The following is a 144,179-nucleotide window of genomic DNA, read 5'->3' on the forward strand; positions in this document are numbered from 1 at the left end:
TGTTTCCCTTTTAACCCATAAATGCATATTCAGTACCTACGTTTAGGATCTGGACAACTCTGTAAATGAAGACGTGTATATATATATACTGATGATGAGGAATTAGTTTTAGTGCCATTTATAAATCAGATGATTTAAAAGCAGAAGTGGAGCATGAGAATGCGGATGCTATATCTAAGTTATATAAGTGTCGGGAAGCTAAATAGCCAGAGATATGTAGGCATGGGAAAACAACAAGCATGCATTTAATGGTTAAAATACAGTGTAGTGAAAGTAGTATAAAACTAACTGTGGATAATTAAGAAGTCTACCTGAGTAAATGCTCTCCCTCTCTTTCTCTCTCCATCTATCTTCACGTCTTTGATCCAGTGTCTGATCCCCTCATTACTGCCCGATCCGTCTGCAGCTCTCCGCTGTGCTCAGCAGCATGCAAACGCTGGGCTCTAATCTATATGGGTAACGCAGTCTGAGGGGGGGAAGTAGACAATTAGGGGGGCTCTGGTCAGGGAACTCTGAGGTGAGCGGGTCACGGTGTAGCTTGTTGTGCCGAGCTTGATCTATATGAGCCGCTCCAAGCGTGAAAGCCGGGGACTTTCTGAGACGATGAAGTGCGTCAAACACTTGACCTGCAAACTACTTATTAATACTGTTGTTAATCAACCATCGGGATCTTTCAAATCAAGAAATGAGGGGGTTTGTATAGGGGTTACAGTATACGGATAGGGAGCTCAGGGCTGCACTGACTGTTCTGTTTCTGTCTTATTATTTTCATTTCTGCCACTGGTGTGACCGTCACTCTGCTTGCTATGTAATGTCAAGATTTGTTTAAATGAAGCGGAGTCTTAAGAGATATACAGTCTGAACCTTTTTGGTTTTTTTACTCCAGATATGCAGTTTAGAAAATAAAAAAGTAGTGATATCTAGAGAAAGCTTGAAAATATGATGGCGTATTAGGGCCATTGTTGGTGAAAAAGAATAATAATCGTTATTGAGCCGGGGGAAGGAGTAATATTCCAAGATAAAGTCAGGATTTCCAAAAAATGTATGAGAAATTAGATTAAAGTCAAATTGGAAAATGTCAAATAACAAAACTCACAAATTAGCAGTATTATTAAATCAAGATTATTAAATCATACGGTTTTTTTAAGGACACAAATTCTCACTTTGCTATGTTGCATCAACCTCATCACACCAAAGATGGCACCATTAAACACCTTGGAAACGTGAGCTGCCGAGTGAAGGATATTGTTGCAGACTCTCCATCATCCATCCACCTAAAACACACCTGCCTTCTTGTAGTCAAAGATAGTTGTTCTCTGCTTTCCTGTAACTTTTCCAAAATTAGTATTTATTCATGTTCATGAAGTGACACAAAAAGAACATAAAAAAGACGGGTATGTATCTTCTCGGACATTCGCTTTACAGTATAAGCCATCCTTACAGTAATAACATTAGGAGCAATGACAGTCTGACGGCTGGCGTTACCACGGTTTTGAACTCCACTTTCTTCACAGGATAATGACTTCATAATCACACACATTTTTTTCACACTATAATACATTTTTTTCTCGTAAATTTAAGACACTATTCTCTGAGTTTTGTCCCGAAATATTACCCCTCCATCTGTTCCATAATTGTTTTTTTTTTTGTACCTACAACAACCATACAACATAGTAAGAACACATGCAGTTTCTTTTTCTTTATTTGAATGTAATCAGCAAATAAAAATATGCTGACCAAATATATAATAAACTCATTAGTTTATCAGGTCTTTGTGAATGAAGTTTGGCATTCAAACACGCTGTTTGACATGCACAAACTTTTACAATTAAATACAACAGAAGGTTCTTTTCTCTCCTCTTTTTTTAATGACAAATAACATTACAAAGAAAATGGATTTGTGTTCAAAAGGTCAACAGCTCAGTGCATAATAGTCGTTTAATTAATGAAAGGCACAAGTGGGTGGACAGCACACGGAATAAATGAAGACAAAGTGTAGCTAATGTTAAAATCTGGACTAATTCATATTAATAGCTGACTATTCAAGTGAACAGTGTCTAAAGGTTTCCTTTTAGCATTATACTTCTCAATTCACTCTGGAATAATGTCAATTCCTCATTTCTGGGCGCCCGCACTTGGCCTGAAACTGCTCGCTCTTATCTCGTACAGTTGTGTTTTTGTGTCGCCATCACTTTCTCCTGCTGTGCGACGCTGTCACCATATAGTGCTTAAAAGCCAACTGTGAGCCGGTCACACTACAAGCCTGACCACTCACTCGTCACATTAGAGCAATATCATCTTTAAGGTGTCTGAAGGCTGCTGGATGTGGCGAGGGGATGCGTCCCAATGTTTACCAGCCATGACAGCCGGTTTTGTTTTCACCTTGTGAGTCTGTGCGTGTGTGTGTGTGAGTCATCATGGCGAAATGTGGTCCTGGAGACACCTACTGTGGTGGGAATTACCATAGAAGAGAGTCTGAGTACTTTGCTGGGTGTTTATATTTCTGTCCGTGGACAGATTTCGTCACTGCGATAGCATCAAAAACCGTGCAAGATGCAGACAGAAAACTTTCCAGGTGTGTGGTTGAGATCAAAACGAAGGCAGAGTTTGAGGATGTGTGTGGTAAGAGCAGGCGGCAACCTCCCGTTCTGCCAAGTGAAGCCAGTGGGGAAGTGTCTTAAAACTTGCATTCTCTCCATAGATGTCTATGAGAAAATGACCCTACTACTCACTTGATTTATTACCTCAGTAAACATTGTAAACATGAGTTTATGGTCTCAATGTCTAGTTTCAAGTCTTCTTCAATTCAACAGCATTGATGTTTATTTGGTAAATGATGGTCCATTTAGAGTAAAACAGACCATAAAGCAGGGTATGCGTTAGGGCCGGCTTACTGTAAGTGGCAGGTTGCTGCTGCTACCAGAGCAGTATACGGCACCACTACGTCACTCCTCCGCATTCCAAATATGGCTATCGCTTTTAGTTTTCTATCAGCAGTGATTGGCCAGGTGTGTTTACTTGTGGTAATCTGCTGGGTGGTACTCTGTTCATTCTTCAAACTACCACTCCTGCCGCACTGTTGACGGCTTCAGTTGCTTCCCATAAATAGCTTTGAGGGAAAAGTGCTGCATGTGGGGCAATTTAGAACTCAAAAGGGAAATAAGTCGCGTTCTGCTGAACAAAGTAGTGGTAGAATATTTTCGATCACAGGTGCCCCAAATATATATTCCATAACTCAGCCGTGCTTTACATTCTTGTGTCAAACATCTTTGTTTTGCACAGTGACACAGTATCACCAGGACACAATCACACCCTCGTATATATATATAAGAGTGTGAGATTGTGTCCTGGTGATATGAGGGTGTGTATGTGAAATCACATCAGCGTGAATTGTCACGTTGTTATTGTAGGTGTTGGATGTGTGGTGGTGTCAGACTGGAAGCGATAGCCTAATGGCTGTTTCTTTTGCCAACATCCCATCAATACGCACCAACACATGTGCACGACACATGACATGAGTGCAGTAAGCAACAGCTATTTTAAAGTCCAACATATTAAAGAAAAGTGTTTTTATTCTGAATTGCTCTTATGAATTCTGAGCACATTTCAGACTATGTGCACAAATGTGTTCGCTTTACAAAACCCCACACTTAACAACTAATCAAGTGCAGCGCCTTGATTATATTTAATTATGGTGGACGTGCTTAGAGAAATGTGCCATTTGCAATGGTTGAGCGGGTTTCACTAATTTGATTAACTAAATATGAGAAGCATCCGCAGCGTTCATCTGCATCCAGGTCAAATTTCACCTCACCTTTCTTGCATGGTTGCATTCCTTCACTTCACAGCCTGACCTGTCTCCGAAGCTTTTCTGCCCCGCTGCCCGGCGCTATTTTACCTCTGGGTCAGAGGGGTTAAAGTTCAGCTCATATTCTTACTGACTCCCTCTTTTCCACCGTGTAATCCCGGGCCGTCTGTGGCCCGATTTCCTTGTGAACGGCAGATGTGAAGCTCATCTCAGACTGTCCCGACACGCTCTCTGACTCCATCTGTCTCCGAACATGTCTGCCTGGTGAGCCGCTGTATCGCCGCGGCACTGTGACAGGGAGCTGTGGTTTTAGTGATCGTGAGCCAATCAGAGGATAAAACGCTGCATTATAGCGTCCATCCTGGGGTAGAAGTGTGCCCCCTGCTGAGGAGACTAAAGTGGTCAGTGTTGTATGTTGGACTACAATTTGAAACAGTGGTAGAAGAAGTACTCCGGTCCTCTGTGTAAAAGCCAACAATGGGGAAGGGTTAACACTCTTGACCCCAAAGAATTTATGTGTGTAGGTCGACACATCCTCGCACCAGTGGGTCAAAAACAGCAGCTTGGTGAGCTAAGCGTCAAACTACGCCTCTAGGGTCTCGCAAAAAAGCCCAAATGAACTAAATGGAAGCAGCAGTTCCAACATTGTTACAGCACATGTTTCACAACACAAACCCTCCAGAAAACACGAGATGTAGTAAATAAATCGATGAAAAGGGCATTCAATGTGTGCGCCGCCATGTTGCTGTGATTTCAAGTGTGTTTATGTCGGCTAACTAGGGCCGGATTAATCTTGCCCGAGATTGTGTGTGGGTGTATATATATAAATTACTGCTCTAGAGGGAGATTCCCAATGTGTGAAAACATATTGGCTTGGTCATTTAAGAGGCAGGGATTGCCTTAATGCAATAAAGGATGCTGTGGAGTTACATCATGCACAATGTATAGGCTCATGCATTTTGGGAGTGTGCCCCATACTATGCTCAAAACTGAGGATATCTCGGCCTCTGCTCCTTTTCATGTTGACCAGTGATCTGAAATATGCCTCTTGTGAGTCATTCAAGTTCATGAAGGTGATATTAAATATGAATGTAAAGTATACAAGTAGTAATAATACATATAATGTATTGATACTTGCTGTCATTCATCTCTTTTTTGCCAAATGTCACGTCTCCGCTGAGTTGATTGGAGGGTTATTCAGATTACCTGTTGTGCAAGAATTGAGAGCAGCTTGGTGCATTTCTCCTCTTGGCCAATCAGCATGGGACAGCACTCGTTAGGGAGAGGTGGGGAACTGCACACCCAAGGTCATTCTGATCCTTCCTGGATGTAATGCAAACATTATTTTAGCAGATTCATTCAGAAATATTCAGGCCCTTTTCACTTCTTTGCTGTCTAAACTTTTCTGATTGAGGGGCATTTTGAGACGAAGCGAATATTAAAGAACACCTTTCCACAAGGTTACCTGCAAACCTTAGTGGTATTTGTTCTAAAGGTGTGCTTGTCAAGAAATAGCCACCAAATGCCTGGAGGCTTTATTTTGGTTTATTTTCATTGAAACCCTATTTATACATTTCCTTGTTATCAAAGAAGCCTTTGTGTACGCTTTTGTTTCTTGTGTTTTATTGTAGTTGAAGAGGCATTTTTATCATTAGTAGGCCTAAGGGGGCTTTTATTTTTTTTCATTGTGAAGGCACTTGTGAGATTTATTTTTCCGAGTAAATATTAATGTATTTTGTGGTTGGAAGCTGAGTCTCCGACTTTTACCTGATCACCCTAATTCTGTGGATTTCCTCAATGGTATAAAGTACCATACAATTACAATACCGAAGCCAACAACTTACTCAAAATTAAAATTCTGTTTTTCACCTGTGGCTTTTTTTTCTTTTTTCTGTCTGGCTCTCTCCATGACTCTCACATTATCCATCCTCCCTCCCTCTCATGTATGAGCAGTATCATAAGACTGCTGTGCCCTTTCAGAGAGGATAACTAAATCCCCACTGGAGATGCTTGAGTAAATGACCGTGGGAAATGGGTGTACTTTAAAAACACGGCGATACTAGGTCCACATGGAGGGGGGGGGAGCCTTCGCCTGCTAAATCCTCAAGTCCCCTGACCGGTGTTTACCCCTGGCACCCTATCGCTCCAGATCTGAAATCCTGACCATCCTCAAAACCCCATTACGGACGCTAATCCCCCTGCCCTGCACACCACACGCTCCTCGCTCAGGAAGGCATTATGGTTAGAGTAATTTCATTTCCAGTGAACCCATGCAAACATTCCTGGATTAGATTTTGCCCGGGTGTATAAAAGTCTTATGGGGGGGAAAGAGAAAATGCAGTATGAGTGACAAGATAATGGCGGTAAACACGTAAAAACTAGACTGCAGATAATGCAGTATTTTCCCAAAATGCCATAGTGTTGTTAAAAGCAATGCAGACAAGACATGCAAAAAAAAAAAAACTGCACTTAGTTTTATGGCTGTGTTCTTTTTTATGTGGCACAACAGGGGAAGACTTTGGATTTAATATAGCAAAATTGAAATAATGAAAGTGAACCAGAAATGGGGCAAAAAAGAAGAAAACGAATGTTATCACTTTCAAAAATCGGCTTAAGGATAAAAGGGTGAGTTGAGTTCGGGCAGCCATGTCAGATATCATTTCTACAATTAGGATATGTTCCATGCTAGGCTCACTGTTTTATCCCGACATGAGGGGAAATCAAGATAAGTAGCCGACAAAGAAATGACTCGTAGGAAGAGATCCCTGTTACATGCCGGAACAGATACATGGGCACAGGGGCTGAAGATACGAATGTGTATGTGATGAAAAATGAATGTGTCTCCTGATATGGATGTCTTTTAGTTCTGTGTACATGCAGATATGCTCAGAGAAAGCTAGGTCGGAGAAACCTCTTCAAAATATTCACATTCTGTTTACAGAGATTCTGCAGTATTCCTAAGGCTTAATATTATGGATTTCTTTTCTTTCGAAAAAAAAAAACAATAAAATCTTGTGTTTTAGTATTTGTAATCATTTCAAACACACGTTGAGGCATTGAAGGTTTTTCATTCACAGGGACTCAGATGATGAATCGGCAAATAATTTTCTAAATTTTCATTAATCATTTTTCTCTTCAGGACATTACCAGAAGCACTTTTTTCCTCTTACAGTGTTGTGTGAATTTCTGATTTCAACAAATCAATTTCAACCACTTTGCTCTTTTTTAAAAAAGTTCAATTCAGGGATGCACAGATCGGACTTTTTCAGTTTGAGTTGTTATCGGCTTGATATCAGTGTCGCTGCATTTGTAGTTCAAATTGTTAAAAGCTGAAAACGGTAATCATATAACTGCAATAATTAATTGTTTGGGGGGGGGGTTTCTGGCCACTGGGGGTCAGCGTGAACCAGCTGCAAACACCACGCTGATGATCAGCTTCTTTATGGCAATATGGTGAACTAGTCAGTCAACAGTTGGCTATGTACACATCCAGCAGATATGTGGCAACATTAGCACTTGATGAATGTAAGTTCAATATCCACTCCATTTTTAGCTCTGTTTTGGGTTCTAACTTTCTAGGAAAAAATGTCTCTTTAGCTGTTAAACTGAGCTATTTTTGCTGAACCGAAAACACCATGAGAGCAGTGGAAGCGAAGCAAATCAGCAAAGATGCGGAAAAAACAAACTAAACTTAAATTTGCCACATGGAACTAAGGGGAATTGCAGCATAGGGTGATACTTATCTACTAATAACCATCTGAGCGTCTCCTTTCACATTACACATGGTCATTTGATCCAATTCTATTTATATTAATAATTATTGCAGCCACATTTAAGCATTTAACATTGGAAGTAATATGTGGGGAATGAAACAAAATATTCCCATTCAGGTCACATTCTGCTGCGTAGGTCTCGTCTGAGCAATGCAAAGCTCCCCATTTTCCTGCGGGAGCTTGCACTTATATAGGATCAACAGTTCTATACAGGCTAGGAAACAAGATCCACCTGCACTCGAGTGCCACACATGCCAGATAGAAATCCTTCTTTTTCTTTTTCACCTCTTTTACAATGTTCCATTACTTTTCTTGCTTACCTATTCAGGTGTTATATGTCCAGGGAAATACAAAGAGCTGTGTTGTTTACATAGAAATGCTTAGAATAATAATTTGCTTTGGGCCACCAAAGCAAATTAATGAATGCACCGGTGGAATGTCCCACATACACACGTTAGTGCCCTTTTTAAGATGTTAACACATCTGTATAGGTCATGATCAAACACCAAATGACAGAATCTGTCACCAAATGAAGAATCGCTAACAGATGCGGTGAGGCCTGTTGGCACACTGCCTGTATCGGATCCTCTCGGACCCCCTCTAAAGCCTCCTTGGGGGGGGCTTTAATGGAACAACAGCTGTGCCGACGTGATTTCTCATTCAACTCACTTAGAGGCTGCATTCTTATCACCGCCTCGGAACAAAAACACCAGGTCACCCTTCCAGCGCATCCCCTCTTTCACCACAGCTCCCTAACGTGATTGTAAACTTTTAAAATGTAATTGCGCTCCTGGAAAATTGCTCCGCGAATTCGATCGAAAGCCCCCGCTAGAAAGCAAATCCGCAGGGTTCCCTTGGAGCAAAGCCCCCCAAGGGCCAGCCCCCTATCCCAGCACACAGGCGCCGAAGGAACACAGACACCGTTCTGCACACATAATCATACAAACACACACACGTACACCCAAGAGGGCACTCTAATATAATTAGGTACAAACCAATTATTCAAGCAGTCAGTCTCAGTTTGATGATGTGTCAACAGTCCTTGTCAGTCCTATTTCCCAAACTCTTCTTGAGCTGCATCACAAATTTTTGCATTCATACTCGGCATCCATAAAAGCTTGCACTCCCTCCTCAATTTGAATGATTGTAGCCTCGGCAATCAAGAGCGAGAAAAAACGTTGACAAGAGGTCACAAGTCGAGTCATGAAATATTACAAAATTGTGAATTTAAATGAGACACTCTGCTAGTTATCCTCCCACAGCAAATGCTCCAAATGGACTACTTAGATGCATATTGCCACCTTAACACAAAGGGTTAGGAGGCCGGGCTGTTTAAAAGCAGGGTAGACATTTTGGTGACCGAAATAAACGTGGATAAGCCCCCCGAAGAACGAAATAGACTACAGGTGAAGGAAGGTAGTGCACCTGTCAAACAGCAACATCATAATAAAAGTGGTCAGAAAAAGTGAAATCAAAGTGAGCACACACAGTATATCAACTTATTCTTAGTTTTGATCATTATTTCCCCATCTGTTACCTCTGGTGCTATCATTATTGAGGATATACTCATTAGGCAGCTTAGTGTGACATCATTCCTGTTCAGCTATAGCTTATACAGCAAAGGGTTGAAAATCTTTCCACTGAAGAAAAACAAAGCATTGAGCATGCTGTCATTGCTGGCAACCGAAAACTTTGTAACTCCAAGTTCAGAATCTTTAGGATCTAAACTTCAGACATACATTCCTCTGTGACTGGAGAGAGCGTCAGAACTATTGGGTTCATAAAGCTATCCCACGACCAATTAACACATAGAGTACACACAAACTCTGAAATGAATGGTCGTCAAGATAAAACCCTCAAAAGTAACTTTTAAAGGTTTACTCCTAACAATGTAGTCACCAGAAAAAAAGCAATAGCTTTATGTGATACTCTATTGACTGAGATAGTAGCGGGGGGGGGGGGTTGCCGCCATTCTATACAGGATTGAGGTCAGAGTTCAGCAACAGAGTAGCAAAACTGTCAGCAGATAAGGAGTCAGTTTATTGCTCAAGGACACATCAGAAGTGGACTGGGCCATGGAAAGAGAGTTGAATAAGGAACTTGTGACATGACTCCTGCCATGGCAATGACGGTAAGTAGGCCCATCACTTTGGCACAGACTTGATATGTTGTAAACTATTGGATACTTTCGTGGTTACCAGAAGATGAATCCTAATCACTTTGATGAACCTCTTACTTTTCTTCGAGCACCACCACGTGTTGACATTTTTGGTTTTTGATAAAAATGTTCTCAGAAACTGCTGGATGAGTCACCTTGAAATTTGGGGCATAATATTCATTGTGCCCAGAATACGGTTCCCAATGAGTTTGGTGATCCCTTGACTTTTCGTCCAGTGCCATCATCAGGTCAACATTTTCACTTATCCTGTGAAAAATCTCAAAACCTACTGGATGAATTGGCACAACATTTGGTACAGATATCGATGGGTAGAAGACGATGAATACTAATGACTTTGGTGATCCCTAGACTTTTCCTCTGGCGTCATTAGCAGGTAATCGTACAATTTGTGTACTTGGTTTATGACCAAATAAAGACAAACTATTAATGACCTTCCCAGCAGCTTCAGCTATGCTTCATGTTCAGTGCTAATTGCTAGCATGCTATCAAGCTAAACTGACATAGTAAACTTGTTACAGTAAACAACAGCATGTTAGCATTGTCATTGTTACCTGACAGCATGCTGACATTTAGTTTAAAGCACCACTGTGTCTATACAGCTTCACCGAGCCACTGGTTTGGCTGAAGACTGTTATTTTCTCTCCACTGGCTTGTCAATATATATTTACATGCATCTACTGTAAATATACATAATAAAAGTGAGAAAATTTCCTTTCTACACTACCGTCCACTTGACCGTGGTGTTTTTTCATGGCAGCGCTGAGTTTATGTCAAAGACTGTACATAAGAAGTGGACATCATCACCGTGGTGTCACCCATTGGATTGGGGACGGCAGTTTTTAGAGTCCTCGAGTTCAGCACGTTGATGATCGGCATCTTGGTTTTTGGCTGGCTATGCCAGCGAAAAGCACTTTCCCTTGACCTTGATTGAAAACTTCATGAGGTCAATCAAAGATGTGAAGGAGAATTCATAAGGATTCAGTAAAAGATGACCACGGTGCTGGTGATCAATGGGATCATAATTGACCAAATAACCGTTTTGCTCTCTTAAAGAAGACTTGATTGAGACCATAAACTCATGTTTACTGAGGCAATACATAAAGTGAGAAGTAGAGCCATTTTCTCACACACCTCTGCCTTTATTTTTGCAACCAGAGGAGTTGCCCCCTGATTTGGACTTTTGTCCACTGCTCCAGCCTCATTTGATGACAGGTTGACATCATCTGGTTGGCCTCAGGTCCTCTATAAGCCCATTCCAGATTGCACCATGACCACCACCTCTCCACAACACAAAACACACATACTGACTGTGACCTATTCAACAACCTTGTCTAGTCAACTATAGCTTGCAAACTTATGGATGATCGCAAGTGAAACCCACTTTACAACTTCTTCAAAATATTACAACTTCTTTTGACATAGCCTGGCCTAGCGAGTAATTAGCCCTAAAATAGGATGCTTTTCAGAATCGTTCTCTCAAAGCGTCCTTCATCGTGCAACATCTCAATAACTCAGCGATCCTCAAGATTCCGGAGTTGTAAATAAAAATAAAAAAAGATGAGCAAAAGATCACTTGACAGCTGAGGAACGGCAGCTAAACTTAGCCTGATGGAGTTAGCTTGCTAACTTTTTTTCAAATAAAACGGAACATTTTTGACAACCTCCACCAGAGCTACAGTAAGGCTGCCGGCTCCAGTTTGCTACCAGCTATCTGAGCCTTTTGACAACACGGCTCTCTCTCTCTAATTCAACAACTGTCAGGTCTGGCGACATGCAGTCAGTGCAGCTCCATTTATTTGTGTCTTGTCAAGGAACACACCAGCGATGCCATTCTTTTTGAAGAGCAGGTGATGAAACATCCGCGTACATCCCTGTGGGACGGTACTGGGGAATGGGAGCGACTAGATGGCATCAAAAGGTCTTTCTGAACCTTCGCCATCAGGTGCTCATTTGGGAGGTGAGCTAAATTTGCCCTTTCTCTATGAATAACCTCTTTCAGTCCCTGACGTAACTCAACCCCTTTCTTTCCTTCTTTTGCTCCCTTATTTCTGTCGTTCTTGTCTTCCTTATTAGCATCTTAACCTGGGGCCAACGTCACCACTTAAGATTCATCGAGAGGAGTAAAAATGATCAGTAAAAGCTTTTCTGAGACCAATTACATCACATATTTTCCAATGTTCCCTCTGCGTTTTGCGCATGATGTACTCCTTCAAGAAAAAGAGATAAATCACAAGTTTAGTAACTCCTACTGCCCAACTAATTAATGGGCTGGCTGCTCCCAACAAATCACTGGCACAGACACCTTATTGACATGCCGCACCAGCAGCACAGGTGAAATGACAGCAACTCCCCGACCACTCTGCACCACGTCGCAGGGCCCTGCTTTCATTTTGAGTGGCGTATCACCCCACATCTCACACACCACCCTCCAGAGCGCGCACACACACACACACACCCTTCAGACTATCTCACAGCCCATGCTCCCATTTCTCATTCCATTAAACCCTGAATTATTCAAAGCAGACGAAATTGATTTCTTGATAGTTTAATCGCAAATCAAAACCCAACCTTGGGCGCAGTTCGCTCCCTTAGGGCAATTTTTGACAATCAAAAATTCATGGAGAAATGAAATGTTAGCAGATCATTTCTGCTTCTGGCTGATTAGGCAGACACAATGAAATTCAGATGGAGAAAAGAAGGAGGCATGGAATTAACTTACGCCAATATGCCACGGAAAACAAATTGAAAGTGAGATAAGATTTTCAGAGTTGATTCTTTGATCCAGCTAAAGCCCCCTGTATTGAAAGCTTGCCCTTTTCTGCTATAGCAAGCCAATTTCCTGCATAGAGTCACACAAGATGAAGTATTACACATCAAACCTGCAGTTCATTTTATTTATGAGTCTTTAAGCTTTTATCAAACAGATAAGTTTGCAATTAGTTTCTTTAATCACAATGTTCTCTTGACTATTTTCCACATCCCTCGAGACTAACCCTAATATGCTCAAATATTAGGTAGTCGGTTTTCAAAAATGCAGACATGTCATTTTAACAATTCTTATTTTTGTTTGTATAATAATAATATCTGACTTACTTCCATTTTAATGTGGATAACCTCTTCAACTCAAATTCAAGTCATATTCTGACTTTACACATTTTATGATTGATCTATTATCAGGGACTCCCAAGCTCCACAAAAATGGGGTGAAATATGTATTACCCCCCAAAATAAAAAGTCATGCCATAGACAAACTTGACCCCATATCTTACCCCATCGCCAAGATTAAAGCACATACATCTCAGACCTTTATACATTATTCAATGTAGTCTGTTGATAATAGGTTGGGTTGGTATCAGCACTGGGCTATTCAAATACAGAGCCAACCCCATATATTACACCGAACACCCAAAAGATTGGGTTATTAAGATGTTTACCAAGTGCTGCAGGCTACTATATAAGATGCTCAAGGTTAAATAGATGTTTTTAATTAGGATACTGCATATAGTATCTGTAGCACATTAGTTTGACATTTTTGGAAATATGCTCACTAGCTTCCTTCACGAGAGCTAGATGATCAATACAAACCAGTCTCGCGTCGAGAATGCTATCAATCGTCTCATCTTACTCTGTCAAAGAGAGAGAGGATGCATATTTTCCCAAAATGTGTTTGGGGTATGAGAGACCATCTTGTGATGGGATCACACCAGCCAAAAAAAAACAATCCAATGCACTTTGTACCCCCTACTTCCAGTGCAATAGTTTGGACCACATCCATCTTCGAAGGAGGCCTTCATTGTGATCTCAACTACACACATGTGAATTTGTGTGTCCCCATATCACGCCAGGGGCGTGATATGGGGAGGGGTTGGGGAAATGGCAACTTCCCCACTTCCCACCCCTTACCACTGGTGCTTTTGCTTGGACCACGCCCATCTTCAAACCCAGCCTCCATTTTGATCTCAACTACACACGTGAAGTTTTCTCACTGTATCTTGCACAGGAGTTGACAAAATATTTCCACAGACAGTACCCAAAACCTCTTCTGTGCTAGTCCCCGCTGCAGTGAATGTCTCCAGGACCACACAAAGAGACTCACAAGGTGAAAACTGTCACGGCTGGTAATAACAAAAGGAAATGTTGCCATTGTGACTGAGCAATCTGCATTCAATGATGAAGGCCATGGGATGTGGTTGAAAGCATATGACACAAAAGCTAAACTAAAGGCTAAAGTTAATATTATTTTGTCAAATATCTGTTCCCAAGGAAAAGACTAATCTTTCACACAGAAGTTTCAGGCATTTCTCAAGATATTTCATAGTTGGAGTTCTGCTACTTTAAGGCTTTGGTTTAGGTGGACGTTTAGAAATCAATGAAAGACAAACAGTTACTCTTTTCTTCTCAGTATCTAACGTCTTCTGTCTAACCTCGACATTCTAAATCATGCAATTATTTATTTTCATGGGCAGTGCTTTTATGATACAGATCAGTTTGTGATTGTTAATTTAACAACTCAGACTTTAATTTCACCAATCTTAATTAACTAGATATAATATTTTCATTAAATCATAAGTGTAATGTATCAGCATCATCACCACTTTCTTGGTTTTATTCTAAAGGGCAGGCAAGAGTGCAATTACATTTTCTCCCCACTCATCCACAGAATAAATGACCTGTCTATTATCAAACAAAAGGAGCCGAGATATGATTGGAATTCTCCTCCTGAGATGTGATCCTCGGATGATTTAAAGTTAATTTGGGAACCCTGGAATTGCACAATAATTCCACGGGTTTCGAGAATTATTGTGATTTTTTTTAGATATATAGAGGAAACGAAAGAGGGACGGGGGTAAAGAACGAGGGCACGGAGAATAAAAGGGGCGAGATCAAACAGCATCACAGGGAATGAGGAAGCAGATGGGAGAATTTTTAACACAGTCCTGCCTACCTGCGTGGCTAATTCCTTCTCGCGTCTCTTTTCAGCCGAGAGCAGCTTCAATCCGACTGTGTCTTTTCAAAATGGAGGGTGACTTACTCGCACTGACGTGGCGAGCGGTAAAATCAGATATATTAGCTCAACTGATTGCATTACGGCTCAGAACATACTTTTTACCCAGCTGCTTTCTGCAGCATCCTTCCATCCTTTCCTACCCGGGGTCATGTTACAAGAAATAGAGTCTTGAGATGAGTGCAGGATTATGTTGTCCTATTTAAGGGTAAAAACACATTGCCTTCTTTATATGCTTTGTTTGGTATTCGAAATGTCTATTCACATGTGCAGTGACACCACCGCTCTTCTGTGCGTGCCAGCCTTTGGTAGTGAAGCTCCTGAGAGTTAACACAGTGGTTTAACTAACAGCCTTCACTGTCCTCCAGTCTGAGGCTCAAGGCCTCTCAGTAATGGAGAAATCCACTGGAATCGCTACAAGACTCCACCACGCAAAGCCTACAGGGATCACAGCATGCATTATAGGGAATAAGCTGTCCCAAATTATCCCCCGGCCCCAAGGTCAACGTACTGTGCCATGCGTCCGCAAAATGGGTTCGAAAAGAGCCATGTAGCACTGGAGACTTTTGCACTCCTCCTGGAGCTTGGCGAGGATTAGAATCCATTATTTACGCGCAGTCGTCTGTAGGCCACCACATGGGAACTTTCTCTCATGCAATAAATACTGTATATACGTTTCCACGGCTGCATGGTGGTATAGCAGCCGTGGTGATACAAATGCACTGGAGACTGTGTATTCTACTCGAGCACCATGGGGCTACTTTCCGTACTACCTCGCTAGCATGTATGCTCGGGGCATAACTTGCTATTTACATAATGTATTAATGTTTTTGATTTTCTAAATTATTTTTTTCTATTAGGCCCAACAAGAACATCTATAGGTCATTAACAGAAGTAAAAAAAGTTTTTTAAAAATACAGCCTTCAGTGCAGTGAGTGCCTGGCAGAGGCCCCTATAGTCCAGTTATTGTTAACGTTCCCAACAGCATACATCATTTGCTGATATATTCTGTCCAAGATTACAGAAGTTGCTTGCGTTTGTGTTTCATGAAGTATTTCATGAGGCTGATTGAGCCGAAAGCCAAAGCCACAAAAACACACCTGTGGGCCACACTGGCCACTGTGGGTGTGCTGCCTGTTCATAATGAAGAAGAAGGTGCAGCGCTGCAGAAAAGGAGGCTTGTGCTAATCGCCATGACTGATGGTCCACTGCCATCGAGTGGAGCCGCGGGAGGACTGCATGCAACGTGTGCACATGGAGACTAGCTTTTGACTCCAGCAGAAACAAGTGGATTCTTGGTAAATCAGGCACGAGTAAACATGTTGTTCACTCTAATTTGTGTGTGCGGTTCATTATTAGATCTGACGAGATGAACGATTAGAAGCATTGGAAGTTTGAACTCTGATGTTGCGATCCCACTTACAAGCAAATCAAAAAATATGTATACACATATGAAATCAGATATTTGTGTGAGAAGTTATCTGCCCTTTCCCTTTCTTCAGATAACTTCCATCAACATTCTTTTGGATTTAATAGGTGAAAGCCTTAAAGGTTGGTAACTTTCACCTGGATTCACCTGACCGGTCCATTTCTTCTCCAGCTGTGGAAGTAAACCCTGAGTACTCACAGCTGTTAGGCAAAATGGTCCGGCAGTCTGTAAATTAGGACACATCTGGTTGTGGAATATCGCTGACCTCTGACAATGCACTGAAATTCTCAAGATGAACAACTCTTACTGTTTAACTAATGGGTCCTAATGTCAGTAATCAACTGGGGATGTTTCAAGGTAATATCTATTAGTTAAATGCGAACCTTATTCGCCTGTAGTGAAATGTATGCAATATTATATGTAAAGGCCGTTTCACCAAAAAATAATTCCCCATACTCTGATAGTTTCATTGCTATCTATATTCTGAAGGTTTTTAAGAGGGGGGGCGCTTGTTCATTATCTGATATATATAACATTTTTTAGTTTTTATAAAAAAGATATATCCAAAATTCCCTCGGTAAAAACCTTTTGAATCTCAAGGCATTATCTTATTTGATAAGTGCTAATATGTAAAAATTTCCTGAACAGAAATCTGATTGTTGTGGGTGTCTCCCCACTGAACGCACTCTTCACATCATCTTTCAAATGGTGTTTGAATGCTGGTTTTGGCATCCTCCATTGATTTGAATGTATCGTAAAAGATAAAATCAATTTATCTGCTTTTCTAAAAGAGAAAAACCAGTTCAGAGCGACAGCAGATCCACAGGTGTCCAAGTGGCATCTTAGGACGGCGACAAGCAAAAGGTCAACCCGATACACACAACTCATCAAATGCCGAGCCAGACGAGCAGCAGCTCAAGACAATGCTGGCTTTCAATTCCCTCAGATAATAACAAGGCCACTTGGGTACAGTAAGTGAGCACATAATCCCAGCTCTTTTTTATTGAATTTCACAGTTCACATAAACTGCAAAAAGAACAACAATATCACCCCCACAATGAACATCTTGTACTCTCTGCTGTCACTCGGTGATGGTAAACTGGTTGTTTACTTTGTAGAGGAATCTATAACACACACAAAAGTGTCCACAATGAAAGACCATAGTTAATACAAAGGCACTTAGTAATAGGAAGTGAAATTGAGAAATGAAATAGCCATTAAGTGACAGTGAGAGGTTAAGAGGAAGCAGCACATCAGGGCCCAAAAAGTCACAAAAAGAAACAAACATATCCAGGTGTGTCATGGGTCGCTATGTGACATTGTCATTATTTATTCCTGTTGTGTGGACGGTTTGTGAAAGCATGAAACAAGTTCTCCACTATACCCTGTAGTGTATATCTGAGGAAAATATGTTGGCATTATGCGTTTCTGTAATCTACAGATTCGTTGAATGACAACGTTTTAGCATTCGGTCAGAGCAGGTTCGGCAGCATATCGGAGCGACCGTTGCAAGGTACGTTGTGTGATGATGAGTGTAGCAGGCAAGAAAGTCCACTAAGGGCAGGTGGGTCAAACACGGAAACCAGAAGTAAACATTGACTTTACGCTTGTTACACGTTACACAACGTTACGTAAGACAGTCCGCTAAGGTTGTTACGTTTATTTATTTTAAATTTTAATTCAAACCATGATGTTTTTAGAGGATGCGTTGCACAAAGTTTATCATTGGGCATTTCTGCAAACGAGACACAAGGCTGATATGAAACATACTTATTAAACATATTAAACATAACAGACTTTTTTTCTGCATGCCAGGAAGGTATAGTAAAGGCGACTTCATGGCCCCCCGGAAGGTAACCAAAAATAGTTTTCTAGGACATATGCTACCTGTTCTGACAAATCCCAGCACCTGTTGCGATGCACTGATAGAAAGCAGAGGATGTGGCATCAGCAAAAATAGATCCATGTCCAGGCTTGTGTCAAAGTAGGAGGCGAGTGTTGGTGGTAGAATGGTGCAGGCAAGGGAATATAATTTCAATGGCATTGATGGGAGAAAAAAAAAGGGTGCGTCCCTTCAAGGCCACCGTAGACTCTTTTTATTAATGATAATGTATGTTCAGTATGCACCATCGTCTCGAGATCTGGAGCGTGACAGTCATGTCAGTTCTCTCTGGTGTCAGTTTCTCATGTCTTTCCGATCTCCAGGCTTAGCTGGAGGTGACACTTTTGGGATGAGGATGAAAAAAGGTAAAGTGCACAGCAACCAAGCGATACTTTAAAAAAAGAGTGTGCCAAGACAAATCCGGGCCAGGTTTTGCGTATGTAGCATCAGAATAGAAGTTACTGTATTATCACTTGGGAAAAGGGGCTATCTGACCACTTCCCTTTTCTTGCACAAGCCAAATATGTGCTGTAGAATTACAGACAGGAAAATGTACTTGTGTTGTTGTTGTTTTGAGCTTTTCTCTCCTGAAAAGCCTCTATCTCACTGTATTTTACTGAGTAAACGTCAATGTGATTGTACGGCATTAAGACATGTTGGATTGTTGCTGGTTTCAGTCCTGAACAAGAGTGAGGATTAAATGATGCAATACATTATCCATCATGTACTTGCTTACGCCCCGCGGGACTTGTCATTTCATGGAGCGCATTTGCACGTCTTCGCTGTTCCACTTATGCAATGCATAATCTCAAATATATGAGGATATATAAGTAGATGGAACAAAGGTAGAAAAGACACCAAAGATTCCATAGAAACGCATCATTATCATGTGTTTCTGGGCTACATTAGTGTTCAATGAGTGCCTCCAGGGACATCTCATCTTCACATGTTAACTCACAGTCATCATTATACAATGAACTGCAGCCTCTGTGTCTTCAGAGGGTTCGTGTCGTATCAGTTTTGGTTCGATCATTGTTTCCTTCTAAAATACATATACAGGATGTAACAAAGTGTTTTATGGAGAACGCAGGTGTCAGATGTTACTTTTGTCATCTTTCCTTTTTTGCTCCGCTGACTTTTTTTTTTTTATACATGCACATAATATTTCAATTGTTATGGATCTTTCCCGACAGTGACAGCATTCTAAGTTGTGTGAAAAATATTGCATTTTGGCTGCTATTTCAAACACGGGGAGCTGTCTGCTCATCTCCGTGCGAGTGAGGAGCTCCTGGTGGAAGGTCACAGACAATATAAGATGGCCCAGGCACGGCAGCAGGCTTTTTTGTTTCTACTCACATTTCAGATATATTTGATCCGAACAAATTGATTCTCAACAAACTCAGACGGGGTTGCGGTGGCGTGAGATTTCCATATTGTATTCTGCCTCCAGAAAACAAAACCTCAACAATTTCTGCAAATCTGTCTGTTAATCTTACCGTTGCTGATGCATTACCCTTTGTTACCCTACTGTATGCAATGCTTGATGTTCAGTGGCCAATGACACCTTCATTAAAAGATAGGCCGCCGTAGCAGATGGGGTCTGGCCGCGACATGAGGATGATAGAAGAGCTGGATCGGGAAACTAGTGTACCAGATTAATGGGGACGAGCAGCTTGGCTCCCTGGCCCTGCTATCACATCCACGCTTGCGACTTCCAAGACAGCAGAGTTAGACCCGGGTGTCCCAGCTGCTGCCTCCACCCATGCTGAGGACCCCTGGCAATAGGAGCGAGACTCGCTGCTGAGTTGACATCTCTCGCTCCGACACCCCTACGATGCCGGCTGCAAAATTATATTCAAGATTTTGATTTCACTAACGGTAAAGAAAAAGGCCACTTGTCTGTTGTGATAAGGCAATAGTGCAAATCTCACTGGTTAATCTTGATTTCTCCGGACATCATTGAGCTGAAAATGATGTGCTGACGCTCACTTTTTCGTTCAATCTGCTGAACGTAACATGATTCTTCCTGTCATGTTTTAATGATTACCACTATGGCTTTACATTTTTATGACATAGTGATCGTAGATTCACCAACCTCATTAGTGACATTAATCTCACTCTGATGTGCAAATCAGCTTCCAAAGGTGTAAAACTTGCTCATCCAAAAGCAGTGGTGGAAGAAGTACTCGTGTATTTCACTTAAAGGGGTACTACGCCTGTTTTTCAAACGGTGTTGACGATGTTTTAGCATTCGGTCAGAGCAGGTGTATATCGAGCAACCGTTGAAAGTTAAGTGGTATGATAACGAGTATAACAAGCGAGGAAGTCCACTAGGAGCGGGTGGGTCGAACAAACAGAAGAAACCAAACGTAAATGTTGACTTTATGTTTGGTACGTGACATTAGTAAGCTTGTTACATAACATTATATATGTCAGAAAATCTGCTAAGAGTGTCTATTCATTCAAGTTAGTTTCATTAGTTACTTTGTATTTTAACACAAACAATGATGTTTCTTCACGTTTGTTGCCCAAGTCTAACTTAAGTATTGACAACGTAGAGATTTGTAGATATCCCACGGAATCAATTTGTATGTATTCCACGTAATCATGAAATGAAGTAAAGTGACATCACGGGAAAATGATAAAACGAAAGACCTACCTTTTTTCATGAGGCATCATACGAGTCATTGTATGAGGATATGTTGCAGGGAATGAATCGCGTGGAATTGTGCATTTCTTGTTTTACTTAAAAAGGGAACTATGGCCATTTTCAAAATCAATGTGTGTTCTTTCTATGGCCTAAAACAGTCCAGAAATGTTAGTAAACGTTAACAACTCTCTCCCAAATCCATAAGTTTGAGTGCTAAAACCCAACCATTCATTGTCTGTTGAGCAGCTCCACACTTTATGAGAAGTGTGAGGCTTACTTTGGTTTCAGGCTTTGACAGAGAGAGAGTCCCTCATGTTCATATTGTTTGGACTTTTTTAGGCCATGGACGTAACATATTTGAAATCTTAACGTTGTTGGTGTTCCACTTTTTTAATAACATGGTAAAAAGGCTCAAGTAAAAGTACAACAGCATAAGCATATATTGCAAATATACTTACAGTACAAAAACGTACTCATTATGCAGAATTATAGATGCATGAATGTGTACATTATTGTACTGTTGCAGCATATTTTTACTGCCGGAAATATTGACTTATAATAATGATAATACATCATAACCTATTTGTTGATTACATGCTGTATTTTCGAACTGCAGAGCAACTAGTAACTCAAGTTTTCAAACAAATGTAGTGGAGTGAAAAGTACAATATTTCTCTCTGACTTGCAATGAAGTATAAAGTTGCATGAAACAGAAATATTTAATTTGAAGTACCTCAGAATCGTACATTGCTTGAGTAAATGTACTTAGTTACTATCCAACACTGTCTGAAACGAACACACTAGTCACTTTACAGGAGAAGAAGAAGTTCATTAAAGGTTTTTGGCTCCAGATCCAACTGCACGATGAATTGCTTCAATTAATCCAAAGCTATTTGGCAGTTGCATTGAATTGTGGGTAATGTAGGTCTTTGACTGGGAAAAAGCATAGAGAAGCAGCAGATTTATTTATTTTCTAAACTGTCTAGTATGTCTAATACTCTACCATCTACGTTCCCAATCCGAACAACCCATCCCACCACTAGAACCCCTAAATAGGCTTCAGTAGGACTCCGTCCGTATGAAATGTATAGCTGATTAACAGAACTGTAGCTCTCTGGGACAGTAAAAATACAATATGTACAGTAAGACACCAGACACACTGATGCTATGCCATTTAAAACACAGAAAAGCAGTGAAAGAGCTTGTGCATAGACATATGTAAGATACATAGTGTGTATAAGTCTTTGTGATGTGATCATACAGGTGATAACTGCCAAAGTACATACAATCCAACTTTGCTGAAGGGATTCAAGGTTGAGATGTTCAAATATCAGAACATTCCTGGAAGCTACTCGGCGTGAATTGAGAAGAAAGCATTTGCCCTCATGTTAGTGAAAGCTTTCTTCTATTATATACAATCAATTTGAAAGTCTGGTCATATCTCTTTTTCTAACACTTTGCTATTGGAGACATTTTGCAAAAGACAATGCAAGCCTGTTTCCTTTGCTGTTTGTAACAGAGGTCGACAAAAACATGGACATAATATAGACATTGACAAAAAGTTCAGATGAGTTCATGCTGTTTTGTTTTTTTTGCAATTTTGCAGCATCCATACATATTAATATTAATGTTCAAAGATGAAACCCCAAATGTGCATCTTTTCTTTGAATTACACCTATTCATGTTTCTGTTTCATGAGCCCCCCCTCAGCACTTCAAGATTAGAGACACATAGCCCTGTTATATAAACACTGCAGTTTGCCTGCCTCTCACAGTGGAGGGGAGTCCTCCCTTCTCCTCCCACAGGATGGTGCTACACCCTCGTCCCTTCTGGCTGTATCGAGAGTCAGCACAAATGATGATGGAGGTCCTGCAGGGTGGTAATGGGGTTACACTGTGCAATTTCCTGCTCCAGCCCTGCAAGCTTACATCAGCCTCCCTCTTCGTTCCTCTTAAAAGCGGAATCCTAATCGTTCTGCCGGCAGAAATGCAGTTTGGGCTTTGAAGATGTTATCCCCCCCCCCCAAAAGAAATAAAGTTTTGGCTTTGAAGATACTATTATAATAGCTATTTATTTATTTATTTCCCCAGAATGGACTTCTTAAAAAGTGTCTGAGGCGTTTCGGATTTGAAAATGAAAACTTCAAAAGTGTTTTGAGCAGAATATCGGCCAAGTGGTTTGCAACAGTGCATTTATATTTGCAGAAACAAATTCTATAAAGTATAGAAATAGGTTATGTATCAATAAATGCCCTCACTTCCCAATAATGATTTCAATTGTGAAAATTCTGTATTCATAATTAGATCATCGAATTGAAACCACAAACAAACTATCAATTCGGCCTTTTTAAGATTTAATTTTCTATCAATTAATTAATTAACTGATATAGAACATACTGTACAATAAAACATTTCATCCATCAACGTCCACGAGAACTTTCAGTAGTCTCAGTTTAACCCAACAGCCTGTAGTCTGATGAGTGCGGGGCCAAAGAACAGCAAGGAAGCTTGCTCGGCATTAAATATGGTCATGAAATCAATTAAAACTTTCACTTACAATCAATGTTTGATTAAGAGAAACGATCATAGGACATTGGCCCAGTCTTTCCCATCACGAGCGCTTTCTCTTTCTCTTTTTTATTTCACTTTCCATATCTCTGTCTTCCCTAGCTAATTCCTCTAACAACATGCATATGTATTTTATAATTCAAGTCCAGTTGCGAGAGGTACTGTAGATTTAGCGCAGAGGGAAAAAAAGAGAAAGTGAAATCTAAATTATTGGTTACTGCACACATGCTGCACACATGCTGCACACGTCTGCACGTATAGACTCCCACAACACTCCTCTATCTGCACTACTTCATGTCTAATTTAGCATGAGACGTTGCATGCCAGTAACAATCATAAGGCGCATTGAGCAAAGTATAAAATGGAATTCAGAGTCTGTCAGTATTATGAGAATAAAACTTGATATCCATAAAAGGTTAACAATGAAATAATGCGACATTGCTGCCACCAACCTCAGGCCAGACCTGGTACTCTGGTCCCCTTCACTGAAGACTGTGTACATCATAGAGCTCACAGTCCCATGGGAGAATGCGTTTGAAGAGGCCTATGAACGTAAGAAGCTACGCTATGCAGAGCTTGCAGCAGAAGCAAAGCAGCATGGCTGGAACACAAAAACTGTCCAGTGGAAGTGGGATGCAGAGGATTTGTGGCTTCTTCGACCATCAGACTGTTGAAAGAGCTGGGAAGCCACGGTCAGGCTCTGCGGCAGACCATAAAGGCAATCTCAGAGGCGGCTGAGAGAAGCAGCCAGTGGATTTGGATCAAGCGGAATGACCCATGCTGGGCTCCAAATATGTCAGCATAACCCACTTGAGAATCCCCACCTGTTAACCATTCAAGCGTCTGCCATTCTCAATGTTGTCAAGTTGGGGAGGGTGTATAGTGTTGAAAGGCTGAAACACTCAATGACACAAGGGAACATTACTGATGATGTGTTCTGGGCCCAACAGTCCCAAAATTCTACAACCTAAACCAAACCAAGATACACCCCACACAGGCTGGAAACCCCCACTTGTCGATCGTCAACCACTCAAAACAAGGTTAATTTCCTGGAAGTGCTCACCACCTTGGCACAAAGGACAGACAAACATCATGTCCTGTGTTTTTTGATTCTGTCAGTGTTGTGAGAATAAAACTTGATATCCATAAAAGGTTAACAATGAAATAATGCGAGTACAACTAACAAAACACAGCAACATGACAAATCTGACAGTTACTTATTTTAATGCTTGCAGGTCGGTTCAGTTTGTAAAGGAACACCCATATCAGTGTTGATGTGTAACTGTGAGCTGTGTAATTGCGCTGTTAGCAGAGCAACTTTTCACATTCATGTTGAGGCTTGCAGGGCACAATGTGTTAGTCCTCAAGCACACAGTTTAATTAACACAGAGATGACGACAGTAAACACACGAGGAATGAAGCAAAGACGACGGCCATGAACGCATTGTTGTGGGTGTTGTTTTATATATTTAACTTTATATACTTATGGGTAGTTTGGGAATTGCCCAGTGGGGATTGATAAAGTCTTAGTAATACTATCAAAATTCATTTCTTGATTATATTCTTGTATTATTAGTCCATAGAGAGGCTTTGGTCAAGAGTTCAAGTCCTGCACAGGTCAAGAACGAACCCAGTGTGGCGCTCCTGGTGCAAAGCAACCCCCACACTGCTCCCCGGGGCACTGTGCAGTAACTGCCCACTGCCTCTAATACTAGGATGAGTTCAATTTCACTGTGAGCTGTAAAATGTGTGACATTTACAATGCAAGCTTTCAAACAAAGTGGAATAAAAAGAATACTATCTACCACTGCAATGCAGTGGAGTAGAAGTATTAAGTAGCAGGAAATGGAAATATTGAAGTAAAATACCTCAAAATTGTTGTTGGGTAAATATACTTAGCCACATTCCAACACTCGTGGATGGTGATAATGCAGTGAGCTCCCTAGTGAATGTCTGAATATTTGCATTTCACGAAACTGGTGATTCACCTGTATGATGAAAGTCGGTCTGTCTTTCTTTCCCTCTTCCTCTCTTCCTCTTTCCCTTTTTTCATTCGACTAATGATTCACCTGAATGATGAAAGACTGTCTGTCTGTCAGTCTCTCTTTCCCTCTTTCGCTCCATCTGTCTATCAGTCTCTCTTTCCCTCTTTCCCTCCATCTGTCTGTCTTTCTTTCTTATTAAGCGAACATACACATAAATAGCCTCATTCCAATAACTGTTGGCTGCATAAGCACCCATTTTTGCATCCTATGATTTTTCTTTGACGTCTTTCAAAGCATCCAAACAGAGGCCTGTGTTTGCTTCGTCACCAGGATAAACAGCTCACCTTTGACCCTGTTGTATCAGAGCAAACAGCTCACCTTAGCTGACATGTACTTCTGATGTGTTACGGAGAAATTAGTGGCCATTAGTGACAGGAGGAGTGTTCATGGGGGCATACTGTAATGTATGCTAAAGTGAATTCACAACACTCATGTTCAAAAACAGCACAAATACAAATGTCCTCTTTAAATCCATTTGAGCCCTTAATGACACATGTGCCACAAGAGGAAATCCAGATAATGCACGCAGACAGACAGACAGAACTCATAAACTGAGATTAATGATGCATGCCCTATGACTCTATGTGAGCTCATTGAACATGCATGCGGCAGACATCAGCCAATTGGTATGCATCATGACTTTCTTGATGACTTGAGGGAGACAGCGGCTGGGAGAAGTCATTCTGGATCAATTTATCTCATTGTGAGCTGTACTGGATTCATGGTGTGTTCATGCGAGGTAAAGAAAAAAAAAACAGACAGTAAGAGAAGACAGACAGAACGCAGACCACCACCTGTGGAGCATTGATGAATGAGTACTGAACCGTGCCTGAATGATGAATAGATATGCTCATATATAGCAGCGTATAAAGCTTTAACAATGACGATGATAATGGAATGACTTGTCAAGACGAGTGGCTAGATATACATGTACTGAAGTGGAAAAAGAAAGTGTCTGTTTGATACTTCTTCTTACACACCGCACACAAGTAACGTGCGGTTAATATGATACGAGGCCACAGTGTGGAATATATTATTTAAATGCAGAGCATAAGCCTTAGAGAGATGTTGTGCAACAAATTAATTCTTCGTAATTATTAAAAATAAAGCACTTCTGTGGACGCACAGCTTGTGGGGGGGAATAGGCCATGTTCATATAATGCTAAAAATTTACAGTATGAAAGTGCAAAAGGGGTTTAGGCTCAAGTTTCATCGTTGCTATAAAAATTCATACGCCAGGCACAGAGCCAACCCGTATCCTGCATGTACCGTTTCACCAAACCTTTAGAAAACAGGAAACGGTTTTCACAATAACCATTAAAATCACAGCCCCAAAATATTCAATCAAGTGCCGTGACCGCACTTTTTACATTTGTGCCATATCTTGGTGTGTATTAAAGGATTCACTGGCGCACATCTCATTATGATTTATCCCTTCAACAATCATATAGGAGAAGACTAACGCTGAATGCTATTCGATTGTCTTGACAACAGGACCTGAATGGAATGCTCTACCACCGGAGAAGCTGGACCGAACAATAAAGTGAGACTGAACACTATTACACTGACTGCGGTAGAAGGAATATGTAAAGCCTTACTGCGTGAGTGAGCTGACCTAACCCATGAAAGTCTGCATAGAGGGCACGCCGGGCGGTGTGCACATGAGTGTATACATGAGTTTATACTGTAGTATGCTGACGTCATGACTCTAAGCTCTGCTCCCTCACTCTGAGTAGAGGTGACACAACTTATGAGAAAAGGCACAAGAGATTCACCTTGTTCATAAAATGTACTGTGCATACTGTATGTTCTGCACATGATGCAACATCTTTGTTGTTTGTTTTGTTTTTACTTAGATGGATACTTTTTATTTCTTCCCATAGTTTTGTTATATTTATTGTGTTATAATTTAAATCTCGATTCATACTATTATTAATTTTCTATTTTTTTATCGAGACCCCTAGCAAAAGCATTTCATACCAGTTGTTACGGCCTATATAGTGTGCCTAGGGGTACACTGGAAGTAACATAAAAGGTGATGGAAAACCTTGGCAAAAGTTTAACAAAAACCAAGAGCATAAGGCAGCGCCAATTAGACACATTTATTAACAGTATAGATGAGCAGGGACAAACCAACTAAATAAGGAAGCGTAGCCATCAGGGTCTCTAAGGCCAACATAATAAACAAAACCCCCATGCTAACTGGAAAAGAAGAGGTCAGCTGGCCTATGAACAAACAAACACAATACTGAACTCCCTAACTAGTCACAAAAACAGGAGAAAACTTTTCAAAATAAAAGGCAGATAACCCCTACAAAGCTTCCATTAACCCTCCTGTCGTGCTCGGGTCAAATCTGACCGATTTTACAAATTTAATCAATCATAAATATTGTGTTTTACATCTGATTGCCTCAAGGCCTCATGATATCCTCCACACTAGGCATTTGAACATATCAAATTGCTGATCACCACTTTCATTGAATTTTTAGTGGTTTAGTCAACTTTGTAACACCCATGGTGTTCCTGGTCAAAAGTGACCGCCATAGGAAATGAATGGGAAACACTAGATTATGTCCATTCATCTGATGGAAAACAGCCCTATACACACCCACAACCACCCCCCCTCCCATACACACACACAGACACACACACACACCTGTGTAAACACCTGTTCACAGCCCCATATATAAAGTTGTACACATTTCAAACTTCAAACAAAAAATCAGGTGTTTGTTATGGGAACCCATCTCTATACCGTGCTTATGTGCCCACACCTTCCAGACAAAACAATGTTTCATATCTACTCACTTTCCCCCTAAATAAACCTTTATATATGCCTTGCTCTCATTTTACTCTGTGAGCACAATGAGTAGGCCACTGATGAGGCGATTTTCTGTCAGAGAGGCTCTGGACCTAATTGTTGAACCAGATGAAGTGATTGAACCGGAGATAGAGGAAGATGTCTCGAAAATTGAAGACAACAATGATCCTGATTTCGATCCGGACTATTATGAGACTGACCAGTCAACAGATGGCGAGGAAGTGGCACCAGAGGAACAGGCACCTCAGGTGACATTCCAGTCCAAGGGTGGCAACTTGCTCTGGTATTCATCCTCCCAGGACAGAGGAGGCAGAGCGAGAGTTGAAAACATAATAAGGATGACGCCAGGGCCAACACGATATGCAACATCTCGTGTGGATGACTTCAAGTCCAGTTTCCAACTCTTTTTACCAGAATCCATTGAGGGTGTTATACTGGACATGACAAACCTGGAGGGGAGGCGTGTGTTTGGGGACACATGGAGAGCATTGGATCAGGTAGACCTCCAAGCCGACATGGCTCTGTTGAGGAGTATATCGGTCAAGCAATGATGCTAGAAAAAGTCTGTGGGATGCGGAGTTCGAGAGGCCTATATTCCTGTCAACAATGTCCTTACAACTTGTGGGGGGGAATAGGCCATGTTCATATAATGCTGAAAATTTACAGTATGAAAGTGCAAAAGGGGTTTTGGCTCAAGTTTCATCGTTGCTATAAAAATTCATACGCCAGGCACAGAGCCAACCCGTATCCTGCATGTACCGTTTCACCAAACCTTTAGAAAACAGGAAACGGTTTTCACGATAACCATTAAAATCACAGCCCCAAAATATTCAATCAAGTGCCGTGACCGCACTTTTTACATTTGCGCCATATCTTGGTGTGTATTAAAGGATTCACTGGCGCACATCTCATTATGATTTATCCCTTCAACAATCATATAGGAGAAGACTAACGCTGAATGTTATTCAATTGTCTTGACAACAGGACCTGAATGGAATGCACTGTGTGATTATTGAATGTGTTGCTCAATCAAACTATCCTGACCACATTTATCAAAACAAACGTTTAGATTTGGAACAACCTGCAGTAAACGGCAAAGAACAGGGTGGGCCTCAGTTTCTGGACGGATCCCCAAACCTCTTTACAAGAACCTGATCTCCAGTTTGTCATTAAATCTGATGTCATGAATGAACCAGTTATTGAAGACAGCCTTAGGCAGCTCCGAGGAATTCTTTAAAGTCTCTCTCAGTAATCTACTGAACTCTGTAACAACATTGGAATGTACAGTTCGCTGCCAAGGGTGCAGCATGGTGAAAACTCCCAGAAAGTTCTTAACGCAAGCTTTTGTTTACCAGCTCTGTGTGCAGCGCCAGCTCTGTGTGCGCACCAGCTCTGTGCGCACCGCCAGCTCTGTGTGCGCACCAGCTCTGTGTGCACCGCCAGCTCTGTGCGCAGCGCCAGCTCTGTGCGCAGCGCCAGCAGCTCTGTGTGCGCACCAGCTCTGTGTGCACCGCCAGCTCTGTGTGCACCGCCAGCTCTGTGCGCACCACCAGCTCTGTGCGCACCGCCAGCTCTGTGCGCACCACCAGCTCTGTGCGCAGCACCAGCTCTGTGCGCACCACCAGCTCTGTGCGCACCGCCAGCTCTGTGTGCACCACCATCTTTTAGCATTTAGCTGTATTAGCCCTGTTAGCTGTTAGCTCTGGAAGCCAAACACACCGCAGGACTCTGGCATGCAAATCAAGAGAGGAACAATTTGTAATCTGTTCTCAAGCATACAGCCATAAATGAGCACAAAAATAGTTATGGCTGATGTGTTCAGTACACTAGATCAGCCACGGACAGTCAAGTTTTGTTTTTTTAAACGATGGCCCTCTACAAACACATTCACATGACACATGAGTAGTATCAAACATATGGAAATACACCACAAGGCCTGTGAGGTTTACTAATATCACAATTATTACTTGTTACATCATAACTATAGCATCTTTAAATGTAATCAGCACCATAATAGGACACTCCTTCAAACAGCCGGATGAAGCTGGTTATTGTCTCATGTTTTTGTCTTTTTGATATTTCTGATCAGCTTTGATTAATGTGTTCAAGGACTAAATTAAGTTTCTGGGAAATACACTTATTTAATCCAAGATGTCAGTTTCAATATAATAATGTTAGCTTTCTTGCTGAGAGTTTGCTGAGAGGATTGTTACCACCCTCTGTCCATTCATGCATTACAGTTTTCTCAAGTGATTGACACATGGTTCATCCAATCGCCTGCCAAGTAAAGTGCCTGCCCTTACCCAAACAGCTTCTCAGGTGGGTCTGTGTAAATCATCTGGCGGGTCAGCTTACTTCCCTCTCGGGTTTAATTTCAACTCATTTCACATGATTAATGGGGGGAAAAATGTATTCATTCAAATTTCAGAACTTGGATATTGAATATACTTTTCACCCTTCTTCCGAAACTGTGTAAAGAAGTATTCTGTGATTGTAAATTGTTATGTTTTTATGGTTTTTCAATCTCTCAGGAGGCTTTTGCGCACAGTACATGTGTGTAAAAATGTATGTCCCAAAGAATGTGCTCGTGCATCAGTGTGCATTTATCTCATCTGATCTGCAGTGGATACAACTTCTTCTTTATCTACATGTAGAAAATGACAAAAGTTCAACCCGGATCACGACGGCAGAAATTCCATGAAAGCAAGGCTCCTAGGCTCTGCCTTTCATGCAGCGGTTTGTTTGGGGGCAGGACATAAACAAAGGAGCCACACTCCATTGGCTAAACTCTACCAATATGTTAATGTGGTGTCAAATAAGGTTCAACCTCATTTCAAAACCCAGCACATAAGCTCCAGAGCAAGAGCAAGAGAGAGAGAGAGAAGAACCACGGCCGTCTCCTCCTTTTTCCTTTGACATTGATCTGATGAAACACAGGCAGTGTTTCCAGCCTGTAAGTACATTCTGCTTTGGAACATCCCCCTTTTTTAACATTTGTCGTGTTTGCATTGTATTTGTATTGTTGTTTAATTCAGTGAGAACTTTTACTTATTCATACATCTTTATTTCTGCTCATAGATGGTTCATAATTAGCTGCAGCCCTCTGGCAAAGACGACAGACTTACAGTAACATCTCCAGCCTGAAAATGAGTTGTACAAGGTGAGCTACTGTGCTTTTAATTGAAATCATTTTACTGCAAATACACATGTGAAACATATACTTGTGGCAATAGATGTCATTTTAAACCTCGTCACGTCTTCGTCCTCAGAGTCCTCCATGCCTTTGGGAGTCACCGCCAGCAGGCCGTGAAGCCCGTCGACCTCGCCGTGTGCCTGAGCCTCAGTCGGCATCAACCTCTCTACCAGCAGCTGTCCAAGTCCCCTCTGAAGCTCGCACCGCATCGTCATCAGCCGACCGGCCTTCACCCTCCGCACTCCTCCTCCTCTTCCCCCATCTATTCGTCCTCATCGCTGTCCTCCCCCGTGCCCCCAGAGCCCCGGAGCTGCTTCCGCAGGGATGCCGGCGGCGGTCCGAGCAAGAAGCGCGTGGTCTTCGCCGACGCTAGGGGATTGGCTCTCACTGCCGTGCGGCTGTTTATCCCCGAGCACACCGCTTCTACGCTCACCACGAGACCCTCCCTCGCCAAACTGCAAAGCCACCAGTCGACCTCAGACAAACTGCAGCGCCACAGGGTGTGGTTCACCCCGCCGACACTCGCCTCTCAAGCCTCTCAAGCCTCCCTCTCACGCCAGCGAGACGTGTGCGTGCAGTTGGAGAGCTGCAAGTTTTCGGAGCACTCCTTGAGTGGCAAAGTGCGCGTCAACCATGTCAGCGTCGACAACGCCGTGTATTTGAGGGTGACCTTCGACTCCTGGCGGAGCCACCATGACATTCCCTGCATGTTCCTGGAGCAGCAGCAGCGCTTTGGGGGTTCTGATGGGGACCTTTTTGCCTTTGACTTAAGCTTGCCAAAGAACATAGATCCAACGGAGCATGTGGAGTTCTACGTGGCCTTCAGGCCTGGAAACAGCGCGACTCCACTCTGGGACGACAACAGGGGGCAGAATTACAGGGTGTGCGTGGAAACGGGTGGATCAAATGGTCAACAAGGCAACGCCTACTGTTGTCACCCCACACTGTCACAACATCGGCCACCATTGTGGCTTTTGCACGTGTCCCCCAGCATGCAGAACTCTGCCGATCTGCAGCACTTATAGAGGAGTTTATCAAACAGAGTCAGAACAGACTGGAAAACTTTGTGTTCACCCAAGTGAAATTAAACCCTCTGAACAGAACTTTGAGAACAATAATGTGACTATGTTCATTAATACATATTTAAGAAAGAGTAAGGGCTTTTAGGGATGTGTGGGCATGCTGAAGTGTTGGATGGTCTGAAGCTCTATCCTGCCGAAATGTGACCAATACATGTGGAATGTTGTGATTAAATCCATTTTTTTAAGAAGCTTTTCTTTCTCTTTTCTTCTCTCTGCTGAAGGTAAATCCCAATCATTTAACACATGCCATTTTATAAATATGCAGCTTAAAGTTTAAGCAAAAACATGACACCGAAACACATATATCGGTACACAAAGAGAGGTGATTTCATTGGGAGAACCTTTTAAACTTAGAGCTGCTGACCCAATTGTTCAACTAAATCAGTGGATGTACTTTCACACAGACGTTGTTTCTCTTGGCTCACATTCCCAGTGTTGCATTTTAAGTAGGCATGTCATGCATACCAGAGGGAATAAGTCAACAAAGTAATAGAACTCCTAGACACTCCCCTACCTGCTGTGAAAGGTGCAACGGCACATTAGGAATTGTTACTCCTTGCACTGTTCTTGATGGCAAGTAACATTGGCCGCATCGGCGCCGGCATGTGCTTTGTACAATGGATAATGGTCAAGCCTGTGTTTATACACGCAAAGGGTGGAGTCCTCATTAGATGATGTGGCAGCCGAAGTGAGAGAGTGTCTCTGTCTGCTTTTGACTCCTACTTAGTCACCTCTCTGTCGGACTTGTTTCTTTGTCCCTCACTTTCTTTTCTCACGGGTCAGTGTCCTCCCAGGGCGGCGACTGTAATTTCGCACATGTAGCAGGTTTACCCACCTTGTACCCTGAAGTGGTTATTTATTCCTGAGGCCGGTGTCAGGCGATGGATCCCTCTCCCTTATTCACATCCAAGGAATGATATGCTAGACAGTGCTCAAGCACCAGACATGTTATCATGCACAACTAAACTGATCTACTTCTTCATATAACTACAACCTATCCTCATAGGTTAGTAGTAAAATACTCGTGGATCGTGGAAGCGGTGTTCCTTAAGTAAGCACATTTTGTGACAAGTAAATCATTCTTGTTTTACACGCGGGAGGAATGGTGGTCTCCTCAGTGTAAGACCAGGTTTTTCTTGACCCATCCACCGTCGTTCTTTAGACTTCAGGGTTCATGATTACGGGAATTTCATACAAATTGATCTTGTGGGGTACCTACGAATTACAGTGCATTCATTTTCGTATAGGCATAGCTTTGAATGCTGTATGAGAACATCCCGAGCTGTAAGTTAGTTGTGCCCAATGCAATATCAACAGAGATAAATTACCAAGCCTTTTAGCATACCATAATCTCAAGTGTAATTATGCACAATTCGCATGTTAAAGGTCTTGCCATTCTAATGGCAATCAAGCTTTATCTATTCGAGACACCTCAGGGAGATCAAGACAGCTGTTCAGTCACTCAAAGCAGTAATCACACCAATTAAAAACTATCCCTCAAAGTAGCATGAATATGGGCGTTCCTGATAACTGCAACATACGCTCCAGCCATAGATCATTAAAGTCCCTAAAAGGACTGAGTTTGTTTCACAGTACTTTCAAATAATAAGGTGGAAAAACCAGTATGTCCTGTTTCATTAAGTGTGATTGCTAGCTTGAGTAATACACTGATGATTTGAATGATGTAAGATGGAGGCAAGACCTGATCCTGCCATCTTAAAAATAGTTTGAGTCATCATATTGACATACATGGAATGTAACTTCTGAATTTAACCCATCCCTAGCTTATTGGGAGGAGTGAGCTGTTGAGAAGCGCCCAGGGAGCAGTTAGGGGTTCAGTGTCTTGCTCAGAGACACTTCGGCACAGGACTCGTAGCAGTCAAGGATCAAACCACCGAACTTGCGGTTGCCGGACGACCCTCTCTACCCATTGAGCCATGGCCACCTATACCTTATGCCCATACTTGCATAAGGTATTAGGTTTGAGAAAGGCTTTCGAGGGCTCCAGTATCTATTTAGGTTCTTTGCAATTGTTGTTACTCTCATGTTATCTTTAAGCCAGCAGCAGCCACAGCTGGCTCACTGCCAGCAGCCAGCTACCAGCTGCTGGTGCTTACACAGTGCTGATGCTTAGTGCTGTCTGCACAATAGCCTGAAGACCGATCCAGTGGGCTGCAGCTGGGATCACAAAGAGCAAACAGCGGTGGCTAGCTGACAACAAGACACTAATGCTGCAATGGCCGGTTTTGTTTTTAATTCTGATGCCAAGAGATCTAAAAAAGCAACCAGAATCTCACCTGCAAGCATCAGTTGTGTGTAGCAGCTGAAGAGCACTACAAGAGCAGCTGGAAACAGATTTCTCTTTATGCGTGTTATTTTTTTCAATCTATGGTAAATTGATTACAAATGAACTACATGTGTTGTGTTGTAGATATTCGAAGTTTGAAAGCTTTCAAAGTGACAAAATATGTATTCTAAAGTAGATAAAAAAGCCACTATTTCCGCACAATGACAATAGTAGTAATATTACAAACTGTTAACAAACTTTACTTCCTGACTGATATATAATAAAAATAAAATGCTATAAAATCCTCATTCACACACACAAGAACACAGGAGTGAAACAACAATCCAAAATATCAAGGGTTTTTTAATTTATTATTCCTAAGCCAATTATTTATTTTTAAAGTGCAAAAATTACATGCAATACATGAAACTTTTCTAGAAAGCATACCAGGACATCTAACACGGACAAAACATAAAAGTCTGTGCTGCCGTTTTCATCCTGCAAACTAGGAAAGACATAAGAAGACTGTGGTGCCGTGTGAGGTATTTCAGCACATGGAGGCAACAGTGTCCCATTAATGTGCATGTGTGAATGTATAAGGTGCATGTTGATATACCTAATAAGCCAAAAATCCTCAACAAATTAAAAAAAATGATCCGTCACTATCTCAGCTGTCTTTACTGACAGCGGTCGCTGGGCAGGTGCTCGTGCTCGGGGTTCCAAGGGGATATGCTAAAACACTCGGCGGCCTTCCTGTCGCACTCGCAGATGAACATCTCACACACGTTGTTGTCGTCTGAGGAAGATATAGCAGAGAAGAGAGAGAGAGAGAGCCTCTGTGACTACCAAAATGCCGACAAACATTCCTAGAAATTTAAGAAAGTGACGATAATATCAGTTTGATTATAACCCGATAATGTCTCGGTGTACTCACTGCCACAGGTGACCTTCCTGTTTGTCTCGTCACAGCTGTAGTCGTAGAACTCGGTGTAAGGATTGTCGAGGATGGGCCAGCACTCGGGGTGCTGCATGGCGGCATTGTAGCAAAGGTCATGCACTTGGCAGCACCTACAGGTAAAAAAAATAAGTAAAACAAGATTTGAATCAGACTGGACAAGGTCAATTATCAATTTTTCTGTATGAAGCAAAGTGAGTGGATCAGGACCTATCCAGATCATCCACGGGTGTACCGGAGCCTCCCATTCCGCAGTAGCAGCCGTAGTCGGCGTAGTCGAGGGCTGGCCAGCTGTCGGGCATCAGGCACAGGATCATCTTTCTGAACTGGTTCAGAGCCTTGTATTCCAACGAGTAGGCTGAGGCACGACAAGCAGGCACCAGTCAGAACTCCCAGTTTTACTCTACTCGAAGACGCATCTATTCAAAGCCACCGTGCATGTGGATTGTCGAGTTGTACTCACCAACAGAGAGGCTCGCAGCCAAGAGAAGCAGAGCCCGGAGGGTATTCATCCCGGAAGTCCAGAGGGTTAAGTCAAGTAACTCTCACTCGAATATCAGGCCCCTCTTTTTATATCAAGAGCGAGACCTTGGGAGCTGTCCCGTCAGCTGTTCTTTTTACACAGGGTTGCACGTCAGACAACAAACACAAACCAGCATGTGTAAAAGCAGAAAACAATTCCCACACTCTCCAAACCCTGAGCCCAGTGTTTGAGCTTCTCTCCGGACTAGAGTGGCTCAACCTAACCATGATTGAGGGATCTAAGTGTGGGGGGGGAGGTAGATATACAAACATGGTTACTAGTTATGGTAAAGACTCATTTAAAAGGCTTTGGGTGAGGTAGGTGCTCGATTGGGTGGTTTTCTTCTGTCTGCATAGTGTTTTTGCTCTGATGATGCTCTTGAATTTCAATTTGTAATTCTATGTATTTTGTTTAGCCCAAAACTCACAAATCACAAATTTGCCTCAGAGGACTCTGCAATCTGTACACATCCGACATCCACCGTCCCAGGACCCTCGCATCGGTACAAGAAAAACTCCCCCCCCCCCCCAAAAAAAACAATCAACAGGGAGAAGAAAATAAAGGAAGGGAGAAATGATAATTGTATGTGATACACTCAACAATGCTTTGTGCCGACATGTCACATTCCCGCCTCATGACACCAAAACATGTTACGTGCAATTATGTTGATGTTTTGTTTTAACTGCCTGATTGGAACGTCTTCCGGGCTCTTTCCTTAAAACCTCTTCAGCTCGGGCCCTATTTGTAGGCCTCTGCTCGAAAATGGCATACCCATACTAAGGAGACCACAGTTCTGTAACTACAAGGTCTATTTTAATAATTTTTGATGCTATAATCAGTTATAACACTTGTGAGATTGTTCAGTGGGTAATATCGTGTATATGTTGCTGGTTAATATAGTAAATGAAGACATTACACAGCTCAAATTGAAAATATTCAGGTTCGCCTGAAAAAAAGCACTTTTATTGATATTATGTTTTTGAAATAATGCAGCTGGCTCCCTAAAAACTCTCCTAAATCATAGCACAACCGATCAAGTAGTTGTTGAATAAAGGTTGGCTGGGATACAGTGAAGAATAAGAGGCTTTAGTACAGAGAGGTCACGCGAGGTCGTCATTTTCGAACCAGCTGTTGCAGCTCTTACATTGTACTTTTACTATATATTTCACTTTTTTTATCACTCATATTATTCAATACATCCAAATACAGCCGTTAGAAATCATTTTGAGAGCAAGGATCCTGTCAGAGCATGTTTCTGGCTGTCATTTATAGGATTTTCTCAGTTGATGTGTGTGTATGGGGCTGTAGCTCAGCCTATCATCGGTCGATTTCAGTCAATGAGCCCGCGTTCGAAGCGTCAGTCTCAGGAATGCTGGTGTCAGAGCGGGTGTTGATTGACAGAGTTTTCAGCGAGTAAAGTTGCAAGAAGCGCCGCGTATCCCCGAGCGTAAAATTCCATTGGCCTTTAAGTCTTACCGCTGGCCCGAGGTGGGTTGACCCCTCTTCTACCGGAAACAGCTCGGAAGTAAACAGGATGTAGTTGGCGACCATGATGGTAGCTCTGAACCAGAGCATTTTCGATGTTATTGTACTAATATTTCATAAAACGTGACCAAAAACCAACGATTTTTTCCGGTAGAGGGCAGTGCCATGGCACCGTTGTCCACTCACAGCTTTCTACTGGTTCAACTGACGGAGAGAAAAACCGACGGTATTTATGCGTTCTGTGGTGAATGCTAATGCTAAACGATGTGCGGATTAGCCGGCTAGCTGCTAGCTTCGTGGTGCAAATATTGATTTGTAGTACACATAACAGCGATTTCTGCCCAGGATTTCATGCTTTTATGGCAGATTTTGTAGATGCTTATATTAGTAGTATATAGTTGTGTTTGGAGTGTGTAAGAAGTGACTTATATGATAGTGTTGCCCATACGTTGCTGTTTAATCCGGGAAAAAAACTGTACCAATCCACAATATTACCGAAGAATAAGGCTATTTTCCGAACAATATTTTCAGGGGTGCTGAGCCCGAGAGCCCCCAAATTTGGGGGCGTCATGCTTAAGAACAGACAATTTTTTTGTCAAAACAGCTTCAATAAGCAGAATAGAATGGTTGATGAATAAAGCAGGTGTGTAAAACAGTCTCCACTTGCATTCCTCTGGTTTCATGTGATTTTAATTTTCCATCTCAAATCCTTAATGTTTCTGGGTAAATATAACATGCCAGGTTGAACGGCCCATGCGCCGTGCTCTTTGTTTACTTTTTTTCTTTTAACGCCTCCGGGCTTCCCCATGATAACCCTGTGTTAAACGTCACAACGCTATGAATTGTGGGTAAGTCTCTCAAACAAAGTCTGATGTTAAAGCTTCTGGAAACTGCGCGTAATGGGCTCAGAATGTCTGCTGGAAAGCCCTCAAGAACTTGAAAATGACTGAGGGATGACCCTAAAATGACCTTTTTGCAGACTTTGCGGGAACAAAGTGGGATTGATGAATGTCTTTCATGTGGAGGTGAGCACGGTTGGCATTCAGCTGCAGCAGACAGAGGTGTGGGGACGGCTCATGTGAGTAATGCCAGGTGATTTTATTGGCACAGCTGGTGCTCCGTGACTAATTACATTCTCCTATGAATGCAGCAGTGTGCTGGACCACCAGAAGTGTGTGAGCATTCGTGCAAATAAAACAAATGTCGTGAGGCAACTCCACCGGCAGCACTACATTGTTATTTTCCTTGTCAAAAGTGTAGCAATATTGCCATATATGAAGGGTGAAATGGTCATCAAGCAGACAAGAACTTATTGAATTACTCATCACCATCATGCAGTAGTATTTCAATTGGTTTGGTTCAACTTTCTGTAGAGGCTTTTTCATAATGATGCAATACTCTCCTGCTACTACAGAGATAAACATGAGGACAAATACAGCCTGTAAGTTCATGTTCCGCCATATGTTCAGAGACATGGAAAGTCCCAGACTCAGTGTTCAAAGGCATGTGTGCTGCCCGTTAGCTGTGGAGGAGCAAGTGTCAGAGTTCCCAGAACATCTGTGAATTCACAACAGCGCCCTCTGTAGTAACTTGAAAGAGAGGTCGATCAAACTCTGTTTATTGACAGGATGGCTTCGCCATTTGGAACACAACAGGACTAATTCAGCACACGGAGGGAATGGTTGATGGTTACATGTCTAATACACCAAGGATCCTCAGTAAATTCATCTGTCACTTGTAAAAACTACCAACAACAAAAATGGACATTTTTTGTGTCGAAGTGTGGACTCCTATTGTGATACAGTTGTCTGGTCTTTACTGACAGTGGTCGCTGGGCAGGTGCTCGTGCTCAGGGATCCAAGGTGTTCTGGCAAAACACTCGGCGGCCTTCCTGTCACACTCACAGATGAACATCTCACACTCGTCGTTATTGTCTGGGGGGGGGGAGGTAAAGCAGAGAAAGACTCTGTGATTACCAAAAGACCGACAATCATCCCTATAAATTAGAGAAACTGACCGGCGAGCTCACAAAGAACGGATTGCGGCCACTGATAGCATCGTGAATTGCGCATCATGTTCAACCGCTAAGAGATCTGTATCAGAATATAGGGATCATCAACAATCGGTAATTAGTATCGGCGTCAAAAAACGTGATCAGGGATCTCTAGAAGTCATATTTGCTCCCCTTTTTTTCTTGTGCTGACCCGATCTGTGATCTAATCCGTGATACTATCCGAACCGTGAGTTTTATGATCCACTAGTTATTTCTCATTATCATTTGTTTATTTCACCCCCTCAGACAATAACTAAAAGTAAAGCCATGAAATGGAAACAATGTAAACAAAGCAAATGAACAAGTTAATACAATAAAGAGAGCGGGAGAGTCCCTTTGTCTCGGTGTACTCACTGCCACAGGTGACCTTCCTGTTTGTCTCGTCACAGCTGTAGCTGTACAGCTCGGTGTAAGGATTGTCGAGGATGGGCCAGCACTCGGAGTGCTGCATGGCTGCATTGTAACACTGGTCATGCACTTGGCAGCACCTACAGGTAGAAAAATTAATGAAAAAAGTGTCAAGCAAGTTACATTTCAACACGTTCTCATTCCAACTCGTCACATGCCGACGCTTGGTCGGACCACTTTCCAACGCACTGGGTAAACCAGCGCACGGTCGCAGCAAACACGTGGTTAACGTTGTGAATTCAAGCAAAAAAACTCTTGCTTAGGTTTAGACAACAAAACCACTTAGCTAGGTTAAGGAGAAACATCACGGTTGGCCTTAAAATAAATAGGTAAACAAAGTCAAACGTAACCAAAGTAACATAAGAACAGAAAACCTGTACCTTTAAAAATAACTCAACACTTTGGGACACGAACACCGTTCTCCTGGTTGAAAGTCCTGTGTTTGTTTAAATGTTTTCTCTCTATATTACGTCATCGCACACTAACGCAGCATTTTCTCTGAGCATCTAACAATGAAGCTGATGGGTTTACATTGTAAATACTTAAAAGCCCGGTGCATCTCATACAGAGGCCAAAGGGCTCCTTGTGCGTTGGTATTTGACGCATCATTTGAGTATGAAGCAGAGTGAGTGGATCAGGACCTATCCAGATCATCCACGGGTGTGCCGGAGCCTCCCATTCCGCAGTAACAGCCGTAGTCGGTGTAGTCGAGGGTAGGCCAGCTGTCGGGCATCAGGCACAGGATCATCCTTCTGAACTGGTTCAGAGCCTTGTAGTCCAACGAGTGGGCTGAAGCACAACAAGCAGGCACCAGTCAGAACTTCCATTTACACTCCACTAGAAGTGAATCTATTATTCACAATGCGTGCAGATGAAGAGCTTTGTTGTCAAGTTGTACTCACCAACAGAGAGGCTCGCAGCCAAGAGAAGCAGAGCCTGGAGGGTCTTCATCCTGTATGTCAGGAGGGTCAAGTCAAGCAGCTCTCAGTGATGTGAGGCCCCTCTTTATATGTGCGTATATGTAGTATGGGACCTTTGGACCTGCCCTGTCAGCTGCTCATGCTACTTAATGTACTCTGAGATTTACACACAAACCAGCACATGTGTAAAAGCAGGTAAGCATTCTCACGCTCCCTGAACAGTGCGGCATGATGTTAAGTCTCTGAGCTTCTCTCTAGTATAGAGTGGTTGGGTATCCATGTGGGGGGGCACTAGATACACTAGTATGGTTACAGGTTATAATAAAAACTCATTTAAATGGTTTAAAAAAATACTAGGTTCTGTATGTGCTCTCTGTGTGATTCTTCTAGTCCCTACATAATGTATGAGTTGTGAAAGTGCATCCACTGAAGTATTATGTGCAAATCCAAGCACTTGTACTATACTTGAGTATTTCCTTCTTGTGACAATTCATACTTCCACTCCACCTTAGTTCAGAGGGAAATACTGTGCTTCTTATCCCCACTGCAATTATCTGACAGCTTCACGTAATTAGTTTTACTTAAAAAATGTATTTTTTACAGTACAGCTGAAACGATTAGTCGATCAATCGACTGGCAAGGAATTACCTGAAGAACGATTTCAGTAATAGTTATAAAATACTTTATTTTTAAGACTTTTGCACAATTGGTTGCGTCATTTTGGACTGCGGGTAATTGGTTTGTAATTCTGGAAATAGTGAAAAATGGCATCACAAACTATGAATTCTTTACAAAAGAAATTAAAAAAATCAGCAGATTAATCCATAAATAATCAGTTGCAGCCCTATACAAAATAGTTCAAATGAGCATTCACCCCAACATTGCTTTTACATTAAGGAATGAATAATTCTCTAACAGGGGCTATTTTTTCTGCATCGAGTCCATTTTCCTGATTATACTTTCATACTTATGCTTACGTAGCATTTTCAATGCAAGACTTTTAATAGAGTACCTTTACAGTGTGGTATTAGTACCTTTACTTAAGTAAAGGACCTGAATACTTCCCCCACCACTGCAACATACGATGTCTGTGAATGTCTTCTTTACCTTTTCTGTCCATACATGATCATCAAGCAGGACCACAACATGAAATACCCCCGTGTCCAATCTAGAGATAACCATGGGACCAGATGCAGACATGTTCCGCCATATGTACAGACACATGGAAAATCCCAGACTCCAAGAGCAACCGTGATATGATGAGCACTCAGAGGTCGGGGGCAAAGTCTACAAACACAATGTGTCCTGTACAGAAGCTACGGAGGAGGATGTGTCAGATTTCCCAGCACATCTCTGAACAGTGATGTTTCCTTTTTTAGCTTTTTTTCTAGTTTGTATTCATTCAAAGTTAATGAATACACTAATAATATGGGTAAAACAATACTTTATATGTGGTACGTTTCTACTTACATTTTTCAAACTGAACAGTCTTTTAGTATTTCTCTGTCAAGCGTATTGTTAAAAAACAAGCATAAAGTGTAATGAACCCAATTATAATGATGAACACACTTTTTCATATTCTTTATAACATGACTGTTATGAACATGTAGCGGTCCACAATTCCTTGGGACCTGCTGTCATTTTTCTCTTTTTACCAAATGTTGATGAGCAACGAGGGGGCGTGTCGGCCGGTAAAGCACTTCCTGGAAGGCTGCTCTAGTGGCGTCCTCCTCAGAGATTCCTCCTCGCTCCTAAGAGCTTTGGGACGGCCGTCAATATGGCAGAACAACTTCCGGTTTAAGCGAGGATCGAGGAAATGCCAAATAAGAGACTTGGGATGTGGTCAGAAATACAACAAACCATATGTGACTTTGTAACTTAATCTTTAATACAAATATCTCTCAAAATTGGAAACAAAAATGTACACACCATCAAAAGGTCAACGACATTTTTGATACTGCGATATATTTTCGCATCAATAAATTATTAGTTATTTCTGAGAAAACAGCAGACAAACAAATGGGATGTTTACTGAGGAGATTGTCTGTAGAACGGAAATAATTAACATCACGGTCTAATCTGATAATTGCAATGATACATTGATGTAAATAGAAACCACTTGCTTTTTAACTTAAAGCACATTCCTGTCAGACGTCATGAAATACAAAGACCATTAACGGTACAAACATGAACAACTTACATCTCACATACTTATATAACAGTAGGACTCTGTCAAATGATCCTATTCTCATTCCTTCATCATAGTTCTTCAAGGTAACATGACATGTCTCGTACTGACCCTTATTTCAGTCCAAATATCTTCATTATTCCATTTCCTGCTTTGTCTTTTTTTCTTCCCTCAACCATCTGACACGGACACTGCTACTAAAGATTGTCAATGTTCACTAAGCTGGCGGAAATCAACTGTCTGGTGTGACTGGAATGCATTTAAATTGTATAAAAGAAGGAAAATGGTTGTGATTCAGTGTGAAGACCAGTTCAGAAGGGTCAGCGTTATTCTGCATTGTCGTGCTGCAAGTGTACATACACTGTATGCATATTCTACATCAAAAATAAACCTTTGTTGTCATAGTGCAAAGCTAATAAAATCTCAAAAAAAAAAAAAAAAGCTGCTCTTGTCTAAATCTTGACCACATCACTGCAACTAACTAAAGAAACTTTTTGACAACAAACCACATCATAAACCAAAGTATAAAAAAAAATATTACGACATATTCTGACTAATGATAATGTGTGTGCTTTGCCGTCATCAGTAAATATAACTCCACACGTTCTCAAGATTAACAGGCAAATGAAAACAGTGAACTACTGCAGTGCATTCACTCCTTCCACCTCATTCACATTCTCCATTGTACTGCTGTTGTGTTTTCAATGACACTCTGCAGCTCCCTCCTGCATCTGAGGGCTTTCTGTCACATTATCCCAGCATTTCCAGTAGGGCTGCTGGGCAATATATTGATATTTTTTTCAATGTCGTGATATGATACTAGATATCGTGAAGTGTAGCTGCATGACTTTAAAGTTTGCCTCGGCTCACTTAGTCGTTATATCCACATTACTGATCTCGTGCGTTTTGATTTTTCTCCATACGGCCCAGCCCCACTCCTCACTACATTCCTGTTCGTATTGACCACAGACATGCCGTAATGCCCAGCCTCCACTATTACTGCCTATCTACGTCTACAAAGCAAAGACAGTGTTGTTGACACCTACAGAGGGCAACCGGTGAACAAATAAAGGCAGGTTATGTAGGACTGGAATGACTGAGCGACATTTATCATCCCGAACAGATGTGCACAATAACTGGATATACAGGGAGTGTACAGAATATAATCTCTGAGCTATTATTAGCCATAGCTTGATCTAGGATTCTCATCCAGGACCCCAAATTCACCTGCCGTCTCTACGTTTACGGAAAGAACAGGTGGAGCTGATATTTTGTACACTCAGTGTGCAGTTTTCTGACCGGATGAAAAAGTCGTCAATCAGATGGGCTTGTACAGCAACGTGGTGACGTACTTCTTCTTGTAGCGGTGTGTCGCGCTGAGCACCATCACTCCATCCTGTGACGGGAAAAAGACAACGTGGAGGAAAAATTAACTAAAAAAAAAAAAAACAACTAATCCAAACTAACACATGTGGGCCGATGGGAACAATGTTATCAGTCATCCCCATATGTCGGCACACTGCAACAGCGTAGAGATTAGTGGGAGGGAAGCCCACTAATCTCAACAACCCGCTCCGCTCACTAATCCCCCAATCAACAATGACACAATGTAATGTCTACCACTACGATGTTTTCATAGAGTCACTTAAGCCTCGGTTATTCTTTCCTCAAAGATGGTCCGATGGCACATGAGCCAACGTGATTTTTTTATACTCCCTGCGAGTTTCTCTTCACGGCAAACCAACATACTCAAAGTTCTCCATAGTATCCGCCCATTTGCAGATGCGTCGGCAACGCTAACCTCTCGATGATTGGCTCTTAGTTTTTGACCAAAGTTTTTGTAGAAAATCCAGATTTTTTGTAATTGTGATCTTTAATGCTAGATTGTTTGTCTGTCTCGTGCAATGATGGCTTAATCTAAAAACCTATCTTGTGTGGTTGATAATAAAGGTTATTCATAGAGCACTTATCACGACCAACAGCAAAGTGTTTTACAAGGCAGACATAAAATGAAAAAAAGGGTACAATGCAAAATCTGTACTTTACAAATAAATATAATCCGAACATGGTCTGCAAACTACAAGTAGCCTACAGTGACTTCCTGTATATTCTTTGAAGGCTGCTGGAAACTTGACCGCAGTATTTTCGTCATCGCCCTCTGCTGCCTCCGCCTGATCTCGTCCACTTTCCAGGCGAACGTTGAATGTGCACGTGCGACCTTCGCGCAAGCAAAAATCTGGCTTCTGAGAGAATCATCCGAGTCTCTGGCTGTAAAGCATCTATTTAAGGAAACCAAACACCGCTTGCTGCTTTACAACAAAGTTTCACTGGGCATATAGGAATGTTAGTGTTGTTTTTAAGAGCGACTAGAGAGAAAAACGTGAACCTAACCTTTTTAAAAGGTCTTTAACCAGTAAATCAATGGAGGGCTTTTAATGCGACGCTGATACAGAGGATATTAATGGAGGTTAACAGGTCATTGTAGGAGAAAATGATCTACATTAAAATATGGGTTAGTTTTCGGTGCTTTCTTCTTAATGGATCACTTTTAAAAAAGGTGCTATGAACGAGATCAGGGGATCTCAACATGGTGATGGCTGAGACGGAGGCTCGCAGCTAACAGCGTAAACTATGGCAAAAGAGCTAACGGTGTTTGCCTGAGGGCTAAATTAAGAGCTATGTGAGAAGGGGGAACTTAAACCTCCTGATATGGCAATAAGATAAGCTCTTCTTTTTAGCAGCCTTGTAATCATCGTCTGCATTCCATAGATACAATCTGCTGAGCAAGCTCGCTAACAGCTGCAGCAGCTCACAGTTTCTACTCGAAACGCCAACAAAGCTGGTCCTTTCTCAAGTCTCACCACAGAGAAGTTCTGTCACATTTCAGCAGCCACGTGGTGCTGGAAAGATAGACACAAAAGTGTTTGGTGTGACTCAGTCAGCTTGATTCTTACCTTAATGGAAAGAGCGTAGAGGTGGTTGAGCATGACATGGTTGGGTTCTGGGAGTAGTGCAGGGTCACACTGGATATAAAAAGAAACAGACAAAAGGAGACTTTCTTTAGCTTTGCATGTGCGATATCCTAGCAGAGACGTTGTTTGATGGTTGACAAAAAGGTCTATGACAGGAACTTTGCCTCTCAAAAACTAGATGGTATTTCAAGTTAATACATTTCAAGGATGCGACAGATAAAGCGCGCAAAAAAAAAAAAAAAAAAACGAACAAGAAGTTTATGGAAATGGAAATAATTGCGATTAATGAGCCCCGTTTAACCAACTGCATCACGGCTACTTACAGAAATCCCAGTGTCTTTGTTGAGGATGACCTGCAGCAGGTGAGGTGGGAGGATGGGTGGAGACTTGATCTTCTCTTCCTGTTTAGGAACATATGCGTCCTGATGATACGGCCCGGGAGGAGAGCTGGAGAAGTCTGATGGGGGGTGGAGACGGACATGGTAGATATTCAATCACGTTTAATAATAATAGTGCGTTTTGACATTGTGACCAAAATATTTCATAATAACAGACGAAAAGATGTTTCAGTTCTGTACCGGTTTTGGGGCCCCACCCATCACAGAATGTAACCGGGCAGTCATGAGGAGAGGATGTCCAGCACTCACCTGACATGTCAGAGCATTTCTGCGAGTCCACCATGAGAGCGTCGAATACCTCGAAGTCCGTTTTCCTCACCTGGATGATGTTGTTGACCGTCCCGAGCTGACTGTTCACAACCGGCTGTGAGGAAACGTGAGACGATCAAATTCACAACTAAAGCGCAGAAATATAAACCAGCCAGACGCCATGTAATTTCTAGGGGTGGGGGAAAAAAATCGATACAGCATAGTATCGCGATATTTTGCGTGGCGATATTGTATCGATACACGGACGCCAAGTATCGATCTTTTATTATATAAACTATTCATTAAAATAAAAAAAAATTACTAGAAAAATCAAACCAATTGCTTTTTCAGTCCACTAGATGGTGCCGAGTTGTTTTCTGGTGAGGTCAGCAAAGGTCCCGGGTCAGCGTGATTGGTAGGAAGTTGGTCAAAACAAAGAGACATCTGGCCTCACAACGGGGTTAAATCTGCCAACAGTAGCCAGGCTCATGGGGAGAGTGCAGCGCATAACTGGCTCTCTGCCCTCGACGTCCACGCATCGCAAGTTATACTGAGTTATATAATTCTTATATCCTACTTATATAAGTTATAGTTCATATACTGAGTCCACACATTTGCATTTAGTTAAGTTGGACTATGTAGTAATACAAACAGTGAAACGGTTCAAGCGACATTTATGACATTGTTGGTCAGTCTGTCTGCTTGACAATCCTATTTTGCTGCAATAAAAATTATTGAAGTGAGATGAACAGACTGAAAACTTTATCTTCTTAGATAAAACATGTTGACACAGTTTTCCTTTGGGGACATAATTTGAAGTTGAAAAAAGTAATAAATCGCAATATAGGCCTATGTTATCGCAATACGCAGAATATCGCAGTATCGTGATAATATCGTATCGCGGGACCTCTGGTGATTCCCACCCCTAGTAATTTCTATAATAAATAACCGTTGTTTTAAGGTAACCATCGGTTTACAGGTGACGTATAGTTACAAGAGCAAGAATTTAAACTCAATAAAGTCACTCCCTGCACAATGTGTCACGTTTACTGTTCATGCGATAACTACATTTCCACAGATACAGAACCAGTCTTGTTGTGCAACAGATGCGGTCTCCCTCAGATCACGGCTTGCAGGCAGAATTAATAACAATCTACACTTGCTGGGGTCATATATACTGCTGGTATTACTCGAAACAAACTGCCTGTTATGATTCATAATGTAATACTGACCTCAGCTGGGTCGTGGGTCCACTGGCCGTCCACGTAGAACTTGTACTGATGCTCCCCTTCTGGCAGATCAACAATGGCCACGAAGGTGTTCTGACTTTGACACAGATGACAAAGAGGAAACATTTGGCACACAAATTGAGTTAACAGTACGAGAAAGCACTAACTACCCAACCTTTAAACAAAAACTAAAAGGGACGACTTAAAGCAAACCAATCCTGCAGTCACGAGTAATCACACTACTTCATCTCTGGCACTGCCGTGACATACTCATAGTTTTTACAAATCTGCTACTTTTGTGATGCATTCATGTATTTTGTTGTATTGTACATTTAAATTGAGGTGGAAACTGAGTAATTGACTAATGTGCACTGTCCCTGGTAAATAAATAAAGAAAATTAACTAGTAACTAATATAGAATTATAACCACACAGTTTAGGACGGCCCTTCACCTTCGTATGAGAGGAATCTTGTTGACCCAGTTGTTGAAGGATCCGGAGAGGTAGACCTCCCTGCCATCTCCAGTCCAGCGAAAGACTGTTGGTCGGTCTAGAGTTGGCGCTTTGTCATCTACTTCCAAGTCATGCTGCCAGGCGAGGAACTCCTCTTTCTCTAACGGAGCCTAAAACAACCGCCAAGTAACCGCCATTAATTCACCTCGTGCAAAAATGGCCATGACCTTGTCAGAAACTCACGACCGGTCTCTGAGACGGGCGGCACAACTTACCTTCATGTCATCGCCGTGAAAAATATCTGCATCGTCGGGGCTGTCCATCAGGATTTTTGGCCCCCCTCCCTCCTTGGCACCTCGGCTGTCCCTCCGCTGGGCCTTGTCCCCATGGCCCATGGCAGCCCTCTCACTGCTTGTATTCCCCATGGCTGTGTCTTGTTGTAGGCTGGTACAAGGTCACTGTGAGGAAAAAAAAGCCGGCCAGCAGCTCAGAAAAGACTGAGCTGAGAAGACTTTTTTTTCTTAAAAAGAAAAAAAAAGGTAATTAATCAATAGCTGCTACCGGAGTGCTGGCGACACAAGTTGCTGTTTAAGACCTCATCACTCAAATGACAAAGATAAAAAAAAAAATTTAAAAAAAGTACACCTTAGGCGCTAACGCTCTTATCTGGAATGATTTACTATGTGCTTCAGCAGAAGAAGTTAACTCAAACGTGCAGCAAATCACAAGCAGCAGCGGGTCGGAGCCATGGAGGAGGACTTGACAGGCTTATGATTTGTACCACTTCAGAGAGAGACACGGCTCTCTTTACAGCACCACATCATCTGACAGCTGGCTTTATAAACATGTTCATGAAACAATCCCTGCAACTGGGAACTGAATAGCCGTGGACAAGTAATATTTCAACGCACCACCTGGGGGCCAAAATGATCCTCGCATAAAATGTATTCCAGCATGAAACCTTTTCTTTAAAAAGGGGCCAATGTTTTGCTGGATACTCTATTGACTATCTGTCACATTTTTCACATTAGTATTACTACATTTTCGACTCTCAATAAGCAATCTGCACTGCCGGTTGAATAAGTAAGCAATGGTAACATAACCTTGACCAAAAAAAAAAAGGGGGGGGATGATATGACATTTACAGCAATGGATCACCTATTCTCAGGATGTTTCAAATCCAGTTCCACGCCTCTGTGTAGCGCGAGGAAACCAACGACCAGAGGTGACTTTGAAAACCTCTGCCGACGTTGTTTAAAACTGCAGAGTGTACATTTTAAGAGTAACATAAAGTAGTTTCCTACCACCGTTGTTGAGACATTCCTTGGTAATCATCATGTGATTACTGTATGTGTCACTAATACATGAACTCAGTTTAAGGCGACAGAAAAATATTGTAAGTATTTAGTGTCTGAAGGTTGGTGATTGATTGCACAAATAGGGTTTTTCTGGTTAAATACAAACAAAATATATAATCTGATAATTCCCTGTCAGTGTCTGGTCATAACAAAAAGTATCAACAGTTTACTGCGAGATTTTATATTATAATAACTTGGGTAGCTACTAATACAAGTCGATATTCCTGAGTTTTGCTTTTACTGCATTAGGTTGAGGGGAGTTTGAGTTATTTTTCACTGCATGACAGTATCACGATTATGAGTAAAGTGACGTTTTAAGCACTCGTCATCTGTAAATATTAGTTAGTGTGATGACATTAAACCGGGTATTGTGCAGCTCATAGATAACTGTTATAAGCACAACAGCAGTTCTTCAGACGACTCCATGTCAAGTTGACTAACGTTAAGTGCAAACACGTTGACATTAGCCACCGGGCTAACGTTACGTTAGCTCATGTTTAAACCTGACGTGCAAGAAAATAAGCGCCATTACTATCTCTTGTAGAGTTCTAGTGGGAACCGGGCAGGTAACGTTTGAGCCAATAGTAGCAGAGTAGCAATTAGAGGTAACCTCACCGTCACGGTTTACTGAAGCTAACAGTAGTTAGCAGCTAGCCTCGGTGTGCTGCGTAGCCGGTTGGACGTCCTCAGAACTCATATTGTGCTACTGGCTGCTACATAGAAGTGATGGCGGTTCAAACACTGAACGCACGGAGTATAAATGCAGACATTGGTGTTGCTTTTTACCTGACAAGCGTTTGCCGTCGTAGGCGTCCGTGTTAGCTCATCTGACCCATTTCTTAAGGGAAGAAAACAAAACATTTGGTCATGCTAAAGAAACCCGCCCCCCTCGGTTCGCGCACGCGCAGAAGATCAGACATTAAAATAGGATACACTTGATTGAAAACTACCGAATAAAACTACTCAATATAGCATAATATTCCACCCACATGCACGTATTGTTGTTTAAACCTATATGTGTCAGTGTTAGTATTTTGTCATCATAATAATATTTTAAAGGCCACAGACCAGTGTGATGTAATTTTATGTTTTCAACACTAGATGGAAGCATGAGCTTTATGAAAATACTGATCTGTCTGCATTTAGTGAGCTGATAAAAGGTTGAGCCTTACTTTCTAATGTTTTTTTCTGTAAAAACTGATGTACTTTAAGGGATATTGTATAAAATGCAACTACTAGAAATAGCGTATATTTTAATTAATCAGGTGACCTGTGCAACACCAAAAATGGGAACAACAAAGACAGACAAAAAAAAATGAGTCAGGAAAATTGTCAATGCAGGTAGATATTATTTCAGGGCATAGGCCATCAGAATATATTGGCTTAGCAAGATAAAGACATTGACCGAGGCTGTAGCTACATTAGGTATTACGTAGACCTACATGTAGCATATTACAACGTGCATCATTAGTAATGAGAAAAGATAATTTCATATTAAGATTTGCAGTTCTTAATGTCATGCCACTGATTTATGATGGCGACAGTACCTTCAGCTGAATCTAGGCTACGGATAAAAAAAAGAAAAGAAAACTCAACAGCTTTGTGCAGTTCTTGACATTTACCGTCAGATGGTTCTTGGATGAATCATGTGCAGTGAGGGAGAGCGACTCTCCATTCACACAAAAGGTCTTCAAGTGACCTTCGAACTACAATGGTCCAGCTGTAACAATGCCTTTTTATAACCTTCAAAACTTCAAGGCCCCACTTTGTTTCCTGTGAGCTCTGTGATGCCTAAAATACCCTACTCCGTGGAGATAAGATGATGTAGCACATCGCTAATTCTTAAATCAGGCAGCCCAATCTGATCCTAAATCAGTGCCAAACGTCACGCAGCTGCTGTAGTCCCAATTGCCTTGAGCAGTGTTGTTGTGCCACAATGTGCCAAAATGGCCCCAGTTTGTCAATGTTCTTATCTCGTATCATTTTGCATTTTTTGGTTCATTTTTTAGGGGCCTAACGCATGCAATACAAGCTGAACATTTTAAACAGTATAGCTGTTGGTGTATGTCCTCTTTTTTTTTGGGGCACCTTCTCCTACAGTATTTTCTTTTTGTAGGGTCATGATAAGCTGCGACAAAAGCCAAAACAGCGTATTTTCCTCTTTTGTTTTTGTCCCCTCGCCACTGTGCGCTAACTGCACCAATTATCTTTCACATGAACAGCCATCCGACATCCTTCAGACACAGAGTTAGGGGGTTGCACAAAATGAGGAGCTAAATAAATGAAGAAAGAAAATGTGTCCAGCAGAGATGTGTGAACTGAAGGGAGGTTAGATTCCACTGGACCATTTCAAAACACAAGAATCTACATGTGGCAAGGCCCTATTATCTACAATGTCGCAGCAGACGCAGTCCCGAATTGTCACAGTTGCATGCAGTACACAGATTTCACTCCACACCGGGTGTTCAATTACATGGATTTCATTTTTCCCTCCACAGCCTTTATGCCTCGTAATAACCAGCTTATTTTGTCGGTTTCTTTTCAGATGGCTTCTCATCTGCAAGGAAATATTATTGAGACATGTGAACGCAAGAAGACTGTTATTGTGTGATGAAAATAATTGATATGTGCATGTTTTTGTGCAGATAGAGCAGAGGAGGGATATGTGCCACACAGCATTTTAATTGGAGCATTTCAGTATTTCATGAAATTTTTTTTTTTTTTCAAAGGAGGTATTTGCACATCAAACTGGTGCGTTGGAATGCATCATTTAAGTCCTGCACAGTCCTCTTGCTCAGCATCACAATTTTGTAATCATGCTAACATTTCGGTCCCCTCTCGACACTTTTTTGTCAAGAGCGCTTATCAAATGAGTCCTAAAAATCTAAAAAGCCAGGCCTGTTAGACGGCCGTCCTGCAACCCGACGGCTGTGGCTGTAATTGGCAGCACGACAGCTGAGGAGACTGAGTGGGCTCCAAGGAAGAAGTTGGCCTGGTTGGAGGTGGGCTGTGATGTCTTCGCCTGCGAGTGGAGGCAGATCTAAAAATGGATCGGAGAGATGGTGTGGTGTGTTGTTAGTTTTGATGTGTTGAAAATCAGTTGGCAAACAAGGACTGAGGCTGGAGGGGGTTAACCCTGATCCCTGGTCATCTCCTGATCTCTATTTTATTATCATTATTATAAGATATTTAGAATTTCCTTTTTCATAACAACACCTTCAATGTTCACTTTGATAGAATTTCCCTCCAAAACGCCAAAAGCTAAAGCCCAAACTGGGAGCGCTCATAGAAATCCTGCATTGGCCAACAGACCTGCCGATGAACTCCGCGGTGTGAGTGACGGGCTGACATTTTGCCGCGGCTCCATTCTGGCGCCCTTTCCCCAGAGCCATGACCACACTGCCACTGTTGTTTACCACAAGTCATCCATGCTGAGTGAAGTCATCACACAGCAGCAGCAGCCGCAGCACCTCAGCCAGCAGCTGGCCCTGATAGACTCTCTGTAGGACAAGCCAGATAACCTTTTATACTGAGTTACTCTGGATTACACATGGGAGGGGGGGGGGGGGACTCACAAAGTCACACTTGTTGCCTTAACACCCTTACAGACCCACAATCTTTGCGTGATGCAAAAAACTTGTCACGCTTGTGTTCATGCAATTTTTATGAAACATTGAATAAAAACCTGTTTCTTTAAAGTGCTGAAATTGAAACATTATGGAATACAAAAATCTTCTTTTCCAGGCTTAAAGGAAAAAAGGTTATTATCCCCAAACATTAAATGAAAACCAATAACAATACTGTCTGACTTCCCCTCCCTGTTTGTAGCCAAGGCTCATTGGTTCCTACCAAAATAAAATGTAATAAACATTCTCATTTCATAATCAAAAAAGGCTCAGTCAGTTTTTAGAATTATGGGCACTGCAGTTTAAGCATTAATCAAACAGTAGTTAATTGTGCATTTCTTGTGGACTATTTTCTGAGGGGGATTAATACACGTTCAGCGTTCTCCCGAGTATTTATAGAAGCTAAACAATGTATGTTTGACTGATATAAAAACTACAGTGCCCATGTTTGTAATGCTGGAACAGGTCAACTAGTGCAACACTGCCTCATAGATGTGTTTATGGCACAGAGGATTAAGCTGCGTCACAATTTGGACAATACTCGTTCGGGTCGATTGATGGTTGGTTTTGGTCTCATAATGGGATTTGATCACCATTAGAAAAAATACAAAATAATGCCAGCCTCAACCTTCAGGTAAAATCCTGAAAATCTGGCATATATACGGTGTATATGGGATTTCAAAACATCTCTTTCATTTTGTCTGTGAGTTTCACACTTCTTGCTTCAAAACTTGATCAGTCAAGTGATCTTACATCTTGTCTAGATTTACTATGGTCTACTAAAAGTTTAAATTAACTGCAACAACATTGCTGAATGAATAGTTCCACTGACACCTCCATCAAACCGAGTTATACGCACAAGTGCAGCTGACTTACATCTCTGTGTAAAACTCTGTTGTACACAATATAAGAACTGCCTTCTCTTTTGTCGCAATCAATACGCCTTAGGTTAAAGCTGTCCAAGGTTGAATTCCACTCTTTTATCAAAGAAAGAGTCGTCTTTACACCCTGTCATAACATGTGCAAGCAAGTATAAAATGGATTGTGAAAGTGGGTGCACTTTAAAAAAATGTTTTCAGAAATGTCTGTATTCAAAACAAAAAAAACTAGAAAGGTGCACTTAATAAAGTGCAGATCTCTGAGAGGTGTGTCTTCAACGGCCGCTGCTGTATTGTTGGCTAACCCCCCGTTTACACTCTGATGGGCTATAAGGGATTGTAAAACACACTTTATTCAAACTCAAAAACAAGCAGTGATGTATGCAGTCAATTGTCTCAAACTCGACGTATAAGACATTTCAAGTGACTTACAAGTGGCAATGTACTCAGCAGTGTGAGTGACGGCAACCATGAGAGGTCCTTGAGTATGCAGCCATAACTGGCCACCCGAAATATTCAGCAGTTTGCTGCAGCAGAATGGGAGATTAGACATGGACAGACACAGAGGCGCACACTCACACACACGACCAATCGCATGATCCTTGTGGCGGACATAGATATTGAAAATGAGATTTGATTCCAAAACATCTTGAAAGAAGTCAATCTCAATTGGTTACATTTGCAAACATTGGCAAATGTATTCATTTGTTTTAGACTGGAAAAAAATATTTTCTCTTTTTTTTTAAATATATATATATATATATATATATATATATATATATATATATATAGTATATATATATATATATATATACAACTTTTCTTTGGTAGACATAAAGACTTGATCCTAAGTTGAGTATCCCAAATGACATGAAGGCTGCATCACAGGGCTTTAAACAATATTTCTCATTAGCCCGGTAATTTGTGAGGCTACTTGGGTGGGACAACCTTGGACTAATTCAGAGCTCAAGTTTCCCGTTTGACTCAGCATTTAATGCAGCCATTAGCCCGGTCAACAACACCATGATTGAATCAGTTATGAAATAATTAGATAAGATCCTCATCTAAATGATTTCTCTCCCACACACACTCTCTCTCACTTTGTGTCCTTTCATCTCTTTCCTGTTTTGTCTCTGTGTCTTTCTCTCTATTTCTACTGTGTGTGTTGTTCTCTCTCCCATTCTTACTGTGCGACCTTCAGTTTAGCATTTCCGGAGATGCTACTGACATTGTATTTTTGTTTTACTTACAGATAAAAAAGAAAAATGAGACAAGCTTCGAGGCAGAAGAGCCTTTACGACTCCATTGTCGGACTACTACTAAATTCTGGACAAGCAGGAAGGCAATCCAGGCACTCCAAAATATAAAAACAAGTAACCACGAGGAAGGAAATATTTAGTAAGCCTTTTTTGTAGTGGCTAAATCATCAAAAGACAACATGCTTTAACCACTTCAGGTCTTCCTTAGGGCTAGTAACAAACAGACAACACGAGTATTGGACTCACATTTATAGAGTTACAATGGGGGGCAATCACATGACCCGGATAATAACATGAAGGTGAAATAAATAAAAAATAATGAAAACACACGAACGGAACATGAGAAGAGGTTAAGAAGAATTTTTGTTTTTTTTATACATCATACGTGGACAACACATTCTCGCCCCAATGCATGAAATACCCCAGTTTGTTCAGTGCTCCTAAGCTTCAAACTATGACGCTCTATGAACCCCTTTAGCGTTAGTTTGGACGTGTCAGGGAAGGCGTGTCAATAAACACTTGTTACACGCAGAGGGCCTTTTCAAAATAAACTTTCACCTTCACAGTTAGTTAGGTTGAGCAAAATAGGGTGGTTGACATAACTTGACTAAACCTCACGTGACTAACTAGGGACAAACGAGTCACGTGACTAGCAACTCATGTAAGTCCCACGGCTAACGACACCAATGACTTACGTGACAAACGACTCACTTGACTAATGACTGACATCAAAATTCATTGAGAATTCGAAAATTAGTTTTGCACAGGAAACATACAGTGGTCTCCTGGATGAAAGTCCAGTGTTTGCTTGACACATCTACTGTCGTCCCACCCACCTTGTGTGGACTAGTAGTAGAGTGCAGCGATGACGTATTTTTGTAGGCCAACCCCGTAAATTAGCATCATACTGGTTCCCTTTACAAAAAGCCAAAGGGGTTTTTCCATCGGATTTTGGATTATTGCATAAAAATAAACTCTGTGGCAAACACAAGCTTTTAAGGATATTTACATGTTTTCTTCAGTAAGATAATCTTCTCAAATGAACACTACTTTTATGGTCTTTGAAGCATAAATGCAATTTACAGAAGTAAAAACTAATGTTGGCTGTAAACAAACTACACCACGGTTGTATGAACGCAAGTACAGACAAAGTGGCTGTGAAGGCAAACTAGTTTGAGTGATGAAGTTTAGCCACTTGTTAGCTTTGGCTTTTTTTAGGACACGTAAAAGCTTTAAGTTTCACAAGATGGGTATATACCTACTTTTTTTTTTATCATAGAACAAATCATTGAAATCTTTTAAGCTTATGTTGACCGCAAACCTTATTCTATCTAACCAAATACACAGAAAAAAACTCATTGACTTCGAGACGAGGGAACCGGAAGTGCAAAAATGCTGACTCATTTCAAGGTTTAAGGACTCATTCCTGCAGCACTATGTAAGGTGCGTTTCATAGCGTATTTGTCGCATTGGGATTGAGAATGAGTTGACATGGAAGATAGGTATCCACATATAGGTTTTAATACAGGCTGTTGTAAAAATGGAAAGAATATGGAGTCTATGTCCTCGTTGACACCTCAGTCGATGGATCCAAAAAAACTTTGGTTAAGTGTCTGTATTCTGTCCCTCAGTTTCTGTCCACCTCTCTCTGGCAAACCCCCTAGTGAGAAGGTGACCTCTTGGCAGTACGAAATCGATCCTTCATTTTTATTGCAGGCAGGTGAAAGGTCCAGTGGCCATGATGCCTCTCTAGAGCTCTCCTCTTTGATGTAAACTTGAGCAAACAATCAGCTCCTGTCCGCTCTACCAGTGCCATTCCTGACTGTCCCTGTGCTACGACCCTCTTGGCATTCAATCTCAAACGTACGGAACGCGTTTTGCGATTGTAAGTGTAAGGTAAGCCCTGTGCCCGCTGTGGAATGTATAATTGTGCAATGACACTGGATGAAGCAGCAGTTGTAAGCTGTTTTCTGCTCCATCCTTTTGGAATAATGAGCAGAGGGCAATCACGTTGAGGGAGCTGATAACTGGCAGTATTCTAAACCAGTTTAAATGCAATGCTACTTTATAGCCACTGTAATCGCACGTTTTCTAAATATTTTAAATCAGACTAGAATAAAAGAATAAAATAGGCAATAGAGTCGAACAAAGTAGCACAAAATCAAAATATTTACAAGTAAGACCAATGATACAGTACAACGTATAGTACATGTGTGACATGCAGCGCTGAGGTTTATGATAAAAGCCGTTTATTCACGATGATGTGTAGAGGATGCGGTGGATGTGAGGAGTCCCGCAGCCTGAGGAAAGAAGCTGCTCTGTATTCTGCTCAGCAGCGGATACCGCTGTATCTCTTGCCAGATGGCAGCCGGGTGAACAGGCTGTGGATGGGAGAGGCATCGGCTTTAAGCATCCTTTGGGCTCATCTGAGCGCTATCACTGGTGCTCGGTATATGGGTACCAATGGTGTCCTGGGCAGCTCTAAAGGCACGCTGCAGAGCCGTGCTCATCCCAAGCCATATTTGTTGTGTTTTTGGTAAGGACGCTTTCTATTGCTACCCTACAAAAGTTAATAACAAGGGGATTTTTGCCTCTTAAGGAGCCTTTGCTGAGCCTTTATTTATTTTACTAGAGTGAATATGTGTGATGGCCGTGACAGGTCCTTTATATGTAATATTACACACGTTTGCCTAATTTTCACATGTATTGTTTGTGGGAAAAATATCCTTATTAATATTTTGGTTTCTTTTTTTGGTTGGCATTGGAGTTTTAAAAAAAGGAGAAAAGAAAGAAACCCAAGATTCTCAAGGAGGTCAAATGCCATGCATTTATTTCAGCACTGTGACATATCCCTCAGACAATCAAGATTCATGTCATAACCATACTTTATTTAATAATAGGACATAGACCCGTCATTACATGGCATAAACAATACATGAAGTTCTACTGGTTACAGCACGTTTCCAGTGATTCTACAGGCAGTTTTCATGTGCATTTTAAATTATTGTATAACCTGTAACATTATAGAATCCCAACCACGTTTTTTCCATTAACATGTCTTATTTTTAACAGTGCTTCCTGTATTAACAAAGGACAAACTCTTGCGCCAGATCACCCATTGTCTTTCAGCAATTTTGCTGACAGTTATTATGTCACACAGCAGCCCATCCACTTCCCCGTTCCCACAGTGCAAATAAGGACACTACAAGAGGAGGGCGGATGTTCCCACCTTGTCAAAGTGCAGCTCTGAGCGCAATGGGAACCAAATCTACTATATGGCAGTATATGCACGTCTTTTACCCGGGTTAGCTTTCGTTAACGTTCACGTCCCCTTTTTTTTCACGGTTAGTACTTCGGAAGAACATAGACTCTTGGATGAGGCTGGGGATAAACAGAGGATACATCGGAGGATACAGGAATAAATACAGCTTTATTTTGATGCATAATAATAATTTATACCAGCGTGATTAGCAGTTCTTCATATAATATCAGCTATGCGGACAGCTTTTCATTCCCATTTTGGTATACGTTCAGAGAATGGCAGCTGCGGGGTTAATCTCCACCCCAGAAGTCTTGTCAAACACTACCAATAATGAATTTGCATGTGCCTCTTGTGTAGTGTGATTAACAATTTTGATGGTGAATAACACAATCCCATTACAGCAGCAAGGAACTATTATTAGGGCACGATGAGGCCCGAGGGAATGAATAATTGAAACAGTAACAGCCTGTCACGCTGACGTTCCCGCATGGAAAGAGGGGTGTTATGCAGCTGGAGGGCCAAACAGTGTGTGGTATTCGTATAGTGCGAGCATCCTGGGAGCTTGGATTTGTACGCGCGATCGCTACACTCAACATTTTCCAAATTGACCGACGGGTTGTTCTCTTCCCCGTCCCATTTATCCCTCACATTTTGTCTGAAGTATTTTGTTGGTGTCGTGGACCTGTGATGGCTTCTGTCGCTTGCGTCGCCGGTGTGTCAATCAGCGGGGCGTGTTGTCGGGTGTAGTTGGGTTGGGGGGTGACGCAGAGGAGGGAGAGGTTCCGTCGATGCCTTGATCCACTGTCTCTCAGTGCTTCATCCAGTTTGCTCAGTTGCTCTTCGCTTATCAGCGCGTCTATCTTCCTCCACTCGTCTGTAGACTATAGGGTACACCTTCCATCTCTCTCTCTCTCTCCCCCTCTCTCTCTCTGCTGGGGTGCAGTGGAGGATCCTGGACTATAGAGGCACACGGATGTGCATGGCAGAACTATTGGGCCGCGCAGCCAATAGGTAGATGGCACTCTCCTTTAAAAAGTCTGCCCAGGTCACTGGCCTGTTGGATGAAGAGAGTTTTTATTCATTTACAACAACAACAGAACAACAGAGAAAAGGCTGTTTGTTTGACTATAGTTTATACTGTCAATATGTTGCGTTCTGTCAAAAGAGAAAAAGACTAAAACTAACAATGAATTGAATCTACTACCAAGTATGGCGTCTGTAGCCAAAGCCAATCTTCCTTCTATGTGTCATTGAGCTCCATTTTGCCGAAACTATTAAAAATGAATCAGTGATTAAGTTTACATGCGCACTCATGTTCCACTATTATTCAGAATATGACAATATTCCGTTTGGATATTCTTAATTAGGCCTTATTCCAAATGGAGTATTTTCGCCAAAAATATTCGACTTTCAGGTGCATTTCTTTGGACATGTACACAGCACATTTGGAATATGCTTGTCAATAGTGTTCTGTACTTTGCGACACGTGGCCTCTTTTCTGTTTACGACCAGCTCTGTGTGTTGAACACTAACCAACCAAACAATAGTTTAAAAGCTGCAGTAGAGCTGCTTGGCCAAAAGAAAAGCCCACATTTCTGGTCGGAAAGAGAAACACATTTTAAGCATTATGAAGGACTTGGATACCAACAGGTTTTTGGATATGCGCAAATATCGCTATGCCAACCTTTTCAAGAAGGTGGTTGAAGAAATGAAAGAGGGAGGATGTGTTCACACGGTCCAACAAAATATTAATATTCATCAGCCATGGACACAACTTATTAGGAATATTTTCTTTTTCAAAATGAGGGCCGAAAACTATATTTAGTGCATGTAAACGTAGTTGATGAGCCACATTGTTGCACTTGATGAGATGTTTCCTTTATAACAATGAACATGTGTACTGTAGCTTATGTTGAGTCAATCCTATACACCATCCAGGTGCCAATACACTCAATATATTGCACCAAATGTGTATTTATCTGCTGGTAAAATTGTCCGCTAAAAAAGCATTGATTACTCGGGTTAGAGCAATATTTGCTGAAAACTACAGTGCCCAGCTGTATTAAGAAATTAGCTAGGTTTTTGTTTTTTTCCAATGAAAAAAAATATCAGTGACCCTGTTTTTAATGATGTAAAAAAAAAGGATTTGTCTTCATGATCTGGCGACTCTGAATCAGAGTTCCAGGTTATTTGGAGGGACGGCGAAGCCTGAAGCAGGAAAGTCGCCGCCGTCCGTGCTGCAGTCTTCTAGGTTGTTTGGCTCAAAATCAATCTCACTTTTTCTGCCCACAAAATGCTCACTGTCTTTGAACAGCTTGGAACGCTGCGGGGACATCACGCAGCTTTTGTTTGGCGGGTCTGGTGGGAAAAAGCCTATTCTGCTAGGGTTAACAAGTTCATGTAAATTTCAAAGCTGAAGGGAGACAGCAGGCCTGTGAAGCCTGTTAGACGCAAGAGCCGTGAGAGGAGAGCTTCACCAAATTGTTATTCAATGCAAGGCTGTAATCGGGTGGAAACCTCCGGGTCTGAAAAGTGAAGCTAATGCGGAGGCATCTTCAACCTGCATACTTTCTAATGGCCTTGAGGGGGCGATTTCTCTGGTTGCAAAATTATGTCTGGTTGTATAGAAGTCTATGAGAAAATGACTCTACTTCTCACTTGATTTATTACCTCAGTAAACATTGTAAACATAAGTTTATAGTCTCAGTGGTTGGTTTCAAGTCGTCTTCAGTCCAGCATGATGTTCATTATGTAAATTATTGTCCAATTCAGAATAAAATAAATAATAAATCAGAGTATGCTTTAGGGCGTGGCTACCACGGACATGTCCTTGTTTTTGTGTTTCAACTTTTACCCTTTCAGTTTGCTTTCAGTTCATGTAAGTTCATTGTAACATTTTGCATTTGATTGTACTTAGCTCAACCCTCTGGTTCCAAAAAACAAAGATGGCGATGGTCAAAATGCCGAACTCGGTGGTGTCATGGTGACTACGTCTACTTCTTATACACCGTCTATGTCTGTCATATTGTAATTTCTATCAATTGTATTCTGAATCACACACACTCATTAACACACTTAAAATATAAGAGGACAAACCTGCTGTCATCAGTCTTGCTCCTTTCACTGCCAGAGCTGGCTGGACTGCTCTCGCACATGGGGCCAACATGACTGATGCTGCACAAAGGACAGAAAAGTACCAGTCAGAGAGAAGGCTACAAGAACAGTCAATGACAAGATAAGACCTTCCTTGCTCTGAAAAAAAGGGAAGAACAAGGGAATGCACCATGCAAACTTTTTGAACAAGTGAAGACCGATAGTGACTTTAATGAAACATAAGGGCATTTTCTGATCCACAGCCGTAATTCCTACATTTAAATAATACTTATTTGGATGGGATATTGGTAAGCCCAAAGAGTTAGTCAGTACTTCATAATATTTAGAGGAATCTGAGTTGCAGAAAGAAGCAGACAAGTCGCCACTTGTAACACCTTGTAAAACACTGTACTGTGTGAGAAGGATTCAAGTTTAAAGTTTGAAGGATTTTACTTTCTGAGTTCTCTTGTCCAAGAGATTGTGTAGAACTGGTTATGTGTTGAAAATACAGTCATCAGATGGCAATAAAATCAACAAAATTCGGTCCAGTTATAACAGACGGCAAGAAGTCTTGTCTGGACTGTACCGCCATCAGCTGCTCCAACAGTTAACTTCAACTTTGTAGAAATTGGAAAGTAAAAGTCACAAGTCTCTGATCCAAAAAAACAAATTTAACTCCCATAAATCTCCATAAAACTCTCATGTTTGGATTGCATTCTGAGCGGCATGCCGACAAAGAACGGAGCAGGAAGCACCCAGTGTAGAGACGGAGTGATACAATGGTGAGCCAACAACCTGGTTAGCTCTTCCTTCTCTTGTGGTGTGGAGCTCTTTTACCTTTCTGATTTTTATTTAGTAATTCCTGCTAGTTTTAACGCAGTTACGCCAACGGATTTGTCTGTAGGCCAAGTTCTTAAAAATGTGGTGACATCACTGTTTTCAGTCTCAATAGTGCTGAAATGCATACATATTTTAATCAGCAATTATTTTACTTATACTTATTATAAAGTATATAAAATGCTAGAAAAGGCCGCTACAGTTTGTCAGAAGTCATGAGGTTGTGTCTTGTTTCGTCATCAACAGTCTGAAACTCCAAGGGAATCATATCACTATGTCATAAAACAGAGAAAAGCATTGCTCAAAGATACAGACACTACTGTCCAAAATCAGGGGGTTTGTGCAATGTTCAATTCTAGAGATGCACCGATACTGATATCAGATATCGGTCTGATATGGACTCGCACAGCTTGATAGGATATCGGTGACAATAAGCCGATCTGATAACGGATGCCATTATTTTAATAAATAACAAATCAGTACATTTATATCTATGCATTAAGAAGTTAATACAACAATGTTTAAATCAAGCCTGATGTTGCCTTCATCATCAAAGAATGATCCCAGTCTCTTCCACACAGTGAGGCATACATCTTATTAATTAAACACTGGTATTGGATCGGTACTCCGTATCGGATGATACCAAAAGCCCAGGTATCGCTATCGGGACTGAATTATGGCGAAGAAAATCTTTACTCGAGTTCAACTTATTAGCTCTTATTCCTCAGGAGACGATGCTCCGTTTGACCCAGTGGTAAGATAGAAAGTGAACATCTGTTTGCAGTCAAAAATACATTTTCACACCCAATATGAATTCTTTTTAACGTGGATTTTCTTTCTGAAGCCAAATCAAACACAGTTATAGAAAACAATATGGAGCAAGCCAATGTCACTTTCCATTTCACTAGAAACCGAGACGACTTGTCTTCCACAACCTCACGAGTCATGAGTTTTAGATCTTTCAGAGTCGGATAGAATCTCTTCTGATGAATCTTCTGACTGACAGCTGCTTGAAACCCCCATGTTCACCCTCACACTGTAGCTTGTGAAGGTCTATGAGCCTGCGAAAATAATGAGGTTTCTGACTCATTTGATTTTTATTTGCTTTCTAATGAGCACAAATGAGGTTGCATCTTAACGTGAAGCGTGGACCCGCTGTGCACAGCTCGCACTCGCACCCCTTTGGTCCACAGTGTCCTCTTACATTGATAAGTGAGGCTTTTAAAGCAAAGCTCCCCCGACGAGAACAAAAGGCTTTCTTTTGATCCCTATAATTAGAGGCCAGCCTGAATCTTATCTACGCCTCGGCATAACAAGAGCTAATCATATGAAGGGCTCACACTCTGCTCGTTAAACTCCATTCAAGGATACAGCCATCTTTGATTGCTGAATATGCTCGCTTTTTTCTTCTTCTTTTTTATGAGCTAGGGGTTAACTTCCGAATGAAGTCTTAACGGTGGGGGCTGTCTGAGAATGCTCGAGGATAACGGGGGTGCTCGAGGGAGATCAGGTGAGGAAAAAGGAGGCAAGCCGTGCGGTGCTGAGTCACACTCACCCACAATTCATAGGAGAGCAGAGTCCCATGAGTCTGTGGGGGAATGCCGCATGTTGAATAGGTGAGAGGGATGGAAATGGTACAGCAGAGGAGATTTGACAGCACAAGAAGGTTATAAGCAGTAACAAGAACATGCACACACACACACACACACACACACACACACACACACACACAGTTCACATACAACACCAATGGAAAGTCCTTTTATTCCAGTACAAAAATGTACTTTCATTTAATGATACGTCATACTTGTACTCCACTGCATTCCAAGGGTGGATATCATATAATTTGCTTTACAAATGGATTAGCAATAATACGCAGTAATAAAAGTAACACTCTCAAAGGGTTCATTCTCCGTTATGAGCACTTACAATTTTGATATTTGAGTATATTTTTTTGGTAATACTTGTGAACTTTTATTTAATGCTGGCCTTCTGAATACTTTTTCAACCACTGACACATACACACACACACACACACAACAAACAAACGGGACCTCATCAGAGTCCATCTGATGAGGTCTGTCTATGAGTGTAAAAACTGATGAAAGAGCATATATATATATATATATATATATATATATTTTTTTTTTTTAAATGTATATCCCATGTATTGCGCAATATTGAATGTGATCCTTTATAGCATTTTCTGCCATAAATAATATTAAACGAATCAAATAGAGACTACAAGGGATGGACACTATAAAAATAACAGCTGTACAATGCAATCCAGTACAATAATCATCCAGCTAGGAGAGCTTTTTCTGAAGGTTATTATGTTCAGTTTTTGCTCTGACTTTTTTTCAGAGCGCTGTTGATTCATTTTTCAAGGCTCTACTTTGCGGTGGAGTTGCACCGGATTGCGTTATATTGTGAAATGCATCTAATATTTTGCCTCTCCTTTGATCTGCTATGAACAAAAAGGTAGTATTAGTTGCAGTGTTTGTTCTAGTTATTGTGAGCAGACCATGTGGCCATGTCAGGGGCCAAACATTAATCGATCTCAGCCAAAACAACAGTGCAAACAGTTCTGTACTGAGTCTCCTTCGAGAGGCTTCAAAAGAGCACAATTCAAGTGAGTTCCAGGCAAAAGCAAAAGAAACCAGCTTCATCAATCTAATACGTGACAATTTATTAAAAGCAGGAATTCCATCGTACTCGGCATCAAACTGGCGGGCAACTAAGTGCCTGCTTATGACATGTGTGGCAGCACGGAATACATTATTGAATGAAACGCATTAGTTGTGTGCTTTTAACATGACAGGCGAAACTGGCTACATTTACTTTACTTGTTTTTAACTTTTAATCTACACCTGATTTATAATTCCCCTTTTCAATTTCTCCATCTGCGTTGTGCTGGCGTGAGCATATTTTGCATTCTGCACTGGACACCGTGCCAGTCGAAGACCTGAGATTCTTTCAAGTGTTTGAGGTGAGAGCTGCAGAGGGACAAAGACAGAGCATTGTGTCTTGTTACAGCGCAGAGCGAGAGGGAGGTAGGACGAGGCCAGTTTTGTGCTGCCTGACTTTGGGGAAATTGTATTCAAAGCAGATACTTGAAGGGTCATTAGCTGTGGGTTTTGATTGGGCGCACTAGTCAGAGGACGCGTTGAATTATAAATGCGACCGGCGCGAAAACTACAGGACAGGGTTGTTGAAATATTTGAGTTCATGTATAATCTATGCTGAAAGTATATTGTGGGGAGTTTTTTATTCCTGTTTTCATGTATAGATACTGTGCTCCCATTTGACATCTCAGCGTATGCAAATGATGTAATCAGCAAATGCTGCAGTGGTATAAGAATGCCTGTGTTCACTTTAATTTTCCTCCTCCGTCTCTAAAGCTAAAATAAGTTTTCTGTTTTGCATTCAAAGACTGCAGAGTCACAGCTGTAGTAATACAGCCCGGCAAACCCTGTGTGATTTAATGTTCCTGATCCACGTAGATGAGATTTACTTTGCAATGGTTAAACTCTAAAAGCTACCGTATTGATGCCTAGTTGACAGACAGTACACTTTACCCCCTTCATCAGAGGTCCGAGCACTTTGGGCAAGTACATTAGTTAAATGGTTCAGGTTGTGATTTAAGGCCTTTCTCCTAAAAGTGAATTTGTCAGAGTAGATTAACAAAATAAATGGCATACTGATGCATTAACTTTCCGTCTGAGCAATACGGTAATGAAACCGTTTTTGTTTTTTTGGCCAGCAGAAACACACGAACATGACATTGACATATCATCAACCATTTAAGTTGCTGACAGTTGCTTATTTACACATCCAGCAGTTACGGAGCAACAGTGCTATTCATTTGGGTTCACGTTTGTGTCCACCTGGTGAATGTAAGTCCAACATGTACTCTCTCTCTCTTAGTCTCTTTAGTCTCTGTTTTTGGTCTCTACCAACAGCTGAAGGAAGTATCTGGTACTTCAGCTGCTAAATGCTTCATTATGTTCACCGGCTAGTTATGGGAGCAGTGAGACTGAACCAAAACACTAATGTAGCAGCCAGACAGCTGAACAATGAGCTAAAATTTAATATTAAACCACATGAAGCCGAGATCTTCAGTGATAATTCTCTGTAGGTTCATCACTACGAGCAGCCCCTTTTCACATTATCATTTCATGCAGTTTTATAACAGAATATTATTGATTATAGCTGCTTACAATTACAAAAAGTAGTAGGAAATAGATGTGTGGAACTTAAACGGCAAAAAATATAAAATGACTTAACTAATTATGAATTTATCTTAATATTTCTATTGGTGGCAGTATTATCTTGAAAGTATTAATAGTAATGTTTTGAAATACAGAAGTGAATGTAAATGCAGATGAGTGCAAAATGTGACACAAATGCAGCTCTAAGAAAGTCATATAAGATCTCATTTTGCGCTGTTATGAACGTCTAACATATATGATAAGATATATGAGATATAGAGTGAAAAATATATTAGTATTTAATTATAAACTCTGATTTCAATTAGGTTTAAGCCCAGGTTTTACCACTGAACTGACACTGAACCTTGCTTTTGTCCATCCCTGATGCTGAAAACACAAAAGACTGATTTCCTCATTTAATATATTGGACAAGTAAAGATGCGTGTCATCTGCAAAGCAATCAAAATTGACACTGTTACTGGGGATTATGTCCACCAGAGGAAGAATATGTAACGAGGAAAGAACGTGGCTCGTTATCTTGCTTCCAGTCTTCTTTCTGACGGTCTCTACTCCCTAAGCAGCCAAACCTTTTTTTTCTTTTACCCTCTGCCAGCTGCAGTCAGTTGGCATACAGATGAGATCCTCACTCCTCCAAAAACTCCTGCCAGACTTGAACACAGACGTGTGCCTTTGATCTCAGTCTAGACATGAAATACTTATGTTTTCCTCAAAGGGTTCAAACTCATGCTCGGGGCTTTGAATGTTACGATATCTTGTTGGGATACACTGGCCCTTTTTTTTTGGTGTGCTCACCTCACATTGCAAGACTGCGAATCTTTGTTGAGCTTGTGGAACCAGGACTGCTGGGCCTGGCGGCATTCTGCTCTTGTGATCACGCCGTCTTCATCCAGGTCCAGACCCAGGAACACTGACCGGGCGTTGTTTCTCTCCTTGGCAGTCAACAGGCGCACCATTGAGTTCTAGAAAAACAAACAAATCCAAACAGTGTTTGAGATTATGTAGTTTTGATATTACCATATTAATCCCCTTCCCCTTTTACGCTGCTGTAATTTAGGAACCTGGAAAAGGTTTTTTAGTTCCGACATCTTTGGCCTTAATCCCATCAATCACATTAGCACTGTCTGACATATTCTGCTGGCGCCGATGTTCCCCATGCTACCCCCAGAGTCAAGCCAAAGCACGAATTTGAAACTGTTGTGAAGTAAAATTAATTATTATTCAGGGAGGTGGATGCAAGCCAACTTCTATGTAGCATTTGCCTCGGAGTCTTACGATCAAACTAACCTCAACATAAAGTAGTCTTTGACCTGTGTTTGACCTGTCTTTGACCTGCATTCTCTGCAAGGCTGATTAGCAAATATTTATTCAGTTTTTTGCTGATCTCTGCCACAGCAACCGAAAGAAAGTCTCTTTTTGAAGAGCGAGACGAGGTAAACCTTCTCATCCCTCCGTTGCTCTGCATTATGGTGTGAATGAAAGAATATAAACACAGTGAGCTTGAGTCACATCATGGCGAAGTAGAATTCTGCGCTCTGATTGGTTGGAAGGTGTGGATTAATTTGGGAGAGAGGAGCAGAGAGAAAATGCAACTGTGTGTGTGTGTGTGTGTGTGTGAGAGAGAGAGAGAGTTACATAACGTTGTCTCTGCTGGAAAGACGGTTTTAAGCATTATTCTCTTTTTCTTGTCGGTTCACTATGGTCACGATTTGAGAATGTCTTACTCCCGGCAAAGCCTAGTGAACCTTTTCCTGTTTTACTTGATGTCGCCTAGCAAAACAAACGCCATATATCCTGGGGCTCAGGAATTATATTTCATGATTTAAAAAAGAACAGCTGAGAAAAAGATTGTTGAGTAATTAAACAAACAAATAAAAATGATGATTTGATTACCTATGGCCTTTTGTCAGCAAGTAGTAGGAGCAGGATAGTTTGCACGTTCCATGATTGTAATGGTGAGGATAATACTTTATGTCAGGTGGTTTGGGGGATTTTCAGGGCGTCATCGGATGCTGTGGTGAAATCAGGGAGTGTATAAGTTCTGTTATAATTACTAGTGGAGAGCCTGTTTGGAGCGTGGCCATTTGGAGCCCATGCCTGCTCGGAAGGAGCCGATTGTTTGGTTGTATTATATGTTGCATCAAAAAGCAAAAATGCACTACAATCAATGAGCTGCGGAAGACATGCTCGACTCAGTCCTTAAAGGCAGAGATGTAAACCTTTTGTAAAACACTAAGTTAAGTATGAGGTAAAGTGTCTTAGTTATGAGCTCAGAGTCTCAGGCCGGTGGTATGAAGCTGTTCCTGAGCCTGGTGGTACTGAAAAGCCAAGTATGAAATAGATCACACACACACACACACACACACACACACACACACACGTACAGACAGAGATTCCTTGCTTTACAGTTAGATGTTTTGAATATATGCAACTTGTTTCCTCTTCTTAATACTTTACCTCTGAGCGAAACTTCCGCAACACTGTCAGAGACTCGAAGTAAAGGAAGTCGAACCATTCGACATGACCCTTCTTCTCTGGATCCAGCGCTGCGAACTGGGCGAGGACTTCCTCCTCCTGCTCATCAGTCAGGTCCTTATCGAACAGCTGCTTGGATGCATAGTGGCGGTACTGCAGCAGCTCGTCTGACACCAGGCACGACTCTGCAGCGGCAAGGGAACAATGCATCACATATCAGACCTGATTAGTCAACGAGCAGTCTTCCAGATGCAATTAACCTATCGAGACTCGCTCTCCGCAAAGGCAGGACCACCTCCTACTGTTTTACCTCCATCTAAGCTGAGGAATGATACCACGCATTCGGAAAATAGACTTAGGGAGATGAGGACAGATAATGTAATAACTCTGACAATCAAGGAAAGAATAGAGTGTATACAGTACACAATGTGTCTTATGTCGTTGTCATTTATGCATGCAAAAGAGGCAGTACTGGTAGCCGTCTCAGATTATGGTGACTTGTTTATTTTAACATTGTTTTAACCAGGAAGTGCCTTGAGATTAAAATCTATTTTCGTGTGTGTGACTGACACTGTGCTTTTTCCAGTTGATCAAAACAAATTGTACTTTTTTTATTTCATTTTTTCATATAATATATGACGTAATATTATTTTTAGCCTGACTTGTTGAATTGGGGGTTATTCCTCAAAACTTTAGCGAAACGATATTGGTCAATTTGACATTTCATGTCTGTTGTGCGTAGAGCCGACCTGTTCTCACTCCCAATGCGCCAAACACTGCGGCTTGGTCAGTGATCCTCGGCGTCTGACACTGATGCACGGAAGCAGCGTTTAACAGCGTTTAGCACCAGAATGTGACTCGCTGGGCGTCAGTCACGGGAGTCGCTTGTCAGTCAAGTTAACATCAACCACGCTCTTTTCCTAAATCTAACTAAGTGGTTTTGTTGCCTAAAAGTAACTTCCTACGTAAATGGAAATTTATTTTGAAAAGACACCATGCGTGAAACGAGGGTATAATTTCCCTTTCCACGCCTCTTTCCCTTTCCACGTCCAAAAGAGGGATACATCAAAGCTTGGCGCTTAGGAGCACTGAGCATGCGTCGCTATTTGACGCATTGGGGTGAGAATGTGTCGGTGGAGGATGGCCGTTTCGGCGCGGCGCTGTCCGTAGTGCTGAAACTAAAAGGATGGAGATCGATAGACAGACAGCCACGAGTTTCTTATTTCGGTTTCTTAGCCTGCTTGTTTTTCGTGGTTGCAAAGAGTGAGAGAGAGCCAGAGAGCTGCAAGCTGCAAACAGCTTTTTTTCTACCCCATGCGGATTTGAGAGAGGATCGTTCATGAGGTCAAACAATATTTAGCACTCTGCTAATGCTACATTCTTATAGAAGTGCTTTGACTAATAAATATGTCCTTTGATTTAGAAACAGTAGCCACATGTGGTTATCTAACATTTTTGACTTCTATTTTATGAAAGAAATTACCCCAGGCAATTTCTAACAGCCCCCTCCCCAACTAGGCCTATGGAAATATAAAAACAGGACTAACAGTCGACAACAAAATTATTCCCTGACTGCCAAACGAGATGGACAGTATCACCACTTCCTCCTGCCACACTTGAACTGTATGTATAAATGTATGAAATGTATAATATATTTTGCACCCTTGATTTGCTCACTCACCAGGGATGATCTTGCACTGCTTGAAGGTCTCCATGAGGCTGTACATCTCTTCCTCTGTCAGCAGTAGATTTAGATTATCCTGCAGAGGAGGGTGAGAGGAGGGCAGAAAATTACACTTGTAAAAAAAAAAAAGAAGAAAAAAATGATAGTCTGCTCTAATTACATAGGCTTAGTCCCAGATGGGCCTCCTGTAATTAGCCACAAGGCTACCTTTTGATTGACAGGTCGCTAACACAGCGTTGTCCGGTCTGGGAGTTGTCCGTGTTTCCGTCTTAGAACTTTAACCCTTTCACAGTGTGTTTTCACTTCACGAGAGTTAATTGTAACATTTTGATCGTCTAAAAAAATTTCTGATTTCGGTTGTACTTCAGTAATTACTGTACTGCAGTAATTCAGGCAAAAGGAGCCCCAACTAAGTATTGAGTGCTGTACATGCTCATACTTTTCATGTTCATACTTTTCAGTTGGCCAAGATTTCTAAAAATCCTTTCTTTGTATTGGTCTTAAGTAATATTCTAATTTTCTGAGATACTGAATTTGGGATTTTCCTTAGTTGTCAGTTATAATCATCAAAATTAAAAGAAATAAACATTTGAAATATATCAGTCTGTGTGTAATGAATGAATATAATAGACAAGTTTCACTTTTTGAATGGAATTAGTGAAATAAATCAACTTTTTGATGATATTCTAATTATATGACCAGCACCTGTATACAGTCTGTGACCATGAGGCTTTGAATTTCACAAACTCTCATATGATGAAAAAAATATATATTTTTGATTGAATATGCCTTGCTAATGTTTTCAGATATCGTGTTTTTATCTTTTTCAACAGCAAAGGGCAGTGTTGTAAATATCAGCATCAGCTCATTTATAAACAAAACACATATGAATTATATATGTAAGTATATCAAAATGTTATGTGGCCAAAAATGAACTAATCGGGCATTTAATCAGAGTTATGGAAAATGAACACAGTGAAAGATGCGTGTGATGTAGACATTTCCTCCCAGACACCAGCAAATCCACAGGCAAGGCAAATCACAGGAGACACTGATTTATATCTGAATATTATTTGAACATTATTAATCAGATAAGTGGCGTGATGAAACTTTGATGATCCTTTTGGGATTACTGAGGGAAGTCAATTCCAGTGTGTTTACCTCGGCCTTAATCACCGTTACAATCTGCCAGGGTTTCACAATAACCACAAATCTAAATGAAAATGTGTCACCGGCCACCCTTTAAACACAAATGAAAAATACACCCTCAAGCTAATAACAGCAAAAATCAATAAAGGAGATGGCAGATTTGGATAAAACACAGATATGTCAATGCGAACCAGCAATTATTCGACACGGTAAAATAACAGCGAATACAAATCAAATCAGATGAGAATTTCAGCGAGCTGATTAAAACACCACTCAATGTGGTAACTTGCCCTCGCCCACACACTGCCCCTCACCAAACGCCCCCCTCTTTCCCCCCTCTTTTCCGGCAAACCGTGTTGCAAACATGGCCTCATTATACGAGCCAAGAGACGAGCAACAGGCTGCGTGACGTCCTCCTGCATTTCCTCAACATGTCATCAAGAGCACATTAGCTGCCAACACCTCGCTGCCCCGCTGTCTGCAACGTTTACAGATCGAGAGTGTGTGTGTGTGTGTACTGTACGTGTCTCTAATTATTCATATATTTATTTATTTATACCGCCTTCGATACTAGCCAGTCCTCCCTGCTTATGTCTGGCTGCTGCGAGTGGGTGGTGCTGCTTAACTAACATGATGTTTTGATGGATGTGGGAATCACATGGAAAAAAAACTCAATCACATATAATTGTCCTTTCCTTCCTTTATTAGTTTATTAATTTGTGCACCCGATAAAGAAGGATTAAATTACACATATCCGCCCCTAATGGCCATTCCAAAGTCAAGGAAAAGTAAAACACTGAATCAAAATAACAGGCTCACATAGTGTCTGCCACACAAAAAGTGTACGGATGCAGTCGTGGATGCCGCGTCCTCGTTAGCATGTTGCTATGTATCATTTGAACAGAATGGAACTGTTAGTTTAAAGTGTCGAAGCTGACTGAGAGCTAACAGAGGGCTGTTGTTTTCACACTGGAAGAAAAGACCCTCTGGGCTTTCTTCCCCATTGGTTTGTGCTCATTCTCTCGTGGCTGCTCTCTGCAGTTTGGCAGGTTTTTTCTACAATCACCCAAGCCATTCAAAAGCCCAACACAGATACTGTCATGGAGACCACCGAGCCCTGAAGTGGATTCACTCAATGCAGCATCAGAATGCCATACCCTTGGGTGGTTTCTAGTCCTCCAGCCGTATCAATTCAAAGGGGCCTATTTTCTCCTCTCCCAATATGTAATTTACTTTACTGAGCTGTGATCTTGTTGATGTTTGAGGAATGCACAATCACTTGTGTTTCGTCTCTCTGCTCACACAGGGTTTCCGTAAGGGGACTCTAATTCCCTGACCTACCTTGCCCTTAAAGAAGAAAAGCATTAAAATGTCTTTGTGGGCAAAGGTTCCTGCTGTAATGTTAATCCATTCCAAAAAAGTGAATGTTGACTTGTTTCTCAACTCCACAAACAATACGTGTGCTTTGATTTAGCCTCTTGAGAAGGTACATTTGATTGATATAGTTTGTCAAAGTGCACTTGACTCCCAATTGCCTCTAAACTGAAGTTTGCCACCTGTGATAAAGTGGCACTCATTCCAGATATCCTCCATGATTGGACACAGACAGCAGGTGACAGGGTAATAAAAGGTGCTGGAATATATCAAACTGGTTGGTCTGTCTTTCACTCTCCAGGAAAACAGAGGGAGGCCAGTGTTTTGTGTCCAGAAAGGATTGTGATCAACCTACTGAAACTCACACTGCCAACTATTCTCAAGTACAACAGATACATTTTAAGATATAACAGCCATTTACGAAATAGAGATATGGCAAGTGAAAGAGAGCTCTAGCACTATAGATGACAATGTCTTCAAACCATTTGTGTGTCAGAGCCAAATGTTTCTCGCTGTCATTTTTGCGGGCAATGTATCTTGAAAATAATAGCATTGAAACAGTTATGCGTTTTTCAACTCAAATGTGCAGTATTCTTCATTGCTCTTTATTCCGATCAACATTAGCTTCCACAGAGTGGTCCACAAAAAAATGACAAAAAGAAAAATTTTGATGAAACGGTGTTAATAAAACAATAAAAGACAAGCCAACAAGCCAAATGTAAGTTTCGGAAAATTACGTTAAATGGCTCTAGTTATGAAACATTTAACAATGATGGCCTACAATGGCAACAAAAACAACATTTTAAACTATCGGGTAAGATTCCAAAATAACAATAACCAAAATAGCATAACTCTTTGAAAGAAAAAGGGTTCTAAGATGAAAACATGAACCACTGCAAGATTAGACAACGCCGCAATAGAGACCTGTCAATCACAAGGTAGCACTGCCCTAAAGCATCCCCTGCTTTATGGTCTGTTTGACTCTAAATGGACCACAACTTACTAAAAGAAGACTTGAAACTAGAGATTGAGACCATAAACTCATGTTTACAATGTTTTACTGAGGTAATAAATCAAGTGAGAACTGGAGTAATTTTCTCATAGACTTCTATACAATCAGACTTCTATTTGTAACCAGAGGAGTCGCCCCCTGATGGCCAGTAGAGAGAATGCAAGATTAAGGCACTTCTTAGCCATGTGGATGGTGTATCATATTCAAAACAATGTGCCCTATCCCTCTGCATTACCGCTCTTATCTAGCCTATCATTGTTTCATTTTTTTATCGTGTTTCTTATTATTATATTTATTACAGTGCTCTGTGTGCAACATTTTATTAATCTTCTGATTAAACTAAAATCCCCACAAGAATTCATAAAGTATAAATAATCCGTTTATCTGTATGTGTATGTAACTCTAAAAAATTTGATGAAAATCAATAAAGAACAAAACAAATTGATCATGCTGTCATCAGGAAACCGCTTCCTTTGTTTGTTCCATGCCAGATACTGTTTCTAATCTGCAATGTTATTATGCTCATAAATTACATGCTATAATGCTTTTATTACATTTTTTTAAGTCTCTGATTTCCATCTAAACTTTTATTTAAAAAAGAGACGCATTAACAGTGATTTAAGGCTTTGTGCAACACCTACTGACAGCATCTGGAAAAAGGACACAAAAGGCCCCATGGAGGGGAGAGAAAGTATAATAATAGCAACACATTCTAATCTTAAACTGGCAGCTTGCATAAATAGTTATATCAGACGGTCCTGTTCAGAAAAAATGACAGCATTGATTGTGTTTCAAACAGCTTTGAATAGGCTCAGTGCCAGAGCAGGAAGTTGAAAAAAAAATTATTCTTATTGATTTCAAAGCTGCGAGAATCAGTATTTCTGTGTGAACAATGAATCAGATCATAAAATAACCCTGCAGTTCCCCTCATGCATGTGGATCCTTTAAGTCACTTTTAGCTCATTGTTGAGCAAACTATGCCCGACCTCATTTTCAGCTGCACATTTTTAGTGGAAAAAGCTCTGGCAAACCTGCATACTAGCTAAAAACAAAGCTATTTCATCATGCTTATCTCGCTCCATGCCGCATACACCTCCAGCATGCCTGCTGTACGAATGCACTCTTTACTTTGACTGAAGTGTGACCCCTCCAGGATCTTGGCCCTCAGGATCACTTGTGAGCTGGCAGCAAGCATGAAAAGGTAATCGGTGCTATTAAGAAGGGTCAGCTCATTCACGAAGCCTTCCTCCGTCTGATTGGCTGACATGCAGCAGTCTGCTGTGAAGGCTGACTGTAACTCCACTTTCAAGGAAACTCCATCCACCCACAGCAGTCTCCAGTGCTATGTGTGAAATTAAATGGCGATGCGATGGAAGGAAAGGGAGTGGGGGATTTGTAACAGCTGACTGACATATGCAGATGTATGCTATGACGGCTGGAATTCACAATTTGAATAAACCGGTTCTCTCTGTCTTTCCCTTGCTGAATTGTCCCCTTCCGCCCCCCCCCGTTCCTCGCACGCCGAAGGAGCCAGCCAAAGAAAGAGGACCTTTTCGCTGTCCTCTCACTGATTGTGTGAAAACGTCCCCCCTATAAACACAACTTTGGCAAGGGATTTCGCTTTCCATGGGCTGGCGAGAGACTGCGAAAGCCCCCACTCCACTCTAAAGGGTCCTCCAGTGAAAGCGGGGCTTCAGCTGTTTGCTCTCGAATCAAAGCAGATTACATTGTGCCTCTCGACGACCACCAGAGAGTCATCGGTTTTGGCATTGGATTTAAATTCCCGACTGGACGCTGAAGTTAGTTTTATTGTTTGAAAAAGAAAACTCTTTATCTGACCTCCAGTTTAATTAGTATCCCAATAAAAACATGACAGCATTCTTATTGTAGCTGCTTTGTGGCTTTGTATAGCAGTAGCTGCTGCCATACAAAGCCACGTCAAAGAGCTCACCGTGCTGAAGAACATAGTTAGCCTATATAATGGGCCGTATAATGTTATATAACGCGTCGAATTACTCAGCCTGGTCGGTGGATTATTAACATGCCGTCACTGACACTTGCAAAACTGACTAGACTAGAGGAATACGTGGAGCGACATAGTTTAAAGCTTAGGAGCATTGAACAAGCTGCGTTATTTGACACATTGAGGTGAGAGTGTGTCGTTTGATACATTACTTCACACAGACTTTGGAACATGCTCACACATTTTAAAAGAAAAAATGAATTAAGGCAGCAACTGTTTATTTCACCAGCTGCTACGACAAGTGTTGCCGGCAAATGTACTCAGCTGTAGCTAATTAATGTCGCCAACTGTCACTGACGCTCGGAGGAAACAATCTTTAATGATAAAAGTCGCACCTGTGATTTTCCCGCCGTGACATTATAAAATGCTATGAAGTCATTTTTATTGTATGTTGTATCGTTGATTGGCGCTCCACATTAAAGCTCTGGCAGCAGCAGTCACTCTGTAGAGCTAACGTTAGCTCATGCAGCTACAGCATAGAGCTGTTTAACATTAGGTGTCGTCAGTCAGATGTTCAGACTTTGTCAGATGGGATGTAACAGCAGTTTGTGCTTGTTATCATAACTGGCTAACAAGCCTGTATCAATAAATGGAATACCACTTCTGAATGTCATGATCAATCTTAGTAAATTCACTTAGGAGTTGACTTTCCTCTAATTAACTGATCTAAGATAAGAGCCCTAGGATGACTTCTAGAAAATGTTGTCTTATCTGATTCTACTCTTGTATTATGTTTCTATATATTGTGTATAATGCCATGTATATCACAAACATAGCCCTCTAGATTAAGTTGTAGAAAATAATTAGATATCTTCATCAAACTGTTCAGCCGTTTCAGAAGATTAACGTCATCATTTTTTATCATGAAATGTTTTGGTTTTTTTCTATTTTTTTTTATTCAGGTTTATATTTTGAATTTGTATATTTGGGCTCACCTTAACATTCTTAAAGTGAGTTGACGCAATAAACCTTGTTAGCCTTCATCCTGTTCATGATACTAAATGTTTTTGCTGTAGCAACAGCAACAGGAAGCTATAATAACACCCAGCAAGGTTATCTTGCGTGAGAAATGGGATGAAATAGTGACCACAATGAGAACAGCAAAATCTAGAAAATAGAGGAAAAACGACTCCAGAACAAAAGAAGACCAGAGGAACAAATGTAAACCCTAGAACCGACACAATGTATATTTTGGTGTACCTCCATGCATCTGCAGTTCTTAAAACTGCATTGTTTGTTGTCCAGCAAGTGACCGTGAGCTGCGCAGACTTACACAATAGTAGCAGCTCCAGCCAGTAACAGTGTGGGCCGTGTCTCTCATCTCCTGCAGGGCCTCGGCTCGCAGGTAGCCCAGTTCCCTCAGGCATCCATCGTGGAACATCCGAGTGCAGATCCTGCAGGGGTACAGGTCGTCGGCAGTCCACACCTCACACACGTCGCACATCTCATCGTTCGGCGGCTGAGGTAAAGAAAAAAAAAATGAAGACAGATTGCGTCAATGACCGAAAGATTTTTGTTGCAAACTTGATCTATGATCTCAATTTGGCAGACATGAGGATTGCAAACACACGAACACGCACTGCCCTATAAAGGCTCAGAATAAGAGAGCTGGGTGGAAAGATTAGGCATTAGTCCATCAGTGGTGGGAGTGTGGTTTCAAATGTACTAGCAGTTTGCGTTCTTTGCTCACGATCTTCGATAGATTATTAAGACCGCACTGCCTTACATGGAAAGGAAAACTGTGTCTTTGACAAACGTGTTCATTGTCAGTTAATCTCCAACCTCACTGTGGGCTCCATTTACAGCCGGGATGAACCCAGCTGTCAAGCCAGGGGAAATGACTGCAGAATGCTTGACTGGTTAACCACGCTGAGACATTGTCAGAGAGTTTCCACACTTGTTCTTTTTTATCTCTACTTCAGCGTCTCGGCATCAGCTTCACGCCCACAGACACATCACAGATGAGACCTGGTCAAACCTCCTCAGTCACAACCTATCTTCTATAGTTATGGCCCAACTCTTGTGACCTGATGACTCCATCTGCATCAACAAGCTCCCTGCATTATAGTCCATGTCAAAATGAGATCTGGGCTGCCACCAGGGACAACAAATGGATAATAAGCTCATTCATCAATGTCAAAGATGGAGAACTTTATCTAAAAATCGAGACTTACAATTAAAGTGGCCCTACAAGCAATCAATTTTCATTTTGCCACACAGTACTATATATGTTGGATGTATCAAACCACACCCTGGCTTTAGCTGCTCATAAAGTTAGTGGGGCATAGACAGAATACATTCTTGTTCTAAAGATTGTGCTGAAGGAAAGGCCATGGAGGTCCATAAATTCCAAAGGCTTCCTCCCTTTGGGAACGTAATTGTGCTCAGCAACTTTCCTTGCAGTCAGCCTGTTAAGTGGGAGGTGCCGTGTGTGCACTGTTGATCTTTTAACCTGAGGGTGGTAATAGATTATAGCTCATTGAGTGTCAAAAGGGGAAACGATTCAGCCCTTTGAAAGCAAACATGAGCTCTGAACTGTTATAGCTAGCTTAGCTTTTGATATCACCTGCATACAATAGAAAAAAATGCTCAAGGGACAACATGTTAAACAGCAAACAATAAAATAAACGGTAATGGATCCACCTGTAAAAAGGTATTAATATGGGCCACATTAAATAGGAACACAATAAAATCCACTACAATAAAGTAAAAGAGTCAACTTAACTCAACCCAGGATAATGTAAGGATTTCAGAATTGTGTGTGTTTAATGTTAATGTGGGGAATTAGTTCTTTTTGACTTTGAAGCACTCTGACGTACAACTGAGTGTCATTAGCATAACACTGAAAAGTGAACACTATGTCACTGGATAGCATGAGGAAGGAAGGTTAGATGAGAATAAAATGGCTCCCAAATGGCTCCCAAAATCTAACCTGACATGAGAAAATAAGGAGGCAATTACTAATGGGGAGACAGAACTTTGAATGTGACGGATGAAAGGAAAAAGGAAAACCAATTTACTGCCATATGAGCCTGGCAAAACCATGCCAGAATATTGCTTTACTCGTGGTCTAGATACCATTTGCGTTCAGTTTCAGCCTTTCAAATTTCCCGAGTACATTACTACTGCAAGGTAGACCCTTTCATTTCGGCACCTCTTGTTAAAGTGCAGCATCGGCAGTACAGCAAGTTACCAGGCCATGTTTACTCTTTGCAAAATAGAAAAACCTGATGGTGTCAGTGAACCTGTGAACTTCATCCCCCTGTTAGTCAGCATCGCCCTGGATATGGTCACGTCTCTGAGCCACAGCCGAAGCAGCCTGCCCACGAGAGGCCTGCTGTGAAGAGCTCTCACACACAACAATAACACATCTCATCGCTATGGTGGCAATAAAAAGCCTGGCAGAAAAAAACTAACTTTTTACTAATACTTTCTCACCTTCAACAAGGGTGTTTAGATAAAGTTAAGAGTCGTTTGACGCCTGGCTGAACTGCTTCATCATAATGCCTAACTTGGGGGAGGAAAAGAGATAATGTGCTGCTGTTGCCATGGAAATTCTTTGACATCTTGCAGACATCGATTTTTAATCCCAGGACCTGGACCTGTGTGTGTGCTTTGTCAAAGTAAAGGGTTATTGTTTTTGTTATAGTCCTGATTTCAATAACACCTTGGCCATGAATTGCACTGCTCTATGTAGGCCTTCATTTCATACCTGCTCTTTCTTTTTCAGCTCCACCTCTACAGGCTGGTCGTCATCGGCTTCCCTTTTGGGCCGCACGAAAGCGGGCGGCGTGAGCTGATGGCTCTTATCAAGATCTTCAGGCTCCACCCCTTTCCCATCACGCAACCTCGACCAAGACTCCTGGTTGACCTTACACTCGTCCCTCGCTGGCGCCGAAGTCGACGGGCCTGCGTTATTGTCCGTTTCCTCCTTCTCCGCTTCCCCTGCGTTCTTCTCGTCAGGAGTGGCTGAGGATTCGGCAGGGCCATCGCCCTCCTCGGCTTCTCCGTCTGCTTGTTTGGCTGGAGCTGGACGCTCCCTAATGCCCGCCTGGAAGGCGTTGACGACGGCGTTGCATTTCTGCACCTTCTCCACCTGCTGCTTCTTTGACATGAGCACTCCCATGGCTACAGACGGATGGAGAGAGAGAGACAAAGAGAGAACAGTTACACAGGTACACTGCATTTACAAGTCATCACAACAGTGACGTACAACAGTATAGTTATTACCCAAGGTTAAAGCCCCAAATTTCATTTTTTCATGAATATTTAACAAATATACATGACTAAAAAAGCACCATTGAAAGGTTAACTCCCAAAAAAGTAAGCTAGTAGCAATCATCAGGACCAACCCTGTCTCCATACAACTAAACTGAATTCTTAATTACGTTTCCAGGGAAACATATTTATGGTTTACAGATTAATGTTGTTTTAATGTGGTTGGCATTGTATATTGAGACAAAACAAAAATTCAACAAAACTTCTTGGTTAGGTTTCATAAGAACATCATGGTTTGGCTCAAGCTAAGTTTGTTTTTTACGTTATTTAAGTTTCTGACATAAATTAAAATAAGTCAACATTTACTTTTAGTTTCAAACGGGATACAAACTGCTGTCTCCTGGGTGAAAGTTCTGTGTTTGTTTGATCCATATCCAACCTTACTATCTTTCTACATGGATTTCTGTAGACTATGATTAGAGACGAATTCGTGATTCGTCAAACCAAGATAACCCGGGATAATAAAGTTTCCCTCAAAGCATAATTGACAGCTCAGATTCGTTGTATGGAAATGTAATTTTTAGGAGCCAGGGCTGGCACACAGTAGAAGTTTGCCTTCAGGGCTTTCTGCCAGAAAGGGGTTTATTTCTAACCCATTACATGATCTTTTCCTCAACCTAACCAAGACTTAAAGAGAAGGAGATTTCTGGCAGAAAGCCCTGAAGGCAAGCTTCCCCATGTGCAAACAGGCTGTCAGGACGGTCTGCGTGTTGTTTGATGAGCAACATAGGCAAACAAACCCGCAGCTGTTATCAGATTGTGATTCAAATATTGCTAAATTGCGATTGGTGCATGGAAGTGCGTGACGTCAGTGTTTGCCAATTAAGGTCTGCCTATTTAAATCTAGTAAGCAGAGTGAAAAACACAAATGCAGACCAAATCCCGAAGAAGCTAATTGAGAAAAGAGGTCACCGGAATACACAGTCAAGTACAGAAGAATGCATCCAATAAGGACAAGGTGAGAGCTCGGTGCAGTCAAAGAGATTATCAACCTGTGAAAATATTTACTCTCTTTGCACATCGCATCTTGTCTTTCTCTCTCCGTACTCACTGAACAGCTCGGCCCCTTTCAAATCTCCCAAATCTCTTTGTATCAGCAACAATGTCCCTGAACTCCTCTCCTTATTACTAATAAACCCTGCCCATCTGCTCCTGTTCTCACATTCCTGTGACTCACTGCTAGCATTTCACTGTTCCATACCCATGAAGATGTGGATATTGACTGAGATTAGGTTGTCACTTGAATGATTCAACCGACAAATATAAAGGCGTACACTAAGAAAGTCGGTCCCACAACTCACAGCACACTGTAAAAAACACTGCATCATTTATTTGTACATATTGTACACCAGGTATGAGATTTCAAATCCTAAATAATAGGCAAGTAGGCAACATAGACACCCTGCAAGTGTGTCTATGTTGGCTTCACACACAAAGGTTTTTGTACATATCATCGTGAGTAAGGTATACTGTACATATCAATGCAGAGCATACTTTCCTCTAATGTGTCTGTGGCTCTCTACAACTCACCATGTGAATGATGTCATGCATCTGAAAGACTGTCGGACAATAACCTCAGGTTTTCAAAGGTCATGTGTCCCCATCACTTTGATATGTATCAAGGGTTTCTCTGTCGACAGTAGGTAATCCATTTACAGTATAGGTTAAAATACCACATTAATAGATGCATTATATACATTGTGTAATTCTCCCGACCAGAGGTGTGGACTCGAGTCACAAATTTGATGACTTTAGACTTGACAAAATCAACAATAAATGTGCAACTCAACTTGGGCTGTCTTGGACAAATAAATTCATATCCAGAATAAACTATCGTTTGTGCTATTCATTCCAAACAATCGACACTTAATTCATATAGCCTCCAAGGGAGCTTTGGTTTTACGCTGAGTGAGGCGTTTCCCATCCAATTGCCCAACCATATTTGGGCCATATTTGGACCAAAGGCCATCCTCTTCAACCTGTGGGCCATAAAGAATCCTGCTTTGTGATTGGTAAATTACTTCCTTAATTATGTCAGGAGGCCAGATTTTGCTCCGAGTTCAGAGAATGGGGAGTTAACCTTCAGTGTGTGTGTGCATATGAAATGTGTGCTTCTTTTTTAATGGTCCCACAATGCTCACGCTCAATGCTCATACGCAGCATCAATCACCACAACTTGCTGAGTTCAGCAAGTTGTGATGATATCACTTCTCAATTCTGACTGCTCACCAAATGCAATGAGTCTGGATCTGACAGAGTAAGATAAGATCAACTTTTATCGATCCCAGAGAAGAACATTATCTTCACTTTCTCTGCAGGTTTTCAATGACTTTCTGTTGGTTTAGACTGCTGAGCATCGATTTTGACAATGTTATATTACGGTTATTGTTTCATTTTGGCAATAAAAGAGGGAGGTCTATCAATTTAAAACATATACATGCAATAACCTCTTTTTTATGAGACATCAGTGCATGGCTGTTTTCTTTCCTCATTGTGCTGGAATAAAAACTGCCGACTCTTGCATTTGTAAGGAACTCTCTCTCCCAAATATATTCAAGTTATTGCATAATTTCTGAACAAACACAGGGAAATCATACACTGTAAGATGCAGTACACTGTGCAGCGATGTTGAAAGAAAAAAGAAAAGAAACAAAGAAACTTGACTAAGTTCTCATTTCCACTTAAGTGAGACGCAACTGTGAATTCCATTATTGAAAAACCGGCGCTTCGTGGATTGAAGTTGATTACATGGTACTTATGGTACATGTGTCTTTGCTCTCAAATGCGATCCCATCCATTCACGCTCCACATAAGTGCTTGTGTGAAATTCAATCGCATTTATCTGAAGTGAAATGGGAGTCATTCCCTCTCCCTTCCTCCCAGGCTGAGGCTCTTAATAGCCTCCGTGACCTTGTGTTCTCAGGCTGCTGGTGGACTCCAGGTGCTTCATAAACTGTAGAAGATACAAACACTCATTTGTATTGCACAGACTTCAAAACTGCAATGCACTGGCTCTGGTTTCATCCATTTAAATGATATAGAAAAAACATCTAGGGATAAAAACCGAGACATGACATCACAAACAAAAGAAATCTAAAGCTGCTCGATGTCTTTGTTCTAGTTTGGTTTGTTTTCCTGCAGAGAAAAGAGGCAAAGGGGATGCTTTATTGATTAAATATATCTATTACGGCTGGCATCTCCCCAAAAATGAGGTCAGAGATCGAGTCAGCTGAAGCACAGTTATCCGGCAGCTGCATGGATTTACTAACTGTGTCATCAGACACATTTTTACCATGTTTTGGGTAAGACATTTGTCCACAATGGAAAAAATGACTAAACAAAGTAAACTCCCAAATGCCAACATGCTTTGTAAAATCATTAAAGTGTGTTGTTGATGGACTGTGTTGTGTCACAGCGCAAATAGAAATGGAAAAGGTGGTCAGAGTCAGACAAATGTTGGTGAAAAACCTTCAGTTACAGTGCCAGAGAACAACCAAAAACACACTGGGGGAAAAAAGGTTTTAGAAGATTAATACTGACTGTTAATCCTCGCTCTTCTCTGTAGAAAAAAAAATGGGACTGGCTGTCTTCCTCAAGGACAACCACTTCATTTAAAATGTCAGTCTTGTTAGTAACGAAGATCTCCCGCCATCTAATAAATGACAGCAACGTCCTGAGAATATGCAATGATTAAAAAACATGTATGCATGCCTGTGGGATACTGGATAGCCTGTTATCCTAACTGCAGCAATGACAATCAGCTCAGTGGGTTTAGCATTGACGAGCTTGTGGGCTGTAAGGTTTTGCACCATTATTTTAACGCGGGACTAGTTTGGATTGGTTTTGGCATAACCGGGTAAAGAGAAAATACAGAGATGTTTCATCATAATGCCTATGGTAAAAAGTATCCATCTCCAATAGTATCTCTTTCTGGAAAGTATTGCTTTCTAAACTCTCAGATTAAACCATAATCTTCCAAATGCACATTGTACGGCACCTTTTATGATGCGTTTTTGGCAATTTAGCCTTATTGTTTTAAAATTCCATTTTTGTATTGCTATCTGTATGGCCTTGTCCTTGTACTTGAACACTTAACGTTGTACAGAAGGATGGAATTCACATAATCAAAACCATTGGTTCTTAACCTTATGGTCTGGGCCAAGGGCGCGCAAGATAAATCTGAAGGAATGAGATGATTAACACGATAGGACTTATGGTACAGGCAATTATCTTTATATCTTTTTAATTCATCTCAAATCTTTGCTCATGAAAGGAACGCCGCTCTGTTTGAAGATGGTGGCAGGTACTAGAAAATTCAACTTGTACAAGAAATGAGCCTAAGATGTTAAACTATTTAGGATATGTAAGAGGCATCCACAAATGTCAAGGCAACCCATCCAGCAGCTGTTGAAACATGTCACATTTAAAAACAAAAGTGTCTAATTTATGGTGGTGCTAGAGGTAAAGTCCGGCTATCACCAAAGCCAGACGGATTCATCCTCTGGGAAGCATGAATGTCAGCACATGTCATGGTAATCTATCAGGTACTTTATCAGTCTGGACAGAAGTGGTGGACCGACCTTTCAACTGACCATCAGACTGACATTTCTGTCTCAAGAGCCACTAACATGGTAAAACAAGTGAAGAAAGCACTAGCTTGGAAAAAGTTTCAACCACTTGGATGTATAAAAATGTCTTCCAAAGAGCTCATGCATGCACTGTAAATACAGGTTGTGTGGGTGGTCGCAATACAGGATGACAGACTGATTATCATAGGGCCTTAATTATCCACTGAAGTGACCTTCGCGCTCTGGCTCGGAGCAGCGCTGGCACAGACAGCGACAGCCTCTAGATGCCAACTTGTAAACTCTTTCACACCGACCCATGCGGTAAAAAAAACAACTTTGACTTCCAATATTGGTATAGTTGATATATTGGTTAGACGGCTGCCACCACAGCTGGATCCTCAATTACTGTGCAGATAATGGGCCGAGCCATTTTAAACGTCATAATCAACAATACACAAATTGTTCTTTAATGGCCAACAAAGTGAAAAGGCTTCATAACATACTTGCAGGAAAATAAGAAACATTAACAATAAACTAAGTGCTATTACAAGCCCCAAGGTCTTCCTACACTCAATTAAATCAATGCTGGCAGTAAATAGCATTACCCTTTTGAAAGTCAAGCACTCATAACTCTCTGTCGAGATATCATTTCTCCACTGTTGAACAAAATATATATATACAAATAAGGAAAGAGTGGACAATAGGGTCTATCTTGCTGCAATATTAATAAATACCATGCCCCCAACTCATTTTTCACAACAATTTGACAACATATTTTAATGGAAATGTACACTCATGGATGTACTGGGGAACTGATGAAGACCGAATGCTAGAGAATCATGTTCCTCTCACAATTTGCATTCCTCAAACAAAGCTGGAAGTGGAGCTACTGCTGGTGAGGGAATATCTGAGCACACAGAAGACCTTGTCACTTTCAGGTTAACTCATGAATTTTAAATAAGGGCCTCGTGTTTTGTTTTTTTTACCTCCTTGTACGACTCTATTCTGACACAAATGGGTCAGTGCCTGGCTTTGATACCTTAGTTTATTCGATAGCGCTGAGTAACCTGCCACGTGGTCGCCTCACAAGTCTGATATCCTAAAGCCTTTGACCACGAGCCTGTCAAACAGCTCAACCCTTTTTTCCTGCCTGTCTGACAGCAACATTTGTGCAGCTCGACACCCGTGTGCACTTTATACTCACAAGAGAGGTAGTAAATATATTTGTTTTCCATCCATGGCAGCACTCTGGTGAGGAGCAAAGATATCCATGTCAATCAAACTTCTTATTACAATTTTTGTAGCTTTCACCATCTTTCCCATCAGTAATCATATCACTGTACTCATCTGACAACGCTAAAAAATGCCCCCGAGGGGACAAGAAACACAGAGTCGGATGTTAATACATTACACCATTACATTACCACCAGTGGAAAGCTATCTGATTAACGCAGCCCGTCTGTCTCAAGGAGTCGTTCCCGGTCCAACGACAGAAAATGAGGACCTCAAGGATCATTCATCTGCGGATCTTGCTGTTGTTGGGGAAAATACTAATTTTTATAGTTTATTTAAGCTGCCAATTATTTGAATGACACAGTTGGCAAACTGTAAAATTATTATCCAAACTGTGCCTCCATCACAATTACATAAAATACAACAACGTGCAACAGTATTTCTTCAGTAATGAGTAGTGTGCGGTAAGTAATGCTTTATTAGTTTGACAATTTGGGGCTCAGCCTTTCACATGTTTTGCACGAAGCCTTCTGGGGGATAGTAGAATGGTTGACATCAGTTCAGTTTGTAGTTAGTTGGCAAACTGGTTCGGTACATACGTTAGCTTGATGCAGGGAGCTAACCCAGGGCAACTATATAAAACCCCCAAACATAGACCCTTAAAGGTGCAGTGTGTAGGATTTGTTGGCATCTAGCGGCAAGGTTGCAGATTGCAACCAACTGAAACTTCCTCCTTTTGTGTGAAATGTGGAGGAGAATTACTGTGGTTGACGCAAAACCATGAATACCTGAATGGCTCTAACTAGGGCCAGTGTTTGGTTTGTCTGTTCTGGGCTATTGTCGTAACATGGCAACCTGCTTCATATTTAGATATAAGCGGCTCATTTAAAGACAAAAAATAACAACGATTCTTATTTTAAGGTGATTATACACTACAGGAAACATACTTTTATTACACTTCTGCCAATAGATCCCCCAAAATGCTTTTCTTTGGGGCTAACGCTAAGCTAGCTGTTGTAGTAAATACTTCCAACCTGGAGACTGGCTTGTGGGTTTGAAAATGTCTTGAATTTTTACAGTTTACAAAGGCACGTAAAATCTCTCTCTTTACTGAGAGGTAACAACGTAGGGGTTTGTTCACATTTTCTGCCTGATAACTATGATAGCGTATGTAGTCAGCTGGGTCATTAAGTGATCGGTCACAAGGTCTGGAAGAGTACACAAGATCCGGAAATTACCATTACAGTAATTAAGGTAATGTAATTACTTTTTCAGTTATTCATTTGTAGCCTAATGAGTAATGGACTACATTTTCAGGAAACTTGCTCTCTAGACTTCCTCAATCAACTTTGACCTGTGTGCACGCACACATTTCCTGGGATTAACACAGACATGTGTTTTGTGTGTTGTGGTTTTAAACTACAAATAAAGTTGTTTGGATAATGTTCTGCCTCGTTGACGTGATTGTGACACATTTTCAAATCTCAGAAATGACCTTGGTGAGTACAATGTTAGCATATCGGAAAGACATGATGGCCAAACACCCCCAAAATCAGATAGAAGTTTGGTTGAACAACAAATGTTCCTTCAACTGCCAAATAGAGTATATCAAGCCAGTCCCCAACATCCACCCCTCATATTACATTTGAGGGGCAGTAGAAACTGAGGAGGACGAGATAAAAAATAAAACTCCCTCGGGCTTGACGCTCAGTAGAATTCTTGCACGAGCAGCTGCCTCTGCTTCTGTGCTCTCCTACCCGGACCCCTCTGAATGATTTAAACACCCCCAGATAAAAAAAGATCTGGATGAAGGGAAGGGAAACAGGGCCACTCCTTGGGGCAGATCGTGACATATATGGCTGGGCAAATGTTATTCTGTCGAGCTGCACTGCGACAGAACGATCTCGAGAAGGGCGAAGAATTAGCGGCACTCGTTCTTTTTCTTGCGGGACACATTCGCCAAGTATTCGTCCATATTCGAAACCCCGGAGAAGAAATGAATCTTGACACTTTCTTTACTTGTTTTCCACACGCGTCCGAGAAACATTTCCAGGTCCAATGTAGGCCTACAGTCTGTCTGACTCATGTCAGCAACTGAGTGTGATGAGCTCCCGGATGATGAAGCTCTCAGGAGCATCTTGGTTTAATTAAATATTGATGATTTCAGAGGGAGGTGGCACCAAAGTGCTCTTCAAATCCATGTGATTATTTTTTCTTCTGCTCCTCTGAACAATCCTTTTGTAGCCCCATCCACTCTTCACTCACTAATTCGACACTGACAGACCATGTCGGGGGAAAAACACACTCCCTCCTCCTGCTATATATAGCAGTTCACAATGACAACAGCATCCAACTTGGAGTCATTTTCTGAATGTTACACATCTTAGACAGAAAAAAAAAAAAGAAATAAGTTGGTAGATCTATTTTTTTTTGTCACATAGACCTGTGGCAAGAGCTCAATGTCGTGCTCAAATAGGAAATGACTCTTAAGTTAGAATTGGAATCCATTTCCTCCTGTGAGCAGCAGTGTATTAGAGGCCAACGGGGACACCTTAAGGTCTATATTAGTATTCAGTCCTCTGTTGCCCAAGTTTCACCATGGGGATGTTATTGAGATCTGCGGGGCCTCATATGACAGCCACCTATCGGTCTACGGAAGATAGACCACCACAACAAACATCAGCTTGCCTTTCGTTACTCCGTAGCCAATTCTTTCTTTCACTGAAATAAACAATTATTTCTTTTAGAAGCGATTGCGTGTCGTCAGTATGCGTGTGTGGTCGGCCAGGCGCCAGAGAGGATGTCGGCTTTTAAGATGTTGCACAAGGTCAACGTGATGACGCGAACGACGGCCAAGTTCAACAAGTAACTTCACCTTTAAATGCCGTCCAGAGAAAACGTCATTGTCAAAAGAATTTGAAAGAACATAATCCGATTGATGTCTCCTAAAGATTTAAAACATGTTGCAGAGAAAACAATTTTTCAATTATCTTTCTGCTTTACATGACAAACAATACAACTATATAATACTTTAAATCTCATGTTTTTGTATCTTTTAACCCCACTAGACAGCAATTCTTTTTTTTTTTAAAGCCCTCGTTTGTCCTACACAGTGTTAAGACAACATACATCATGAAAGCGTGAAACGGGATGCTGTGTCTGGCTTCATTCACATGTTAGTGTTCCTCTGACTGTATGAATCCCCTTTCCCAAAGCTGTTGGATGTCACTGTTGTGTGCTGATTAGAATCCCAACCAGCCCTCCTTTTCATTCCTTGTTTCAGGGGAGGAGAGAGAGGAGGTGTATAGGGGGGAGTGGATTTTTTCAATGGGAGCCCAACAAAGCATGCCTTTTCATGGGAACGAAACCCCCTTCAGCCAAGAGATCTCACCCACGGACCAGCGAGGCAGAGATCTGGAACTAATTACACTAATGAGTTCACCCTTTTTTCCAGTCATGGGGAGCGAGCGGCATCATTAACATCCATTTAAAACACGCAGATTTACGTGCACTTGGGAACAAACATATCGAAAGCAAGAGCTTAAGTTTTACGTTCTCCTGCTGCATCCATTTCTTCCAGAAGGATTAACACAGCTATGTGCATGGAACTCTCCCTCCTGACATGCCGTTGCCTCCTCTCCCATCCTGGTACCTGAGCACAGCAACCAATGTTCTCCACACACAAAAAAAAAAAGCATTACAACAAATGCACTGGGAGGTTTGAATTTCAATGTGCCTGAATAGAGGGAGGAATTTAAATCTCAATGCATCGTTGGGCTGGAAGCGTCACGTTGGCATTCAGGCGCTGCCAGACAGGGGAGCCTGTGCCAGCCCGGGAACGCTCTTGAGAGAGAGTCCCAAAAGAGCAGGGCGGCAGAGGAGCAGCCCGGGCTGTAGGGATCTGTCACACAGCGAGGAGCGAACAGGACTCACTCAGAGATCTAACACCGAAATTGGCTTGTTTGTGGGCCCAGGAGATAACAGCAGCGAAGGCTGATGGAGGGCTTAATGGAAGGGAGCACTCCCCACCCCCTTGTGGGACGGTGGGAAGAGTGGACAGATAGCGGGGCGAAGTAAAGCCTGCTGCAGAGGATTCAGAATCATCATACCAGTAGTTGCTCTCATTGATAGGCTGCAACTTCCTTTAAAAGGTCATTGAGGAACCAAAAAAAAAAAGAAACAGTACCCTGGTGCTTTAACAGTTATTCTACCAATGACGTACATGCACACGCACTCCCAAGAACTCCCCGAATTGTGTTCTTTCACTATAGTGTCTGCATATAAATATATATATATATTTAAAACATTATGTCAAACGAAAAAGGACGCAACGGGAGCCGAGCCACCGCGTGAACTCCTGTAGTTTGGTAACAATTACTCGACGCGCATCCACACCCATGTGATGCTGACCTAAATATTCAACCCATGCAAGCATCCGTAACGAGGCTTATCCCAGCACGTATGCACGAGTCCCGTCACAGCCCAGCGTTTGCAACATCTAACGTAGACCAGCATAGCGTCCGCTTGGCAGTTTCGTTATGTAATCTTACGAGGCAGGGGAAAAAGCCACGCGGGGCTTATTGTGGTAGCTACTCACCGCAAAACAAAAGAGCTGCCGTTCACCTCGACTTCTGTGGAGACTTTTTTTTTTTGTTGCCCTTTCACTGTCTCAAGTCCGGCCGTCCAGCATGGCAAGACTCCGCTCGATTGAAGTACGCGCCGTCGTTGCTGGTCCCGTCGGAAGAAGACCCCCCTCCCACACCAGCAGCAGCAGAGATGAATGGCAGTTGTATATTATCCCTCCTTCCTCCTCACGGTCCCGCAGAGGACGTTTACAGTCGGAGTGCAGCTTCTAGTCCCCCTCGGCAGGAATAGAGACTTCTCCAAGAGCCCACGGACAGCTCCGGTGCTGAAATATTTTCCTTTTTGTTGTATCTCTCTCGCTCTCTCTCTCTCCTTTTCTCTCTCTCTCTTTGTTCCTCCGCCCTCCTCCTCCCTGAGCTACTCCCTCAGCATCCGAGGAGATGCGCAGCTTGCTGTGCGGTTGGAGGCAGGAGGAGACCTTTGCTACAGACTCGCAGCTGAAGTTCGGTCGAGGATTTATAATCAATCATGTTTTGCAGCACCCCCGCTCCTCCCTCCCCCTCATTCACTCCCGAGTTAGTTGGGTAACTTAGTCACTCGTGATCTTATAGGTGAACAGTTTGTGGGCTCCTCTCAAGCTTGAACCCGGAGTGTCCCGTCCCGTGTCCACCGGGAGGCTGCGGGTCACCGAGATAATGATGCTACAAAGATGTTGGCCTCCTCAGCGACCAGTTATGTCACACATTTAAATAGTGGATCATTTGGACAATGGGTTTGTGCAGCTTCAAGGTATCAATCCCGTTTGAGTCACATTTGGGGGGAATTTGTTTTATGAAAACAAAACAAAAAGGTAAATGCAGAGTTCTTTAAATTGGGGATAAAAGAACAATTTGTATGTTGAACATCATGCCAGTGAAGTTGCTATTGGCAACCGTGCAGCCATGGTGAGATGGCATGTAGTAAACTATTGGATTATTTTTGATTCGACCATCACGATTATTGTGACTTTTGTTAGAATAACCCGTTATTAGGCCAACACAAATGTAACAGGATGTATCTTGTAAAAATGTCCGATAATGGCTTAAAATGGGCACCACAATCTCCCCATAGCCCATTCAAACTTTTAGCTTTGTTAAACCAACAGTTAAAATTCCAAAGACATGCAACTCGCATTGATATTAAACAGACACAAACAGCAGTATTTGCTTAATAAATGCATGAAATGATGAACAAATTATCAAATCTCATACCGACTCGTTTTCTTGCAATTTACCCTACAAAAACTCCTTCAAGACACACCTTCTTTTGCCTTGTTCAGGGGCAAATATGGGGATCTATAGGAGGAGATATCAGGTCATCAGTATATACCACTAGAGGATTTGCTATTTTTTGCTTGGGAAAAGCAAATAGCAATGGCCTCAGTTCCTCTTTCAGAATAGTTGTATGGTCACAGTCTGTCACTATTAGCAGTCCATTCACACTCTGGTTGCATTCTTACTATAATGGCATTCCCATGGATTTGGAGTTGGATTTTGGAGCAATGCAATCACTGCCTTTTCAGCCCTGAATTACTTTCCCTGTGGAATGGGAACAATGAACCTGAAGCCACCTGATGATCGGTCCATTGAAGTGTGCCGTAATTGCACCTTCCCCTTTGAATATGCTGTCACTTGTTCCTGTGGTTACGGAGTTTTACTGCGAGAGCAGCAATCAGAGAAATGGCCGCTTATTCAATAAGTGCCGTGTGATTAATCGCCCCGATAATCATCATCTTGGTCAGATATGGTCGGAGGGTGAAATCAAAACTTGTTTTGGTGGGGAGCCACCGCTGGTTAATGAAAGCAATGCTGCATCCTGCCTAGAGGCTGTCAATGGCAATGGAGAGCTAAGCGCTTGATAGATTATCAAATCATTTATATAAATTGAAAGCAAGAAAAAATGAATGGTGAAGAAAACTTGTGTTTGAATTGAAATAATATACAGCCGACCATTTGCGGATTGCTTTCTGTAATCTTCTAATCTAAAACCTGGCAATAAAGGAAATACATATTCCTATCTTTTTAGTTTAACTTCGTCAACAGTGATTTCATAGGCCTATTTTTGCACTGAACCAAGTGTTGTTACAGCAACAACAACCAGCAACACACTGAAATCATTACAGAGCTAAAGAAATCTCCTAATTACATATGTTCCTCTTTCTAGAAACACTATTATGATCACACGGGATTAATTTATTCATTTCAAACCCTAAATGCACTAGTAAGTAACAAGTAAGCCCAGGTGAGGACAAGCTCCCAGGGACGTAGCTGCGCTCCAATTTTTGCTTATTTAGAATCCAACCTTATCATGGGATAAATGAGCATAACCTGTGAAGCCAAAAGCAAAATCCTAATGAATATATGAACATTAAGACATTTTGTTTCCCCCCGTTTTCATCCAGTATATGTTTGTATGCAATATCATATTGCATTATTCCAGGATTGTGGTTGAAGGCTACTTCTTCACAGATGTCTCGCTGCATTCACTGCTTTTGTCGTACATGTAGAAAATCCTTCTTGTCGGTACGACAATCGATCCCAGTGACCTCCATCGTTGTTCCAAGTGATATTTTTGACACAATGTGTTGCTAGGTGCTCACACGTCCACAATCGTGTGCCTTCACATAAAAGACTCTGATGGGACGAACACCATTTCATTCCTCTTTGGTTAGACACTAAAAGAGAATGAGGGAAGCACTCCACCCTTGTTTCATGTGGCTCTGGACACATTGTTACCGGCAGGAATAAAACAAAACAAAACAAGAGATGACATCGACACTGCATGTGTTTCCATAAATATCCAGAGATCATCAGGCATATTCAAGTGTTGTATTAGGTCTTGCGAGTTACAGACAACTAGGAGACATGTATAGGGCCTACCAACTTACCAAAACAAGCTTAAAAAATAGTGGCTGAAATGTTCATCTAATATTCATAAAACAGATCAATAATGTATGCAGGGTTTCATTTCGACTATGCAAATAGATTACAAGTAAAAGTCTGGATCAGCGTGTTTATCTGCTGTAAGGTAAACTGCAGCCATTAGCATGCCCAGCTTACCAGAGTTAGCTTACTAGCTAACCTAACATTAATTCCAAAGTCAAGGAGCGCATTTAATTAGCTAGCTAACATTGTGTTGGGTTACAGGTTGTTCACGATGCTGTTCAAGAATAGCACACCCTCCGCAGTATTTCTTTATTGTGTCATGGCTGAGTGTTAGCAGCTAATGTTAGCAGCTCTGCCCTGCTCTTTTTATCGCATTTCGGAAAGTTTGCATGCCGGCGATCCCCACCCCAAACTTTTTTACTTGAGATAGCATAATGTTCAGCAAACACATTGGTCAGTTCCCATCCTAAAAGCCTTTTCTCGAGTATCGTAAAGCTTAAAGCTCATAAATATGAACAATTATACAGAAATCTAACCTGCTTGTCTCAGTATGTAAGCTGAGCAACATTATTGTGTTATGCATGAGGCAATAGTGGGATCTTAACTTTTTTCTTGACATAATGATAATACTAGGACTTACGAGCTCTACACTGCCATGCTGTTTCTTTATTTTTATGTCCTGGACAGGATGATTCATTTTTTTGCCTGGAACATGTAGCTTTAGCCTCAGTCTTTTTAGCACGATATTTAATCTGCCACCGTTATCATTGTCAAATGCATTTGTGCCATATGAGAAGAATTAAAGCTGGACAGGCTTATCCACAACTAAGGGGGTTATTTTTCTTCTCTCTCCTTCGTCATTCATTGTCAGACCGTAATGTTTGTTCATGCCCCAGTCTCATTTCAGGAAGTCCTTATTTATTTTGTTCAAGCAACTTTCAATTCTGGACTACGTCGTATTTTCATTCAGCCCACGTAACTGAACAACAAGCAACAAACAGAAAGTCAAAGATACAGAGGTCAAGCTTGCTGCTTGCCCAAAGGCAGTGTGAATGAATGCGAAATAATTGAGGTGAATTTGCTTTGCTTTGGGGAATGACATGGAATCTTTTATGCCACATTATCTAAACATTTATTCGATATTTTACAGACAGCTCTTGACTGGAGGAGGGGTTTAGGATCAGCCTGCGCTTGAAGATTTGTTTGACGTTCAAGCAAGATCAGATGAACTGAAAGCTGATTGAGCCTTTCATCTCACCACAATGTGGATTAGGAAAAACAGATTGATGCATGTTTCAGAAGTGGTCTATAAAAATGAAACATAACTCTAAAATGAAACACTTCATTATATTTTGGCTTATATAATGTGTTTTCTGCATTATAACTTTTGCTATTTAGTGTCTAAAAACCTCATTATACTGTATATGATACGAGGGAATATTTCTTTTTCATTCAGAAATCCCTGCTGAATATTGTTGTGTAGCCTCCCATAGCAAAGCTTTAAAGACTGTGGGCTGGGAAGAAAAACAAAAAACCCGTTGATGCCAATACCGACACTGTTGCTAGGAAACTGATCAGTTTCGCAACTGATTTAGATTCACTCCAATTCAGCCAATTTTCTGTTTCCAAAAATTGTAGGTGTGACTTCAGGGTTTTCAGAAAGTGCACAATCAGTCCCTCAGACACCAACTCGTCTTTATACAACTTTGTGCCTCAGAGAAATAACTGCAGTCAAGCCTGCCTTCACACTTTGCCATAGAAACACTTATTTTGTATTAATTAAACCTCCCTGGTGTTGTGTCATACTGTTAAATATAACAAATCATCACCAAAGAATTTGGGCAATTACATTCTGAAATTATGGTCTGGCATCCCTTTTGAGAATGTGGTGCTTTATTAAGAATTGTATACAGCATTTGCTATATGCTCACATTCCAACTGCAGGACTCAAAATATGCTAATTTGAATATCACAATGAATATGCATTACCATCTCCTGATTCTGATCTTAAAACACCAATATACATTTTTTTGTGCATCATGAAATGAAATTGTACTCTGTCAAACTCTCACCACCAGCCTGGCAATGGTGGGAAGCAGTAAGATAAAACCGTACTGTGAAGCGACAAACCACAGACCATTCCTAGGCAGACAGTTCATCAACATGAGCAATAAGCGCTGGCGCCTGAATATCTGAGGGGAGGACGTGAAAAATGTGCATAATTTATAGCTCTTATCCTCAAGATTAAGAATACAGCTTATTCACTGTTACCTGCTTGCTTTTGGGGTTGTTTTAATGCCCGCCGTGGCCAGAGGCATTATGTTTTAGGTTGTTTGTCCGTCTGTCCGTCCAATCCATTCTCGTGAACTCATTATTTCAAGAATACCTGGAGGGAATTTCTTAGAATTGGGCGCAAACTTTCAACTGGACTCAAGGATGAAGTGATTCGATTTTGGTGGTCAATGTGAGCTCACGCCCCACCCATTCTCCATGAAAGCGATACCTCAGAAACACTTCAAATTTGATACACTTGTCCACTTGGTCGAGGTTGAACTTATTAACAGTTGGTGGTCAAAGGTCAAGGTCACAGTGACCTTAAAAAACACATCTTGTCCATATCTATTAGACATTTCATACAAATATCTAAGAGGATTCAATGATGAAGTGATGACATTGTTGACTCCACTAGTTGGTGGAGGCAATTGCAACGTGGTAGTTGTTGTGTTTTAACGCTGCATTCACATGTTCTAGTGCTTTATAGATATCTGTGGAAAAAAACAAAAATTTGATTGACAGGTCAAATTCAAAATTATAATTCACTGTGGCACGTGCCGGTGGTGATGGTGCTGCGAACCAGCTCGGGAGCATTACCATAAATTGGTGAATGTTAATATTATCTGTGGCAAGAAGTGGGGTGTCAGCTGGACAAACATCCATTTCTTTTCGGCACTGATGTTTTTGTACAGACGATGTTATCAAAACCTTCCAACTGGGACTTTCTGAGTCATGCCAGGTCAACTCAAGACACCACATCATGCACGATATATGGCATCTCACTGTAAATCTAAACTAGCTGCAGGTATTGTGTCAACAGATGTGTTGAAGAAGCACATAGCAAAGCCAGAGAGTCTGTAATAAACAGAAGCAATAATGATGCTGATCTCTGCAACTGGACACATTTAGTTTTGTTCTACTTTCTTCTATTGCAGTTTTCTGTCATTAAAAACATTTCTATGTCTTCCTGCACCAAGCCCTAAAGCCTTAAAGAGGCGTTTATCAATATGTTTGTACAAATTATGGATCACGTTTGCTTTAATGTGCTTGGAAGGGGGGAACTCAAAGTGACGAAGCCATCAATAATTAACCCCTCAGCAAAGCATTTGATCATCTTCCAGCTAATGGTTTTATACCCCGCAACTTTGGACTACATGCATAGTGGCTTATCAAAATTAACTTCCTAGGTACATCTCTTTCTTTTTTTAAACTTCCAACGTAGGTTTACTTATTTTTTCAGTTTAAATACACAACAAAAGTAGGTTTAGGAAAAGATCCTGGTTTGTGTTCAACTGAGTTTGTTCTGTTAAATAGCTATTCTGGCAGTTATGTAACCAAACTACGGTAAAATAATGTCAATGTTGACTTGGCTTCTCACGGGACACGAGTAGCGGCCTGCTGGGTCCTGTGTTTGTTTGACCCATCCAACTTCCGTTTGATTTCCCAACTCTTTCTGTTCGAAATGTCGAAATATCCTTGAGCGAGACCGTGAGTCGCAGGTTGCTCCCCGGTCCGTTTACAGCAGCCCTCTGCTCCTAACTGCTTAGGTCCAATTTCATGTATGCACCTGTGTGTATGTGACGAAGAAAACAAGAGCACAAACTCAAACAACTTTGGTCATCTTTCCACTTCTGTGTTATTTTTAGTCAATCTGCAAAACCTTGAACAAGCTCTCAGCAGATGGGCAAAAGGGACACCGTCACATCGTTGCCCGACAATAACAAAGGACGGGCTGTGTTTTGGGATAAAGTTTGCCATCCAGCTCCTAATCACTGTGGTTGCTCAGAGAATCCACGTTTGCTACGTCATGCAGTTCACATTTGTTTCACTCAGGAAGAAATTGCATGACAAGCTAAAGCTGCTCCATGATATTCCTTTTATTGTTATTTAAATGTAAAACAAATGACTTGCATATTGTAGCTTTAAATTGGCTGTCCCCTTTAAGACCGCCCCTCCTCTGGAGTAGCTTGTCCCACACTCACACACCCACTCACACACCCACTCACACACCCCTGCAATGATATGATAGAATGAAGTGGTAATTGGATTTCCATCCTCGTGCTGGAATCCGATAGACCGCCGGCAAATGCTAATCTCTTATCTACCTGTCCATCACTGCGGAACGATGTGACAAAACAGAGAAGGAGAACGCCGACTAATCCAGTAGCGGCGTCATATCTGGAGCACAGCTGCTCTTTGTCACGCCGTGGAGCCCAGTCAGCGACATGTGGCTCACCTTGTGACTGGGCACAGTCGGTGTGATTTTATCCAGATCCGCCTGCAGACTGATGCTGCTCAAGCCTTCATTAATCAAGGCTACTGTCTTTCCTCCTCCTCCTCGTCAAAAGGATTTGCTGTGACAGACTGAGCACGGTCTACCTCTTGGTTTAGCAAATGGCCCATCACGTGGATGTTTTTCCAAATTGAATTCAAACTGTGCATGTAGGACTCACGGCCATTTCCTCAATCCTCGGAGTTGATTAATGATTTGGAGACGTGCTCTTTTCCTCAGACAATTTGACGTCCTTGTCTGACAATGCAGATTCATTACCAGATCTGACAAAGCCCCATTATTCAGCATCACTCCCCAGAGCTGACAGAGTGGATCTGGCACCGAGGCATTACGGACCACAAGCATCCATTAGGACCAGGAGCGGAGAGGGCCAAACACAGTGTCTGACAGCTTGAGTGAGCTTTTGAATTTAATTAAATGTGTCACAGGTCTTTTCTGCCTATTTATGGCCTGGACGCAGAAATAGGGGACATGCCGTGACTCCTGCGAGCACAGCAAGACAATGTACCTCATCCATCTCCTGCCGTGAGCAGTGAGCTACATATTAGCTGCAACAAGACACAGGACTTGTGAGATGTATTGTTAGAGAGAAGATACGGTTGATATAAAAACACATGGCAGAATTGCCTGTCTGCTTCAAATAACAACATTGTAATACAGTGCAATTCAGGGATTTACAATCCTTTAGACTAGAACTCCGGAGTCAATATTTGTGACTAAGAAAAACAACTAGAATCCACACAGCAGGTCACATATTTGTGATGTCTTTAAATTGGGCTAGAAAGCTGCTCAGGCAATAATAAATGAGGGAGAGACTTCACGGATCCATATTCGTTTTCTCTGAGCATTTGCAATGAAATTAACTTAATTTTCTGGCAGCGATAATCAATCCATGCGGAGAAAAGGACACACAATCCCAGCAGATCCAGGAGAAGAGAGCGCTTTTCTCTTGATTTGTCCTGAAGCAAACAGGCCGAATGATGCATTCAAGGGGCTGATCATCAGTCATGTCTTGTTTTTATATCATGCCATGCACTAAGCAGCGTGATTTGACTGTGATTGTGCTTTATCAATATTTCTTTTCCAAAACACTCCCAAATTCTGTTTTCTTCATTTCCAGTGTTTTTGCTTCGTCATCTGCCACTCATGTCCTGAATCAATTTTGGCCTGGATTCGTTTTGACAGCCTAAATTTGAAAGCTTTATACTTTTCAATTTGGTCACACTTATGTGAAATCAAAAGCTTTTTGGTGCTATTTCGTCTCTAACCACAGACGGCAGCTGCAAGTGGAAACAGAGGGCAGTCTGATTGGCAATGTACGTTTAATCTCACAACCATTGTGAATACATTTGTTCATTAAAAACCTCATCTTTACATGTCTTGTGTGTATTTTGCTGATGCTAACTAATTTAATCACAAAAACATGTAGATATAAATCGCACAGTAAAAAAGAGGAGTTCATCTACGTGTGAGCACTCTCTGCTCACCAGCACACGCTGAGATGTAGTGTGATCTGTGGCTATACCAAGGTAACCTGCTTCTGCTGCTGAGGGCTCTGAAAGGACCTGGCAGGTTTAATTAACTAGACATGAAGTGACAGAAACGGAAACAACATCTGAGACCACCGGAGACGGCGGGCGGAGTCAGGTTCGGCCTCCCAACTTCAACTGAGAACAGGGCCTCGCAAAGTTTTCTCTGGTTTATTCAGAGAAACTATCCGAATCGCTTCCACCCATGACGTCTTCCTCTTTTAGAAATATGGAGGTTAATTTCTGAGCACTCCAAGGAAGGCAGTAATGAAAGGAAAAGCCATTAGCCGTGCATATGAGAACCACCTCTTTTGCGAGCAGATAATGATTCAGAAATTAGGAGTAGATAATGTTTGGAGTACAAATGACAGTCCATATTTCCATGGCAGCAGCCCAATGGAGCATTTAAGCATGATTTAATATTTGATAGTACCCATTCCTTTAATGGAAACGGCGTGTTTCAGTCGCACCTGATGATAAGGGAAGATCACAACAGACAGGATGTGGTCAACAGTCCGGACGTCGGCTACAGAAAACAAAGAACGCATACAAACTAACTACAAGTCATCATGCGGTTTGTTGTTTTAAAGCACAAAAGACCGAAGCTCCGTCAGCAATTACATCAAAGGCAGACCGTGGGCATTGTCGAGAACCCATTGCCACATCCAATGCATATTAATCAGCCGTCATTCAATTCTCCGTGAATTATCATTCACAAATAAAAACATAATTGGACTTCTGTGCGGACGGAGGAGGAGGGATATGACAAGCTCATCAGGAAAAAACTGATGAAAAACAGACAGCTGCAGGCGAAACACAGCATTGCAATGATCTAATTACTTTCTTCCGCACATCCTCCACGGTTACCCAGTGATTTGGGGAGGCAGCTGTACTGTACGTTAATAAGTATGATATCTCATGCTGCAACTCCATAACACGGAAAGAAGCTGAGGAGTCCCCGGCTGAGCAGGCTGGCTAATTGGAGCGCCGTGTGAAGTATCTTCAGGAGCTTTTCAGGTATTTAGTTGTGAGATATTATGTGTCACTGTATTGTGATGCAACGAGACGACGACAAATGTTTAAGATTTTAAAAAAAGAAATGAATAAAAAAGAAAAACACTCAAGGTGGGAGAATACAGCACCTACTGGTTTTCTTTTAACATGTGAGAAATGACGGCCCTCTTATTAAAATGTTAAATAGCCATGACCAAAGAGGCTAATCGGCCTCGTCAGGACTGTGTGGGGGATGTTTGATTGGTAAATCTTTCATCTTCAACCAATGAGACGAGCACAGACAAAAGCACATACATCAATCTATCATGCGTAATAAGCAAAACTGATGAAAGATTGGCGGAAAATGTTCATAGAGAACTGGTTGAGAAAGTATGTTTAATTGTCACCATTACTGCCAAGATGTACCGTGGCACACTGACCGTTCAACCACAACAAATGAGGCTTTTAATGTGTCTTAAATCTAATTTAAGACACATTTGCAAATTGATGTATAGCTAGACCTCTGGTATGAATTGACTGAATACATTTTCAAAAGAAGAGAAGGGGGAAAGAAAAAGTTTCATCTTGACACTTGCAAAGTAAGAGTTGAAGGTCTGACCGCATGAGCAGGAGAGAAACGAAGCACTGCGATGACACCCCATCATTACACACAAACACCTTGGCGCCTCGCTGTAGCAGCCGTGATGCTCTCATGTACTTGAGTAAGAAAAGGCGTGCTTAGCGTGCATCCATAATTGATCGAGTCGCTGGATTAGATGAAAGACGGATATGCTGTTGTGCACAATGAGAAAAAAAAAACCTTTACCTTTGTCCGGGCCCTAATGTGAAAGGAAATGGACTGCCACTTATCGCAGATGCACTGTTATGGATGTCTTGTTTTCTCGTCGGAAGCCGCTCTGGTTGTTTGCCAAAATGGATCCGACGATGGTCAAAAGGTCAAGAGGGGGGATTTATAAATAGGACCGCCTATCAAGTCAGATGAAGAGGATCTGAGCACATATTTGATTAAGAGGAGTGCTCCCTGAGTGAGGCACCCGTAATGTTGCTGGGTCTTGAATTGGGCTCATTCCTCATTCTGTCCCAGTCTGACCTCGATCGCTCAACTTTAAAACGTCAAAGAAAGGCAACAAGAAGAATGATTTTGAAGTTACTGCTTCCAAGTTTGCATTCTGTCCTTGAATCATAGACAGTTTATAAGAAGTGGGCGTAGTTGTGAAGTCATGGCTATTCTGCGATTTTGAAGCCTCGAGTTTGGCACTTTGACCATTGCCACTTTATTGCAACAGAGTTATGTTGATTGATGCACTAAAAGCTACCAGAGTGATGCGTTCTTTCTAGACATTCCTGTCAGGTACATCCATAAGTTCACATTACGTGTGATTGGTGGATGACTTGGACTCTCTTCCATAATGGTGTTTTAAGCTTTTTGAAGAGCAATGTGTGTCTATAGTGCTTGAAATTGTTCACAGCTTTCAACTGCCAGCAGGCAGACGGTTCCATCTTTCCACCTATATCATTTAGGATATCTTGCTCATCTGAGCTAAGAATTCATTCAGCAGCACAGAGATGTTCATCGTTCTCTGCTCCATCATGGTGCTTCACTTGATGCTTTATTGAAGCTGCTTTATAGCAACGTCAATGGACAAGTTGGACCGACAGCTACTTGAATAAAACTCTCAATATTATTATTACAGTTTTTCTCATACTTTCATTTATTAGTTAGTTTTCTATGTTTTCCCTCAGATTGTTGTGTGTGGCACGCGGCTACAGAGAAATGGAAAAGAAACAATAAGGCAGCTGTTGTATGTTTTTGTGTCATTTATTAGTAACCGTACAAAATGGCAAATTGTGGTTCAAAAGATGTCATCCTTTCCTTAGAAAAAAAAAAAGCCACAGCTCATCTTCCGAAATGTAGTGAAAGTCAGGGCTACAACTGTTCATAGCAGTGATGTTTTTATTGTTATTCACTGCAAAAACTGGTGACTTTCAGATAGCAAAAAACGGTGACAAAATAGGTGCACTGTGGCATTCTGCAACAAAAGTGTTTTATCTGTTAGGCCAAAACAAGAGCTGAAAGCTGAGTCATGTTTCTGGCCACCTGGCAAATGTAAATCCAATACTAACTCAGTTTTGATCTCTGATTTCGCTCTTTACCAACTCATTAGCTGCTGTATGCTCCACTATCTACTCGATGCTCACGGCATAATACACATGACAGCAACGGAGTAGGTTTGGTTTCAGAGGTGGGGAGGACACAGTACTATTTTATTTATTTCTTTCTATATATATATATATATATATATATATATATATATATGTATGTGTGTGTGTGTGTGTGTGTGTGTGTGTGTGTGTGTATATAGTTCTGCATTGATATGTATTTAAATCAAACAAATTATGATTAAACTGGTTATTGTGCTTTAGCCTACATAATAATATGAGTAGTATAAAAGAACAGCAATAATATGTGAACCTCTATATATGAGGCATACTTATGTATATATGTATATTATCTCTGTCAGGATCATGCGATCGGTTGTGTGTGTGCGTGCATCAGGGATTGAGTGTACATCCCTATGTCTGTCCTCGGGTTGATCTCGCATTCTGCTGCAGCAAATTGCAGCAAATTCCATAGTATTTTGGGTGGCCAAACCTCTAGTGTGTTAGGGTTGCGGTGACTCACACTTTGTCAAATTATTTTTTTATTGCCATTGACTGCCTGTTGACTCCTCACTCCCCACTATACCTGGCCCCGTCCGGTAGGGGCCACTAATTATTACTAGTAATGCATCACCGACCCCCAGCTGCTACTCTGCCCGGACACAGTGGGGGATACAGTTTGCACACTTTCAGTGTGTTTGGCTAACGGAAGCACCAGTCCAAAAAACTGCTGAGTACCACACGCCCGCTGCTCTGCGGCTAGACACACAGTGGTTAACAACAGCTTGCTCCCTTTTATTGTTTTGGAAGATGTGCGCACACTGCTGAGTACATAACCGCCACTCAATTGCTGCTACTCTATGCGGGCAGACGGCTTAGGGGTTGAATTTTGTTCTTGGCAATATTGTAGGATGTGTCCCAAAAAAAGACGATTTTGGACCGATTGCATATACAAAACTGCTTGTTTTTGAGTTTGAATGAAGTTTGTTTTGCAACACCAAACAGGCCATTGATGTTGTTGGCAAATTGTGGGTTGTATTCATTCAATCACACATTACAGCAGTGGCCGATGCCGACACACCTGGTGGAGATCTGCACTCTACTGAGTGCACCCTTCTAATTTTTCTTATTTGATTTTCTTATAGACACTTGATAGTCATAATGCCCCAACAACCTTCACCTGTAAGGCAGACAGAGCAGCCTGTATATTGCTTTAGAGGCTAAACCCAGGGCACAAGAAGTCCCGACAGGTTTGTTGTTGTTGTGTGTCAATAAATTTGTGGTGATTTGATGAAGCCCAAAGTTATGTTAGAATATACACTGTGTAAGTGTAATAACCAGCAGGGAAGGACAGGCCGACAGCACCAAAGGACAGGTGCTTTAATATAGAACGACACTACAGCTGCTTGGCATTCTGGTGGATGCTGGTATCCAAAGCTTATTTAGTGCCATTATACAGTCTCACTATCATGGCATACTCAGCCCGTTGGCTCTCTGACTGGCACAAGTCCTCAGTGGATGACTACACTTTCCCCAATGTGATTTTGCACCAAAGAGAGCATCCAAACAAGCAGATAAACAGAAGCCTTCGTGGGAGTTGAGTTTCTTTTTTTCTTTTTTTTTTGCCCATTCACAGTGCTAGGATTTTCACAACAAAAGCCCAGGGCCATTAGTCAGTGGGGAACCAATTCTACTGTGTCCAATAACTTGACACCCACAACTTTTCCTCCAGGGTTTCAACTCCTCCAACATTGGGGAGGATAGCATTGCACTCCCCAGTGGTTCATGCATTGGACAGCTTTTAGGGATACTCTGTTGTTTTAAATCATCAATCTTGTGGTAGTGGCCCAGTAGAAAAAGCATCACACAACAGGGGTTTGTAAGGTTAGAGAAGATGAAACAGCCTACATATCGTATAACCTCAGGGTTATGGTATGTTGATCAATGATGCTGCTGTTATGGATTTACAATTACATGTAGTAGAATACCTTAATAGACCTAATGCCCTGACTCGGTTATCATATCAAAGTTCAGTCTCCGATCTTTTAATGCCTCAGATAGAAGTTTAAAATAGAAACTCCTCACCTTTATTTTTTTAAGTACCCTAAGCGGAATGCATCAAAAGTATTTTTGTCTCAAATCATTAGTCAAGGAGTGTTATGGTGCACTCTCTGATCCCATTTACCTGGTATTAGCATGCACCTTGGTTGATTGTATTGTAACCAGAAAGCACTTAACCAAAAGGAGCAAATGCACTCAAGACACATAGAGATTGGAGACTCATACTGTTGCCCAAACCATTTCCGAGGATGATCAGGGATGTATATTCGACCATGTTAACACTAAAATTTAAAAGCGCTGTTGCACCAGCCCGCATAGTGGAGCAACTTAAATGAGCTGGTCAGAACAAAGGTTTGTTTGTCACGATATTTCTGAATAAAGTACAAGAGAGACAGGGTTTGTTAATGGGATCACAAACTGCTGAGGGAAGGGTTAATTCCAGGGAAACTATGACATTACAGTACAAAAGTATTACAATATTTCTCAATTAATTAAAAAATAGACAAACAAATGAAGAAATAACTTCACATTTTGAATGCAAAGTTGTATTTAATGACCTGCATGCTACTGTGGAATAACACACTTCAATGTTGTCGTATTCAAGATCGGTCTTGACTTTTTGAACATGTTGGTGTCATCTCAGAATCGACCACATTTTTACCTGCTCTTGTCTCGTTCTCAGTCAAAGAAGATTTAATTTAAAGACCGATCTCGACCACAACTTTAGGGGTATTAATATACTTGCTGTGCATTGGCTTATTTATTTGTTAACATCATTCCCTGGGACTTTGCACGCAACCGCACCACGTCTTAAATTCACTTTGTGTTCTGTTTGAACATGTTCTTAGAGCACTATTATTAAAAATGCACAAATAAGATACAAATGTTACTGATGAAAACAAGGTTGAAATATAACTAACAATAATCAACTGACAAAAAACAGTATTCTATCCTATATTTTCATCAAAAGACTAAAATAATCACTGTAAATCAGATTCAGGTATCAAACTAACACGATCAAAAAAGTATCATGGTTTGACACCGTCATATATATCGTGTATTGTTAATGCACCCTATATCAAATAACTTCATTTGATTTGAACTATCTAGCCCCTCTTTCAGTGATTTCAGTCAGACTCTCCTGATTGAACTGAATTGTCTCTTCTTAAGTCCCAAAACATTACTTAGATCTAAAGATCTATTATGACAAAAAAAAGTTACTGCTAAAAATATCAATGCCAAAAATACAGTAGCAGCAGCTGTAATTGTCATCACAAGATGAAATAAAGAAGTTAAACGCTTTCTCTGCCTCACAACCATTAGAGATATTTCCAGCAGACTAGAAACAAGACTGAGTGAAAGAGAAAAAAAACAACACTAAAACACTGCCCTGCTCTCAGTGTAAATGATCGTTCTTCTCTTCGCTGTAGTAAATCTCACTAACTGTATTGATCTCCCTTCCACCTGGAAATAAATGGCTTCAGTGAGAGAGCCTCCGCCATGTTGTTGTGCTCTCACATCAGTCTGTGTTTGTCTGTTGGCTGCTTACAGCGGCAGCAATAATGTGAATGTGATGGAGCGCTCTTGGCCACGTTGGCCTCATTCCCCAGTGGATGGACTTTATTATGATTATAGCCCCCCGAGGGCATCTGAGACTAAGGTCTGCTCTGCCTGCATAAAAGAATATCGACGACAACAGATCTGAGGGGGATGGAAAGAAACTCTTGAGAGCGCACGGGCATGGATCCGTAAGAGCAGAATCAGGTTTGAGAATGCAATCCAGATCAGGTTTTGGCAGTTGCTCAGCCAGATGTTGCTTGCTAATCATTTTTGACTTTTTTATGCCTTTATTTTACCCTACATTTAAAAAAGAAAAAAAAAACACTTGGGACGCTGGTCTCAGACATCGGTCTTCTGGTTGCAATTCCTATGTTTGTTTGACCCATCCACCTCTCTTCCAACCAACACGTTTGAAACTGCGTCTCTTGTTCTGAGAGTAGCATGTTTTAAGCAGCCTTAGGCTTTCTCCGTATCATATTACGTGTTCGTAAACTAGGTCAAATTTAAGTACGAAAAACACATAACTTCAAAATAACGTTTGCAAGTCCTGTTTGTTTGACCCGTCCATCTCCTCTATTTCTCACTACTTACACCATGTCCCTTGCTCTGAGTGCAGCATATTCCCACGTATGTGTTTACATTGCAGTCGCTACAGACCACAAAATGCAAGAATGGCATTTGTCATTGCATGATAAATGACATACAAATTGCAGTGTCATTCTTACACAGACCGGGCTGGTGACCTGGTTTATTCAGTTCAGTGGGTCGGATTTGCGCCAAGCCTATTCAGAATTGTTGCCCTGTGCACTCTCACAAGGTTGACTCACAGACTGAGTATAGCGCTCCGATTTGTTTTGGGCTTTTTTGTCAATGTTACAACTTCTCAAGTGTACTTAATTAAAAGAGGAAGGGAAAATCAGTGACTGAATAAGTACTGTAATTTACTTAGCAACAATAAGATGCCTGTAACCCAATACCCTTTGACTCTTAAGCGTAAGGCATTCAGTGGTTCTTAAAGGCGAGCGTCACTCTAAAAGCCAAAAAGCCTGACTGCTAACAACATGCCAGCGGGACGACGGACTTGTCCTTGGAAGGTTGACAAAATAGATGCCAGCCCTTAATCACACTGGGCAACAGAAGCCCAGTGTGATCCTTTCTAATTGTGGCTTTGCTAATTACTCACATCAAACCGTGGGACACATTGTGCACCCTCCCTATCATCAGTAGAAGCCGACGATCATTATCATCAATTCAGTATGCCAGTGTGGATGTTATCCTTTCTGCAGCCACTGCCCAAATGGGTTAGCCACAGTCAGGGGATTTTTACAGGAAGATAACACAAAACTCACATCAAAGTCTGGCTGCAAATATTGTTTGCCATCCATAAATTCACTTTCATGGTTAAATCCACAGCATTTGAGAGAAACTGAGAGAAACTGCTCCTACAAGGCCTCTGTTGTCACACTTGTCGTTACTGAGAGGGAGGCTTCACTCTCTTGGTGTACCTCCAATTGGTTGATTGAAATAGCCCTAAATACCCCTATCTTTTCAACATACACCACCTGAAGGCCATGAAAAGTTGGTAGATGGCAGTAGTTTGCTTGGATTCAAAACAGTTGCGATAGATTCCAACTGCGACCCAAAAGAACATAAGAGCAGCGGAACCTTAATAGAAGCTTCTCGAGCCACTCCTAATCCACTTCTTCCTCTGTTGATCCTCATCAAGAGACTCTTTGTTTCTATGGTCTCTTCGTAGCTTTGAAGCTATGTTAAGTAATTTATTAGCCAAGAAAAATATAAAATATCTGGACATACATACTATTACAGTTGAGTCACAGAAAAATACACGTTGATCAATGGAAAACCAGAATGCAGTTTGACAACAACTGACCGGCAATGACTTCTTGCTCTTTATGTAAAATAACAGCCCAGTATCATGGCAGGAGGGGAAATGGTTACGAGTTGCAATCTATTGTCTTGTTTTGGGGTTTTTTGCTAACTGTAAACAAAAAACAATTGAAAGTCAATTAGGGTCCTTTTTCCCATCCCATGTGACCATGCAACAGTCAGAACAAGTGACATAGTATATTAAACATCAAGAAAGACCACTAATGGACTGGTTCAATGAACAGGAATTTCAACCATGAGGCCGGTAATCGACACCACAAAGTGACGCATTTGTTGCAGTTTTCCTAAACCTTACTACGTGGTTTTGTTGCCTGAACCTAACACGATGGTTTTGTTGCCTGAACCTGACTGTAAGTAGTTATGTTAGGCCCAACCATGATGTTTGTTTTCAAAACCTAGCTAAGAGGTTGAACCTAACTTTGGTCTCGTAGAGTAATGTGGTCCCAATAAAAGAAGTCCTGCCAAGCGACACAAAGAAAGGGGCAAATCTAGTCGCTCGGCACAAAACCAATTGATTGCATTGTGTGACTATTTCACTTCCTGCAGTGAGACTGTGTTGAAAATACAATCAATTCGATTGCCTGCTGCTATTTGTATGAAAATATAAAATATTAGAAAGACACATATACCAGTTTGACTGAAACTGTTTCATGTCATGTTCATTTATTTTTGGGAAATTCCGATGCTTGGCTCTGCGCCTCCAATGTAATGGTTACACATGAGAGGTGCAAATGGGAAAAATGATCAAAAGATAAGACGCTGCAGAAGTGCTTTGAGAACTTTCTATGGATGTTTTGATGTGTCCACTGACAAATCAAAATGGTTTTTTTCCACTAATGCTTCAGTCCCCAGCTCTCAAATCTCAGACTGGAGCTTCTTCAGGAAAGTATTCTCTTCCAAAATGCATATAATCTATAAAAAGGCATCCCGTACAGGCCTATTCTCTTAGGGAAGATAGCAATTGTCCAGGACGCCTTGGAGGGATGATACATTAGTGCACAGAGGTTGTAGACGGTGTTCGGAAGGCTGTGGGGGTTGAAGAGCAGTCCACTGGCTTCATCCATTAGACTAATGTGTTCTTTTCCACTCAATAGCCGATCCCTCCAATGCCCCAATGACTGCTTTTGTTATGTGCTCTTCGCTATTCAACTCTCTGTTGTGTTTGGGAAGATGAGACGGGACATATTGCAATGTAATGAGTTATGCCTCCTCTAACAGACAATAATGAGTCATGCTCCTTTGTGTCATTCCCTATTTTCAATGCTCTGTACTCTGATTAGGAAGATAAAAGATTACATGAACGCCAGCTGTCTGTCTCATTGCACCTAGAAAATGGATATGCATGTATCTGTTGCAGGTTTATCATTTTACTTTCTGAAGCCTGGTCCACACTAGAGGATTTAAACATTTTTTTTTAAACATGGGAGACCACAGACACAGTGACAGAATAAACTGCTTTCTAATATTTTAATTGTAAGAATGCACACGCTAGGAGGTTAAACGATTTTAGTGAGCAAATTTAGAGTGGCGATTCCAGGGACTTTGGATCTCACAGAAACTTGACTTGATCTAACGTGACATTAGTAAACAAACAAACAAGGAGGTGGGAACTTTCAAAAAAAATATGTGTCAGGTGATTGGATGAACCATCTGTCAGTCAAACTCTTGCTGAAAGCGGCAGAGAAGTGGAAAACATATTTTCAATAAACCGACATGACCGTATTTTGAATGCGGAGGAGTGACGTTGAGAAGCCGTATACGGCTCTGGTAGCAGCAGCAACCTGTCAATAACAATAAGTCCGCCATAAAGCATACCCTGCTTTATGGTCTATTTGACTCTAAATGGATCATAACTTACTAAATGAACATCATGCTGTATTGAAGAAGACTTGAAACTAGAGATTGAGACCATAAACTCATGTTTACAATGTTTACTGAGGTAATAAATCAAGAGAGAAGTAGAGGTAGTTTCTCATAGACTTCTATACAATCGGACTTCTTTTTGTAACCTGAGGAGTCGCCCCCTGCTGCACAGTAGAGGGACGTTACACAAGCACTCATACATCCACAATGCTGTCCTCCTTTTCTTCTGTCCATCTGGCTGCTTATTATATTTGATCCCACAGCTTAGTTTGCGGTGAGTAATCTAATTCTGCATTGGTTCATAATCCAGTGGAAGTGTCCTCGCCATCTCACAGCATCCAGCGGATGCGCCCGTGGCATCTGGCACAGCAGCATATGCCTCACAGCTGTCAGCGCCACTGAAAGATCCAGAGCTCACTGCTCCAGGTTTTAAAATATGCAAACATGTGGTGATTAGCCGCATAAAGCAGAGACATGGCACATGTAATGATGTCTGTGAGAAAATATCCAGCCTGCTCTTGGTTTCACAGGGAAAACGTGCGATGGAACCTGCATGAATATGACCTATTATGCCAGATAACGTTGCTCTGAAAATAAAGTAAAAAACAACAATTTGGTGACAGCTGGAGAAATATCGTCATCGACATTTTACATCGTTGTAAAACTGGCAATGAAAGCAGATTGTACATTCCAATCAGGATTTGAAAAAGCACATCAAGAGGACGCACACCACCTGCACCCCCCACCACACACACACACACACACACACAGTGCTGCCAGGAAGTGCTCTGCCTGAAAATAACAAGTACCCGGTTTAGTGCCCAGTTCAGCTCCCCATATTTGAATCTCATCAGGGATTTCATTATCAGAAACCTCAGGGTTGGTTTTTTTCAGTTTCAGACCATTTCAGCAAGCCAATTTTTGGGAGCATTGAGGTGAGGAGGACTTTCCTTGACTGAGCATCAGAGATTGTTGTGCTGCTGTAGGCAGATGTACGGGACAGCTCTACGGATATGAGAAGCTGGAACACACCACCAGCTACTTCAATGTGTCTGTTGATCGTGACACTTATTCAACTGTTTGTCTTTAACCGCTCCCTGAGCGCTCTCTTTGTCACATCTAAATTAATGTTATTTTTATATGGTCGAGGGGGGGGGGGTTATATTAACTGAGATATTGCTGCCTTATGTGCTCCAGGCAGTGGAGAGGCAACTGATGTGCGTGCGTGCGTGTGTGTTCGGGAAGCCGTCGATCTCACGAGCCAAGAAAAATATTCCCCCGGAGAAGAAGAAGGAACAGCTGAGACTAATTTGCCGGATTACCTGGCAGCTGGGGAAAAAGTAACACGGCAAATAACCCAAGAGTTTTGATGTGTAATTGACTTAATTTCCAATTCGTATCTGTGTGTGTTTGTGTGTGTTTATGTGTGTATGTGGAGAGTGGGGCCCTGTATTTCACAGGTGTGGTTGTTGGTTGCACATGGCGTGCTTTTCTTTCAGGGCACATCTCGTCACTTTGCAAAGCTCAGGAGTTTTCTGTAAGTATGACGGACAGAAATCAAATCGAGCGTATTCGACAACACGCACCTGAATGAGGTGAAAGGTTGAATCTGCTTTTCTTCTTCCAGCACAAACATTCCTTTCAGTTACCCAAAGAGTGAAATAGGCGTTTTGAACAGATTTCACAGATGGAAATTAGATTTTTTTTTTGGGCTATTTGGAGATGTTATTAGGCATAATCAGAAGCTATTCCAACAGCGTCCTCTTGAAGCACGATATACAATCTGGTTGAAAAATGTAAACCGTATTATGTCAGCATTTCACCCTTCATAAATATTTCGTGGATATTACATACATAAAAATTCAGAAATATGTGTAGAACTTGTAAAATTATCCAATAAAATTGGTTTTCAAATTCCACCAAAAAAAAAAAGGTCTGGGCTGTATTTACTGGGATGATTTTTTTCATTAAAGCTACTACAAGGAACTCATGTATTGTTGATTTTGGTGGACGAAAACAGTAGTGTTTCCCAGCACCAGATTTCCTGCCCCTGGTCATCCCGTCCCTCCGTCAAACTCCACTCCTCGGTGGAGCAGGAGCTGCCGCTGCTGCAGATTCCCAACCAGGTGGCACCGATGACAACCATCAAAAACAGCTATTGAGAAACAGCCAATTTTGGTCATGTTTACTCAATGGATTCAAACAGAGCTCTCTCTCAAACCACATGTACTGTACTTGTACTGTAAAATGTGCAATCCACTGCAGAATGATATGACATTAGTCCCTTGATGCACATGCGAAAAAACCCTCCAAAAATCATCTATAAAACTGAATTAGTCATACACCATCAGAACACTGCCTCTAATGTTATTATAGTAATGAATTCAAAGTGAAGTCAGCTCCCACTTGATTTACAATACGCTGCTACAATATTGAAAAAAATATCTACAGGTGTAATAGGAGTTCAGTGTTTCCGTCGACGCATCAGGCAGCTTTTTCTCGTCCTCTCTCACGCCCACATCAAACGGCCTGGAGTCTGCTGCACGCCTCCATCTCATGCATAAACATTTCGACAGCGGGAAAGTCAGTCAGTCAGCCCACTCAGTGGTCTGGCACAGAAAGGGCACCTACCGAGCCAGATCTCAAAGAGATAGGTGAGATGACCGCGACCTCTTCACAGCACATTACGCGGTGGCGGCTCGCACACTTACCAACCTCGACAGCTCATCGACAAGAAGGATTTCCAAAACAAAAGAGGGACAGTCTGGGAGTTTTCACAGACTTGGTTTCCTGCATTCGGGTGACTTCTAAAGAACCAAAATAGCAAAATAATCAATACACTGCAACATCATTTTAAATCGCCTAAATTGACACCCTTGTGTGAATCTCTGGTCTAAAGTAATATTCATCCCTCTTCTTTCATTCATTTATTGTTTTGCCTCTGCTTTAGTATGTGCTTCTCTTAGTACTCCTCAGTTCTCTCTCTGTCTCTGAAGACCCCTTCAGCCCTTTAACTCAATACTGACACTTTGTCACGCCCCTATAGCGTCTGTAGTCACTAGAATGTAAACTCATCTGCCTGCTTTCTCAGAGAGTGTGATGACATAGTGTAAAGACTGGAAAAAAGACACATGGGGAGGGAGGAGGAAGGGGAGATGGATGGCTGAAACCAGCACAGGACTTTCATCCAGGAGACTGGTGTTCGTGTCCCAAAATGTTGCTGAGGCATTTTGAAGTTCATTTATTATCAATATGCAACACAGGGATGCACAACGAAAGGCAGTTGTAGCCCATTTGTAACACAAGAAAACCTGTAGTGCATTTCTGTAGAGCATTCTTTGAATTTGCATCATAAGGAATGTCATCAGCAGCAACAATTCTCAACAATTCTCTGGGCAGATAATGTGACATGTTAACATTACAACTTCAACATCAGGAAAACAGTTTGAGCACCAAGCATCATGATGTAAACACAGAGTCCACCTCCTCTGGTTCCACCGGATACCTGTTCTCTGTCCTGCTGTCAGCCAGTCAAGTGCAGCTTGATCCGTGATGATCGATGGATCCAGGTCTCTGTGAGGATGTGGTCTCAACAGTCACCGACCTCCCTTTGCTGAGTCTGGCTGGTTTTGTCAGAAAACCAGAAGAAAAGAAACCATTTTTATTGTCATATACACATATACGAAATTTGACCCATCCCTGTATATAGGGAGCAGTGGGCTGCCAATGACAGGCGCCCGGGGAGCCGGGGGTTCAGTGTCTTGCTCAGGGACACTACGACACATCCCAGTCGAGGATCGAACCGTTGACCCTGCGGTTACCAGACAGCCCTCTTAACCCAGTGAGCCACGGTCAGCCGTGGGCAGTGACCATCTCAAAGTCCACTGCACTTAATCCAATCCCCACGCTTCCTTTTTCCGATGTTGATGAATGTATTGTGTCATATGCCATTAGTGCTCCAGTAATAAACATGGGAAAAAAATCAACAAATGAAGACAAAGAAAGGTAGCGCAATTCATGGGAGCACCTGTCTAAGGTGCTGAAACTAAACTTTAACACATTACATGTCACCACTACTTGATGTGCTGTTAAGAGGCTTGAAACAAACACATCAACTTTGGTTTAGTCCACAAAAACATCATGGTTGGGCTGCACAGACTATGTAAAAACATGAGCAACTTACAAAAGTGTGGAAAACATGTCATTAACGTAACTTCAAAATAACTCGACATCACTTTGAGACATGAACACCGGTCTCAAACTCTAGTCTCTTGGTTGAAGGACTTGTGTTGTTTAACATGTTCCTAAAACCCGAATAAAATCAACACATCCAGAGTCTTACTTGGGAAATGCTAACTTGTAATACCATGCTGTTTATATGGCCTGTATCAATTTCGAAATATTGCCATATTGGGAATAACAGTACAGTATGAAATGAGTCAGACGGTGTAATATTCCTCTGAGACAGATATTTCCACTGAAAAACAAAGTTGTCCCGAGATCGTTTGTGTCATTTATCCATGTTTTCTCTGCTGACAGGCTGCCAATCACTAATCACTTCACAGGTGTTCCCTCCTAAGAAGCCTGCCATTCCCTCCCTGTCCTGAGCCAGTCCTCAGAGCACACCTGCTACCAATTCTCTAATCAGCTCCGCAGTAATTATAACCCCTGTAGCGTCAGCTCTGTTGTGAACATCCAAGCTGTAGCCTCGTCCCGTCCCGTCCCGTCCCGTCCCGTCCCGTCCCGTTTAACCCTCGTCTGTCCTCTTGGCTTTGTGTCTCCTTCTTTATGCCCTTTTGGACTTTCCTGCTCTGACTGCGAGCCCTTTTGCTGACCTCAGCTTTTTTTTTTTTTTAAATGAGTAAACTTTTCCTATACCTTACTCACTCTGTGTTACTGAGCAGTTGCACACGATGTTTCTGGGAAGACCGGAAACTGAACTAAAACGAAAATGATTTACTTTTAAAAATGTGTATTAAATGCATTTATTTATGTTTTTATAAGCTACTGTAACACAGGACACGAAGGCTATCTTAAAGGAAATGCGTCACTGTGGTTTAAATGTATTTATTTATTTTGTCCTGGATTGTAATAATAGTTTTAGAGATCGGCACAGATTGGCTGCTAATTCATCTCCATAAAACCACACTCGGCTTTCTAGATTTCCTCTAATCCATGCTGCAGCTCAACACTTCAAATCCAAATGTAGACACTTCTGTCCTGCACCGAAGGAAGCAAGCAGAAAAGCGAGTCAAATGCTGGATTCTGTTTGAAGGTGGAAGCTGCTTTGATTTCACCCAGGGCACGCTGTCTGACCAGCATGTGTGTTTGTTTGGAGGAACACAAGAGTACTGAATCTTTTGACTCCTATGGAGCATATACCTCAGGCTCTAAAAACGCATTCCTCATGAGCAAGTCCAGTTAGAAAATACCTTGGGTAGTGTGTGATACCACCACTGAGAGGACCGCAGGAGAGTTGAATGTGCTGTATGATGTTTGTCAGTCAGTTTCATCAAATCTAACACAAAATTGCGTTAAATGCCGATGCTTGTTCAATTCTCCTAAGCTTCAAGCTACGACGCTCTATGTTAACTTCTGGCGTCAGTTTTGTCAGGGACGGCGTGTCAATTTCATTCGCTATATGCATAGCGTCTTTCCAAAATCAACTTCCGTCTTCACAGGAAGTTGATTTTAGGCAACAATATCACCTAGTTAGGTTTAGGTAAAGAGCGTGGTTGACGTTAAATTGACCTGACTAGCGAGTAATGAAAGTCCTGTTTGTTTGACCCATCCTCCTCCCCTTCCGCCCGACCTGTGTGGACTACCTCGCACTATATGCTACTTCAGTTGCTCCGGCTGTAATGTCGCAGGTGGATGCGTTGTGTCTGTCATCACCCATTTGTTTGTGGACTTTTGGCTCTCACCATCTTGGTTTTTTGCAACCAGTGAACTGAAGTGACCATATTTGGACCGGGGGTCCGGAGTGAGGCTGTGATAGAGACGCCACATAATAGCTACAGTAGCGACCTGTCAATTACATGGTAGCCCCGCCCTAAAGCATACTCTGCTTTATAGTGTGTTTTTAATCTAAATGGACCATAATTTACTAACTGAACATCATGCTGTGTTGAAGAAGACTTGAAACTAGAGATTGAGACCATAAACTCATGTTTACAATGTTTACTGAGGTAATAAATCAAGAGAGAAGTAGAGTCATTTTCTCATAGACTTCTATACAACCAGAGGAGTCGCCCCCTGATGGACATTAGAGAGAATGCAGGTTTAACAAACTTCTGCATTCGCTTCACTTTTCAGAACAGGAGGTTGCCGCCTGGTTGGTAGGGAGAACCGGTTGAAATGTCATAGAGCGAAAAAATGGGAAATTTAAAAAAGAAAAAACACAATTCAGAAAATAAATTATTCTTTGGAATGAAAAATATGCCCTAAAATTTGTTTTCAAAATCATTTTAAAAGCAGAACTATCTTCAATGTTACAAGTGTACTTTCATGACTTTTCCGACAAAAAGTGGCCTGATGCAGTAAACCTAGTCTGTGCATCACACTGGTGTATTAGACAGGGACACCGTGCTTCAGCAACTTGACCTTTTGACGTCTTGTCCTCAGGGAGTTTAATAGAAAACCACTAGGTCACCGTAATGCCAGCATTTGATCTATCTGGGGCTTTCTTCCACTCCAGAGCATCAGCGGTGAAGTGAAATCATCTCAGCGGTGCGTTTAGGAGTTCTTTGTAGGATCCTCTCAGCTCTGTGACCTTTTTTTAAAGAGAAGAAAGTAGGGCACAGACTCAGATTTCCCACAAGCTCGAAAACCTTTACCAGCTTTCAAAAGCAGTACCGAAAACATTCTTTTTATCGACAGGAAAAAAACAAACTGTAGGAGGAGATCGCTATCTTATCACAGCAATTACCTCTCTTTCACACTTCAAAACGCCTACAAGCCATTTCTTCTCCAACGACTGAAATAATAGCCACTCTCCCAATCTTAAACATTATTTTCTTTTTCTATATTGTGTGTCTGTTTTCTGTCTGGTGTCTGTTTTTCTTCCGGTCCAACGTGTCATCCTCTTGGGAAAATCAGTTTATAAGCGAGGCTCGATACTGCACAGAAATATTCATGATCAAAATTTGCGAGAACAAAGAAAGAGGTGAGAATATGTCCGCTTACGCACAAATCGTGCCGTACGACTTTGAACTCTCACGATGGGAGCTGTCTTGATGCCTGAGAGCCAGAGGTTTTCACAGCAGCATTCAGTGGCCTCGTGTGTGTGTGTGTGTGCGTGTGTGTGTGTTTGGTGCTAACTGGGTGAAAGAAGATTATTGTACTCTTTTCCTGACTGCCATCTGTGTTTGCCGTCCTTAACATGAAATTCACACTGCATTAGCAGCATCCTGACTTTGGCATCCTATTGGAGCCTCATACTCCTAACATGTGAAGCACTAGCATAGCCTTCTTGCTCCATCATGCTTGTTTATTGATTTAAAAAATATATATATATATCAAACATATTTCATTTTGTGTCTGTTTGGTAGGGACAAAACCAATATTTTATCGCTGCTGATTTCCAATGCTCGTCCCTAGAAACTACAATCACTTGTTATGAGCAGAGAGCTGCATTTACAGATGCTGAAGATGCAGAGCCACATTCAGAACGGGTCATTTTTCCTCAGTTCCCGATTTTTGGGCCTCCTCGGTTCCTTTTTCCTCCTCGCGTTGCGCCTTAGTCCCGCCCACGGGAGATGCGAGCGGAGGAGGCGAGGAAGAGAAGCTGGGAATCGAGGCAACGGGCAATTTAACGGATGAGACGGAGATTATTTTAAAGACAAGTCAATTATATATGACGTGTGGCTCAGCTGCATTAACTGTCCCTTGTTTTGTCATATCGCTTTGCGTAATATTCTCTGTCAGATCACAGTGTACATGACAGCTTGTGACAAAAATGTACTATGTGTGTATATATATATATATATATGCATCCTTTAGATATTTAATGTGTGAAGCACTACATGTTGAAAAATGGACCTATTATAGATATATGATTGAGTGATATATATTATATATACACAGTCTATCTATAGGACAACACGAAACACAGCAAATGAGTGCTGAATGCAAGAGAATGTTCTTATCGATATACAAATTTGACGAAAGCAGCTGTTTGCACTTGTAAACATCACGTCGGTATTATAGCAGTGGGATTGTATGTAGCCTACAATAAATATATATCATAAGTAACATCAATGTAAAATGTCATGAAGGTGTCTGAGTGAGAACCGAGCCGTATACGAAGAGCTATCCTGTCGAAGATATTTCCGGTATGAAGGCTGAACCCTGTGAAATATTCTTCAGGATGTCCTAAACTGCCATTTAGAACTTTTGACCTGCAAAGTTGTCACATTTTTTACAGCGTGCCATTACCTGTCTCCGAAAAAAAGACAACTCGGAGCGTTCAAGCAACAAATTGTCTCCCAGCGTGGATACACACATGTCAGTTAGAAAATGAATATCTCCCCTTGGCTGTGCACGTCACTGAGGCAGAGCTCACCTACAGCACAGAGACGGGGGCCGAAGCTAACAGCAGTGCAGTCGTGTGCGAACACATGGTAGGTTCTGCTGTAGCTCCTGTGTGTGTGTGTGTGTGTGTGTGTGTGTGTGTGTGTGTGTGTGGGTGTGTCTTTCAGGTGTTGCTGTGAGCCAGCTGAAAATCCCTTCAAGCATAAAACTCACTTTTTCTACCAATTGTATGTAAAACCAGACCAAGAACCCTCAACTGGAATATGTCCAGTTTGATTCAGTACAGTATGACACACACAGTGTGTGTGTGCGTGTGTGTATTTACAGTGTAGAAGATCATATCCGTAGATTAGTAATTGGGGCCCTCGTGCATAAAGAAGTATTTCCTCTTATCCGAGGTTGTGGATTATATTTCCATCATTGCAACTTTTTATCATAATTTAACATTGGTTCCACAGTATGTACATGTTTGTTTCCATTTATCATTTATTTATTATGACAGTTACAGCTATTATGAATATTTTAAAAATGCCTTTTCTGCTATGATTTTATTTTTATATGGAATAAGTAGTCGCCGGAGTTGTTTGAAAACGCTATAATTAAAAGGTAGAATACATATCACCATCTTCTCATGTGTGAAGTAATTAGCAGTCCTTGCGTCCAGGTGGACATTTTTGCCCAAATGTGAGATTTGATTTAACATATGTTGACAGATATTGTGCTTCTGTAGAATGGTGACGACGGAGTGTAATCGTGGCGTCTTCGGCCCCAGCTGTTGCGTCAAAAAACAAATAAAATCTTATGAAAGCATGATGAATCTGTGTCCTTCAGAGTTTCTGCCAGCATCATTTTTATTTTTCGACCTTGAAAAGACATTTTGGCTCTTCTCCACTTCTTCTTCAAAGGACAGTTTGAGGACAAAGACTCGGTTTTAGGTTAAGTTTAGAATTAGATTTAAATTAAGATTATGGTTAGGCAACTCTGTGGGTGAGGGTCCTCACAAGTACAGAGGTACAAGGTTTAGTGTGAGAGAGTGTGAGTGAGAGTGAGAGAGTGAGAGAGTTTCAGTTGAGGGCTGGGGGTTAGGCCTGTAACAGTTCAGGGAAAGGTTAATAAGGTAAGAATTTTGAAAGCGGCCCATGTATCGTCACAAGGTACGATATCATTTCTGAGAGCAAATCCAATTAAAGTGCGTGAAATTGAATTCAACAAACACCCCTGTGAACTCACAGCTTATCTGGTAAATGTAGAAATACGTATTAATTGTCTTCTTATCACTGGAAGCTCCAGCTAGAAACATACTATTTCCGTATTTAAAAAAAGACATTGCTGAGTAAAATGTCTCTTCAAAGGTTGTTTTTCTTTTTACCAGAGCAGAGTGCATCGCATTGTTATTGAGGCAGAATACAGAATGATGTTAAAATGACCCGACAAAGCTGAAATAACTGCCGCCACTGAAGAACACTCCTCACCGCACAACTTTTGATTTTATACAGTGTCTTTAGTATATATACATATATTATTTTTATTCATATTTTGTTTGATTACTCTGTGTGATCATCTGGAAATGTGTGCAATGTGACATTATTGGGTTGTCATCACACATCTATTCATGTTAAAATAGGTCAAACAGTTGTCTTTAATCACAATTCAAACGGCCTGCTGACTTCAAGCATGTTTATTAATAACCCAGTCATTTATTTTCAGATACACATCATGTGATTGTACAGCATTTCTTCTCTCTCATTAACACCAATTCAAAGAAGACATCAGCCACCATTAGCCGACAGACTCTTTTTTTTTAAGTCATAATCTTTAAGATTTTCCTGAATTCAAACCTTGTTTTTATGCAATCTATGGCCTGTATTTTTCAGCAATGGCAATTCAATGTATCTACATTCTGTAATTACCTCTCTAAGTGGTAGTTTTCTTTGCTGGTGGCGGAGTCCGCCATTCACGCCCTGGATTTCGCGCGCAAAAGGGATTCAACGGAAACAATGCATGCGCTGCAATCTGATGAAAAAAATGATTTATTTTTCATGAAGTAACATTTTGAATGTTGTACTTCCCTCTTGGTATCGCCTCTACACAAGTAAACAACTCGCTTCCTATCTACAACAACTAACTTTTGCAACACCAAGTTTCTGGACTCAAAGTTTTTGCCTTTTTTACAGGTCCTGTATCTGAGCCTCAGTTAAGTGGCGTGATGGCTGAATCCGCACACTACGCATCAAATTCTCTCTCGTCGGAGGAGCTCCACAAAGCGATGGTTGATATCATCAAAACAGTTTTTTACGTCCGGTCCCCCCCTGTGGAAAGATGAAGCCGTTCTCGAGAGTGCAAAACATCAGAGGGCAGCCGGATGATTTTTGTTTTCCATCCCCATAAACAAAAATTGGTCTGACTTTAATAGTCGATGCAAGCAGAAATGCCGGGGTTGTTGTCCAAAGGGCATGTTCATCTGATAATGATGAGCAATTAGAGGAGCGCTGATGCTTCGAATGAAAGCTGTTCCACGGCTTCGCGGGTCGTAATGGTGTTCCACATCCCAAATAATAAGACATCCAAAGCTTCAAAGAGCGCCGTGATGTTTTTTTTTCTAGTTGATTTGTTTGGCTTGAACCAATTATTGCTAAAACACACCAAACTGGTGTGAAGAGAAACTTTTTTTGTACTCGATACAACATAACAACACAAACGCAGCATTTCTAATGAACCTCTGACCCAAGTGTTAATGGCTGAAGTGGTTCCTTCCAACATGTCTTGGTTTTTCAGCTTCAGCCTTGTGAATGGTTACAGTAGATAGTTCAGTTTTCCCGTTTCGCGACGATTGGAACCATTCTCACAGAGAGCTTTTTCTGGTGGAATCCATCCGAGCATTCTCACTTCCGACTTGTCAAAAAGCTACGCTTGATTGGCGGACCTAAGCTTTGAACTATGACGCAATACGCACTTGTTTATGGTGAGTTTCGGACATGTCGGAGTCGGAGTGCAAGTGTCCACTTGTTAAATGCATTGCTGTGAAGAGCAGGTCGGGTGGCAGAGCTGTGGGAGGAAGGGCAGGAAGTGGGAGGGGCCTGGCCTGATTAGAGCATCTATAAAGAGATTGAATTCAGGTGTGAGCCCTGTTGCCCTTACCTGCTACCGCCAGAGTTATTTTCCTTCTCTCTGTGGACATGTGACTAATTGAGAACTGGTTATGTGCATCACTGTAAAGATTTAGTTTTCTAAGGAATATCCTCCAGCAAAAGAACAATACGATTTTCTCCTCAGTTATGAAAAAGGTTGTTCAGATCACACTTTTCAAATGGCTGAATAACAAAACAGTCATTTACTGTAAAAGGGGAGTGGTTTCCTTCAAAAGGTTCAGTCATCCTGTTGATGCTCTGGCACCCTCTTCTAGCGCAAATGATAACTACAACACGTAAAAATACACTTGTTTGAATATTGATTTATTGAATTCATACTTTTTTTTTTTATCATGAATAATGATGAAATTCATGTAAAAAACATCCCACCCACACAGTACCCCGTCCATCCCATTCTCTACAGGCAACTGGACACTTGAGCCCATTGAGATTGTCTCCGGTGGATAAAAAACAGGAGATGAGGAGACATAAAGGTTTTCAGCAACAGTGAGATTTTCACATCACGCGTAATATATCTGGTGGCTTGACAGGCCTGTTGAGGCCTCTGCAAATTCCTGAGGTGTTGAGTCAACATCCAAACTGTCCAGTTGGCATGCAGCGGAGAGGGTCGAATGGTATTCTGTCATTTGCATTTATCAATCTGAAAGCAGAGCATTGATTTTTATGGATGTGGATTATTTCCCTCCCGTTTACGCCGTCTTCAGCAAACCTCTGATCAGCAAAACTGCAACTCCTCCAAATATCACCGCTTTCACTTGAACAAAGTCCATGTATTGAGAGTCAATAATATCAGAATACTCATATCTTAAAAATTCATTTTAATACAACAAAACTGTTAAATCTCTTAAACTCAGAAGCACAGAACTTATTTCAGGCATTGCACCAAAAACCCATTAAACTTCTCGTGGAGGTCAACCTGAAGCGCTGACTCATTTCAGATTTTTAGGACTCATTCCTGCAGCACTACATACGGTTAACCCATAATACACATACAGTATGAATACACTGTATTGCCATATAAAAGATTCATTGACTCGTGATGGGGCCTCTTGGGTGTATACTAGTGATGCACATTTGTGTTTTTTCTACATTAAAAACAAATCCCTCTAAATCATGTGGATTATACTTGTTTTCTATCATTAAACACCTTTAGAATAAGTGTGTGTGTGTGGGGGGGCATACCACTGGTCAAATACTTATTTGTAGTGGTTGTCCACATTCAGTTAGGAATAGGTACCACTAAGTTCCAAACAGATGCTGCAATATTACAACTGTGGGCCTCAGAGGGTGTAAAAACACAGATGTCGAACTAAACTCCTTGCCTCAGTCATTGTTATTACGAGTTTAAAAGCAGGTTACGGGCAGGCTGAGGCAACAGAAGAGGTCTTGAATATGACCTTTGACCTTTGACCTTTGCCCGTTCGCAGAAGTGAGAAATGTTTGACGACTTCCAGACTTATGGGAAGCGGAAATGTGGAAGAGCTCCGGTGAATAATGAATGAAGCGCCGTGACTGATGGGCAGTAAAACATTATGGCAGCACCGTCTCCTCCATCAAGTCCTCGGATCAATAAAATAAACATTAAATACCACTTTTGAGCACTGTATAAAAGAGTTCGTGCTGCAACAATAAATAAAGTTGAAACGGGGAATGCACCACGGGAACAACGGGGGAGGGGGGATCTGGAGATGCATCGAAATCATGGTGGGTGAGGCCAAGACGTCACGTAAAAAAGTTTTATTACATTTTACAGAATGAAAAACTTAAAAATCAGATATTAATATATTAAACATTTTAAAACAGGAAAAAGTGCCCCGTCATCACTACAGCATTCTAGAGGACCAGTCGCTCCCGTACAACCATCAGTACGATTGCTTTGGAGCCAATTCAACATCATGCATTAGCTAACGAGCTGCAGCTGCTGCACGGCGGACACGGACTCAGACCTGCTGCACAAATAAATCAACTGCCGGCGTTTCTGGGATTTAATGATGTCAACGTAATGACATCATAGGGAGAGGGGAGGGAGGGGCATTGGTCAAAGCTAGGCACCTTTTCCAGACAAAAGCTGTACGAGGCCTAGTTGAGATGAAACTTTAATTTGAGATTTAGTTATTTTTTAAACGTATCATTAGTGATAAAAAGAATCTGAATTATAAAAAGGAATCAGAAGAAATTAAGAACCCAAAACTGTGTAATAAAAATAAAATAAAATAAAAAAAGTTCACAGCAATACTATGTGAATTGGCAGTAACCAGATGTTATCTCAACATCTTGAAAATACAAAAAGTACAAAACAAAAAGAATGGAAATGTTTCTCCAGCACTTGGGATCCATTTCACCAAATGGAGCCGATCTGCTTACAAGTAGATCATGAAGCAGCTCCAGACATCGGGTGCTCATTTTATTTATTTATTCTCTTTATATTCAACTTGCAACAGGCCAATCTTTGTTTAAAGGCTGTTGCTATCCAGCTGTGACCGCTATGCAACTAGTGTACACTGCTTCCTGTATGGATCTAGTGAAGCTCTTTTGGCTGCTGCACCGTCTGTCTGGCCTCGAAAGGTTTCCTCCAAGTTAAGAAAACAGGAGTTTAGGAGAGACATTCAGAAACTGCTGTTCCTTCTCCGACCGCGTTACATGAAAGCCTTCAACCTCATGAGCCGATTGAGGCGGTCTACAAGCTTATCGTCTTATATTTGTAAAAAAACATCTTCAATGTGACTCAGGATGCAGTCAGTCTGAGATTTGATGTTCCTCTGGCTGAAGAGGAGGCGTGGTCAGTAATGCACGACGTAACCCTCAACGGAGCTACAATAAGTGGCAACCTCCCGTGACATGTTTGTGGGGATCCTAGACACAGATGGCAATGTTGTCTTATTGTGAAGGATCCAAGTTTTAAAAAAAAAAAAAAAAAAAAAAAAAAAAAAAAAACAGGTTCCAGTGACACCGCCGTGTCCGTTTTCTCTGTGGCACAGTGAGCTCTGGTGGGGGTCCGTGGTGCCGTCGCTACCTGGAGGCGTCGGGGATAAGTCTCTTAAACCAGCGGCTCACGGCCACGTCCACTCGCAGCACTAGTGTGACCCCGATCAACAGAGACGCGCTGCTCACCAGGAACCCCGAGGCCTCAAACATCAACCTGGAAGGAGAAAACACACGGCTCTGTAGCACCAAACTTCAACTTAACAGTCCAACTCTGCCTGTTTTCAAACCTTAATGTTCTGTAATCATCTCCCAACGGGCTGTGCAGTACACCGCTATAACAATTTAACAAGTAGTTCCAACTCCAAACATCTATTTCTCAAGTTCTATATATTAACATGCTTATTGAAAAATATTGAAGGAATCTGTATTTGTTTTGTTTCGTATATTTCTCAATGTTTCTACAAGCAAAATACCATGATTACAAATAAATAAATAAAAAGCTAGGAATTCCGGCTTTTAAGATAAGCAGGTGTAAATACGGATATCTTACAGTGGTCGTCTCCGGTAAAGTAGACCCTCGTTAATGTGCATTTCCTGTGTTAGTGGTTGCACCGTGTCCACATCCTGAAAAAGCCTTTCCTGTTAGTGAGCCTGTGTGAGCGGTAAAGTCCATTGGGGCACTTACTTGGGCGCGAAAACCTTCCACACCATTAGGTGTCTCCTGAGGATAGCAGCGGCACAGACTGACGCAAAGACCTGAGAAGAGATGCGGGAAACAATGACTCTCGCGATGTGATTAGGACACGGAATGGAACGGGTCCGGCTGAGCGGAGGAGAGGCGTACCTGTGCTCCGAGAATAAAGAGGTAGCGCGTGGACAGCTGCAGGAGGGCCGAGCTGAACTGCTGGGGGTTTTCTCTGAGCCGCATCTCCATCGCGGCGTCCTCGCCCTCCTCACCGCAGGCTCTTCCTGCCCTGCTCCCACGCACCTCACACACCAGGGGCCAGAACAGCAGCAACGGGCAACCCGCTGACGGCAGCGAGACGTGGACACAAATGGGAATCAGCGGGGCGCACATTCAGTTTCATGTCCTGCCCTGCACTTCTTGAATTCACAGTGAAAATTGTGTTTTTGAACTGTATACAACATGCTTTTAGAACACTGTATTGTATGCATTTTGAATCATATTCATATGCATTTAAAATATTCTTTAATCTTATTGTTTATTCTTTGTTTATAATGTAGCTAGCCTTTTGTCCAGCTCAGTCCTATTACTTTTGCAGATGCAACAGTTGATTTATTTTTGTAAATCAGAATAAACTCACACATGTGTTGCTGCTTCTCTTTTTATATCTACCTGAGAACAAGATGTGTGAGGCAAAGGTGTTGAGGGTGACCAGGGAGGCGGGCAGTACGGTGCCTGTGTGTCCGTCGGGGAATCCCACGAAGGCGGCGCCCCACTGGATGGAGGGGAAGGTGGGGAGGTGACCCGTGGCGTGGAAGAACTGAGTGGCAGCCAGCGACCACAGCACCACTGGAGTCCAGGGCACATTGAAGCCACCTGAGGGAAACGAATCAGAGATGCTCAGGACGTGTCATAATGGACGAACAAAGCATAGAATGAAAAAGATGGTGAGAATCTCACCGGGACACGTTCCATGCAGACCACTGAGGGTGGTGGAGGAGGCGTGAATGTGCAGCAGAGCCCCCATCTCCAGCAGCAGCAGGAGGAAAGAGAGAGCCATGGCCTCCGGGTGCAGCAGCAGCAGACCCATCCCCAGCAGGCCACAGAACAGCAGCAGAGGGGCGGAGTAGACCGTCCCCAGTCCGTAGGCCTCCACGGCGGGCCTGCCGTCCGCCTCCACGCCCCCGCTCGTCTCTCCGTCGTCCAGGGAGCGACGCATGCGCTGGTAGATCTGCGGGATGAGGTGGTGCAGCTCGGCTTGGGGGCTGATGCCCGTGCTGGCTCGGTAGCGCGGCGGGGGCAGGGATGCGCTGCGGACCGAGGCCGCAGCCCTGGTCTTCGCGAACACGGTGAGGGGGTCGAGCCAGATCAGGGACAGCCCCAGTCCCAGGAGGCAGAAGGCGACCCTGGGGAGGGCCAGCTGGGCCAGGCCGATCAGCTCGGCCAGATTCCTGAAGCTGTCCTCTGGGGTGGCACTGACGGCCCAGTAGAGCGCCAGGCACACGGACAGCAGCAGGAGGACCCAGCGGGCCGCGAACACCGTCCCGCTTGCGGAGTTGAGGTTGCCGTAATGGCGGAGGAAGCGTCGCAGCAGATACGTCCACAGGCCCAGGGCCAAGACGGAGAGGACGTAGTGGAGGTTCTTCAGCCGGTTGTCCTGCAACCGGGAGAGGGGCGAGAGGAACGGGGACGGCTGGCAGGAGCCCTGCTCCTCCCGACAGGCGTGGAAGGAGAGGGAGAGGTAGAGGCTGCCGACCAGAAGCCCCAAGCAGGCTAGGAGGGTGCCGCTTTCCTTCCTCACGGTCGACGGGGACAGGGCCGGGGAGGGCAGCAACCCCGCCACCTTCAGGGGGTCGTGGCTGGGGGGCAGGAGCAGGCCGTCCCAGTTGAGACGGATGGGAATATAGACAGCCAGGGAGAACACCAGAAAGGTCACCACGCGGCCCTCGGCGATCACGTAGCTGTCCGAGAGCAGGGAGGCACAGCGGAGGAGCGGCACCAGGAGAGGGGGGGCGAGGAGGCGCCGTGGGGTCAGCCAGCTGGCTCTAGGTCCGTTCATTTCCGAGCCGGCGGTTCCGAATCGGCGCGCTCTCCAGAGGAAGAGCAGTTCCGAGCTGAGGGCGGCGGCGGCCAGGCACCACGCCCCCTCGACGTAGCCCCGCATGCTCAGCTGACCGACGGCCGCGCACACCCCCGCCATCAGCGCCGTGACGACCGGGACCCGCAGTCCGGGGCCGTCCTCCCTGATCAGCACGAGGGACTGCTCGGACAGGACGAAACACGTCAGGCAGGCGAACGCCAGGATGGCCAGACCTGCTGCCATCTTGAGCGGGCTGAAGCGAGCCCAGGTGGCTCGGCAGGTGTCCCTGACCGAGGTGAGGTAGGCCTGCAGCGAGCCGGCCAACTGGGGAGAGGGGGGCCGACGCTGTCGCACCATGGTGAGGTACTCGGAGGAGAGGCGGGAGAACTCGGCCTTCAGCTGAGAGAGGCTCTCCGCTGGGATGTCTTTGGCCATGCCGGAGTACGTCTCCAGGAAACGGTTGACCTTCCGAAACAGAACCGTCACAAAGGGCGGGCGCACACACACACACACACACACACGCACACGCACGCACACACGCACACTTTTAACTGAGCATTCTACCTGTTTTGCATTGATCCACAGCGCCTCCAGCTGGGTGAGACCTCCAACTGCGTCTTCCGTCTGCCCATGAGGAGGGAAGACGGGCAGGAGAACCTGCCCCACACTGCTGTACGGGATGGGGACCCCCAGCAGCAGAGCCAGGGTGGGGACCAGGTCTGTCTGGGGCACCACGTCCGGTTCACTCTACAAACACCAGGAAAGAAAAAAGAAAAGGATCTGTTATTATCAGAGGTCCGTAATGTGACAGGAAGATTGGCACAAATAATTGTTGAAGACATGCATTAACTTAAAAGTAAGGAAATTCAAATTAGTTTCAAATGAAGAACAAATAATTTAAAAAGTTGAATTCATAAGAAATAAATCAAATCATTGCATTCAGGACTTAACATTATATACAGACAGAAGTCTGTATAAATGACATAAATGATGCGTTATGTTCACTGACTTTATGATGTATTGTTTTTCTCTACATATCAGCAGCTGATTTAAGAGAATCTTGGGAATATTAAGGCAAATTCGATATACCATCATCTTGCAATTACCAATTGTGGCCACATGGGGAAGCTGTTCAGCTAAAGTTACAAAGCATTGGCAAAGTTCTTGTTGCTGCTCGTGACCCAGCCTTAGTTAGGAGAACAATAAATAAATATAAATACTGAATTCATTATCAGCAGCAGAATATTTTTCTTCCTGTGAGACTTAAAAGTAACTTTTTTTGTGTTTATACATTAACTGAGCAACTTTTTGTACAGTTTGTAATTACGTTTTTACAGTTTCTAAATTGAGAACGAGTTTATCACTTTACTCTGAATGATGTAATCATAGACTAATAATTACAATACTTGCAAGCACAGAGAAACCTCCCAGAGACCTTTGTGAGCGATTCACTGCACAGATCTCCCAAAGGTCAGCGTGGTCCTTCAACCGCGAGCAGTTCATGACCAAATAACGGTTAACTCAAGCAGTCGCCTCCCACTGCAGCGGCTCTTCATAGTGGGGTCGGTGGATTTGCCTGAGAGGAATAACCGGCTGATGAATAAGTGAGCGTCTCCGTATCTCATCGTGTCTCATTATCACTCATGTTCTGTGTAATGCTTCAATCACACAGCTCTTATGCAAATCAGAGGTGAAGTTCACTTTTATCCCCGAGAAGGTGCAGACCACCTGCCAGCATCAAATTAAGGGATTTGTGGAAGTGCCCGTCCAGCCGTGAAAAGAAATGATCGTTGGTTTGACGTTTCATAATTGTACGGCAAACGCTGCTGTTCGGCGGTATTTTCTGTCCGGGAGTCAAAGCTTTCTTTCTGCCAGTTAGTCACAGAACATAATGACTTTGTTGTGTAAACTCTCAGCAGTCTGACACCGTGCTCATGTCTCTCACTACATTTCACTCACAGCTGGTTACCGGATTACCGGAATGTGGCATTTAGCAGCGACAGGAACAGGAAATCAGCTAAATGAGTCTAACTGAGCCGAGACTGGCTCAGCTGTCATCACGTGGTTGAATTATAATTCTGTTCTTAGTCGTTCATAGAACGGCTACGCTTTTGCAAGACAGTGTGGTTATTATTAATTAAGACTTAGCAGACCTGGTTACAAACCCTTTGTTTAAGTGTCAGATTATTATTTTACTCAATTAAAAAGTGGGTGAGAACTGGAATTTAATTATTGTTTTCTTTCATAGATACTGTACCTGTGATTCATTTTGACTATTACCATTTTTTTTTTTTACTTTTGACACTTTGTTTCTATTATTTAGATTTTTTCATTTATTTGATGAAAGCTCATAAGGAATAAAATAATACAAACTTGTCCTAAACACTGTAGGTTACGTTTACATCACTTTTAGATGTAAATTCTCTTTAAAGACTATTTTGTCAAATACAATCTACTCGCATCAAGTGTTCTCGTAAAGGTTAATCATTCATCTAAAATGTGTCCTTGTGAAAACAGACTAGGGACATCTTTTACATTTGTCTTTACCCTTTTTTAACTTTCCCCTTAAACCGCACAAAAGTCTTTTTTAAGGACTGGTCTGTTGGCTTGGAGCTCATCTTAGCGAGCTCTCTACCACAATATAAAATGTTCCTGTGCATGTCCCTCCTTCGCACTGACTTCACCAATCACCCCACGTTCAAACCACCTATGGAGAAGGCTGCTACTCTACCACCGACCTGGGACGGCGGAGCGGAAAACAGAGGGGAGGGACTGTAGAGGAAGATGGCGGCATCCGTCTCCTTCTGACTTTCTCCGCCGTGGTCTCCGGTGTCCGTCATCCCGTGATCCCCCATCACCACCAGCAGGGTGTCGTTCTGCAGGCGGTCCATCACAGACCTGGAGGGGGATAAACATGAAGGTGGTCAGAGAAAAACTTTGGGGCTCCTGCAATAAAGACTCACGATGTCTCGGATGTGGAACCCAATCAGCTGCAGCCATTGTTAGATCAAGTCTGTGGTCTGACCTGATTACGCCGTCCATCTGGGTGAGCTTGTCGGCCATGGCCGGGTGGTCGGGACCGAACCTGTGACCGCAGTGGTCCACTCCGAGGAAATGGGCGACCAGGACGTCCCAGTCGTCCCCCACCACTGTCAGAAACCAACAGACGGAGAGGTGTGAGGCGCGAGCAGAGCACAAGGACGGGGCAGAGGTTAAGATGTGAACACGTACTGGTGGTGTAGAGGTGCTGGAGGATCCCGTTGTCCACCGTGTGCAGGTCCTTCACGTTGAAGGAAGGGAAGGGCAGAGAGCGGTGGAACTTCTTCGGGAAAAGGTTCTCCCACGTGTCGTCGCCCATGAACACCACGCGTTTGCCTGTGAGGGGAGAACACATCCAGACGACATCGCTATGACTCTGTATGCGACCAACACATCTTTAAGCTTACATTGTAACCTGGACTTGTGGAAGATGTTGAGTGTGTCATTAAGTACGATGCAAGCAGAAAGAAATCCCGTCTGTATGGTCATAGAAATAACAAGTGCGATAACAAAGAATAATTTTATAATCGTTCCCGGCTTCGAAGATCTTTTTTTTGTAGTTTTTTTTGTTTCATGTGCATCTTTAATACAGTTTGTTTTTAATTTAGCCTCGTTTCTTCCCCTTGTTGTAACAAGTGTTTGAATTAATTATCCTGTATAAAACGTGCTAAATAAAATAAAATAAAGAGGTGCAGTCTTTTTTTCCTCACTCATATTTTAAACCATGGACTGCTCTGGCACTTCATCTAAAATGTCGCAGAGACAACTGTGTCACTACTCACCCACTTGCCCGAACTGGTGGATGAGGTTGTCCTCCAGGATGGCGGTGGACGCGAAGTTATTGCCCACGTCCACAAAGGTGGGCAGGGAGCCGGTAGTGAAGCCCTTGATCCTCTGCATGGTGGTCGTGGGCGGGTCCGCGCGGAACGGGTACAGGCGGCTGTGGGCGGGCCTGGACGAGACCGTCTCCTCCAGCACGGGCAGCTTGTTCTCGTAGGCTCGGGGCACCGCGTTGTTGGGGTCGAACCAGGCGAAGTCGATCTTGAGGGCGTCGACGATGAGGAGGACGGCCCGGCGGAAACGCGGCCGCACGCGGCAGAAGTCCTTCGGCTCCTCTCCGGGCTGCAGCACGTCCCCGCAGGTGCTGGTCCTGTTCACCTCCAGCCTCACCAGCAGGAAGCCACCGACGAACAGGTAGATGCCCACGGCGTACACCGCGCACATCCAGAGGAGCAGCCACAGCACCCGGAGCTTCTTCATTCTGGACACGCACAGAGGTGACAGAAGTACAGGTCACAAAAAAACCAAGCACACTTGTTTCACACAAGGTATAAAAAAGTAAAGTGAACAGCGGGTAACACCTGCTACACGAGACGCTAGCACCAGTAACGTGTAAATTGACAGACACGTAAAATGTCCACTTAAACCAAAATACAATAGGCACGCGCTGTTGGGACGTGACAGGTGGTGTTAACCGTGTCCTCCTCTTTACGTTAGCTTGTTAATAAGTTCACGTTTGTTAGCCGCGGCTAGCTTTGTCTTGCTCTCGTCACTGACCTTGTAGCGGTCGGGTTCTCGTCCTCTCGCGGCGGGAGTGTGTGTGTGTGTGCTAACAACACAGGGGGCACAGGTGTCTCAGGTAAATGGAGAACTACGCGACACCTCCCTCACCTTCATATGGACTCCGGTACAATGAGATTAGGTGGCTGGTGACAGCTAGGAACCTCAGCGCGCATGCAACCCGGCGGAAAAACGGGGCGGGTGGTTTTCGATGTAACACCAAAGTGTTTTGTCTTTCAATGCCCTTAACTTGGACTTTCAGGCACAAATTCATAATGAATGAAAACCTAAAACCTAGCTAGCGTTTTCCGGAAATTGTACAGTCCCTTTCTAAAACAATAGACTGCATATAATAAGTCTAAAACAGAGGAGGACGTTTTCAGCTGCTCTCTAAACCACGGTCATTAATATATATTTTACAGTTCACAGTTCACGTCTTAACTGGCATTTAAATAATTGATTGACGGAATTGTACTAATGATATTGGTACATGTTTTTTTCATTCTTAAAATTAATATATCAATTTGAAACGCATTAAAAAGCCAAAAACTACACGCGTCCATACCGTCTGTGAGGCAAAGAAGAGGGCTGAAAGAACCCGTGACAAAAGGGAGAAAACAAGCAAAGATGTGTCACTCTGTCATTATGTCAAGGAACCAAAAACTCATTCAGTATTCTAAAGATTGTCAACTTTTTTTTTTTTTTACAGCTTTCAAATACAAAGTTGTCATAAGGGACATTTCCCACGGACAACTTTTTAAAAAGTTTTTTTGACTAATACATGAAGGCATGTTGGCACAGTTCAGGCCATCATATTGATTACGAACAAAAACAATAAAGGTGGTGCAGTAAAGCAAAATGCCTAAAGTGATGAGTAAAATGCTTTTGTTTTTGTTAATATGCAAGAAATATTTTACTGCTTCTGTACATTTGGGGATGTAACAAAAAACATTTTTTTAACTCCATTAAACCTTATGGAACTCAATAGTTTTAGTTTAAGGTGTCATTTCCATACTCTCCATTTATTCTCTATGTAATTTGCTACAACATGTAAGACAAGTAAATAAATACAAATAAAAAAGCAATTTTTTAAAATATATATTGACACACAGACCTTACCAACTTTTATTTTTATGGTAAGTTAACATTGCTGAACCCCAAACACTAACCCAAAACATGGAAGTCAACTTTAACATCCATCTAAATCTTTCTTCAACAAAATTAAAGATTATTCCAGACATTACATTTGAGGAAGTCCAGCTGTTTCTGATGAATTGTTCTACACTTCTTCCTCTGACATCATTTCATATTTTCATTCAAGTTCATAACGTCCCGTTCCACCATGTCGTAAACCTACCCAAGCACTCAACTTCATGAGAGCCTCAAATGACATACATGTGCCAATTAATGTTTTTTTTCAAAACCTGTAAGCACGACTGAAGCCAATGAAATGACAGACTTGCTGTGTTTGCAGAGAGTCATGGCATTTAATAAATATATTCCATAATAAGACATAAGAGGTGAATACAAATGTGAAGAGGAACGGAACGTTTGTTCCGAGGCCTGTCCTTGTATACCAGCTAGTTATCTAGAAAAAAACAAGTTGAATATTAGAAAATAATATTAATTTAATACGTGATCAGTTAGATATTCAATCCAACATCGGCCAAATTGTGAATGAACTAAACTTTGGGACACTTCCCATCATTAAGACGCATCCAGTCAGACATCACACGTAGCGACTGAAGCTGGTCCCAACGATGCTGAAGACAGTAGAAGAATAGTCACTGGTGTCTGTAAACAAGCCATTTATAAACATGTAATTACCCTGCTATTACTAATGTACCCACAGAACCTGAATGCAGTTATCTGGGCCGGCCCTAAAAATACAGGTCGCAAGAGGCAAAAAAAAGCATTCAACACAATCGTACGTTACACTTAAAGCAACAGTGTGTAGGATTTATTGGCAGAAATTGAATATATTTACAACTATGTTTTTCATTGATGTAAAATGATGACCTGTGTTTTTTTTTTTGTTAGCTTATAATGAGCCGTTTATAGCTACATAGTGAGCGGGGCCTCTTAACGGAGTCCGCCATCTTGTGCTGCCGGGTATCTACAGTAGCCCGGAGCGGACAAACTAAACAATGGCTTTAGCGAGAGCCTTTTTTGCATTTTTGACGTTACCTGCGGGCCACCGTAGTTCTGACACGCCTGGAAAGGGAGTGGGCCGAGGGGTATTCAGTTGCAATCTGCAACTTCACCACTAGATGTCACTAAATCCTACACACTGCTCCTTTTAACATTTAACCCTTTACATCGAATTCAACCAGGGTCTGTGCAACAATACATACCTCAACAGATCTGATGCACGAAATAAATCACCCACAAATAATTAACGTATTATAGTAAATCGCATAATTTCTAGCATTCAATTTCTCCATTTTGTCAGCCTGCCAGAGTCACCGGTGTGCGAGTATATTTGGCTGAAGCCTGGTGTCAATTTCTCAAATCTGACAATAACTGAGCATAAAGAACAGTCAGCGAAGATTAAAACTCCTCTTACAAAAGATGTGATGTTTTTCCCAACACTCCCAGGGCAAAAGATCCCAGAAGTTTATGAAGTTGACAGCTTCTTCTCCTTCTGTCCTGTCGGCAGAAGGTATGTGAGACTTTACACACACACACACACACACACAGCGACGCCTTGGAGCCAAAGACTTCTTCTTCTTCTTCTGCTGCTGCTGCTGCTTCTGTGTCGTTCTACTGTTTGGAGTTCATTCACCGAGTCCTCCGCTACTGAGACGATTGGCTCCCAAAGTTGTTGCTCTTCTCCTCCGCCACCGCTTTCAGGCTCGGCTTTGCCAACGTGCCATAAATGGTCATAGCCTGAGTGCCGGGAGAGTTCCAGATGTTACCATATAGATTCAAGAACAACTTACAACAAAATACCCCGAACATGAATAGAAAAAAATGATGCGCGTGTGTAAATACCTGCGTGACCATTCCGCTGATGTCCCCGGTGCTGGAGGGCAGCAGGATGGTGTTGGACTCTTTAGCGAGCTTGGAGAAGGCGGACACGTACTGCTCGGCCACACTTAGCGAGGCTGCCGCGTCTCCATTCTGTATGGTGCACCATTTAAAAAAAATAAATAAATAAATAAATTTTAAAAAATCATCAAAATTCACTTTTACGAAATAATACTGCGATCATGGATATGTTATGAAAAAACACCCGAATCTCCTGTTCACCTGCTCAGTCAGAGCATCCGACAGCATACGGATAGCCTTCGCTTTTGCCTCTGCTTTGGCCAAGATTGCTTGGGCCTCACCTGGAGTGAGCAAAGTAATCGATTAGTGGTGTACAACTCGTCTTCATCGGTGATTTCAGTATTTTTATTAGCCCTGCGACCTGAACTTAAAAGCGTCAAAGAAGATGCGTAAAAAACCACAGAGCTGAAACAACGCAGCCGGGTCTCTTAAAGTGCCACGCACCGGACGCTTTGTTGATCTGCTCCGCTTTCTGGCCCTCCGAGGCCAGAATCTGAGCTTGTTTGTGACCCTCTGCGACGTTAATGTCCGCCTCCCTCGTCCCTTCAGACTCCAGCACCGTGGCTCTCTTCTTCCGCTCGGCCTCCACCTACACGGGGCGGAGTGAAAAATGTGTTAGGGAACCTTTGTTTTACGTGAAAACGAGACCTCCTCAGTAATCTGTACAACAACAAAAACATGTTTCTGGATGAAGGAGGTGACTTCCTTCCTTCATTCATTCTTTCTGTTCGTCCCACCTGCATCTGCATGGACTCTTTGACACGAGGTGGAACGTGGATGTCCTTGATTTCATAACGGAGGCAACGGATCCCCCACTCGTCTGACGCTTGGTTGATGGATTGGACGATGTTGGAGTTGAGGGACTCTCTTTCCTTCAAAAAGAAATGTAAAAAGTTAATATCCAAAGTGCTTATGACATCTTTCGTTACAAGCCTGCAGAGCAATGTGGGGGGGGGGGGAAGAAACAGCGGTGGTTTGTCATTACCCGGAACACTTTGTCCAGTGTGAGTTTGCCCAGCTCCGACCGCATGGTGGTCTGCGCCAACTGCGTGACAGCATATTCTGGATCCTCAACGCCGTAGCTGGCCTGGGGGGGCGAAACCCGGCAAATATGTAATCACTATTTCTATGATCGGACTAAAAACAACACAAAAGGAGCAGACAATCATTCGGGCATGGTGTACCTTGAGAGGGTCGAGGATCCTTAAGTAAAGCACTCCGTCAATCTGTAGCGTCACATTGTCTGTAAAAACAAGATGAAATGAACTGTCTATTAACTCAGAATCTGATCTGATGTACTGATCCCTCACCTAGAGATACTGCAGACTGCTCCGGGACATTGATGACAATCTCTTTGAGACTCTGCACGTAGCGAATTCGGTCCAGTAGAGGTATGAGGAAGTTTAAACCCTAAAAGAGAGATTGGGGAAAAAAAACAAGTTGTCAAGCTTTTGCTTTTTATTTCCCTTGGGAATATTTGCCCTTATTTGAACAGGAAAAAGGGTAGATACCGGCTCTAAGATCCGGTGAAAGCGACCCATTCTTTCCACCACCCAGGCTTCTTGCTGGGGCACGAACAGGACCACGGTGTTCATGGGCAGGCTGGACGCCCATCGCTGCTGGGCTGGTGTGACCCACAACCTCGGGGCAGCCCGCTGGGTTTGCTAAAATCACACACACACACACACACACACACACACACACACACACAGTCAAGAAAAAAAAAAAGAAAAGTGCCATCAGATTGTAAGACTACTGTTTGATGATTTCAGATTTTTAAATCAATCCTCCTAACATGCTTTTCAAACCAAAATCCTTGCTGCAAAGATTATGTCGCTTGTATTTAAAAGTAAAATAAATAGGACTGCAACTAACGATCATTTTCATGATTCTGTTTTGATGATATGTATTGATTGTTTAGTCTATAGAAAGTCAGAAAATGCCCTTTAGAGTGAAAGCTGACATGTGCAGATGGTATGTTTGGACCAATCAACGGTCAAAAACTTAAATATATTGAGTTGACGATGAGAAAAGCAGCACATTGTCACACAGGAGAAGCTTAAACCAGTCAGGGTTTTTTCCTTTATAAATGATGTATGAGCGATCACACAAATTATTAAAAAATGAATTAAAAAACACACATTTTGGTGATCTGCTCAATATATTTATGTAATTTAAAACACCGTATGGAATTTAGCGCATATGACGTTATTGATTATGTATTGGTTGACTCCGTAAAGGTGTATTAACGCATCATAATAGTACATGTTCCTGTTAATGATTAGGATGTCAGTCAGTGTCAGCTAAAGAAGGTGCTTCTTATGTTAACTTATACGGATTCAGTGGTGCTTCTACCGGGATGGAGAGCGACATTTCGTGTTAGCACGAGCCAACATGCCGGATATGAGTAACTTCATGACTTGTATTTTACCTGCAGAAGGGCGCCGCCGGTCCGACAAAGCGTTCGCAACATCATCAAAATGTATTCCAGTGGACGTGTAAAGGTTCGGCTCCGTAAAGTGGACTCTACACAAACTCTGTACTCATGTGTGTGACCCTTCACCAGCCAGGAAATGAAAGTTACATCAGTGGTGCAACGGTGGAAAAGTCCGTCAGTGCGGGCGGCAAGAACCGCACAGCTAAGGTTCCGCTAGCACGATAATGGTATCTGCAAATAATGCTACTACTACTAATAATAATAATAATAATAATAATAATGACAACGATGACAATAATATTAATAACAATAATAATAATGTAATGATGTTCTGTTGTGATATGACTTTACATAATCTGTGCTGAACGAGTAGAGTGAAGTATTTTTTCACAAGGTGTTTGTGTCTATCACTATACATCTGCACAGTATACCTTTTGATGTTTATCTGAACATAAGAAAAATGATCATATGTATAATGTCTGGACACCTCATTACAAACTGTGAGAAGAAAAGAATAAAAACGTTTTAATTGGACTGTACTATGTTCCCACACAGCAAAATCAGCATAGCCAAATTAAAGAATTGGCTTGAACACTTTCGAGGAGTCGATATGGGTCCACACCACAAAGTGTTGAATCAACTATTTTTGGAGAGTTAGTACCTTAACACTAATTTAGTGTTATTATTGACTCTTTTTGGAGTTCAAATTTAACTCTTCCTAACACAAACCAGTGTTCGTTTTTCTCAACACAACGTCTGTATTAAAAATGAACTCTCAAGGGATTGTTTGTTAACTATACAAAGTGTTACTCCCATTAACACTGTAAGGTGTAATTCTGGCTCTTTACTAAAAATGACTTGGAAAATAAAGTTTGCGAAAGGGAAGAGGTCATGTTTGTTTTAAAGCACATTTATTTTAAAACTAGTCCCACATGAACATTTTAAAACACTTTTCAAAACATACAACAATATGGAACAATGTACAGTATACAGGTTAATGCAGTATGCTTTGCATTTTGAAGGATGCAGTTTCTAAATATTTAAAATAAGATGAAATAATCTATGCATATCTTTAACAATCCATGGTGTGTCAAGGAAGTGATGAAAAACATCCCAAACTGAAGATGTATCGTGGTCATGAACCAGCTTCTGTCTGTACTCAAAGGTTCTCCTCTTCGCTTTAACCACAGATGTATCTGTTGAGTGTCGAATTGTAGAGAGCGCCTAAATGAATAGCACATAACATATGTACCACAAGAAAGTATGCATCTGCAATTTTTAAAGAGAACCCACACGGGGAATTTAGTGTATTATCACCATCGGAGTGCTTGCTCATCGCTTCTGTTCACCATACAGATTCATATTTTTGGCTGATATAAGAATCCTTCATTGGAAAATAATAAACTTACAGCAACATAGAAAAACACATTTTGAAATATTTGTTAATCTTTAGAATCATTTATATATATATATATATATATATATATATATTTTTTTTTTTTTTTTTTTTTTTTTTTTTTTTTTTTTGTTATTTGAACAGAAAAACAAAGGAAAGTGTTTGTGACTGAATGTCATAAAGAACGCCCTCTGTGGAGCTGCACTGACTGCTGGGATTGATGCTCATCGCTCCTCTCCTCCAGGTGGAGGAGACAACTGGTTTCTGAATGTTTTCATGGGAACTAGAATATAAAGAAGCTGCTGTAACATGTAAACACTTTGTTGTAGTATCAGCTGTTTGTTGAACAGTAAAGCGTGTAGAAAGACTGGGTCCCGCTGTGTTACTCAGGCTGCACTACAGCGTCTATTCTCAGGCGCGATCCTACTACTGAGCGGCACGGGGGCTTTGACCTGCTCCGTCTCCGACCTGGGCCGGTGCACCCCTCCTTAGACGACCTGGCGGTCCCGGGCTCCCCCAGGAGCACCATATCGATACCGAACTTAGTGCGGACACCGGATCTTCATAGTCCGCTGCAGCTCAGAGATCCTGAGCTCAAACGATCCGCCAGCCTTAGCCTCCCGGTAACTTGGATTACAGGCGCGCGCCACCGCACCCGGCGAGAGAGCTGTTCATTCAGAAAGGTTTGGGCTTTCGCAAACGTTACGTCATTAGGGTGATCAAGCGGAATCTCGTGATGAAAACAAAACCCGCAGCTGCAACGTTGAAGGCTGATCAGCATCTGGACAATTGACCTAAAACCTTATTTAAATAAAGATCAATACTTTATCTCGTATCTTTATCTGTGTGAGCAGAGATGGGCAAAGATACATCAAAATGTATTTTGATACAAAATACAAAATACCCCTAAAATAAATGTATCAAAATAAAATACAAAATACTGGTGCCAGAAAATGTAACAAAATACAATACATGTATTTTGTATTTAAAATATAGGAAATACTTTTTTCTGGATTTTCCGTTTTCTCACAATTTGGTACAGCGGAGCATTCAGGTTTGGGCTATATAATGCAGCGGTGGGCTGTCAGGGCCTGCAAGGCCTTCTCTGCTGGCCTAAACAGAATCACAAAGTTATAGTTATTTTATAATTTAATATTTTTTCATAAATACGCTACATGTATTATAATTATTTTTCCCATTATCTTATTTTCTCATTGCACAGCTCCTGTCTTCCTCAGTTGCTCTCCTTCCAGTGCAGCTTGTTTTAAGTAGAGCTTTTATCCAATCAGATCTCACCTCTGTGTCTCTAGGTAAGAAGAGAGGCCCGAGACCTGCAGACTCACAAGTGAATCCCTTTGCAGTTTAAGTGAATGGGGACGATATTGTTGATTGTCATATTCTTCAACCAATCAGATCTTTAGTTTGACATGTTGGGCGTATTCTTTGACGTCTCAGAGCCTGCTAGCTGGCCTAGCCATAAGTGATTGGTCAGTGGGCTAGCCTGACATGTTGGACGGTGACAATCCCAATATCTGCTGCCTCTGTCGAGCGGACATATTCAGCCCTCAAACGCGTTAAAACATATTCAAGAAATACAACTGGGGAGTCTTCACTGGCGTCTATGAATGGAGAAGGACTTCTTTCTGGAACTAAAACACACGGATGTACTGAACAACAGTGGGATTAAACTCTTTGTTAACAAAGAAAGGAGGATGCACTTTGTCTTTAAATACTGAACAGCAGCTCTGGTAAGTTAAATACGTTTGTTTTTACATCTGCAGTAGCTTTAATATGCTTGTTTATATATTATTATTTGTACAACTTGTTTTTATGAAGATTTTTGTTTGGTTTAATATGTGATAGGAACCATTGTTACGTCCAATGTTGCTCTGGGGACATATTTAGCCGGTGTCGGTGTCGGCAACTTGGCGACTTTCTCGCTAAATCTGGCGACTTTCCAAACCCTCATGGCGACTTTTTTTGTCAAAAGCTACTTGTGACAAATCTAGCGACTTCTCTGGTGTTATTGGAGACTTTTCTGGTGTTTTGACGTTGAAGCACGTACGTTCTGCACTGTCGTGAACGAGCAGCAGGTGCTGCCGTGAGCCCCTCCGCAGCCGCCCACAGAAGCCTCGCGCTGCAGTCAGAGCAAAGAGGAGACGCACTCTCAGCAGATAGTGTATCTACAGGTGTTGGCTTCATTTTTACACGAAACAAATAATAACTGTAGCTGTGTTTCAGCTGAAGGACAGCAGTGAAGGCCCAGGTATAAAATGCACGGCCCGCCACTGATATAATGTACACAAAGCTCTGGCGAACCCCACAAAAAGGAAGAACAGTCACAGAATTTCAGTGTAACTAAGCAAAGCTATTAAAAGACAACAGCTTGATTGATTATGTATATATATATATTTTATATCTTTTTATAACTTGTAATACAGTGCAAGATTAGATGGTCAGACGTCTCTTGATAAGGTTATCATGAACATACAAGCTCCCAATCTCCCTCTTCCTATAGCTAGCTACTCCACTGATAAGTTAACTTGCTAAACACTGGCTATGCACTAGCCTAGACAGCATGCTAGCGTCATTAGCATGTTAGCATCGATCGCAAGCTTGATATTGTGGCTAAGGGTCCACTCGATCGAATCCAGTAAAAGATTTAGTCCAAAACACATTAGTACGTCCATAAAGACCCACGGGGGGCTGTTGCATCATTTCAAATTAACCAGCAGATATGATAACTCGCGATCATATTTCGGGCATAATTTCACTTTTCATGTCAACAGAGCGGAGATTTTGAGCGCAAAATGGAGGCTGCATTCCGCCGGTTAGATTGACACCTCATTTGACCCAATAGGAGCTTCTATAGCCCGGTCACAGTCTGGAACAGCCAACGAGAGTCTGCTTTGAAAGATAATGCCCGCCTCTCTTCTTTGGGTAAAGCTCGAGCCAATCGCAACAGATCCTGTTCAAACTCAGGCTCCATACAGCCAATGAAATTACGAAGACAAGGATATGCAGATTTATCAGATGGCCCTCTGGGAAAGTTTTCAAAACTGCAATTGAAACCGTGACTCAGGTACCTGGGACAGATTATCAAGACAAAAGTCTGGTTCTTGAGAATTTTCAAGAATCTGTGAAAGTTGACAATGGTTAAATATGATATAGTTAACCATACATCAAAATAAGTAAACTGTAGTTTGAATTTCGGACACGTAGTTTATTGTAGTATATGCATTTTGACACGAGCCTCCAAAAGCTTTTTTATGCAGTAGTTTATTGTAGTATATGCATTTTGACACGAGCCTCCAAAAGCTTTTTTATGCAGCCAACCACGTGTAAAATATTAATTTCATTTTCTGTTGTATTGTTATCAAATTCTAACTTATACCAGGTACCATGACACCATGGTGACGTAGTATTGTGTTTTCCGGGTCATAAGTCCCAGCCATAGATAACTGCTGCCATCTGTTGGCCAAAACAAATCTAGGCGGAAATAAAATCCTTCTCTTTCACTGTGCTGAAAACCCCATAGCTCAATGCTAGTAGCACTTACAGTGATTCTGACTGGTTGTGAAGAAACTTCAGAGTGTTACCGTTCAATAGAGACTAAAACCATACATGTACTCCCAATGGTTCAATAAGAGCTGTCAGTTTACTTTGGGTACGCGGTGGATAGGCGTTTTAGGCAAATTTTACAGGAGTGAGAAGAGGTCAAGGTGGTAAGATTCAAATCTTTAGGATTTATTAACCCTCTTATTATTGTGGAAAAAAATGACACCTATTATGTCGTGTCAAAATGCCTGACACTGTTTACCAACACTCACAGACAGGCAAATGATCAGTTCATATTTGTAACATTTTATTTTGTCTCGTCAGAGAATTCAGAAAGAAGAAATAGTAATAATAATTTAGTGTATATGTCATTTGATATGTTATTATGCTTTTTTAAATATATTTTTCTGTTTTTGTTTCTTTTTCACAATTTTCACCTCCTCAAGAGCATCCTATATTTCATTAAAGTCGCTCTAACTATCAACAGTGCATAGTGTGAGCTGAGTGTTGAGCAACCTGATTGGCTGATCCAACTCCTGTCAGGAGTGTTTTGGTTGGGTAAGGATGTGAAATGAACATTTGTGCTGACATAACATATGCTCAGCTTTGATTTGAAGTCCTCCTCACGTGAGCTTGGCTTCACACAACACAGGCACACGCTAGAGCTTTCAACAAAGTCTGGCCTTTGTCTTTAGTGTCCAGAGAG

General features: G+C 41.9%; 7 protein-coding genes across 11 annotated transcripts; 1 reads left to right on the forward strand and 6 right to left on the reverse strand.

Moving 5' to 3' along the window:
• Positions 1-31,024: 31,024 nt before the first annotated feature.
• ppp1r3c2a (protein phosphatase 1 regulatory subunit 3C2, duplicate a) lies at positions 31,025-32,619 on the forward strand. The gene is made up of 3 exons (XM_031855393.1): positions 31,025-31,112; positions 31,238-31,319; positions 31,429-32,619. The coding sequence occupies exons 2-3, from the start codon at positions 31,306-31,308 to the stop codon at positions 32,375-32,377; spliced, it is 963 nt and encodes a 320-aa protein (XP_031711253.1). The 5' UTR covers positions 31,025-31,112; positions 31,238-31,305; the 3' UTR covers positions 32,378-32,619.
• A 2,445-nt stretch (positions 32,620-35,064) lies between these two features.
• Positions 35,065-36,209, reverse strand: LOC116388212 (phospholipase A2-like). The gene is made up of 4 exons (XM_031855894.1): positions 36,140-36,209; positions 35,887-36,034; positions 35,656-35,789; positions 35,065-35,517 (listed from the first exon to the last, which is right to left on the reverse strand). Exons 1-4 carry the CDS (start codon positions 36,186-36,188, stop codon positions 35,399-35,401), a joined length of 450 nt encoding a protein of 149 aa, XP_031711754.1. The 5' UTR covers positions 36,189-36,209; the 3' UTR covers positions 35,065-35,398.
• Positions 36,210-39,499: 3,290 nt separating this feature from the next.
• LOC116388208 (phospholipase A2-like) lies at positions 39,500-42,851 on the reverse strand. Its single transcript, XM_031855888.1, has 4 exons — positions 41,048-42,851; positions 40,787-40,934; positions 40,092-40,225; positions 39,500-39,618 (listed from the first exon to the last, which is right to left on the reverse strand). Exons 1-4 carry the CDS (start codon positions 41,094-41,096, stop codon positions 39,500-39,502), a joined length of 450 nt encoding a protein of 149 aa, XP_031711748.1. The 5' UTR covers positions 41,097-42,851.
• Positions 42,852-42,931: 80 nt separating this feature from the next.
• Positions 42,932-51,694, reverse strand: prkab1a (protein kinase, AMP-activated, beta 1 non-catalytic subunit, a). 4 transcript variants are annotated; one of them, XM_031855886.1, is made up of 8 exons: positions 51,534-51,694; positions 48,829-49,073; positions 48,554-48,723; positions 48,105-48,198; positions 46,873-46,987; positions 46,549-46,682; positions 46,208-46,276; positions 42,932-44,649 (listed from the first exon to the last, which is right to left on the reverse strand). In XM_031855886.1, exons 2-8 carry the CDS (start codon positions 48,976-48,978, stop codon positions 44,572-44,574), a joined length of 810 nt encoding a protein of 269 aa, XP_031711746.1. In that variant the 5' UTR covers positions 48,979-49,073; positions 51,534-51,694; the 3' UTR covers positions 42,932-44,571. The 4 variants fall into 4 exon arrangements, with proteins under 4 accessions (XP_031711746.1, XP_031711747.1, XP_031711744.1 ...); XM_031855887.1 differs by lacking the exon at positions 51,534-51,694 and adding an exon at positions 50,698-50,789 and having other exon boundaries at positions 48,829-49,011; XM_031855884.1 differs by lacking the exon at positions 51,534-51,694 and adding an exon at positions 50,698-50,789.
• Positions 51,695-58,482: 6,788 nt separating this feature from the next.
• On the reverse strand, positions 58,483-91,892 carry phf24 (PHD finger protein 24). The gene is made up of 8 exons (XM_031855669.1): positions 91,489-91,892; positions 80,525-80,940; positions 78,086-78,271; positions 71,252-71,330; positions 69,553-69,755; positions 67,891-68,057; positions 62,033-62,110; positions 58,483-59,990 (listed from the first exon to the last, which is right to left on the reverse strand). Exons 2-8 carry the CDS (start codon positions 80,936-80,938, stop codon positions 59,894-59,896), a joined length of 1,224 nt encoding a protein of 407 aa, XP_031711529.1. The 5' UTR covers positions 80,939-80,940; positions 91,489-91,892; the 3' UTR covers positions 58,483-59,893.
• A 32,584-nt stretch (positions 91,893-124,476) lies between these two features.
• pigo (phosphatidylinositol glycan anchor biosynthesis, class O) lies at positions 124,477-133,204 on the reverse strand. Of its 2 annotated transcripts, none has more exons than XM_031856041.1 (11): positions 133,029-133,204; positions 132,254-132,732; positions 131,664-131,807; positions 131,458-131,581; positions 131,171-131,330; positions 128,997-129,179; positions 127,313-128,897; positions 127,025-127,228; positions 126,512-126,696; positions 126,353-126,423; positions 124,477-125,881 (listed from the first exon to the last, which is right to left on the reverse strand). In XM_031856041.1, the coding sequence occupies exons 2-11, from the start codon at positions 132,729-132,731 to the stop codon at positions 125,752-125,754; spliced, it is 3,264 nt and encodes a 1,087-aa protein (XP_031711901.1). In that variant the 5' UTR covers position 132,732; positions 133,029-133,204; the 3' UTR covers positions 124,477-125,751. The 2 variants fall into 2 exon arrangements, with proteins under 2 accessions (XP_031711901.1, XP_031711900.1); XM_031856040.1 differs by having other exon boundaries at positions 132,254-132,743.
• Positions 133,205-134,494: 1,290 nt separating this feature from the next.
• stoml2 (stomatin (EPB72)-like 2) lies at positions 134,495-138,685 on the reverse strand. The gene is made up of 10 exons (XM_031855444.1): positions 138,514-138,685; positions 137,594-137,746; positions 137,393-137,492; positions 137,267-137,325; positions 137,068-137,169; positions 136,820-136,954; positions 136,527-136,671; positions 136,284-136,363; positions 136,026-136,154; positions 134,495-135,920 (listed from the first exon to the last, which is right to left on the reverse strand). The coding sequence occupies exons 1-10, from the start codon at positions 138,556-138,558 to the stop codon at positions 135,828-135,830; spliced, it is 1,041 nt and encodes a 346-aa protein (XP_031711304.1). The 5' UTR covers positions 138,559-138,685; the 3' UTR covers positions 134,495-135,827.
• Positions 138,686-144,179: the final 5,494 nt, after the last annotated feature.

Source organism: Anarrhichthys ocellatus, unplaced genomic scaffold (assembly GCF_004355925.1).
Source record: "Anarrhichthys ocellatus isolate YVR2014 unplaced genomic scaffold, GSC_Weel_1.0 scaffold16, whole genome shotgun sequence".
Classification (NCBI taxonomy): Eukaryota; Metazoa; Chordata; class Actinopteri; order Perciformes; family Anarhichadidae; genus Anarrhichthys; species Anarrhichthys ocellatus.

Excerpts from the sequence above, each read along its gene's own strand:
- LOC116388212 (XM_031855894.1), bottom strand. The coding sequence starts at position 36,188 with ATGAATACCCTCCGGGCTCTGCTTCTCTTGGCTGCGAGCCTCTCTGTT. Across the intron at positions 35,790-35,886 it reads CCCGTGGATGATCTGGATAG|GTGCTGCCAAGTGCATGACC; the intron begins GTCCTGATCCAC and ends TTTTACCTGTAG. Across the intron at positions 35,518-35,655 it reads CAGGAAGGTCACCTGTGGCA|ACGACAACAACGTGTGTGAG; the intron begins GTGAGTACACCG and ends TATCTTCCTCAG.
- prkab1a (XM_031855886.1), bottom strand. The coding sequence starts at position 48,978 with ATGGGGAATACAAGCAGTGAGAGGGCTGCCATGGGCCATGGGGACAAG. Across the intron at positions 48,199-48,553 it reads AAGATTCCTCTCATACGAAG|TCAGAACACCTTCGTGGCCA; the intron begins GTGAAGGGCCGT and ends TCTGTGTCAAAG. Across the intron at positions 46,683-46,872 it reads GAAATGCTCTGACATGTCAG|ACTTCTCCAGCTCTCCTCCC; the intron begins GTGAGTGCTGGA and ends ACCCCCCATCAG.
- stoml2 (XM_031855444.1), bottom strand. The coding sequence starts at position 138,558 with ATGATGTTGCGAACGCTTTGTCGGACCGGCGGCGCCCTTCTGCAG. Across the intron at positions 137,326-137,392 it reads GCAGTCTGCAGTATCTCTAG|ACAATGTGACGCTACAGATT; the intron begins GTGAGGGATCAG and ends TTGTTTTTACAG. Across the intron at positions 136,364-136,526 it reads GCAGATCAACAAAGCGTCCG|GTGAGGCCCAAGCAATCTTG; the intron begins GTGCGTGGCACT and ends TGCTCACTCCAG.
- pigo (XM_031856041.1), bottom strand. The coding sequence starts at position 132,731 with ATGAAGAAGCTCCGGGTGCTGTGGCTGCTCCTCTGGATGTGCGCGGTG. Across the intron at positions 129,180-131,170 it reads TTTCCGCTCCGCCGTCCCAG|AGTGAACCGGACGTGGTGCC; the intron begins GTCGGTGGTAGA and ends TGGTGTTTGTAG. Across the intron at positions 126,424-126,511 it reads TCTTTATTCTCGGAGCACAG|GTCTTTGCGTCAGTCTGTGC; the intron begins GTACGCCTCTCC and ends ATCTCTTCTCAG.
- LOC116388208 (XM_031855888.1), bottom strand. The coding sequence starts at position 41,096 with ATGAAGACCCTCCAGGCTCTGCTTCTCTTGGCTGCGAGCCTCTCTGTT. Across the intron at positions 40,935-41,047 it reads GGCTGCGAGCCTCTCTGTTG|CCCACTCGTTGGACTACAAG; the intron begins GTGAGTACAACT and ends GTTGTGCTTCAG. Across the intron at positions 39,619-40,091 it reads CAGGAAGGTCACCTGTGGCA|ACAATAACGACGAGTGTGAG; the intron begins GTGAGTACACCG and ends CCCCCCCCCCAG.
- phf24 (XM_031855669.1), bottom strand. The coding sequence starts at position 80,938 with ATGGGAGTGCTCATGTCAAAGAAGCAGCAGGTGGAGAAGGTGCAGAAA. Across the intron at positions 71,331-78,085 it reads GCTGGAGCTGCTACTATTGT|GATAATCTAAATCTACTGCT; the intron begins GTAAGTCTGCGC and ends CCTCCTCTGCAG. Across the intron at positions 68,058-69,552 it reads TGCGGAAGTTTCGCTCAGAG|AACTCAATGGTGCGCCTGTT; the intron begins GTAAAGTATTAA and ends TTGTTTTTCTAG.